The sequence below is a fragment of the Phyllobates terribilis genome, unplaced genomic scaffold, assembly GCF_046119375.1.
Source record: "Phyllobates terribilis strain yellow unplaced genomic scaffold, ASM4611937v1 Scaffold_117__1_contigs__length_5270597, whole genome shotgun sequence".
Lineage (NCBI taxonomy): Eukaryota > Metazoa > Chordata > Amphibia > Anura > Dendrobatidae > Phyllobates > Phyllobates terribilis.
This window is the reverse complement of record NW_027362877.1, coordinates 4,586,514-4,719,903: the sequence shown is the minus strand read 5'-3', so window position 1 is coordinate 4,719,903 and position 133,390 is coordinate 4,586,514. Positions and strand designations below refer to the sequence as shown.

Below are 133,390 nucleotides of genomic sequence, written 5' to 3'. Positions count from 1 at the left end.
AAGCCGCCATACAGCTTCATCGGCAGAAAAATAAAAAAGTTATAGCTCTCAGAATACAGCGATACAAAAAAAATATTTTTTCTATAAAATAAATTTTATTGTGTAAAAGCGCCAAAACATTAAAAAAATATATAAATGTAATATCGCTGTAATCGCTCTGACCCGAAGAATAATGCTGCCTTATCAATTTTACCACACGCGGAACGGTATAAAAAAAAAAAAAATTCCGGAATTGTAGGTTTATGTTTATTCTCCCTCCCAAAAATCAGAATAGAAAGTGATCAAAAAATGTCACGTGCCCAAAAATTGTACCAATAAAAACGCAAACTTTTCCTGCAAAAAAAGAGGCTGTCACATGACTCTGTCGGCCGAAATACTGTAAAATTATAGCTCTCAAAATATAGCGATGCAAAAACTAGTCTTTGCAAAAAAGCATCTTTTAGTGTGTGACAGCTGTCAATCATAAAAACCCGATATGAATCTGGTATTGCTGTAATCGCACCGATCCGAAGAATAAAGCGGTCTAATCACTTATACCGCACGAGGAACGGCGTAAAATATAAACTCTAGGGTTAGGGTTGTGCTAGGGTTAGGATTGGGATTTTTCAAAAGTAAAGAAAAAAAATGACGATGATATGGTGACTAATGAGCGCAAGTGCTCGCTACTTGAGTTTGCATTGGGTGCTCGGGTATGCACCGAGTATCGCGGGTGCTGGAGTGACATGCTCGAGTCTCCTCCCCATATGTTTTGCAGCTGTTATACAGCCAAAAAAACCTTGCGGGGATTGCCTGCCATGCACGAGCGATCCCTGCATATTGTTTTTTTTTGGGTGTCTAATACCCGTGAAACATGCAGGCGGGGACTCGAGCATGTGTGGCGCCCTACTGTTCACAGGTACCACAGGACCCAAAAGGGTGTATGGATGGACTTCTCCACAAGAGGCCCTCATTACATGCAGACACCTCCACCCTTCCACCTCATACCACCAGAGGGAGCCCTGATAGGGATATATATATGGAGGGTGGAGCCAGGCAGTTCAGTTTAGTGATAGTTCAGAGAGTGTGCTGCCACTAAGAGCAGTGAAGACGCAGCACGTCTGCTGCTGAATTGAGGGCCCCGAGTGTGGCCGGAGGCAGTAAGAAGAGAGAGGGGAGTTGAGGGGGCAGAGGAGCATCACAGGCTCACCCCAAGACACGAACCGGACACCGGATCCGCGCCTACAGGGTCCTTTATACCCAGTAGGGATCACCGGCATACCAGGAGGACTACAAGTCCCTGGTCGACCTGAAGCTAAACACAGGACTAGGAACCACGAAGGCCCCGGCATCCAGGGATAGTGGTTGCCAGAAAAAGGTCCTACTACCAAGCGACAGGTGAAGGAAGAGCACGACACAGAAGCTAGGCCCAGTTGCAGGCTGGCCAGGAGCTTAGAGAGAGGGAGGCACGGACCAGGAGGCCTTATACCCGCTCACTGGGGAGAAGTCTTGAAGTGCACCCTTCCTACTGAGTACCCTGGACCGTACCTGACATCCGCACCAGTAAAGTTACTGAAGTGAATCTCCTGTCTCTGTCAGTTACTCCTGCTGCACCATCTCTCCTGCACTGCAAGCCCCAGCATCACCACCATTTGCACCTACACTGCCCCGGGGGCCCCGCTCCGCCTGTGGGGAGCAGAAACATCCCAGCTGCCATCCCATCACCCCCCCCGGAGGTCTGCAGCAGCGCCAGTAACCATTACCGGAAACCACAGGTGGCGTCACGAGACAAACAGTATACTAAAACCCCTTTTCAAAGAGAGACCCAGAGTACGGGCCCGGGAGCTCACTGCTGTGACATCCTAAACAAGGTAAAAGGCCCGGGTACTGAGTCCCCTATATTCCCCCTGGGTGACACAGCTCTCTTTCCTGGCGTCACGAACAGAATTTCGTGCCCGTTGCCACCGGGTACTGTGTGCCGTAATTGAACTGTGTTTATACTGTGGTGAACATCGCCGCCATTACCTCATCGCCACGCGGGAAGAAGAGGGGCGTAACCGCGGGAATTAGAAAGGCGTGACTGTAGGAAGCGTGCGAAGCTCAAGCCCCGCCTCGCGCTCTGACGCAGCACCAGGAAGCGTCAAGTCCTGGAAGGAGACCGTCGCCTGCGGAGCTGCGGCCTACCCGATCAAAAGTAAAGGGGGTAGGCTACGGTTCACTAGGGGGGGCGCAACCATGGCCGACGACCAGCAAAACGACAGAGCACCGGTTAACGCTCCTGATGCTCAACTCGCGCCCGGCGCTGCTCAGGTCGGAGCAGCCGCCCCACCAGCAGGGGTCGCGATTCCAGTCATGCCCATGGCCCTGCCGTACATCCCCGGAGCAAAATGGCTTCCCCTGTATGATGGCAAACCAGACACCCTGTCTGGATTCAAAAGGAAAATATGCAGTGTACTGGATATGTATTCAATGACTGGTAAACAGAGAGCTGCTGTTGTGCTGGGACAATTGACTGTTGCCGGCGAGCGGGAAATTGGAACCTGGCCAGCCGCAGACCAGGAATCAGTATCCATTATCTTTAAGAGACTGCAAACTGTCTTTGAAAACCGCACTGAGACAGATCTCCGGATGAGGTTCTACCACTGTACACAGAAACCTGAGGACAGTATCCGGGACTATGCCTGGTGTCTACAAGAGGCACTGCGGGCCCTGAAACAGGTTAGTCCAGCCAGCATACAAGATGAGAACAAAATGCTGTCAGAACAGTTCATCCGGGGATTGAAGTCTCCGGAGGAGAGCAGAACCGTAAGGTGGTGGGCCTTAGATCATCCAAATGCCACCTTTGACGCCCTTAAAGACATGGCTATTAAGGGTCTGCAGCACCTGGAACCAACAGATACTGCTATCCAGCATTACCAGGGTGGGGCCACCCCAGTGCCCGCAGCACCCACTGCTCCTTCATTAACGGCTGAAACAAAGATGCAAACGGTGCCCCCTAGCGAGCTAGACAGCCTGCGCTATGAAGTGCGTCAGCTAAGTAAAACCCTGACCACTGTCCTTAGCACCCAGTAGCTACAGACGGAGCCCGAGCAAAAAGGACGGATCCTACTCGCCGACAGTCCTGAGGATGTCCCCTGGATGAGGAGAAGGAGGAGGACAGCGCCACCCCGTGGGAGGACCAACGACCAACGTCGCCCTCCAGGAGACTTCATCTGCTACCGTTGCCACAAGGCAGGCCACACCGCGCGGGACTGTCCTTTAAACGGGCAAACCCTGGGGCCAAGGGCCGAAACCCGGGAGTAAATCAACCAGGCCCATCAAGCTGGCACAACCGGTTTGTAGGAGGAAGGCCTTTCCTGTCCATCGTGCTGGACGGCATAGCAACACCTGCATTACTGGACACCGGCTCACAGGTAACCATCATACCTGATGTCCTCTATAAAAGGTACTGGTCCATAGATGAACTCCATCCGCCAGCCCCAAATCTCTCTGTGTATGCATCCAATGGCCTTCCTCTTAACCTAGTAGGGGTTAAGGACGTGACAGTGAAGGTGGGGAGAGCGTAACTAAAGGACCAAGGGCTGATTGTAGTGGAGTCTAACCCTGGTGATACAGACTTGTATATGATACTTGGTACAAATATTGTTGGTAACTGTTTGGTAGAAGTGTTGTTCTTACTCCAACAGATGGCTGAGACTGCCAAACCAGGGCAGAGGAAGGTGCTCCAGAGAGAGATTCGAGCCCTCCTGAACAAGCAACAGGTAAAACTAACAGGTGGTGAGATTGGTAATGTACGGGTGACAGACCCGATACCCATTGTGATTCCCCCAATGAGTGAAATGCTGATTTGGTGTAGGGCAGCAATAGGTCTCAAGGGACAGAACTACCAGGCGGTAGTGGAGCCCACTAGCTCAGAGCACAGACCTACACTCCTAACTGCTAGAGGGGTAGTTGATGTATGCAATGGGAGGGTACCTGTACGTCTCCTAAATTGTGGGGAGGAGGAAGTTAAATTGCTACGATACGCCACTGTTGCCAGATTGTATACTGTGAATAATGATGCCATACACACAGTGGAATCCTTGACCCCACCAGATACAGTGGAGGACAATGACTCCGAAACTCAGCTGGAGGATTGGTGTCAACAGCTCCATGTTGGAACTGACGCCACTCCTGTCCATCAAAAACACGGTGTCTACAGAGTGGTTCAGGAATATGAACAAGTGTTTAGTAAACACTCACTTGATTTTGGAAGGGTTAAAGGGGTACAACATCACATACCCACCGGTAACCATCCACCCATTAAGGAGCGTTACAGACCCGTACCACCAGCACATTACCAAAAAGCCAAGGAAATGTTGCATGACATGAAAAAGGCAGGGGTAGTAAGGGATAGCTGTAGCCCCTGGGCTGCTCCCCTGGTCCTGGTCAGAAAGAAGGACGGTAGCGTGAGGATGTGTGTAGATTATAGACAAATTAATCGAATAACACATAAAGATGCATACCCTTTGCCCCGTATAGAGGAATCCCTGGCTGCACTAAAATCTGCCAATTACTTCTCTACATTGGATCTCACTAGTGGGTACTGGCAAGTCTCTGTTGCTGAGGAAGACCGGGAGAAGACAGCCTTCACCACCCCGATGGGATTATGCGAGTTCAACAGTATGCCGTTTGGGCTCTGCAACGCCTCCGGAACGTTCCAGAGGCTGATGGAGTGTTAATTAGGACACCGGAACTTTGAGACAGTGCTGCTGTACCTGGATGATGTTATCGTGTACTCAAGGACGTATGAAGACCATCTGAAGCACCTGGCAGAGATATTTGAAGCATTGTCCCAGTATGGGATGAAACTAAAACCTTCTTAGTGCCAACTGCTCAAGCAGAAGGTTCAGTACCTGGGACACGTATTCAGCTTCGAGTGAGTAGCACCAGACCCGGAGAAGGTCACTGCCATCCAGAAGTGGCCTGAACCGAGAAGCATCAAAGAAGTATGGCAATTCCTGGGACTGGTCGGGTACTACAGGAGGTTCATAAAGGACTATACCAAAAAGGCAGCACCTTTACAAGATCTCCTGGTAGGACGGTCCAAGAGAGGTAAAAATCCCCCATTCCAGTGGGGCAAAGAGCAGACTGAGTCCTTTGCATCAATGAAGGAAGTCCTAACTGGTGAAGAAATCCTGGCTTACCCTGACTACAGCCAGCCTTTCCTGTTGTATACCGACGCCAGCAACGAGGGACTGGGAGCTGTGTTGTCCCAGAAGCAAAATGGCAGAGAAAAGGTAATTGCGTATGCCAGTAGGAAGCTTCGCCCTACTGAGAGGAACCCGGAGAATTACAGTTCCTTCAAGCTGGAGTTCCTGGCCTTGGTCTGGGCTATCACTGAAAGATTCAAGCATTACCTAGCCTCAACCAAATTCACAGCCTTTACCGACAATAATCCCTTGACACACCTGGAGACAGCCAGGTTGGGAGCTATGGAACAGCGTTGGGTGGCCAGACTGTCAAATTATCAGTTCACAATCAAGTACCGGGCAGGTCACAAGAATACCAATGCTGATGCCTTGTCAAGGATGCCCCACCAGTCAGACACCGAGGATGAAGTGGATGATCTCGAAGAAATTGAACTACCTTCTTTCCACAGAAATGGAATGGTCCATGAGCAATACGCCTCCAGAAGATGTCATGGTAGGACGCCAAACCCTCTACCTCATCACAGCTGGAAGGAGACCCAGGACAGTGACCCGGTTGTCAGCCTCATCAAAAGACTGATAACCCAAGAAGGTTCTTACCTGGAGAAGAATGCTCCCTCACAACTCAAACACCTGTGGAATGAGAGAAGCCGGCTGTTCATCTACAGAGAGACACTGTGCAGAAGGTATGTCAACCCCAAGACCCATGAAATGATGTGGCAGATTGTTGTACCTAGGACAGATATCCAGATAGTGTTAGAGGCCTACCACGACCAGGCAGGTCACTTTGGCTGGAAGAATCTGGAAACCCTGCAGAAGGACCGGTTCTATTGGTTTGGAATGCGGAGTTCCATAGAAAGGTGGTGCCGGAATTGTGGGCCCTGTAGCCTCAGAAGAAAAGACTACGGCAGCCAGAAAGCACCCTTGCAGTCTATCAAAACAACCCAACCTCTGGAGATTGTCGCTCTGGATCACGTCAAACTGTTACCCAGCAGGTCAGGCTACACCTATGCCCTGACCATGGTGGATCACTATTCCCGGTTCCTGGTGGTAGCCCCTGTCAAGGACCTGACAGCAGAAACTGCAGCAAGAGCGTTCCAAGCCTACTTCTGCAGACCCCATGGATATCCGGAAAAGGTGCTCACAGATCAAGGCCCTGCTTTCGAAGCTGAGCTATTCAAGGAATTCTGCCACCTGTATGGATGCAAGAAGATCCGGACTACGCCATATCATCCGCAAACCAACGGTATGTGCGAGAAAATGAACAACATCGTTATAGACCTGTTGAAAACCCTACCCTTGGAAGAAAGGAACCAGTGGCCAGAAAAGCTACCTGACCTAGTGGACCTGTATAACCACATACCCGTGAGTTCTACAATTTGTACCCCAGCGTACCTCATGAGAGCTAGACCTGGAAAATTGCCCATGGACCTGGAGCTCGGAGGGTAGAACCTGCTGCAGATACATCCACTGAAGATTGGGACAAGAGCAGTACAGGAAGGTACGGGCCTGTGTCGAAGACAGTCTAAACAAGGTGAGGGAAAGACAGGAAGAGCAGTACAATAAACATGCACCAGCAGAACCCTTGGCACCTGGAGAGATAGTGCTGAAGCGGAAAAGAAGAGGTCACAAGCTCGATGACCAGTGGGAAAAAGAGCCATCACTGTGCTAAACTCCAGATTTGACAACAGTAAAACCTGCCTGATTAGTAAGGATGGAGGTAAGACAACCGCAACAGTCTCAAGAGACCATTTGAAGGTGTGCCCAGGTCTACTGAAGACAACGGAGGAAGAAGTACCTCTTATACCAGTAATACACTTCTATCAACCACAAGAAGAACCTGTGAGCGCCCTAGAAGAACCTGCTCAGGAACAGGAAGAGTCCCCAGTAAGAGAAGGATCACTCGTTGAATCAGAGCCTGAAGGCCCAGTTATCAGTGCACTTGCCAGTCCCATAGAGAAATTGAGGCAGTTTTATAATCTACCAGCACGTACACTGATAGGTTAGCAGAGATTGCATGCACTCAAGGACAAATCCCTGCCAGGTTTAGGGATTAAAATGTCTAAAGTATAAATAGTTACCCAGTTGGGTATTGCCTATTGTTTATTGTGTAAATTGAAATTAATGTGTGCCTGTAGTTACCCGTCAGGGTACAGAGACTTGTAGGCTGAGAACTGTGAGCAGCCAAAAACTGTTCTTGTAAATAGTTGCACTCATCAAAAGTGCCCCCCTTATTTGACCACTGAACAAAAAAACCCGTTTGGCGTGGCCGAAGACGTGGTCCAACACCTGGATCACTTATGCCCTGTAGCCACACCCAGGGCCTACGTTGAGGATTTTCAGGCGGGTCCCTCATGTTACTCATTTTGCACTTTCATCGGTGAAATGGACACCGGGTTACGGGACTTACTGTAACTTTATTATTGTTATTATTATTATTGTTATTGTTGTAACCTGTTACAAAATGCTTCAGTCCAGGAGTACTGAATTGTACTAGGGGGGAATGTGGCACCCTGCTGTTCACAGGTACCACAGGACCCAAAAGGGTGCATGGATGGACTTCTCCACAAGAGGCCCTTATTACATGCAGATACCTCCACCCTTCCACCTCATACCACCAGAGGGAGCCCTGATAGAGATATATATATGGAGGGTGGAGCCAGGCAGTTCAGTTTAGTGAGAGTTCAGAGAGTGTGCTGCCTCTAAGAGCAGTGAAGACGCAGCACGTCTGCAGCTGAATTGAGAACCCCGAGTGTGGCCGGAGGCAGTAAGAAGAGAGAGAGGATTTGAGGGGGCAGAGGAGCATCATAGACTCACCCCAAGACACGAACCGGACACCGGATCTGCGCCTACGGGGTCCTTTATACCCAGTAGGGATCACCGGCATACCAGGAGGACTACAAGTCCCTGATTGACCTGAAGCTAAACCCTTGACAGGACTAGGAACCCAGAAGGCCCCGGCGTCCAGGGATAGTGGTTGCCAGAAAAAGGTCCTGCTACCAAGCGACAGGTGAAGGAAGAGCACGACACAGAAGCTAGGCCCAGTTGCAGGCTGGCCAGGAGCTTAGAGAGAGGGAGACACCAGGAGGCCTTATACCCGCTCACTGGGGAGAAGTCCTGAAGTGCACCCTTCCTACCGAGTACCCTAGACCATACCTGACATCCACACCAGTAAAGGTACTGAAGTGAATCTCCTGTCTCTGTCAGTTACTCCTGCTGCGCCATCTCTCCTGCACTGCAAGCCCCAGCATCACCACCATTTGCACCTACACTGCCCCGGGGGCCCGCTCCACCTGTGGGAGCAGAAACATCCCAGCTGCCATCCCATCACCCCCCGGAGGTCTGCAGCAGCGCCGGTAACCATTACCGGAAACCACAGGTGGCGTCACGAGACAAACTGTATACTAAAACCCCTTTTTAAAGAGAGACCCAGAGTACGGGCCCGGGAGCCAACTGCCGTGACATCCTAAACAAGGTAAAAGGCCCGGGTCCCCTATATTCCCCCTGGATGACGCACATGTCACTTGAGCAGCCGCGATACATGGTGCATACCTGAGTACCCGATGTAAACTCAAGTAGCGAGCACTTGCGCTCAAGACTAATGACAACTTATTCAATGTGATGAACTATTGTTATCAATTTCTGTGTCGTACCTCTGGGTTCAAAATGTTCACTATACCCCTTGATAAAATCCTTGAGGGGGCTAGTTTCCGAAATGGGGTCACTTTTGGGGGGATTCCACTGTATAGGCGCATCAGGGGCTCTCCAAAAGCAACATGGCGTCTGCTAATTATTCAAGCAAATTTTACTTTCAAAAAGTCAAATGGCGCTCCTTCCCTTCCGAGCCCTGCCGTGAGCCCAAACAGTGGTTTGCCTCCACATATGGGGTATTAGCATGCTCAGGAGAAATTGTACACCAAATTTTGGGGTCCATTTTTTCCTGTTACCCTTGCAAAAATAAAAAATTGGGGTCTAAATTAACATTTTTGTGAAAATAGTTAAATGTTCATTTTCTTCTTCCACATTCCAAAAATTCCTGTGAAGCACCTGAAGGGTTAATAAAGTTCTTGAATGTGGTTTTGAGCACCTTGAGGGGTGCAGTTTTTAGAATCGTGTCACTTTTGGGTATTTTCTGTCATAAAGGCCCATCAAAGTGACTTCAAATGTGATGTGGTCCCTAAAAAAATGGTTTTGTAAATTTTGTTGGAAAATTTAGAAATCGCTGGTCAACTTTTAACCCTTATAGCTCCCTAACAAAAAAAAATTTTGGTTCCAAAATTGTGCTGATGTAAAGTAGACATGTGGGAAATGTTATTTATTAACTCTTTTGTGTGACATATCTCTCTGATTTAAGGGCATAAAAATTCAAATTTTGAAAATTGCAAAATTTTCACCAAATTTCCGTTTTTTTCACAAATAAACGTAAGTGATATCGAATAAATTTTACCACTATCATGAAGTAAAATATGTCACGAAAAAACAATCTCAGAATCAGGGGGATCCGTTGAAGCGTTCCAGAGTAATTACCTCATAAAGTGACAGTGGTCAGAATTGTCCTGGTTATTAACGTGCAAACCACCCTCGGGGGTAAAAGGGTTAATCCCCGTCCTGAGCATTTTTCGGTAATGGAAAAGCACGGGGACTTGGACACATTTCTGCGAGGATTTTAAAAAGCCTGCAGGCAGTATCAGCTGCCTGAAGATCAGTGGGCCAGATTTTTAACTCCAGGGCTCAGAGGAAAAGCTCTGGAAGTGTTTTCTTCTCTTCCTCAAGCCCAAGATGGAGAATATGAGGCCATCAAGCAGGCCTTGCTAAAAAAAAAAGTACCAGCTTACTCCAGAGGTTTACCTGAAAAAGTTCAGAGCCCTCCAACGTGGACCACATGATAGCTATAGTGATGTGGTGAATGGGCTCAGGACCAACTTTGAGCAGTGGTTCCAAGGACTGTCAGTCACCACCTTTGAGGACTTGAAGGATCTGAAGGTGAAGGACCAGTTTCTTCATCTTTGCCCCATGGAAGTGCGACAGTTTGTGCTTGACTGGGAGCCAAAGGAAGCCGCCAAAGCAAACCAGATCGCGGATACCTTTGAGGCCAACCACACACCAGAGGTGCAGAAGTCAGCCGATGCAAGCTGGAAAGGGGTTAAGCCGACAGTCACCCCCAGTGTTCCAGCCAGCCGACCCTCAGCGGTTCCTGCTTCATCTTCCAGCACCCTGCCTGCATTTGACTCCCGCAGGTGTTATACTTGTGACCAAACGGGTCACATCAGCCTTGTCTGCCCGAAGAGGCAGAAGATGAACCCCACACCTGAGGCACTAGGGCCTACGGCAGCCAATTTTTTTTGTGGGTGGGGCGGTCGGCAGAGCACGTGAGAACTTACAACCGGTTACTGTGGGCAACACCATTACTGTTGGCATTAAGGACACTGGCGCAGAACGTACCCTCCTCAGCCCTGAGTTTGTGCTACCAGAAGAACTCATTCCTGGGAAGACCCTGACTGTCACCGGGTTTGGGGGTGTTCGCCGTCCCATACCGATGGCCCGAGTTTTCCTGGACTTGGGTGCAGGGAGGGGTTAAGGGAAGTGGGGGTGTCAGAGAATCTCCCCACTAATGTGCTATTGGGAAGTGATCTGGGATGGTTGGTTGCCAGATACCCTCCCAGATCTGATATGTCATGTAATGCCACTGTCAATAATATTAATGTCATGCATAATAAAAATGTGTGTAGGGGTAAAGGGGAACTCAGCCACCTCACACCGCGGGGTTATGCTGCTGAGAATCCCCTAAAACGAGCCAGCATAAGTGCTATGGGCAATGGGAGCAGGCTCAGACACCAGAAAGCAGGTCGCCCCGTGCAGGTGACCAGTGTCACGCCAGATGGTGATATGGTCAGTGATAACTGCCCCATGACTAGCACGGCTCCCGGGGTAACGGGAAAGGATAGTGAGAAACACAGGGATCATAGGGAAAGTGGTCCTGTGTCGCGACAGACTATGCATGCCCATTTGCGGCTGCCCCATAGTTAGCCTGGCTTCCAAGGTAAAAATGCTAGCAGGAAAAGTAGGCCCCACAACGGGTAAGGTAAAAGAAATGTGTGTCCCACTGTTTGTAAGGAGTATGGGAGGAAGGTACCCATAGCCTGTCAGAGGGGTTGGAAAAATATACCCCGAACCAGTCAGGGTTATCGGAAAGCAGGATCCCCAGTCGGTCAGGGTGGTGGACAAGTTGGGTTCACGGCTTGTCGGATTATCAGGAAGGGTGGTGCCGTGAGGTTTGCTTATGGGGCGATCTGTAAATTAGCCCTTACGCTACCTCATAGAGCGGAAAAGTCATAGAAAATAATAAAAATTTCTTCAAGCCCCTCATTCCCCTCCCTTATCGGCCATCTGTCAGAAGTAAAAGAAGCTCTCCATGCAAATCGCTTACACAGGAGAGGTGGCAAACTCAAGTTAGCATACGAGTGTATTTCCTAGTGGCACGGGCCTGTGATAATTATACACCTAGGTGAGAAGGATGCAGTTCCTGGCTTCAAAGGAATTTTCTCTCACCCCCAGTGCATCGCCCTTCTGATCTACAGAAATCTACAGTCTGGCCGGCACCGACATGAAATATGGAATAACAGAAGTTCTGTACTTTCGATAATAATGGGACTCATATTTTTAGTAGCAGGGTCAGCTAAGGAAAAATATGCATAATTTTCCGTAGCTGTATGCCCCTCCGCTTAGCGGTAATGCAAAAGTACAATATAACAGACCGCAGCTATGTCATGTGTGGTCTCTAAAGAAAGGTAAATTCATAATGGAAAATATGGTATTACTTTTGGGCTTCTGTGATCAACCAGCGAGAAGTTATCGCAGAAACTAGATATTTTAATAAAACCATAAAGGGCGGAGACCACCCACGTGAGGTCATAGCAGGGGAGTAAGTGGGCAGGTTCCCCTTCGGTATAAAAGACCCAGCTGAAGATGGGTCCATACTCATGCCGGGAGTAATATATTTGATATAGCAGGGGTCACGTTTGATAACGGTCAAATTAATAGGAGCGCCCCCCCTCCAGATAAACTGAATCGTCTCTGCGATCTTTGTAGTAAGTCCCTTTTTAATCCTTTTTATTTCATGTAACTGTATACCCTGTACTGTATTCTCTCCTTTTGTAAAACCTTTTGTATACTTTTCATAAACACTGCATCCCTTTTGGATTAAATATGAAATTTAATAGTCTTGTTTCTTTTGTCCTGTAATCGTTACTCCCCCGAAGCCATATACGCTACCAGAAAGCAGCTGACCGATCAGACCTGTATTATATTTTAAAGCTGATTGGTGGTGGCAGCGAATAATATTAAGTGGGTTATCGTGAGGCTATCAGTGATAGAATATATGTATATGCCCTCGTACTATGTGTTGGAAGGTGTGTGTATGCTGTACGCTCACTGCTAGCCTGCTGATAAGTACTTAGGGAGAACAGCCTGCAGCCTCCTATGGAGGGGGGCAGCAGAGAGCTGTTTGCCCAAGACATCACAGTGGGTGGTCTCTGTGAGTAATTGGGATCGTGTGAATCCCTGACACCCAGTCTTTACCGTCCCCTTCTATGGCCTTCCTCAGCATACTCTTTTAACGTTTTATTAAACCTTTCCACAGTGCCCTCTGTCTGACGATGGTACACTGAAGTCCTCAGTTGGGAGATTTCCAGGACCTTGCAGAACTCCCTCATCAACTTACTCTTAAAATGTTTTCTCTGATCCGTCATGATCTCCTTTGGTAAACCTGTCCGGGAAAAACGTGGACCAATTTGCGGGCTATACTTTTTGCGGAGGAGTTTCTCAGGAGAATTGCATCTGGATAGCATGTGGCATAGTCCTTAGCATCACCATGAATGCACGGTACACTAACTTTTTCCCCTGGGATCAGTTGGAGGGGAAGGGTGGCCCTCACAAGGGTCACCAGACTCCCGGAGTCTAAGTGCCGTTACCTCCCACCCGTTCACCTTCACGGGATATGCTTGAGGCCCCTCGCTGGTTGGACAGTTCACACTGCAGGACGGATACACATAATATGAACAGTGGCGTCCTATGCTGCAGTCCATCCGCTCGGGGTTCAAGGGACAACGGGCGGCTATATGGCCTGAGCCATGGCACCTCCAGCAAACAACATCACCGGTAGGGACTTTGGGCACCACTTCCCCTGTCCCTTTGGACCTTGGATGCCCCACCCCCCTTTGGGCCTCCTGTCGGGAGCCACAGTATGGAGTGGGCTGCCTTCCCAAGGAACCTTCAACCCCCTGGTATGTCTCGACCAGTCCGACCAGTTTATCGGCATTCCGGGAGAAAATAAAGAACCTCATCCACAAATACCACAAAAGACTTCAAGCTGTCATTGATGTTTGAGGGGGCAATACATGGTATTAAGAACTGAAGTATGTGAACTTTTGATCAGGGACATTTGGGTGTTTTTGGTTGTCATTAAGATTTAAAAAGAGAAAACACAGTAGTTTGACAATAAATGGTTTCACCCAACCAATAACCATGAGTGGAGAAAAAGTTTTTTGTTATCATTGATATTTTCTGAAACAAGGCCAAGAAAGCAAAAATTCAAGCGGTCATTGATGTTTGAGGGGGCAATACATGGTATTAAGAACTGGGGTATGTGAACTTTTGAGCACAGCTGTACATGCACCAGAGAAAACACTCCGGGTTACATCACAGAGACCAGCCATATCTGTGACACATAACTCCCATCGACTATGCGACCATTAGCCACCTTATATAGCCCTACAGTGATGTGAGTGAATGCGTTCCCTTCACTACAACGCCAAAAATATACAAACCCCAATATTAATAACTGGACAATGGAGACACAAAATCTGGAACATTCTCAGAAAAATCCTTTGAACCGAGGATGCTTCTTCCTTGGAACAATGGCGGCCCCTGCACTGCTCTGCCCCTGCGGAAATAGATCTCAAGGTGACAGTCTTTTTCCCCAGCAGAAATCCTGTTTTAATCACCTGTCCATGCGAGAAGGTCTGTGCTTCAAAAAGGAGATGAGGCGCTCTCGCTCTTTAGCTATAATTAGTTTTCTCTTTCCCATATGTTTATTGTGAGGGGGACATGTCCGTGGAGATGTGTTATGGATTTTAATCTCTCTGACGGTGACCTTCCAAAAGTTTTTTTATTAGCTTGGAAGCAAGGACCCTCTACACACAGAAGCAACCAGGGTACAACTTGGATGTCACCTGAGAAAATATTGGTCTATTTACCTCGGATTGTAACAGCCACACAGATGTGTGAACGTAGCCGTAGACTGTGAGCCGAACCCATTGATATCAGCGAGTGCGGCCTACGTTAGTCTAGCGTGTATACGGGGTTATCCAGGAGTATCCAAAAATTGAAAAAATCCCTCACTTATAATAGCCGCATAGCAGCTGCTCACACCAACTGACCATAGTCCATGCAAAAATAGAAAGCGGAACACCAAATTGTTTTTCTTCATAATTTATCCAATAATATTTCATCCAGCATATGCACAAATAGTAGAAATAATTCTGCAATATATTCAACACTGTGAACTAATCATCCAGACTGTGGTACGGGATTGAACAAGATTCCGACAGATCCTGGGTGTGGGTGATCCCTTCTCAATTTATATATCTCAATAGAGATCTAAGGGGTAACGTTTCTCCTTATGGAGAGTGACACACCAGCTCTGGCACGTCAAGGTAAGGAGGCTTATTCGCCATGCAATGCTCCTCTGGGAAATGTAATATGTAAATTGCCTCTTCAGAGATCTTGGTTCAGAGCCTCTCACCTAGCCAAATCAGGTCTCACACTCTGCACTGACGAGGGCCAACAGCCCGAAACACCTTGTCTGCAAATTGAGATTCTGATTTGGCTTCTATCCTAAGTCCTATTGCACGACTCGTTAAAGGGTTGATTGTGACTTGTAGGATTGCGGCTTCCAATAGGTGGCGCTATAGAGTACAAGTCCTCTTTTTCTCTGAAGAGGCAATTTACATATATCTCAACAAAACGCCAACTGACACGTGGTTGAATACCAAAGGTTTTATTGAATGTGGTAGACCAAAATGTGGTTTGTGCAACGTTTCATAGAACACAATAGGAATTTAATCCCTTTACAGTTGTGGGTATTGAATATGTCACCAGACCAGCTAAGGGGGAGATTGGTATAAAAAGTACACCCCAGAGAAGCCTTGTGGATTCTGGAATTGGACTCCAGATTCCCCAGTGATATGAATCTTCCTTCAGACCTTGTATCCATTTACTGAATTGTGTTTTTTCCTCTTTTATAGTAATTATACATAATATACACATTATAGATGCAGACACTTCATTCTTCTATTGCACGGATGCTTTTTGTTGTGGACATATGATCATCCATAGGGGTAATGTAGACATACTTGCACATGTCCATTTGGGGCTGGGGGTCTCCGCTGTGCATTAGACACTATGATGTGTATAAGAAGCCGGTTACTGGTTATTTATTATGCCATGAAGAAGAACTGAACACAAATGCTGGTTCGAAACGCGTAGATTTTTTGCTACTATCCCCAGAATGTCATATTTTATAATGCTTCCATGATTTTAATTTGGATTTTTCAATAAAAGTTTTTGTTTTTATTCACATCTCCCGAGATCTCAATCTGCGCATGCTCCGGAGGCCATTTTGCCGAAGCACACCGCAGGGCTATGGCTACAGGATAGGGAACCTCCACTCACCACCGACTTTTGAGGATAGGGCCGCAGCATCGCCCCACTCCCGCCGCCACCACCACCGCCTTGAATCAGCGACCCTTCTGAGGACGGGGCCCACAGCTTCGCCCCGCTCTTGCCGCCGCCAACCTCCTGTATCTGTGACCCTGATCTGACACCGCCCCCCAGGTATAATACCTTTGCATTATAAGATCACCTCCCCCCCCCCAAATTTTGAGGAAAAAACTGCGTCTTCTAATCTGAGAAATACGGTATTTATAAAAGATTTCCTAGATCGTGAACATGAATACGGCTTCTCTCCTGTGAATTCTCTCATGTGTAATAAGACTTGTTTTATTTATAAGAGATTTCACACATTCTGAACATGAATATGGAGTCTCTCCTGATGTCGAATAAGACCCTTTTTCTCAATGAAGGACTTTCTTCATATTGAACAAGAAAATGTTTTTTCTCCCATGTGAATTTTCTCATGTGAAACTAAATGTGATTTTTGTGTAAAACATTTCCCACACAGTGAACATGAATACGGCTTCTCTCCAGTGTGAATTCTCTCATGCATAGTAAACTTTGTTCTTTGTTTAACAGATTTCCCACATTCTGGACATGAATATGGTTTCTCTTCTATATGAATTCTCTGATGTATACTAAGATGCCCTTTATCTGTGAACAACTTCCCACATTCTGGACATGAATACGGCTTCTCTGGTGTGTGACTTTTCTCGTGTTTCATAAGATCTAATTTTTCTGTAAAGCCTTTCCCACAGAGTTAACATGAATATGGTTTCTCCCCGGTGTGAACTCTATGATGTGTAACAAGATGTGATTTATTTCTAAAACATTTCCCACATTCTGAACATGAATATGGCTTCTCTCCTGTGTGAATTTTCTGATGTGTAATAAGATTCCCTTGATCTCTGAAGGACTTCCCACATTCTGAACATGAACACGGCTTTTCTCCTGTGTGAACTTTCTGATGTTTAACAAGATTACATTTTTCTGCAAAGCACCTTCCACATTCTAAACATAAATATGGTTTCTCCCCTGTGTGAGTTCTTTTGTGTGCATCAAGATATGATTTCCTTTCAAAACATTTCCCACATTCTGAACATGAATACGGTATCTCTCCTGTATGAATTCTCTGATGTACAATAAGATACCCTTTATCTGTGAAGGTCTTCCCACATTCTGGATATGAATATTCTCCTGTGCGAATTTTCTTGTGTAAAACAAAATGTGATTTTTGTGTAAAACATTTCCCACACAGTGAACATGAATAAGGCTTCTCTCCAGTGTGAATTCTATAATGTTTATCAAAACTTGATTTATATTTAAAAGATTTCCCACATTCTGAACATGAATACGGCTTCTGTCCTGTGTGATTACTCTCATGTTTCACAAGATTTGCTTTATCCGTAAAGCATTTCTCACAGTGTGAGCAAGAATATGGCTTCTCTCCTGTGTGAATTCTCTGATGTGTAATAAGACTCCTTTTATCTTTGAAGGACTTCTCACATTCCGAACATGAAAATGTCTTTTCTCCTGTGTGAATTCTCCCATGCATAACACATTTTGATTTAGTTGTAAAGCATTTCCCACATTCTGAACAGGAGTATGGCTTTTCTCCTTTGTGTTTTCTTTGTGTCTGAGCTGAGCTTTTAGCAAGTTGCTTGTCACACTGAAGTCTTGTATCCACTGTGTCACCTGGACTTTTGGTAATAATGCGAGATTGCTCAGGAGATGATTCCTCATGATCAGGAGGATTATAAGAAGGTGAAGTGCTGTGAAGTCCAGGAGGTGCAGGAAGGGTGATGAGGTTTTCTCCTTTAGAGTGCTTCATGAGATCTTCTTTTTTACAACTTCGTGATAAACCGTTATTATCACAAGGATTTCCTATCAGGATGAAAGATGGATTAGATGTGAATACAAAAGGGATTTCTAAATGTATTTGCTGGAGCTCACAGTGAAGACCCTCGTCAGTGAAAGTACCAGTAATAAGGAGGACAACTACATGCCATAACATTAACACAATGACGGGTAAAGTGAATGACACTTATAATCTGGTGACATTGGCACAAGTCAGGGGTGGCAGAGATTAGACAGCAAATTGACAGTTCCTAAAGGGAACCTGGCATCAGGTTTTACCCCCTTGATGTACCACCAGTGACATTTCACTCTCGCAGCAAGCTTCCTATCATGCAATTAGTATAGAAAAGTGTCCACACAATTAAAAATGGAGTGTCAATATTTCCGCACCATATACAAATGAGACTGACTTGTCACAAAGGTAAAGTTACATCCAGGAGTAGTCGAACTCCAGCCACCATAATCATATCCACAGCACGCCTAAGGACATAATAGGAAATCTTAGAAGGAGACAGAAATAGTACTGAAGATACATTAAGAGGGTGAATCCTAATTACAGGTTTGACAGAGAGAAAGAGTGGCCCATCTGTCAATCCATTATCTCCCCCGCAATATGATCCTGGGATGGCGATGAGTTGCTTTGCCAACTAGAAGCTTACCAATGGCCTAAGGCTCGGCAACGTTCAACAGATTACAAGATTGGATGTGAGACTGAGTCTATTAAGCTACATGCCAGGATAACAAGGACAGTATTTTTGGGAGAAAAACTGGCATTTTGCTCGGTCTGGGCTCATCCAGCATACCAAGAGGAGATACCTGAAACATGTTCATATCCACAATGCCTTGGGTGAGAACATTCCTTTTACATTATACATGTTGATTGTTGAATCAAGGATCATTTGCTATGGTTTGGTATCGTTGCATTGCTTTAATGATTTTTTGTGTTATTATGGTACCCTCTCTGCCACGGAGATGCAATTTGTGACTGAGCCTGCTGGCATTGGCTTGAAGTACCATGGTGGTAATCACCGGAAATGGTCTTCCTGCAATCTTGAAGGAGTTCCCAGAGACGCTTAGCACTTGTTGGCCCTTTTGCCTTCACTGTGCGGTCCAGCTCACCCCAAACCATCTCGATTGGGTTCAGGTCTGGTGACTGTGGAGGCCAGGTCATCTGGCGTAGCACCCCATCACTCTCCTTCTTGGTCAAATAGCCCTTACACAGCCGGGAGGTGTGTTTGGGGTCATTGTCCTGTTGGGGTCATTGTCCGGATGGAATAGCATGCCGCTGCAAGATGGTGTGGTAGCCAAGCTGGTTCAGTATGCCTTCAATTTTGAATAAATCCCCAACAGTGTCATCAGCAAAGCACCCCCACACCATCACACCTCCTCCTCCATGCTTCACGGTGGGAACCAGGCATATAGAGTCCATCCGTTCACCTTTTCTGCGTCGCAAAAAGACATGGTGGTTGGAACCAAAGATCTCAAATTTGGACTCATCGGACCAAAGCACAGATTTCCACTGGTCTAATGTCCATTCCTTGTGTTCTTTAACCCAAACAAGTTTTTTCTGCTTGTTGCCTTGTAGCAGTGGTGTCCTAGTAGCTATTTTACCATGAAGGCCTGCTGCACAAAGTCTCCTCTAAACAGTTGTTGTAGAGATGTGTCTGCTGCTAGAACTCTTGTCTGGCATTGACCTGGCTCTAATCTGAGCTGCTGTTAACCTGCGATTTCTGAGGCTGGTGACTCGGATAAACTTATCCTCAGAAGCAGAGGTGACTCTTGGTCTTCCTTTCCTGGGGCGGTCCTCATGTGAGCCAGTTTCTTTGTAGCGCTTGATGGTTTTTGCAACCGCACTTGGGGACACTTTCAAAGTTTGCCCAATTTTTTGGACTGACTGACCTTCATTTCTTAAAGTAATGATGGCCACTCGTTTTTCTTTACTTAGAATTTGTATTATGGCAAGAAAAAAGCAGCTAACAGTCTATTCAGTAGGACTATCAGCTGTGTATCCACCTGACTTCTGCACAACACAACTGATGGTCCCAACCCCATTTATAAGGCAAGAAATCCCACTTATTAAACCTGACAGGGCACACCTGTGAAGTGAAAACCATTTCCGGTGACTACCTCTTGAAGCTCATCAAGAGAATGCCAAGAGTGTGCAAAGCAGTCATCAAAGCAAAAGGTGGCTACTTTGAAGAACCAAGAATATAAGACATATGTTTCACACTTTTTTGTTAAGTATATAATTCCACATGTGTTAATTGTTACGCACACGCCCGGACTGACTGGCGTGAGCGTGATTAGCGATCCCACTGAACCATGAACCGAGGAGTGCCTGGAGGGGCGTAACTAAGTATCAACTTGGTCCGACCAAGGTCACACGGCGGCTCAGTCGACTCCGTGAACCAGGGACGAACTGAGCAGAGGGACCAGGTGCTACTCCAGGTCAGACCCCGGTCACAGCTGTTTGCCCACACCGGGGAATGCAGGAACAGGCAGGTTAGGCTGGCATACAGACAAGTGGGTACTGGCAGGCACGGCTGGTATGCAGACAGGTGGGAATTGGCAGGCACGGCTGGTATGCAGACAGGTGGACACTGGCAGGCACGGCTGGCATGCAGACAGGTGAGCATTGGCTGGCACGGCTGGCATGCAGACAGGCGGGTACTGGCAGGTAGGAATCCGGGCAGAATAGGGACCAGTACAGACTGGGACACAGGAACGGAGCCGCAGGTGCGGTAGACAAGCAGAGCAGAGCAAAACCCGCAGATGCGGTAGACAAGCAGAGCAAAACCCGCTGGTGCGGTAGACAAGCAGAGCAGAGCAAAACCTGCAGGTGCGGTAGACAATCTGAGCAGAGCAAAACCTGCAGATGTGGTAGACAAGCAGAGCAGAACAAAACCCGCAGGCACGATAGACAAGCAGAGCAGAGCAAAACCCGCAAGCGCGGTAGACAAGCAGAGCAGAGCAAATCCCACAGATGCAGTAGACAAGCAGAGAAGAGCAAAACCCGCAGGCGCGGTAGACAAGCAGAGCAGAGCAAAACTCGCAGATGCGGTAGACAAGCAGAGCAGAGCAAAACCCGCAGGCGCAGTAGACAAGCAGAGCAGAGCAAAACCCGCAGGCAAGGTAGACAAGCAGAGCAGAGCAAAACCCGCAGGTGCGGTAGACAAGCAGAGCAAAGCAAAACCCGCAGGTGCGGTAGACAAGCAGAGCAGAGCAAAACCCGCAGGTACGGTAGACAAGCAGAGCAGAGCAAAACCTGCAGGCGCAGTAGACAAGCAGAGCAAAACCCGCAGGTGAGGTAGACAAGCAGAGCAGAGCAAAACCCGCAGGCGAGGTAGACAAGCAGAGCAGAGCAAAACCCGCAAGTGCGGTAGACAAGCAGAGCAAAGCAAAACCCGCAGATGCGGTAGACAAGCAGAGCAGAGCAAAACTCGCAGATGCGGTAGACAAGCAGAGCAGAGCAAAACCCACAGATGCAGTAGACAAGCAGAGCAGAGCAAAATCCGCAGGCGAAGTAGACAAGCAGAGCAGAGCAAAACCCGCAGGCGCGGTAGACAAGCAGAGCAGAGCAAAACCCGCAGGTGCGGTAGACAAGCAGAGCAAAACCCGCAGGTGCGGTAGACAAGCAGAGCAGAGCAAATCCCACAGATGCAGTAGACAAGCAGAGCAGAGCAAAACCCGCAGATGCGGTAGACAAGCAGAGCAGAGCAAAACCCGCAGATGCGGTAGACAAGCAGAGCAGAGCAAAACCCGCAGATGCAGCAAACAAGCAGAGCAGAGCAAAACCCGCAGATGCAGTAGACAAGCAGAGCAGAGCAAAACCCGCAGGTGCGGTAGACAAGCAGAGCAGAGCAAAACCCGTAGATGCGGTAGACAAGCAGAGCAGAGCAAAACCCGCAGGTGCGGTAGACAAACAGAGAAGAGCAAAACCTGCAGGTGCGGTAAACAAGCCGAGCAGAGCAAAACCCGCAGGTGAGGTGAACGAGCTGAGCAGAGCGAAACCGCAGGTGCGGTGAACAAGCTGAGCAGAGCGAAACCGCAGGTGCGGTGAACAAGCTGAGCAGAGCGAAACCACAGGTGCGGTGAACAAGCAGAGCAGAGCAAAACCACAGGTGCGATGTACAAGCAGGGCAGAGCAAAACCGCAGGTGTGGTGAACAAGCAGAACCAGATACACACAAGGTACTTACAATGAAGTAGCGAGTGTACACAAAACTTGCAAACAGAAGTTCAGAGACATCGAGTTGAAGTTAGGTGCAGGTTCAGACACTGCACGAAAAGGGAAGGTTCGGACATAGAGACAAACAGGTAACAGGCTAGGACACAGTTCAGACAGAAACTGAACCAGGAATAAGATACAGGAACGAGCCTGGGAACTCAGCCCCCAGGGTGGCGGAGACAGACTAGAAGTCACAGATACAGGTAACAGGCCTGGGTATTCAGCCCCCAGGGGCAGAAACAGACAAGATACAGAACAGGACCTGGTAACTCAGTTGCACAGAACACACTGAATGAAAGTGTTGCTCAGGCACCCCCTACTGGGTGGAGGGGGTTCAAGTATCCAGTGATTCACAGCAATAGGCTGGGGAGGCATTAGGAATGCGCACACAGTAACTAAAAGAATCAGGCAGTAGCCGCGCCGCCGCCCTAAGCAATCAGACAAGAGACACAGCAGGTACAGGAGCAAAGTGTGCAGCCTGGATTGATAGGTAAGATGGCGGTCTTGCATGGTGGGAGGTGGTAAGCCATGCCAGCACGCCGCCAGGGATGTTACATTAATTCATAGTTTTGATGCCTTCAGTGTGAATGCACAATTTTCAAAGTAATGAAAATACAGAAAAATCTTTAAATGAGAAGGTGTGGCCAAACTTTTGGTCTGTACTGTAGTTGCTTGGGTTTCCTCTTCCCGGGCTGATATACCCTGTAATTCACCTCCCCAATCTTTTCCCGGACTTCGTATAGCCCTTGCCACTTGGCAATGAGCTTACTTTTTGCTTTGGGCACTGTAAGGTGGCTGCCGGACACACAGTGGATGAGAGATATGCATCACCAAGGTGCATGTCTCCTGTGATATAAGCCTGGAGCAATGCTCTAGTACGCATAGTACTAAGAGAGGTTAATCAGCCATGTTACGTCCAGCTCTAATTGTGAGCATCTGAAGAGTTAGCGCGTGTGGGCTGCTCACCATATCTCCACACCTGGGTGTGGTTCACATGATAAAATGTAGTCTGTTTATGGGTACCCCCTCTATATCTGTTCTTTACTCTGTAATGATGTCCAATTTACTGGGGGTGCACCGGGACAATTTTTTTAAATATTGGAAGCAACAGTTGGAGGATGTGGAGATTCCCGATAATAAATTCCAACCTGTCCTAATCTTAAGAAAACACATTATAAATGAAGCATGGAAAGAAACTCAGTATAAAATTATGCATGGGGCCATTTATGCCCTTAACATACCTAAGAAAAATCCACTAGCAAATAGGCTAACTGCATGTCCTAAAAGCCACCTTCCTTATTCCGACCTTATACACGGCCTTTGGTCATGCCCTGCGTCAGTTTCATATTGGGGACAGGTATCAGATATGATTAACACCATTTTGGGGTCCAGGATATACCCTCTCTCCTTATCTCGCCTTGTTGCACTTCTGGAGTAACACAGAGAACCCTAGTGGAAAGATAGGAGGCCCACCCAAATTGCTCCACACCCTGTTTATCCTGGCAATAAAACAGATACTTAAATATTGGCTAGACCCCAACACCCCCCATTGCAGAAATGGCATCTCAAATTAAACATTTTATGGAGATGGACCAACAAGAAGCCCTTTGTAATAAGGAAACGCAAGCTAGCAAATGTCTTCCAAAATGGAAACAGTTTATTGTGAACTGTTACTCACTAAATGAAAAAAAGAAAATGGTGGAACCCTTCACTTCTACAGCTTGGGTACAAATCGGAGGATCTTAAAAATAGCCTGGGAGCACAATGCGTAAATTAAAGAAGGGGAAGAAAGAGTAGAGAAATCACTAGGCAAGTAGTCTCATTATAGACTGATCACTTTTCCATGACGGCTTTTATAAGTTATATTATCAGTTAGATTTTATGTCAGCTTAGTTGATGAAAGTTATAAAGTTATAAGTTCTTTAGTCCTGGTTTTGTTTGTCTTACCAGTCAATCCTATGAACAATGTCATTATCTACCCAGTCTGCGTACGGGGATCTGATTATCTTCTTTAACCGGTTCCCGACCGCCCACTGTGCATAAACGTCGGCGCTGCCTGGGCTCTGTGCAGCGCCGACGTTTAAAAACGGTGGGTGGTCCCGCAGCGCTCAGGACCCCCAGGGTCCTGCAAGCGCTGCGATTCCGGTGCAGAGCGATAGCTCTGACAGGGGACATCATCGGGACCTGATTGGATCAGGTCCCAATGATGTTAATTAACCCTTTGCTATCTTCTATATGCCATGATCTATAGTGATCGCGGCATATAGAAGATAGTGAGAGGAGAGGGGGTCATCAACTTACCTCTCCGACGGCCCCCTGATAGCTTCCAGGACCTTCCGTTGTTATGGCACCTGGAGGTCACATGACCGCCTCCAGATCTGCCATATATGGTGTCCTGCTATGCTCAGCCCTGCAGCTGAGTCCAACAGGAGACACTGACTGTGAAACAGTCAGAAGATATGTCATGCAATGTAATATATGTCTATTACATTGCATGACATCAGTGATTAGAAAAGTAAAAATGTAAAAAAAAAGTCAAAAAAATGTTTTTAAACTGTTTAAAAAAATCACAAAATAAATAAAAATAAATAAATAAAATATTAAACCAATAAATCCGTATATTTATGCAAAACCAAAAAAAGTACACATATTTGGTATCGCCGCGTCCGAAACAACCCGATCTATAAAACTGTCACACTAATTAACTCCTTCTGTGCACACCGTAATAAAAATAAATAAAAAACGGAGCAAAAAACTATGCTTTTTCATCATATCTCCAAACAAAAAGTGGAAAAAAATGCGATCAAAAAGCAAAATGGAAATAAAAATGGTACCGCTGAAAACGTCATCTTGTTCTGCAAAAAAAAAGCTGCCATACAGCTCCATCAGCCGAAAAATAAAAAAGTTATAGCGCTCAGAATAAAGCGATGCAAAAAAAATATTTTTTTCTATAAAATTGTTTTATTGTGTAAAAGCGCCAAAACTTAAAAAAAATACAGTAAGTGTAGTACCGCTGTAAACGTACTGACCCGAAAAATAACGCTGCCTGATCACTTTTATCACACGCAGAACGGCATAAAAATAAAACCTCAAAAAACAAATCCTGAATTGTTGGTTTTTGTTAATTTTACCTCCCAAAAAACGGAATAGAAAGCGATCAAAAGATGTCACGTACCCAAAAATGGTACCAATAAAAATGTCAACTCGTCCCGCAAAAAACAAGCCGTCACATGACTCTGTCGGCCGAAATATGGAAAAATTATATCTTTCAAAATATGGCGATGCAAAAACTAGATTTTGCAAAAAAAGCATCTCTTAGTGTGTGACAGCTGTCAATCATAAAAACCCGATATGAATCTGGTATCTCTGTAATCGCACCAACCCGAAGAATAAAGTAATCTCATCACTTATACCGCACGAGGAACGGCGTAAAAAATAAATAAAACCAATTCTTCACCTGCCACTGATTTGTTTATTATGTCTCCCAAAGATCGCAGTATGGCTCGGCACACATTTATCCTGCGCTCTACGCTGAGCGCTTACACCAGAGTTTCCGTGTAAATCTCTGAAATACGTGATTCAGCCGGAACCCATGACGGAAGATTCCCTGTAATGAGGCAGATATAGGCCACTGTGGACGCCGTCTAGCCTGGGATCCCACGGTGTCATTTGTTTTAGGCGTGCATAAAAGTTCGGTTGGCCACAGTTTTGTGCACTTCTGAGAAAAAGGACACCGCTAAACAGAGGCCAGACGGAGTCCAGAGTAACTCTGCTGCCTCATTACAGTGAATGGATCCCGCAGGGGTTTCATCTGAATTACATCACTTGGAAATTTAGATGGAAACCCCGATGTAAGTGCTCAGCCTCGAGCGCCGGATAAATGTTACGTAAAATGTTCCCAATAAAAGCTTCAACTCAGTCCTCAAAAAAAACTAGTCCCCACTCAGGTCCGTCATCTGTTAAAAATATAAGGGACTTCCAAGTTACTGGTAGCAGAAAGGCTCTGGAAAAGCGAAATGGCCCTTGCCCCCCAAAAGAAATTAAGAAACTGTGCTCCCAAATCCAAATGCCTATTCTACAATAATTTGTTCTCCTATTGTCAAATAGCGCTCCGTCCCCCCGAGATCTCGCCGTATGGCTGAGCGGTACCATACAGCCACATATGGGGTATTGACACTTTTAGAAGAAATTGTGTGACACATTTCGGCACCATTTTTACCCATTGCCATGTGTGAAAATGTAAAATCTGAGGGTAAAACATTTTTTTGTGGTAAAAATATAATTATGCTTTTTTCACTGCCCAATGGTATAAATTTAAAAATTAAAAAATACTCACTACTTCTCTAGATGATTTCCTAGATGAATTCCTTGAGAGGTGTAATTTACAAAATGGGGTCACTTGTGGGGGTTTCTGCTGTTTCGGCATGTCAGCGACTCTTCAAATGTGACATGGTGTCTGCTGCCTATCCCAGCCAACATAGCGCTCCTTTCTCTTCCGAACCCTGCCGTACACCAAAGCAGTGGTTTTCCCCCACATATGGGGTATCAGCGTACTCAGGAGAAATTGCACAACAAATTTCATGGTGTAATTTCTCCTGTTACCCTTATGATAATGCAAAATTAGGGAATGAAAAACATTTTTTGTGGGAAAAATGTGCAAATTTTATTTTTACGGCTCAATATTATAAGCTTCTGTGAAGCACCTGGGGGTGCAAGGTGCTCACCACACATCTAAATAAGTTCCCTAAGGGGTCTAGTTTCCAAAATGGTGTCACTTGTGGGGGGTTTCCACTGTTTAGGCACATTAGGGGCTCCCCAAATGCAATATGGCGTCCGCTAATTATTCAAACAAATTTTACATTCAAAAAGTCAAATGGCGCTCCTTCCCTTCCGAACCCTGCAGTGCGCCCAAACAGTGGTTTTCCCTCACATATGGGGTATCAGCGCGCTCAAGAGAAATTGTACTACAAATTGTGTATTCCATTTTTTCCTGTTACCCTTGTGAAAATAAAAAAATTGGGTCTAAAGTAACATTTTTGTGAAAAAAAGTTAAATGTTCATTGTTTTCTTCCACATTCCAAAAATTCCCGTGAAGCACCTGAAGGGTTAATAAACTTCTTGAATGTGGTTTTGAGCACCTTGAGGGGTGCAGTTTTTAGAATGGTGACACTTTTGGGTATTTTCTGTCATAAAGGCCCCTCAAAGTCACTTCAAATAAGATGTGGTCCCTAAAAAAATGTTTTTGTAAATTTTGTTGGAAAAATGAGAAATCGCTGGTCAACTTTTAACCTTTATAGTTTCCTAACAAAAAAAAAAATTGGTTCCAAAATTGTGCTCATGTAAAGTAGACATGTGGGAAATGTTATTTATTAACTCTTTTCTGTGACATATCTCTCTGATTTAAGGGCATAAAAATTCAAAGTTTGAAAATTGCAAAATTTTCGCCAAATTTCCAATTTTTTCACAAATAAACGCAAGTGATATCGAAGAAATTTTACCACTATCATGAAGAACAATATGTCACGAAAAAACAATCTCAGAATCAGGGGGATCCGTTGAAACGTTCCAGAGTAATACAGTGGTCAGAATTGAAAAAATTGGCCCGGTCACGAAGGCAAAAACAGGCTCTGGTGTGAAGTGGTTAAGTGTGACAAACATGCCAAAAAAAAAGAAATCAGGAAGGGGCAAACACTTTTCACACAACTGTATAATTTTTTGGGCTAACTGCAAAATGCTGTGTGTGGTGGAAAACAAACACTGGGGGTACATGGGGTGCAGGCTGTATATGGGCAGGGCATGTTGGGCTATACGCTGCATGTGGGGGATACATGGAGTGCAGGCTGTATATGGGGTGCTGCCTGTATGGGGAGTACATTGGGGTGGTGAGTAAATGAGGATGTTGGCTGTGTGGTGGGTATATGGTGCGCTGGCTGTGTGGTGAATACATGGCACGTTGGCTGTGTGGGGGGTACATGGTGCGCTGGCTGTGTTGTGAATACATGGCATGTTGGCTGTGTGGGGGGTACATGGTGCGCTGGCTGTGTGGTGAGTACATGGCATGTTGGCTGTGTGGGGGGTATATGGTGCGCTGGCTGTGTGGTGAATACATGGCATGTTGGCTGTGTGGGGGGTACATGGTGCACTGGCTGTGTGGTGAATACATGGCATGTTGGCTGTGTGGGGGGTACATGGTGTGTTGGCTGTGTTGTGAATACATGGCATGTTGGCTGTGTTGTGAATACATGGCATGTTGGCTGTGTGGGGGGTATATGGTGCGCTGGCTGTGTTGTGAATACATGGCACGTTGGCTGTGTGGGGGGTACATGGTGCGCTGGCTGTGTTGTGAATACATGGCATGTTGGCTGTGTGGGGGGTATATGGTGCGCTGGCTGTGTGGTGAGTACATGGCATGTTGACTGTGTGGGGGGTACATGGTGCGCTGGCTGTGTTGTGAATACATGGCACGTTGGCTGTGTGGGGGGTATATGGTGCGCTGGCTGTGTTGTGAATACATGGCACGTTGGCTGTGTGGTGGGTATATGATGCGCTGGCTGTGTTGTGAATACATGGCATGTTGGCTGTGTGGGGGGTACATGGTGTGTTGGCTGTGTGGTGAATACATGGCACGTTGGCTGTGTGGGGGGTATATGGTGCGCTGGCTGTGTGGTGAGTACATGGCATGTTGGCTGTGTGGGGGGTACATGGTGCGCTGGCTGTGTTGTGAATACATGGCACGTTGGCTGTGTGGTGGGTATATGGTGCGCTGGCTGTGTTGTGAATACATGGCACGTTGGCTGTGTGGGGGGTATATGGTGCGCTGGCTGTGTTGTGAATACATGGCACATTGGCTGTGTGGTGGGTATATGGTGCGCTGGCTGTGTTGTGAATACATGGCACGTTGGCTGTGTGGGGGGTATATGGTGCGCTGGCTGTGTTGTGAATACATGGCACGTTGGCTGTGTGGGGGGTACATGGTGCGCTGGCTGTGTGGTGAATACATGGCATGTTGACTGTGTGGGGGGTACATGGTGCGATGGCTGTGTGGTGAATACATGGCATGTTGGCTGTGTGGGGGGTACATGGTGCGCTGGCTGTGTTGTGAATACATGGGATGTTGGCTGTGTGGGGGGTACATGGTGCGCTGGCTGTGTTGTGAATACATGGCACGTTGGCTGTGTGGTGGGTATATGGTGTGTTGGCTGTGTTGTGAATACATGGCATGTTGGCTGTGTGGGGGGTACATGGTGCGCTGGCTGTGTTGTGAATACATGGCACGTTGGCTGTGTGGTGGGTATATGGTGCGCTGGCTGTGTTGTGAATACATGGCATGTTGGCTGTGTGGGGGGTATATGGTGCGCTGGCTGTGTTGTGAATACATGGCATGTTGGCTGTGTGGGGGGTATATGGCGCGCTGGCTGTGTTGTGAATACATGGCACGTTGGCTGTGTGGTGGGTATATGGTGTGTTGGCTGTGTGGTGAATACATGGCATGTTGGCTGTGTGGGGGGTATATGGTGCACTGGCTGTGTTGTGAATACATGGCATGTTGGCTGTGTGGGGGGTATATGGTGCACTGGCTGTGTTGTGAATACATGGCACGTTGGCTGTGTGGTGGGTATATGGTGCGCTGGCTGTGTTGTGAATACATGGCACGTTGGCTGTGTGGGGGGTATATGGTGCGCTGGCTGTGTTGTGAATACATGGCACGTTGGCTGTGTGGTGGGTATATGGTGCGCTGGCTGTGTTGTGAATACATGGCACGTTGGCTGTGTGGGGGGTATATGGTGCGCTGGCTGTGTTGTGAATACATGGCACGTTGGCTGTGTGGGGGGTACATGGTGCGCTGGCTGTGTGGTGAATACATGGCATGTTGACTGTGTGGGGGGTATATGGTGCGCTGGCTGTGTTGTGAATACATGGCATGTTGGCTGTGTGGGGGGTACATGGTGCGCTGGCTGTGTTGTGAATACATGGCATGTTGGCTGTGTGGGGGGTACATGGTGCGCTGGCTGTGTGGTGAATACATGGCATGTTGGCTGTGTGGGGGGTACATGGTGCGCTGGCTGTGTTGTGAATACATGGGATGTTGGCTGTGTGGGGGGTACATGGTGCGCTGGCTGTGTTGTGAATACATGGCACGTTGGCTGTGTGGTGGGTATATGGTGTGTTGGCTGTGTTGTGAATACATGGCATGTTGGCTGTGTGGGGGGTATATGGTGCGCTGGCTGTGTTGTGAATACATGGCATGTTGGCTGTGTGGGGGGTATATGGCGCGCTGGCTGTGTTGTGAATACATGGCACGTTGGCTGTGTGGTGGGTATATGGTGTGTTGGCTGTGTGGTGAATACATGGCATGTTGGCTGTGTGGGGGGTATATGGTGCACTGGCTGTGTTGTGAATACATGGCATGTTGGCTGTGTGGTGGGTATATGGTGCGCTGGCTGTGTTGTGAATACATGGCACGTTGGTTGTGTGGGGGGTATATGGTGCGCTGGCTGTGTGGTGAATACATGGCATGTTGGCTGTGTGCGGGGTACATGGTGCGCTGGCTGTGTGGTGAATACATGGCATGTTGGCTGTGTGGGGGGTACATGGTGCGCTGGCTGTGTTGTGAATACATGGCATGTTGGCTGTGTGGGGGGTACATGGTGCGCTGGCTGTGTTGTGAATACATGGCATGTTGGCTGTGTGGGGGGTACATGGTGTGTTGGCTGTGTGGTGAATACATGGCATGTTGGCTGTGTGGGGGGTATATGGTGCGCTGGCTGTGTGGTGAATACATGGCATGTTGGCTGTGTGCGGGGTACATGGTGCGCTGGCTGTGTGGTGAATACATGGCATGTTGGCTGTGTGGGGGGTACATGGTGCGCTGGCTGTGTTGTGAATACATGGCATGTTGGCTGTGTGGGGGGTACATGGTGCGCTGGCTGTGTTGTGAATACATGGCATGTTGGCTGTGTGGGGGGTACATGGTGTGTTGGCTGTGTGGTGAATACATGGCATGTTGGCTGTGTGGGGGGTATATGGTGCGCTGGCTGTGTGGTGAATACATGGCATGTTGGCTGTGTGGGGGGTACATGGTGTGTTGGCTGTGTGGTGAATACATGGCATGTTGGCTGTGTGGGGGGTACATGGTGTGTTGGCTGTGTGGTGAATACATGGCATGTTGGCTGTGTGTTGGGTATATGGTGCGCTGGCTGTGTTGTGAATACATGGCACGTTGGCTGTGTGGGGGGTATATGGTGCGCTGGCTGTGTGGTGAATACGTGGCATGTTGGCTGTGTGCGGGGTACATGGTGCGCTGGCTGTGTGGTGAATACATGGCATGTTGGCTGTGTGGGGGGTACATGGTGCGCTGGCTGTGTTGTGAATACATGGCACGTTGGCTGTGTGGTGGGTATATGGTGTGTTGGCTGTGTTGTGAATACATGGCATGTTGGCTGTGTGGGGGGTACATGGTGTGTTGGCTGTGTTGTGAATACATGGCATGTTGGCTGTGTGGGGGGTACATGGTGCGCTGGCTGTGTTGTGAATACATGGCATGTTGGCTGTGTGGGGGGTACATGGTGCGCTGGCTGTGTTGTGAATACATGGCATGTTGGCTGTGTGGGGGGTACATGGTGTGTTGGCTGTGTGGTGAATACATGGCACGTTGGCTGTGTGGGGGGTACATGGTGTGTTGGCTGTGTGGTGAATACATGGCATGTTGGCTGTGTGGGGGGTACATGGTGTGTTGGCTGTGTGGTGAATACATGGCACGTTGGCTGTGTGGTGGGTATATGGTGCGCTGGCTGTGTTGTGAATACATGGCATGTTGGCTGTGTGGGGGGTACATGGTGTGCTGGCTGTGTTGTGAATACATGGCATGTTGGCTGTGTGGGGGGTATATGGTGCGCTGGCTGTGTTGTGAATACATGGCATGTTGGCTGTGTGGGGGGTACATGGTGCGCTGGCTGTGTTGTGAATACATGGCATGTTGGCTGTGTGGGGGGTATATGGTGCGCTGGCTGTGTTGTGAATACATGGCATGTTGGCTGTGTGGGGGGTATATGGTGCGCTGGCTGTGTGGTGAATACATGGCATGTTGGCTGTGTGGGGGGTATATGGTGCGCTGGCTGTGTGGTGAATACATGGCATGTTGGCTGTGTGGGGGGTATATGGTGTGTTGGCTGTGTTGTGAATACATGGCATGTTGGCTGTGTGGTGGGTATATGGTGTGCTGGCTGTGTTGTGAATACATGGCATGTTGGCTGTGTGGGGGGTACATGGTGCGCTGGCTGTGTTGTGAATACATGGCATGTTGGCTGTGTGGGGGGTATATGGTGCGCTGGCTGTGTTGTGAATACATGGCATGTTGGCTGTGTGGTGGGTATATGGTGCGCTGGCTGTGTGGTGAGTACATGGCATGTTGGCTGTGTGGGGGGTACATGGTGCGCTGGCTGTGTGGTGAGTACATGGCATGTTGGCTGTGTGGGGGGTATATGGTGCGCTGGCTGTGTGGTGAATACATGGCACGTTGGCTGTGTGGGGGGTACATGGTGCGCTGGCTGTGTTGTGAATACATGGCATGTTGGCTGTGTGGGGGGTATATGGTGCGCTGGCTGTGTTGTGAGTACATGGCATGTTGGCTGTGTGGGGGGTACATGGTGCGCTGGCTGTGTTGTGAATACATGGCATGTTGGCTGTGTGGGGGGTACATGGTGCGCTGGCTGTGTGGTGAGTACATGGCATGTTGGCTGTGTGGGGGGTATATGGTGCGCTGGCTGTGTGGTGAATACATGGCATGTTGGCTGTGTGGGGGGTACATGGTGCACTGGCTGTGTGGTGAATACATGGCATGTTGGCTGTGTGGGGGGTACATGGTGTGTTGGCTGTGTTGTGAATACATGGCATGTTGGCTGTGTTGTGAATACATGGCATGTTGGCTGTGTGGGGGGTATATGGTGCGCTGGCTGTGTTGTGAATACATGGCACGTTGGCTGTGTGGGGGGTACATGGTGCGCTGGCTGTGTTGTGAATACATGGCATGTTGGCTGTGTGGGGGGTATATGGTGCGCTGGCTGTGTGGTGAGTACATGGCATGTTGACTGTGTGGGGGGTACATGGTGCGCTGGCTGTGTTGTGAATACATGGCACGTTGGCTGTGTGGGGGGTATATGGTGCGCTGGCTGTGTTGTGAATACATGGCACGTTGGCTGTGTGGTGGGTATATGATGCGCTGGCTGTGTTGTGAATACATGGCATGTTGGCTGTGTGGGGGGTACATGGTGTGTTGGCTGTGTGGTGAATACATGGCACGTTGGCTGTGTGGGGGGTATATGGTGCGCTGGCTGTGTGGTGAGTACATGGCATGTTGGCTGTGTGGGGGGTACATGGTGCGCTGGCTGTGTTGTGAATACATGGCACGTTGGCTGTGTGGTGGGTATATGGTGCGCTGGCTGTGTTGTGAATACATGGCACGTTGGCTGTGTGGGGGGTATATGGTGCGCTGGCTGTGTTGTGAATACATGGCACATTGGCTGTGTGGTGGGTATATGGTGCGCTGGCTGTGTTGTGAATACATGGCACGTTGGCTGTGTGGGGGGTATATGGTGCGCTGGCTGTGTTGTGAATACATGGCACGTTGGCTGTGTGGGGGGTACATGGTGCGCTGGCTGTGTGGTGAATACATGGCATGTTGACTGTGTGGGGGGTACATGGTGCGATGGCTGTGTGGTGAATACATGGCATGTTGGCTGTGTGGGGGGTACATGGTGCGCTGGCTGTGTTGTGAATACATGGGATGTTGGCTGTGTGGGGGGTACATGGTGCGCTGGCTGTGTTGTGAATACATGGCACGTTGGCTGTGTGGTGGGTATATGGTGTGTTGGCTGTGTTGTGAATACATGGCATGTTGGCTGTGTGGGGGGTATATGGTGCGCTGGCTGTGTTGTGAATACATGGCATGTTGGCTGTGTGGGGGGTATATGGTGCGCTGGCTGTGTTGTGAATACATGGCATGTTGGCTGTGTGGGGGGTATATGGCGCGCTGGCTGTGTTGTGAATACATGGCACGTTGGCTGTGTGGTGGGTATATGGTGTGTTGGCTGTGTGGTGAATACATGGCATGTTGGCTGTGTGGGGGGTATATGGTGCACTGGCTGTGTTGTGAATACATGGCACGTTGGCTGTGTGGTGGGTATATGGTGCGCTGGCTGTGTTGTGAATACATGGCACGTTGGCTGTGTGGGGGGTATATGGTGCGCTGGCTGTGTTGTGAATACATGGCACGTTGGCTGTGTGGTGGGTATATGGTGCGCTGGCTGTGTTGTGAATACATGGCACGTTGGCTGTGTGGGGGGTATATGGTGCGCTGGCTGTGTTGTGAATACATGGCACGTTGGCTGTGTGGGGGGTACATGGTGCGCTGGCTGTGTGGTGAATACATGGCATGTTGACTGTGTGGGGGGTATATGGTGCGCTGGCTGTGTTGTGAATACATGGCATGTTGGCTGTGTGGGGGGTACATGGTGCGCTGGCTGTGTTGTGAATACATGGCATGTTGGCTGTGTGGGGGGTACATGGTGCGCTGGCTGTGTGGTGAATACATGGCATGTTGGCTGTGTGGGGGGTACATGGTGCGCTGGCTGTGTTGTGAATACATGGGATGTTGGCTGTGTGGGGGGTACATGGTGCGCTGGCTGTGTTGTGAATACATGGCACGTTGGCTGTGTGGTGGGTATATGGTGTGTTGGCTGTGTTGTGAATACATGGCATGTTGGCTGTGTGGGGGGTATATGGTGCGCTGGCTGTGTTGTGAATACATGGCATGTTGGCTGTGTGGGGGGTATATGGCGCGCTGGCTGTGTTGTGAATACATGGCACGTTGGCTGTGTGGTGGGTATATGGTGTGTTGGCTGTGTGGTGAATACATGGCATGTTGGCTGTGTGGGGGGTATATGGTGCACTGGCTGTGTTGTGAATACATGGCATGTTGGCTGTGTGGGGGGTATATGGTGCGCTGGCTGTGTTGTGAATACATGGCATGTTGGCTGTGTGGGGGGTATATGGCGCGCTGGCTGTGTTGTGAATACATGGCACGTTGGCTGTGTGGTGGGTATATGGTGTGTTGGCTGTGTGGTGAATACATGGCATGTTGGCTGTGTGGTGGGTATATGGTGCGCTGGCTGTGTTGTGAATACATGGCACGTTGGTTGTGTGGGGGGTATATGGTGCGCTGGCTGTGTGGTGAATACATGGCATGTTGGCTGTGTGCGGGGTACATGGTGCGCTGGCTGTGTGGTGAATACATGGCATGTTGGCTGTGTGGGGGGTACATGGTGCGCTGGCTGTGTTGTGAATACATGGCACGTTGGCTGTGTGGTGGGTATATGGTGTGTTGGCTGTGTTGTGAATACATGGCATGTTGGCTGTGTGGTGGGTATATGGTGTGTTGGCTGTGTTGTGAATACATGGCATGTTGGCTGTGTGGGGGGTACATGGTGCGCTGGCTGTGTTGTGAATACATGGCATGTTGGCTGTGTGGGGGGTACATGGTGCGCTGGCTGTGTTGTGAATACATGGCATGTTGGCTGTGTGGGGGGTACATGGTGTGTTGGCTGTGTGGTGAATACATGGCACGTTGGCTGTGTGGGGGGTACATGGTGTGTTGGCTGTGTGGTGAATACATGGCATGTTGGCTGTGTGGGGGGTACATGGTGTGTTGGCTGTGTGGTGAATACATGGCATGTTGGCTGTGTGTTGGGTATATGGTGCGCTGGCTGTGTTGTGAATACATGGCACGTTGGCTGTGTGGGGGGTATATGGTGCGCTGGCTGTGTGGTGAATACGTGGCATGTTGGCTGTGTGGGGGGTACATGGTGCGCTGGCTGTGTTGTGAATACATGGCATGTTGGCTGTGTGGGGGGTACATGGTGCGCTGGCTGTGTTGTGAATACATGGCATGTTGGCTGTGTGGGGGGTACATGGTGCGCTGGCTGTGTTGTGAATACATGGCATGTTGGCTGTGTGGGGGGTACATGGTGCGCTGGCTGTGTTGTGAATACATGGCATGTTGGCTGTGTGGGGGGTACATGGTGTGTTGGCTGTGTGGTGAATACATGGCACGTTGGCTGTGTGGGGGGTACATGGTGTGTTGGCTGTGTGGTGAATACATGGCATGTTGGCTGTGTGGGGGGTACATGGTGTGTTGGCTGTGTGGTGAATACATGGCATGTTGGCTGTGTGTTGGGTATATGGTGCGCTGGCTGTGTTGTGAATACATGGCACGTTGGCTGTGTGGGGGGTATATGGTGCGCTGGCTGTGTGGTGAATACGTGGCATGTTGGCTGTGTGCGGGGTACATGGTGCGCTGGCTGTGTGGTGAATACATGGCATGTTGGCTGTGTGGGGGGTACATGGTGCGCTGGCTGTGTTGTGAATACATGGCACGTTGGCTGTGTGGTGGGTATATGGTGTGTTGGCTGTGTTGTGAATACATGGCATGTTGGCTGTGTGGGGGGTACATGGTGTGTTGGCTGTGTTGTGAATACATGGCATGTTGGCTGTGTGGGGGGTACATGGTGCGCTGGCTGTGTTGTGAATACATGGCATGTTGGCTGTGTGGGGGGTACATGGTGCGCTGGCTGTGTTGTGAATACATGGCATGTTGGCTGTGTGGGGGGTACATGGTGTGTTGGCTGTGTGGTGAATACATGGCACGTTGGCTGTGTGGGGGGTACATGGTGTGTTGGCTGTGTGGTGAATACATGGCATGTTGGCTGTGTGGGGGGTACATGGTGTGTTGGCTGTGTGGTGAATACATGGCACGTTGGCTGTGTGGTGGGTATATGGTGCGCTGGCTGTGTTGTGAATACATGGCATGTTGGCTGTGTGGGGGGTACATGGTGTGCTGGCTGTGTTGTGAATACATGGCATGTTGGCTGTGTGGGGGGTATATGGTGCGCTGGCTGTGTTGTGAATACATGGCATGTTGGCTGTGTGGGGGGTACATGGTGCGCTGGCTGTGTTGTGAATACATGGCATGTTGGCTGTGTGGGGGGTATATGGTGCGCTGGCTGTGTTGTGAATACATGGCATGTTGGCTGTGTGGGGGGTATATGGTGTGCTGGCTGTGTGGTGAATACATGGCACGTTGGCTGTGTGGGGGGTACATGGTGCGCTGGCTGTGTTGTGAATACATGGCATGTTGGCTGTGTGGGGGGTACATGGTGCGCTGGCTGTGTTGTGAATACATGGCATGTTGGCTGTGTGGGGGGTACATGGTGCGCTGGCTGTGTTGTGAATACATGGCATGTTGGCTGTGTGGGGGGTATATGGTGCGCTGGCTGTGTTGTGAATACATGGCATGTTGGCTGTGTGGGGGGTATATGGTGCGCTGGCTGTGTGGTGAATACATGGCATGTTGGCTGTGTGGGGGGTATATGGTGCGCTGGCTGTGTGGTGAATACATGGCATGTTGGCTGTGTGGGGGGTATATGGTGTGTTGGCTGTGTTGTGAATACATGGCATGTTGGCTGTGTGGTGGGTATATGGTGTGCTGGCTGTGTTGTGAATACATGGCATGTTGGCTGTGTGGGGGGTACATGGTGCGCTGGCTGTGTTGTGAATACATGGCATGTTGGCTGTGTGGGGGGTATATGGTGCGCTGGCTGTGTTGTGAATACATGGCATGTTGGCTGTGTGGTGGGTATATGGTGTGCTGGCTGTGTTGTGAATACATGGCATGTTGGCTGTGTGGGGGTATATGGTGCGCTGGCTGTGTTGTGAATACATGGCATGTTGGCTGTGTGGTGGGTATATGGTGTGCTGGCTGTGTTGTGAATACATGGCATGTTGGCTGTGTGGGGGGTACATGGTGCGCTGGCTGTGTTGTGAGTACATGGCACGTTGGCTTCTCATGGGGTGCTGGCTACATAGGGTGTTAACTGGGTAGGGACTACATAGGGTGTTTGCTGTGTGGGGGTACATGGGATGTTTGTTGTGTGGTTGGTACATGGGGTGCTGGCTGTATTTGGAAGGTACATGGGGTGCTGGCTGTGTGATATAGCGACATAAATGAAGGAAAGTAAGTGCTCCTACGTGGAGCTGAAGGTTCAGTAAGGGCACAGTATGGGAGGCAGTATATACGGAGGGACATTACGTAGGCACAACATGGAGCGAGTACCGTGTGAATTTGGGGCACAGTATGGAGAGGGGGCATTGTGGGGAGGGGCACTGCAGATGGGGACAGTGTGGAGGCTATAGGTCATAACGTAGGTATAGTGTGTAGGATAGACAGTGTATAGGTCATAGTTGTTAAGGGGCGATGGTGTGCTGGATATCTATAATATAACAGGAGATGCGTGTCTCTGTCTGAAGCCTTTATAGACTGCGCAAGCGCGACACGCCTGCGCAGTCTGGCTCCAGACAGAAGACCGCATGGAGCCATTACAGGTAAGAAGAGTGTGTGGCGCCGGAGATCACGGTATGTGCAGACACTGAATGCATACCGCGATCTCCAGCGCCATACTTACATACTTACCTGACCGGTAGGAGTGTTGCCGCGGCGCCTCTCTTTGCCGGAGACCGGGGCAGGAGTGAGGCGTCGGAATCGGCGCATGCGTATAGCGCTATCCAGCGCCATTTTACTGAAGACACATTTGCAGTGCCATGAACTAGCGGTGGAACCGCTTTCTACAACAGGCTCCCCATATACTCCATGGTTAAGGTAGTTTCCGCTATATTGAGTTATTTTGTCCTGATTCCTGATTCTCATGCCTTAACCCCCTCATATCAGGCAGTCTGTTGTACTGATGAAGGTCGGTTTGACCGAAACATTTGTCATTTATTTAATTTTTGGACTGCATTAAAATTTCTTTTACTTGATCTAATCTGAGTGCCGAGGTTTTTCCACTATATATACCAGGATTGGGGGGTGAGGGGTACCACACATACCAGGATTGGTGGGTGAGGGGACCATGCATACCAGGATGAGGGGTACCACACATACCATTATTGGGGGGGGGTGAGTGGACCATGCATACCAGGATTGGAGGGTGAGGGGACCATGCATACCAGGATTGGGGGGTGAGGGGACCATACATACCAGGATTGGGGGGTGAGGGGACAATGCATACCAGGATTGGGGGGTGAGGGGACCATGCATACCAGGATTGGGGGGTGAGGGGACCATGCATACCAAGATTGGGGGGTGCCATGCATACCAGAATAAGGATGAGGGGTACCATACATACCAGGATAGGAATGCGGGGTATCATGCATACCAGGATAGGGATGAGGGGTGCCATGCATACTAGGAATTGGGATGAGGGGTGCCATGCATACCAGGATGAGGGGTACCATACATACCAGGATTGGGGGATGAGTGGTGCCATGCATACCAGGATGAGGGATTGGGTACCATACATACCAGGATTGGGGGATGAGGGGTGCCATACATACCAGAATTGGGATGAGTGGTGCCATGCATACCAAGATAAGGGATGGGGTGCCATGCATACCAGGATAGGGATAAGGGGTGCCATGCATACTAGGATGAGGGATTGGGTGCCATGCATACCAGGTTTCTGGGATGAGGAGGCCTTACATACCAGAATTGGGATGAGAGGTGCCATGCATACCAGGATGAGGGGTTCCATACATACCAGAATAGGGATGAGGGGTACCATGCATACCAGGATGAGGGATGGGGTGCCATGCATACCAGGATAGTGATGAGGGGTAACATACAAACCAGGATGAGGGGTACCATACATACCAGGATTGGGGGATGAGGGGTACCATACATACCAGAATGAGGGATGGGGTGCCATGCATACCAGGATTGGGGGATGAGGGGTGCCATACATACCAGGATTGGGATGAGGAATGCAGTGTATACCAGATTTGGAATGAGGGGTGCCATACATACCAGGATTAAGGATGAGGGGTGCCATGCATACCAGGATTGGGAATGAGGGGTGCCATGCATACCAGGATTGGGGATGAGGGGTGCCATGCATACCAAGATTGGGGATGAGGGGTGCCATGCATACCAAGATTGGGGATGAGGGGTGCCATGCATACCAGGATAATAATGAGGGGTACCATGCATACCAGGATGTGGGTGAGGGGCCCATGCATACCAGGATGAGGGATACCATACATACCAGGATAGGGAAGAGGGATGGGGCACCATGCATACCAGGATAGTGATGAGGAGTACCATACATACCAGGATTGGGCATGAGGGGTGCCACGCATACCAGGATTGGGGATGAGGGGTGCCACGCATACCAGGATTGGGGGTGAGGGGTGCCATGCATACCAGGTTTGGGGGTGAGGGGTGCCATGCATTACAGGATTGGGGATGAAGGGTGCCATGCATACCAGGATATGGATGAGGGATGCCATGCATACCAGGATTGGGTATGAGGGGTGCCACGCATACCAGGATTGGGGGTGAGGGGTGCCATGCATACCAGGATTGGGGGTGAGGGGTGCCATGCATACTAGGATTGGGGGTGAGGGGTGTCATGCATTACAGGATTGGAGATGAAGGGTGCCATGCATACCAGGATAGGGATGAGGGGTGCCATGCATACCAGGATAGGAATGAGGGGTGTCATGCATACCAGGACAGGATGGGGGGTGCCATGCATACCAGGATAGGATGGTGGGGACAGGATGGGGCAGCACAAATACCAGGAGGGGGGCAGCACATACCAGCATGGGAGACCATATACCAATAAAAATGCTCGCCACCCGGGCGTAGAACGGGTTCAATAGCTAGTAGTATATAAGGGAGGACGGTGTGGAGGCAATATTTTATAGGAGAGGAGGCCATGTATCATAAGAGGGACAGTGTGGATGTCATTTTTTGTGTATGGAGCACAGGGAGGCGCTATTATTTATTCAGGGGCACAGCACAGGCTTATTTACGGCACAGCAGGGGCAGCTATTTTTATTCAGGCGGCATTATAATGACACTTGGCACTGTGTCGACATGTGCTGCAGAAGACTGAAGAAAAGAAAATCTGTTGAGACGAGCTACGGATGTAAAAACTTACCCTGGAATCAGGGGCAGATGAAGAAGAAAAGGATGTGAGCAACCAGAGAAGACGTCTCCTATAAGGTACCGGGATCTAAGGCTGCATTTACACTGGACAAACGCGGCACCTAAATGCCCCCCGACTGGTTATATGGAGCCAATCGGCAGTCGTTTAATCGCCTGTGAACCTTATTATGATGGTTCTGTGGGCAGAGAATAACACTGTCCTCGGCAGCACGTTTACACAGGATGATCTGCTGCCCAGAACAGGAATATTTAAGCTTAATGATTTCACCTGATGAACTAATGTTTTGCTCGTACATCGGGTGACTGTCAGCCGGTTTAGATCGGCCGATCAGTATCCGATTATTGGCCGGTGTAGATGCACCTTAAAGAGTCGCCCTTAGTAACGTTTCCCCCAGGATTCCAAAGAATTCATGTAACCAGTCTCGCCCCTATCTGAACCTAGCGGCGTGCGTGTAACATTGGTGGCCCGTACGGGGAGTCCTGAGCAGGAATTAGCGTGTAGAGGGAGAAGAGGAAAACTGGAAAAAAACAGCAGCACAGCAGCTCAACTCTACTCTGCTACACCAGTTAAAGGGGACCAGCCCTAAAGAAAACTCACTAGCAGCAATGGATGTGGAAATACAAATGGACAGAATTAGTGAGCTGCTTCTTCAGTTAACCTGTGAAAAATTGAGAACAGTAGCAGATCATATAAAGATGTCAGAAGAACAGATTTCGAAAGCACACAACCGCAGACAACTGTTAGCTGCATTAATTAAAAAATGGATGAGTTGGGGGAGAAAGAAGCTGAAGACGTCATGGGGACTGTCCTCCAGGAGCTAACACAGTTTCTAACCAGGTTGAAGTTGGAGGATGGAGGGGCAGCACCAATTACCAAAAGCGGGAATCTCTGTCCGCAGACTGAACTACAGGTATTGGAAGAACTAGTAGACTACCTGGTAAAACCACCCATCTTGGGATATCCTGATTTCAATTTACCATTTGTTCTTCATTGTGACGCCTCTCAAGTTGGACTGGGAGCTGCCCTGTATCAGCATCAAGATGGAAAAATGAGAGTGACTGGTTATGGTTCTAAAACGTTGCCAGACGCCGAGAAGAATTACCATCTACATTCCAGAAAATTGGAGTTCCTGGCATTGAAATGGGCTATCTGTAAACAATTTAGAGATTATCTCTACTATAGCAAAGAGTTTGAGGTATACACTGACAACAACCCTTTGACCTATGTCCTTACTACAGCCAAACTGAATGCAACGGGTGAGAGATGGGTCGCTGAACTAGCTGACTTCAATTTCAGCATCAAGTACAGGCCAGGAAAATGCAATGCAGATGCTGACCCGTACACAAATCGCAGAAAAGAGAGGTAATATTGTACAGTAAAAAATACATTTTAACTGGTCCCAGAGAGCTTTTTTTCGAACGTGGCAACAACAAACTGATGTATTCGACGACAATGAACACTCCTCTCCAGATGATGATACCTTGCACCTGTCCATATTGCAAATGGAGCTAACAGCGGTATCAATAGGGAATAAGATAGATTTTTACAAATTTTTTGCAGCACGCAGTATAAGGTAATAACACCTGGCTGTATCGGTGTAATATGCTATCCATACTGCGATAGCTCACCCATAAACAAATTTCAGATAAGAGAGGTAATTTTGTAGACTATGGAATCAATTTGAATTGGCCTTCCCATTATTAAATGTAAAAATAGTGAAAAAACCAAGACAAAACAAGCCAAGCAAAGTTGGCAAGAAAAAGAGGGTATATATATTATTATGTAAACCAAACAGAAAAAAATACCCAGTAAAATTTAACTTTTAATAATTACCATTAAAGGTGTACTAAATAGTCCAAATGGGACAAAAACATAACTACACCTATCAATAAAAACATATATGGGGAAGGATAGTCAGGGTAGAAAAAATATGTATGCAATCAGACTTACCCTAAATAACCCTTGTGGGATGGAATACCCTAACTACCAGTGGAGTATTTTCACCCTAACGATACGAGTTGGTGTCCCCGCTTCATGGAGGCTGTCCCTAACCTGTCCCTAGATCTCCCTAAACAAACACACAGATGACAAAGTTTGACCAGCATCGAATACAATCATGTCATAATTGACATGCTAAATATCACACAACATGTATATAAATAGGGAAAAAAAATAATAAAAAAAAATGCAAAGACAGAGGAAATGTTATCCCCTAAATATAACAGGGAACAGGAACTAGCCTCCCAACACTAGTATATATAAGTGTGAGCCCCACAATAGCCACTCACAGGATCCCACACAATTAGACAGAAATACACTGGTCAAAGACAAGTAAATGGACTTATCTGGTCTCTAGTCCATCTGGGGGTCCCGACAGATGTCTTAGAAGATAGTTCTTTAGGCCCTTTGATAGGTGGCTATATAGTCCCAATCACAGGATAAATTCACACTTGTGGACTTCACACAAAATTTTCAATCGAGCCGGGCATCCACTTTCATGGTCACTCAGGGTGATATAGACCCAGCAGCAAACAATGTCCCTTTTAAAGTAGTCCCAATGCGTTTCGCCCCCTCCTCGATCCAGGGCTCATCAGGGGACAAACCAAATGTTAGAGGAGAAAGACCATAGTTGTTGCACTGATAATAAGTGCTTCCATGCCGGAATATAGCCGTGCCTGGAACAACAAACAACACCATATATTTATACCTCCTCTCAAGATAATGTGCGCCAATTCATTCAAAATTCCCCCGGAAGAAGATCTCCTTTGATTGCGGTCTCTTCCGGTATACCCTGGAGGTGAACCGCAAAGCTGCGTTCCATAATTTGTATAGTCCTATAGTCGCGCGTTGGTGTACATTACGTAATAAAGAAGAAAAAAAAAGACTCAGGATATACAACCGTGCACACCCAATATTAGAAAAATGAAAAAATCTTTATTACATGATTATACACTGACAACACAAAAAAATAAAAACAATTAAAAACAGACAAGGCATAGCAATATTCAAAGGGGAGGAATAATAGTGGTGTTCCAAAACAATGAATCCCCCTTAAACCACAGGTTTCATTATTATTTTTATTATCTCAAAATACAATAATACTTATTGACCAAGCTATATCGCCCTAATAAAGGGTAGCACAGCACCACTAGACCAAGTATGGATAATGAACCAGATACTCCCAAGTAATCAAACCATACATCATAATGAGTGGGAGTAGTAATCTACTGGAATCTACTAAATTCTACCAAAACTGGGGGCCCATATAATATCAACATATTTCAAAACATGTCATCCCACCTGATGTACAATATAGGATCATGAATAGAGGCCATGTATGGCAGAACGGGTACTCCTTAGTGGTCAAGGGAAAGGTCAAAAATGATGTCAAAAATAATAAAATGACATAGTTACCTGTTGGCACCAGAGACCCTACGCGTTACGCTGCTAGACCGTAGCTTCGTCAGGGGTATGTTGTCAGTAGACACATGTGTATATTAAATAGTCTGTCCAATTTAGTGTGATTCCCTTCAGGTGAATATTAGTGCCCTCACTGAGTCTCTCCAGCATCGCGGTAGAGCGGGCGGTCATTTCCTGCTTCCACAGCGTGCGGCCCACGTGCTGTGGTGTGTCACAGCCGGAATTGAGGAGGACGTCATATCCGGTTGGCGAATCGCCGCCCCTTCCTATTTCTCATGCGTTCCACCCAGACGCCTAGGTGGAACGCAACCGGAACTAAATAGAGAAAAAAATGGACAAGCAGTCTCTGTACCGGTATATATTTTTTGTAGCGGACGCGCTACTTCCGGGGGTACATATATGTGTTTTTGCGTTTTGTCCTCCCCTGAATATGTCGGCTCTTTTCCTATTGTTACTATTTTGGGGGACTGTGTCCCGTACGATCTTTGAGGGGGCGGTTCCTAAAACCGGATATGATGATCTCTATTTAGTTCCGGTTGCGTTCCACCTAGGCGTCTGGGTGGAACGCATGAGAAATAGGAAGGGGCGGCGATTCGCCAACCGGATATGACGTCCTCCTCAATTCCGGCTGTGACACACCACAGCACGTGGGCCGCACGCTGTGGAAGCAGGAAATGACCGCCCGCTCTACCGCGATGCTGGAGAGACTCAGTGAGGGCACTAATATTCACCTGAAGGGAATCACACTAAATTGGATAGACTATTTAATATACACATGTGTCTACTGACAACATACCCCTGACGAAGCTGCGGTCTAGCAGCGTAACGCGTAGGGTCTCTGGTGCCAACAGGTAACTATGTCATTTTATTATTTTTGACATCATTTTTGACCTTTCCCTTGACCACTAAGGAGTACCCGTTCTGCCATACATGGCCTCTATTCATGATCCTATATTGTACATCAGGTGGGATGACATGTTTTGAAATATGTTGATATTATATGGGCCCCCAGTTTTGGTAGAATTTAGTAGATTCCAGTAGATTACTACTCCCACTCATTATGATGTATGGTTTGATTACTTGGGAGTATCTGGTTTATTATCCATACTTGGTCTAGTGGTGCTGTGCTACCCCTTATTAGGGCGATATAGCTTGGTCAATAAGTATTATTGTATTTTGAGATAATAAAAATAATAATGAAACCTGTGGTTTAAGGGGGATTCATTGTTTTGGAACACCATTATTATTCCTCCCCTTTGAATATTGCTATGCCTTGTCTGTTTTTAATTGTTTTTATTTTTTCTTGTGCTGTCAGTGTATAATCATGTAATAAAGATTTTTTCATTTTTCTAATATTGGGTGTGCACGGTTGTATATCCTGAGTCTTTTTTTTTCTTCTTTATTACATTATATAACTACATCAGGTAACTGTAGTACCCCGTAACATTTACTATTTCATTAAGCAGTGCCCACCTTTTTGCAAAGGATAATTGGTGTATATTACGTAACTTCCGGTTGCGTAATTGCGGTCACTTCCGGTGTTACCCTGGAGGTGGAACGCAAGCTGCGTGCCATAGTTTATATGATTCCACAGTTGCGCAGTACATCGTAGGGCGCACTTAAAGCTAATGCCACATGGCTCACATTGTGACGTATATCGCGTCACTTCCGGTAATACCATGGAGATGAACCACAAGCCTCATTCAACCACGAGACCACGGTAACCACAGGAATTGGACGCACACAGCGTTCTACATAATGATGTCAGTGTATGTCTAATAGACTATCTCTTTCTCGATATGGCAGTATTGGCTGCAATAACAGAACAGCAGACATTCCCATCATAAAGATGGCAGAGCGCACAAAGTTGCAAGTGTAAAACTTCTCAATAGAAAAATCTTCGAAACGCTTGCATCATAAGGGGGAGTCAATCCTACCCCCAAGAGGAAGGTATTAAATATACCATAATAAGTACTGACAAGTCCATCACAATAAAGCACATGTACATGAGTACCTATATAGTAGACCAGGGGTCCTCAAACTTTTTAAACAGATGGCCAGTTCACGGTCCCTCAGACCATTGGAGGGCCGGAATATAGTTTTTTAAAAAAAACTATGAACAAATTCCTCTGCACCCTGCACATATCTTATTTTGTAGTAAAAAAAAACAATACAGGAACAAATACAATATTTAAAATGAAGAACAAGTAAAATTAAATCAACCGGTATTTCAATAGGCAGGTAAATGTCCCGAATAGGCAGGTAAATATCCTGAATAGGCAGGTAAATGTCCCCAATAGGCAGGTAAATGTCCTGAATAGGCAGGTAAATGTCCCCAATAGGCAGGTAAATGTCCACAATAAGCAGCATAGGTCCCCAATAGGCAGGTAAATGTACCCAATAGGCAGCATAGGTCCCCAATAGGCAGGTAAATGTCCCCAATAGGCAGGTAAATGTCCCGAATAGGCAGGTAAATGTCCCCAATAGGCAGCATAGGTCCCCAATAGGCAGGTAAATGTCCCGAATAGGCAGGTAAATATCCCCAATAGGCAGCATAGGTCCCCAATAGGCAGGTAAATGTACCCAATAGGCAGCATAGGTCCCCAATAGGCAGGTAAATGTACCCAATAGGCAGCATAGGTCCCCAATAGGCAGGTAAATGTCCCCAATAGGCAGGTAAATATCCCCAATAGGCAGCATAGGTCCTCAATGGGCAGGTAAATGTTCCCAATAGGCAGGCTGTTTCCCCCTTATAATGACATATGCAGGCTGTTCCCCCCCATATAATGCCCCATGCAGCATGTCACCCCCCCATATAATGCCCCATGCAGCATGTCACCCCCCCATATAATGCCCCATGCAGCATGTCACCCCCCCATATAATGCCCCATGCAGGATGTCACCCCCCCATATTATACCCCTTGCAGGATGTCACCCCCCCATATTATACCCCTTGCAGGATGTCACCCCCCATATCATGCCCCATGCAGGATGTCACCCCCCCATATCATGCCCCATGCAGGATGTCACCCCCCCATATTATACCCCTTGCAGGATGTCACCCCCCCATATAATGACCTATACCTCCATACATTTAAAAAAAAAAAAAATCCAATACTCACCTCACTTCTCACTTGCTGCCGCTGCTCTACTCTGGTCTGGACTCCAGCGTCGCGGCGGCGTTGTCCCGCTCTGCGCTGCTTGTGACGGCACTCGGGAGGGCGCGGTGTAAAGACGTCACCGCACCCTCTTACCTGAGACATCACAGGAAGCGCAGACCAGGAAGACAGCGGATCTGCGGAGGCACGGGGAGAGGTAAGTATCCGCCTGCCGGGGCCCTGAGCAAGCGGGGGGAAGGGCGGGCAATGGCACCGCTCTCCTCTCCTCCGCCCATAGCCCGGCGGGCCGGATAAAGGTCCTCCGCGGGCCGCATGTGGCCCGCGGGCTGTAGTTTGAGGACCCCTGTAGTAGACTATCCACTGTCAATAGGCAGCGTGTTGTAAGAAAATGCAGTTTTAACCCAATGTCAATCATAACATATGGAGTATGAATAAATAGTCCCAATCAACCAGTAAAAAAGATACAGTTACTGGGATCGAATACAAATAGAAATCCATTCAAGGGGCCAAAAATGATTTCATCCGTTAGGGCTAGTCAGAAAAAGAGGCTAAACAAAGCTAGAGAAATTCAGGTGTTCATTAATGCCTCCAGGGTTCAAAGATTCAAGCCAGAAAACCCATCTGGATTCCCGCTGTAAAATCCTCCTATTCCAGTCGCCCTGGCGAACTGAGGGGCCAACAACTTCGATTGAGCGGAACGTAATAGAGTTAAGATCTCCTCCATGAGCAATGTTCACATGTTTCGCTCGGGGTGTGTCTCTTATTTCTAATATCCCCCAGATGTTCACCAACGCGAACTTTAAATTGTCTCTTAGTCTTTCCCACATAGTCTTTTGGACAGGTGCATGTGCACATGTAGACAACGCCCATAGTTTTGCAATTGGCAGAATGTTTGTTCCTATACGTTCGTCTGGTTACCGCACTCTGAAAGGTATCTGAAGGCGAGACGTATCTACAGAAACTACATTGGCCACACCTAAAAGTGCCCACTGACCTTCTATCCAGCCAGGTGCCCTCTTTTTTAGGTGGAACAAAGTGGCCATGTACAAGATGGTCTATAACTGATCTGCCTCTCCTACAGGTCACTGATGGATAGTCCGTAATCCACTTAGATATATCAGGGTCAGTCCTTAAAATGGCCCAGTATTTTCTCAAAATTGTCATAATCCTTGGATGTTGATCATCATACGTCCCGATTAATCTAGTCAGAGAAGTCTGTTCGGACCTGGCTCGGGGTACCAGCAGTTTAGACCTATCCTGTTTCAAAGCATGATTATATGCTTCAGTAACCACCTTAATCAGATAGTTTCGATCAATGAATCGTTCCTTCAAGTCCTTTGCTCTATGGAGAACGTCTGACTCAGAGGAACAATTTCTCCTCAGTCTTAAAAATTGACCTTTAGGGATTCCCTGTTTTAAGGGGGTAGGATGATAACTCCCCCATCTTAGTAGACTATGTGCCGCTGTCGGCTTCCTAAAGATAGATGACCTCAGGGAACCAGATCCATCAACTGAAATAATAACATCCAAAAAGGCAATTTTATTGCCACCAATCTCATAGGTGAATTTTAGGCCAAGATTATTTATATTAAGACGCTGTATAAACCTAATGAAGGACGCTTGGTCCCCAGTCCAGAGGACGAGGATATCGTCGATGTAACGGCCCCATATTGATAGGTGTAGTTATGTTTTTGTCCCATTTGGACTATTTAGTACACTTTTAATGGCAATTATTAAAAGTTACATTTTACTGGGTATTTTTTTCTGTTTGGTTTACATAAATGTAAAAATAGAAGTTCCAGTGGAGATCCAACAGTAAATGAAGATTAAGTTTATTCACAAAGTAGTTAAACGGCAGCAACACGACCAGCTAGTGTGAATACCAACGCGTTTCCACCACCTAAGGGGAATGATGTATTTATCGTCATGTGCATGCAATAACTAATAGTATGGGGAATAATACCTGACTGCAGTGATCAATATTTTAGATTAAATCCTGCCTCACGTTCAGACCTAGCAGCACCCTGGTGCCGAGTTGGAAGATCCAATAGGATTCACGGTTTAGTACCATTCTTCTGTAATTGCCACCTCTGCTAGATTTATGGACTTTATCAATAACTCTAAATTTGAGTCCTGATAAATCACCCTTATGTACAGTATAATAACAAAATGACGAGATACTGCAGAGATCAGAGAGATGTTAATAGCTGTTGTGCTGGTTGCATCCGACATACTGATCGCGGCCCTGAACACAATCGACTAAGGCTATGTGCGCACCATGCAGAAATGCTCCGGAGTTTTCCTGAGCGTTTCTGCATCTCCCTGGCAGCAAAAACGCATGAGGATTGTACATGTGGATTGTACATGCGGATTATACATGAGGATTGTACATGTGGATTGTACATGTGGATTGTACATGTGGATTGTACATGCGGATTGTACATGCGGATTGTACGTGCGGATTGTACATGAGGATTGTACATGCGGATTGTACATGCGGATCGTACATGCGGATCGTACGTGCGGATTGTACATGCGGATTGTACGTGCGGATTGTACGTGCGGATCGTACGTGCGGATCGTACATGCGGATCGTACGTGCGGATTGTACGTGCGGATCGTACGTGCGGATCGTACATGCGGATCGTACATGCGGATCGTACATGCGGATTGTACGTGCGGATTGTACGTGCGGATTGTACATGCGGATTGTACATGCGGATTGTACGTGCGGATTGTACATGAGGATTGTACATGCGTTTTCCTGCCAGGGACATGCGGAGGTGAAGCGTTCTTCACTTGCATTTCCGCATGTGGGTTGACAAGCGATTTTAGCATCACTTGGAAAGTGCTTGACAACTTGGTCACACTATATAAATCCATGCAACCGGCAACCGGCATATATAGTGTGACCGAAAGAATGTTTAAAAATAAAAAATAAATCTATACTTCCCTCTGATGGCCCCCGCAGTCTTGCTTCTCTCCATTCTCCCTTGCCGGCAAGTCGCAGTACACTGAAGGACCTGCCGACGTCAGCGTCGCATGACCCGTCACATGACTATGACGTCATAGCAGGTCTTTCAGTCCATCGCGATCTGCCGGCATGAGAGGAGGAGCGCAGCGGGGGCCGTCAGAAGGTAAATATAACATTTATTTTATTCTTTTTTTACAGGTTCTATGGTACCCGGGTCCGGAGGAGAGTCTCCTGTCCTCCACACCCGGGTACCATCCGCACATTGAACGCATGTATTCCGCATGTCCTTATCTAGTGAAGCGGATTCCACGCGTTCTAATACAAGTCAATGGCGGCGAAAACGCAGCACTTCGGCAAAATAATTGTTAGTGCTGCGTATTTTTCCACAATGATAATCCGCAGCGGAAATTTCCACAGAATGTGCACAGCACATGCGGATTATCATTGGGGAACATGGCGGGCCTTCTACCAAGCGTCTTTTTAAGCGTTTCTGCAGCGTTTTTGCCGCTGCGGAAACACTTAAAAACCGCATCGTGAGCACACAGCCTAAGTGAACCACACCCGGTGTAATTCATAAACTGCTGAATATGGTGCGTTTTATTACTGGAAAAGGAAGTGGATTCGTTACCTTTTAATACATCTAGTCCGGCCGCACTGGAAATATCCTTTTAAGCACAGCCATGTGTCTGAGATCTGCAGCTGAATTGATGGATCCGTGCTAGGAGCCAATACAGAGTCAGTAGTGGGGTCTCCGGGGGTCTATCTCATGTGATTCTCTTTGAGGACACGTGACAATGTTTCATCTTGTTCTCGTACAGGTAAATATTTCTTCATTATTCTAACCCCATTATAATAACTGGGACTATACTCCGTGGATAATGTAATGACATTATTGGTAGCGGCTGTCGTGCATTATATTATGTGTGAATATGGGATATTATATGTTGTATGCTTCCTTCCCTCAGATACTACACTGTGTTCCAAATTATTATGCAAATAATATTTTCTCAGATTTTCCCAAATTCCCTATATGAATTGCAGTCATTGTAATTTTCCAGTCCAATAACTATTAGAGTACAATTGAAAGGTTTTTGTACAAATTGCCTATGATAACAGGATATTTGTAAAAAAATAAAAAACTCAAACTGCACTCAAAATGCATGTTCCAAATTATTATGCACAGCAGAGTTTTCAACCTTTTCATTTTAATAAAGAACAAAAAAATGGTCATTTGTGAAATTATAAGCATCAGGCATTATCATGCATGAAAATGATCTTGCTGCAGAATACACGGTTCTTCTTCTTGAACCATGGAAGGAAGTGCTGTTTGAGCAACTCAACATACATTATGGCGTTCATCTTTACCCCTTCAGGGATCCTAAAAGGGCCGACAATCTCTCTCCCCATGATTCCAGCCCAAAACATTACTCCACCTCCTCCTTGTTAGCGCCGTAGCCGTGTTTGCATGGGGTGTCCATCAACCAGCCATCCTCCACTCCATCCATCTGGACCATCGAGATCATTTCATGCATGATAATGCCCCGTCTCATGCTGCACATAACACATCTGCATCTCTGGCTGCTATGGGCATAAAAGGGGACAAACTTATGGTGTGACCCCCATGCTCCCCTGACCTCAACCCCATTGAGAACCTCTGGAGCATCATCAAAAGGAGTGTCTATGATGGCGGGAGGCAGTTCACATCTAAGCAACAGCTCTGGGAGGGTATTCTGTCCTCATGCAAAACAATTAAAGCAGAAACCATCCAGAACCTGACAAATTCAATGGACGAGAGAGTTCAGAAGCTCCTTTCGAACAAGCGGTCCTATGTGCAAATGTAACATCACCTAGAATAAAGTTTGGAGGTGAAAACTGTTTGATTTCAGTTTGTAATAACCTGCTAATGCTTATAATTTCAAAAATGACCATTTTTTTGTTCTTTATTAAAATGAAAAGGTTGAAAACTCTGCTGTGCATAATAATTTGGAACATGCATTTTGAGTGCAGTTTGAGTTTTTTATTTTTTTAAAAATATCCTGTTATCATAGGCAGTTTGTACAAAAACCTTTCAATTGTACTCTAATAGTTATTTGACTGGAAAATTACAATGACTGCAATTCATATAGGTAATTTGGGAAAATCTGAGAAAATATTATTTGCATAATAATTTGGAACACAGTGTAGAAGTGTGACCAACCAGTGATTACTGTTGCTCAAAATGCATATAACGAGAGGGTCACGGGAAAGGCAGCAGAACATAAAGTCAGCCATGTGTGCCAGACTGCCAACAGTCAAGACTTCCCTGTCCTCACCAAGAGGACGACTGTCCATGTCCTCCTCATCGCTCTCCCTCTTCTCGGGCCATCCAAGTTGAATAGACGGTACGAATGTGGTGTGGGTAGTACCGTCTGAGCGCTGGAACCCAGCTCCTGATCTTCTTCTTTCTCCTTATTATCACCCAATCCACGTTGAGATGAGATAAGGCTGGGCTGTGTAGCATCACCCTGTATAGTTCCTTGCTCCATCTCATTGTGCTCTGCCTGCAAAGCCTCCTCTTTAATTGTGAGCGAGTGTTTCAGTAAGCAGAGAAGCGGGATGGTGACGCTAATTATGGAGTCATCACTGCTCACCATCTTGGTTGAGTCCTCAGTTTTGGAGGACGCCACAGATGTCAGACATCCATGCCCACTCATCAGCTCTTATGTGCGGAGGCTGACCTGAATACCGACGGGCGTGTTGAAGCTGGTACTCAACAACTGCCCTCTGTTGCTCACAAATCTTTCCCAACATCTGCAACGTTGAGTTCCAATGCGTGGGCAGTGCAAGCTGTAGCTGACTTTCTAAAATGGGCACACGCAGGAGCTCTGGCAGATCTTGGTAGGTTTTGAGAAACCGCTGAACCACTAATTTGAGCACATGGGCCAGGCATGGTACGTGTGTGAGATTGCCAAGCCTGAGATCCGCCATCAGGTTCTGGCCATTGTAACACATGACCATGCCTGGCTGTAGGTTCAGTGGTGAGACCCACAGATCTGCCTGCTCTGTTACAGCTTTCAACAACTCTGCAGCAGTGTGCCGTTTGTCACCTAAGCATATTAGCTTCAGCAGAGCATGTTGCCGCTTGGCCGTGGCAGTGCTTCCAGCTTACGACTGATGTGGTCATTTCGGATATGCAGGCTGAAGAGAAGGAATAGGTGGAGGAGCTGTAGAATGTGTGGGCAACCCTGATTGCCCCAGGGCTCGCAATCCTCAGCGTCGGGAGGACGCATTCCGTCCCAGGGTCCGACTGGGTCCTGGCTTCCACATTATTAACCTAGAGTGCAGTCAGTGAGATGTACCGTCCCTGGCCACAAGCACTTGTCTACGTGTCTGTGGTTAGGTGGACCTTCCCAGTAACTGCGTTGGTGAGGGCACGGGTAATATTCTGGGACACGTGCTTGTGTAAGGCCGGGACCACAAACTGGGAGAAATAGTGGCGGGTGGGGACCAAGTACCGAGGGATGGCCACAGCCATGAGGTTGCGGAAAGCTTCCATCTCCACGAGCCTAAAAGGCAACATTTCCAGTGCAAGCAGTCGAGAAATGTGGCAGTTTAGCATTGTGGCCTCAGGGTGGTTGGCTGCGTATTTGTGCTTGCGTTCCAAGGGCTGGGGTAGGGACAACTGAACGCTGCACTGGGACAAGAACGTGGTTGCTGATGGTGGTGGTTGCAAGTGTGCAACGACAGGTGCAGGGCGGGAGACATCTTCGCCTGGTCCATAGACAGGGGATTGTCATGCACGCACAACAGCGGAACAGGTAGTGGTGTCACCCACAGACACTGTTGCTGGACCCTGGCGCTCTGCCCAACTAGTCGGGTGCTTTGCTGTCATGTGCCTCAGCATGCTGGTGGTAGTCAGGCTGGTAGTTTTGCTGCCCCTGCTGATGCTGGCATTGCAGATGTTGCAAATGGCCTTTTTTGGGTTAACTGGACAGTCTTTAAAAAAAGAGCAAGACTCAGGAAGACCTAGCAGTTGGACTGGCAAAATCCACTTCCCCGTCCCTTGCCACACGCCTTGCCAACTTTAAATGGAGTATAATATTTGTCACATTCCAAAAAATGTCTGTATTATTACTGCAGTAATATAGGATCATGTCTAATGACCACAGTTTTAGGTAGTGGCCTAATAGATATGCTATTGGTCAGCGACCAAGTGTGAACAGGTTTGAACACACAACTGGCAGGCTTTAAATGGAGTATAATATCTGTCAAACAGGAGAAAAAAGAAACCAGCTTACCCACACTTCCTGGCGTCCTGAAGCATGGAACTCAAGGGACCACTTGCGTTAGAAGGAAAAATACAAAATGTTCCAGCTTCTGTCATGCGCAAAAAGATTTTAATGGTAAAATGGAAATTCCATGGAGAAAAAAGGCAAAGAAACGCGTTTCAAACGCAAGCCTGCGTTCTTAGTCAAAGCTATATCTGGAATTAACATGCGTGATTACATATAAAAGGCCCTCCAATACAATTCAAGATTGTCTTTTGTATTGGTAGTTTAATCGTGTGATTTCAATCAAGATAACGTCACATAATAAAGTCATCAATAGATAAACCCCAATATAAAACTACACAAATAAGAAAGTACAAAAATATATATATATTATTGTACTTACTTGTGTAGTTTTATATTGGGGTTTTTCTATTGATGACTTTATTATGTGACGTTATCTTGATTGTCTTTTGTATTGGTAGTTTAATCATGTGATGTCAATCTTGAATTGTATTGGTGGGTCTTTTATATATAATCATGCATGTTCACTCACCTGTGCAATACTAAGGAAATCCTGAAAACATGGCCTGTTGGTGGGCCTTGAGGCCTGGAGTTGGGGAGCACTGCCCTAATAGATATGCTATTGGTCAGCGACCAAGTGTGAATAGGTTTGAACACACAACTGGCAGACTTTAAATGGAGTATAATATCTGTCACGTTCCCAAAAATGTCTGGATTATTACGGCAGTAATATCTGACCACCTGAGATGATGGACAAGTTTCTGTTCTTCCACAATACAGCAATGCTATTCAAATCAACCAAATCTGGCTGTATGCTGCTAACAAGCAAATGGAGCAGTAAAAATGGTGTATTATATTGCTTTCACCAAAATTATCAGGATTAAGAGCAATAAGAATATTAGCCCTGATATCTAGGACTATGGATATGAGTAACAGCAGCAGAAAGAACATGCAAAGGATCCTATTGTGTTGTATACGCTCTCCACAAACTCTGCCTGCCTAACTCCTGCTATCACCAGGATTAATATTCAGTAGCATTAGTCTTTAGAAGGACTGTTAGTGTAGATTTGTAATGCTGTGGAATACCTCACTAAAACAACCGCCAATTCTCTCCCTCGCTCAGCAGCACCTCTCCCTACACTGTCTGATTCCGGAGTGACTGTGGCGAGCATGGCGGCACCAGGTCTTATATAGACCCAATGACGCTATGCGGCCAGCCAATCACTGTAATGCCACAACCAACATGGCTGAGGCATTACCGTGGATGGCAGGCAATCTCTGCATGTTAATTGGCTAACACCAAACATGCAGGGAGAGGACTCAGGCTCCAGCCTGAGCATTCAAAATATGCTCGCCGAGTACCAAGCATCTCGAGCACTGAGATGCTCGGGCTAGTAGCGAATAGTGGCGAGCATGCTCACTCATCACTAATTAACCTTACTTTCAGGTTTTGATTCTACAAAATTTTCTATGAAATTCAGTGTTGGCAAAATTTTAGAAATTGTTCTTGTGTTCAGTGAGATATTAAATAAAATTTATCAAAAGGGGTGTACTCATTTATGCTGAGCAATGTTTATTAAAATTGATGAAACACAGAGAACATAATTACAGTTTCTTTCCTGTTTGACTACTCATGTTTTACAAGATATGATTTATGTGTAAAAGATTTCCCACATTCTGAACATGAATACGGCTTCTCTCCTGTGTGACTTCTCTCGTGGCTCAAAAGACTTGATTTTTTTTTGTAAAGCATTTCTCAAAGTCAACATGAATACGGCTTCTCTCCTGTGTGAATTCTCTGATGTACAAGAAGTATTGATTCATCTCTAAAGCTTCTTCCACATTGTAAACAAGAAAACGGTTTCTCCCCGGTGTGAATTCTTTGATGTCTAACAAGATCTGATTTACTTCTAAAACATTTCCCACATTCTGAACACGAATATGGCTTCTCTCCTGTGTGAATTCTTTGATGTTTAACAAGATCTGATATATTTGTAGAACATTTCCCACATTCTGAACATGAATATGTCTTCTCTCCTGTGTGAATTCTTTGATGTCTAATAAGATTCCCTTTGTCTGTAAAGCATTTTCCACATTCTGAACATGAATACGGCTTCTCTCCTGTGTGAATTTTTTGATGTCTAATAAGACTCTTTTTATCTGTAAAGCATTTCCCACATTCTGAACATGAATACGGCTTCTCTCCTGTGTGGATTTTCTGATGTATAATAAAACTCCCTTTATCTGAAAAGCATTTCCCACATTCTGAACATGAATATGGCTTCTCTCCTGTGTGGATTTTCTGATGTCTAACAAGATGTGATTTATTTGTAAAGCACCTTCCACATACTAAACATGAAAAAGGCTTTTCTCCTGTGTGAATTCTTTGATGTTGAACAAGCACTGAATTGTCTATAAAACATTTCCCACATTCTGAACATGAATATGACTTCTCTCCTGTGTGAATTTTCTGATGTTTAATAAGATTCCCTTTATGTCTAAAGCATTTCCCACATTCTGAACATGAATATGGCTTCTCTCCTGTGTGAATTTTATGATGTCTAATAAGGCTCCCTTTATCGATGAAGGACTTCCCACATTCTGAACATGAATATGGCTTTCCTCCTGTGTGAATTCTCTCATGTATAACAAATTGTGATTTATATGTAAAGCATTTCCCACATTCTGGACAGGAGTATGGCTTTTTACCTTTGTGTTTTCTTTGTGTCTGAGCTGAGCTTTTAGTAAGTTGCTTGTCACACTGAAGTCTTATATCCACTTTCTCACCAGGAATTGTGGTAATAATGTGAGATTGCTCAGGAGAGGGTTCCTCATGATTTGGAGGATTATAAGAAAGTGAAGTGCTGTGAAGTCCAGGAGGTGCAGGAAGGGTGATGAGGTTTCCTCCATTAGAGTGCTTCCTGATATCTTCTTTTTTACAATTTAGTGATGAACCGTTATTCTCACAAAGATTTCCTATAAGGATGAAACATAGATTTGTGTTAAAGAAAAAAATCATATCCAAAGAGATTTCTAAATGTATTTTCTGGAGCTCACAGTGAAGACCCTCGTCAGTCAAAGTACCGGTAATAAGGAGGACAACTACATGCCATAACATTAACACAATGACGGGTAAAGTAAATGACACTTATAATCTGGTGACATTGGCACAAGTCAGGGGTGCCATAGATTAGACAGCAAATAGACAGGTCATAAAGAGAACCTGTCATCAGGAATTAACCCCTTAATGTAGCACCAGTGCCATTTCACTCTCGTAGCAAGCATCCTATCATGCCCTCAGTGTAGAAAAGTGTCCACTCAATGGAGTTTTAATATTTCAGTACCAAATGAAAATGAGATTGACTAGTCACAAAGGCGGCCCTACATCCAGGAGCAGTCGAGCTCCAGCCACCGTAATCATGTCCACAGCATGCATAAGAGCATAATAGGAAACCTCAGAAGACTGCAATAGTGCTGAAGGTACATTAACCCCTAAAGGACCAAGATACTTTGCTCGTTATGTGGGTTAATGACACGGCCTCATTTTACAATTCTGACCAGCATCACTTTATGTGGTAATTCAACGTATCCCACTGATTCTGAGACTGTTTTTTTCGTGACAGATTGTACTTTATGTTAGTGGTAAATTTTGGTCGTTATTATTTGCCTTTAATTATGAAAATATAAAAAAAAATTGGCAAAAAAAATTTGAGTATTTTGTAATTTTCAACCTGTGAATTTTTATGCCCTTAAACCAGAGAGTTATATCACACAAAATAGTTAATAAATCACATTTTCCACATGTCTACTTTACATCAGCATCATTGATGAAACTTGTTAGGAAGTTAGAAGAGTTAAAAGTTTATCAGCAATTTCTCATTTTTTCCAACAAAATTTACAAAACCATATTTTTTAGGGAAAACATCACATTTAAAGTGACTGAGGGTCCTGTGATAGAAAATACCCAAAAGTCACACCATTTTAAAAACTGCACCCCTCACAGTCCACAAAACCACATTCAAGAAGTTTGTTAACCCTTTAGGGGCTTCACAGGAATTAAAGCAAGGTGGAAGGGAAAAAAAATTCCCCAAAAAACGTTATTTTGGCCACAAATTAATCATTTTCACAAATACATTATCTAGGGGTGTAGTGAGCGTTTTGACGCCATATGTGTTGCACAAAATGTTATACCATTGAACGGAGAAGACAGAAAAAATTAATTTTTACCACTATAATGTTGTTTTAGGCCCAGATTTTACATATTCACAAAGGTAAATGGGTAAAGATGACCACATAATTTGTTACACAATTTCTGCTGAACGTGGCGATACCCCATATGTGGCTGTACAGTACTGCTTAGCCACATGGCGAGACTCGGGAGGGAAGGAGCGTTATTATTATTACTTATTTATATAGCACCATTGATTCCATGGTGCTGTACATGAGAAGGGGTTACATACCAAATACAGATATCACTTACAGTAAAGAACTAACAATGATAGACGGGTACAGAGGGAAGAGGACCCTGCCCTTGTGGGCTTACATTCTACAGATACATTGTATATTATTATTATTTATATAGCGTCATTGATTCCATGGTTCTGTACATAAGAAGGGGTTACATACCAAATACAGATATCACTTACAGTAAACAAACTAACAATGATAGACGGGTACAGAGGGAAGAGGACCCTGCCCTTGTGGGCTTACATTCTACAGGAGCGGGGAAGAAGACAGTAGGTTGGGGGGGTTGCAATAGCTCCGGTGTTGTTGAGGTGGCAGCAAGCAAGGTCATGGCAGGCTGTAAGCTTGTTTGAAGAGATGGGTTTTCAGGTTCTGTCCGAAGGATCCAAGTGTGGAGGATAATCAGACGTGTTGAGGCACAGAATTCCATAGGATGGGGGATATTCGGGAGAAATCTTGGAGGCGATTTGGCGAGGAACGAATAAGTGTGGAGAAGAGAAGGAGGCGTTGAAAGGACCGTAGATTACGTAAGGGAATGTATCGGGAGATTAGTTCAGAGATGTACGGAGGAGAGAGGTTATGGATGGCTTTGTAGGTCAGTGTTAGTAGCTTGAACTGGATACGTTGGGCAATTGGGAGCCAGTGAAGGGATTTGCAAAGGGGGTAGCAGAGGAGTAGCGAGGCGAGAGATGGACCAGTCGCGCAGCAGAGTTAAGGATGGACCAAAGGGGTGCGAGAGTGTTAGCAGGTAGGCCACAGAGGAGGATGTTACAGTAGTCGAGGCGGGAGATGATGAGGGAATGCACAAGCAGTTTAGTAGATTGAGGGTTGAGGAAAGGACGAATTCTGGAAATATTTTTGAGCTGGAGGCGACAGGAGGTGGCGAGAGCTTGGATGTGAGGTTTGAAGGTCAGGGCAGAGTCAAGAGTTACTCCGAGGCAGCGGATTGTCGGTACAGGGGATGCGTGATGTACTTTATTGTGATAGAGAGATCAAGTGGGAAAGATATGCGAGTTGGGGGAAAGATGATGAGTTCAGTTTTGTCCACATTGAGCTTGAGGAAGCCAGAGGAGAAGAAGGAGGATATGGCTGATAGACACGCTGGGATTCTGGACAGCAGAGAGGTAGATCTGGGTGTCATCAGCGTACAGATGGTACTGGAAGCCATGGGATTTTATGAGCTGTCCCAGGCCAAGGATATAGATTGAGAAAAGAGGGGGAGGGGTGAGGATGTAGTTTGCGAGTGGGAGACGCTAAATGTGCTGTTAGAAAGGTATGAGGAGATCCAAGACAGAGCAAGGTCTTTGACGCCAAAGAAAGAGAGGATCTACAGTAGGAGGCAGTGGTCAACTGTATCGAAAGCAGAGGACAGGTTAAGAAGAAGGAGTACAGAGAATTGTCTGTTAGCTTTGGCTGTAAGTCATTGGTGATTTTGGTAAAAGCAGTTTCGGTGGAATGGTGGGGGCGGAAGCCGGATTGTCGGTTGTCGAAGAGAGAATTAGATGAGAAGTGGGAGCAAAGTTTAGCGTGAACATGTTGCTCAAGAAGTTTGGAGGCAAATGGGAGGAGCGAAATGGGGCTATAGCTGGACAAGGCAGTTGGGTCGAGGGATGGCTTTTTGAGGATGGGTGTGATTGTGGCATGTTTGAAGGCAGCGGGGAAGGTACCTAAAGTTAGTGATAGGTTGAAGAGATGGGTTAGGGATGGGGTCGAGTGCACAAGTGGTGAGGTGTGATTTGGAGAGGAGACAAGTAAGGTCTCTTTCTGTGATATTGGGAAGGGAGGTTATGGGGGAAGAGCAATGGTGTGGAAAACAAAGGGATTGTGGTGGTTGGGCAGTAAAGACTTGCCCTGTTTGGTCAATCTTGTTTTTGAAGTGTGTGGCAAACTCCTCAGCAGAGATGACAGAGGTCGGAGGGGGAAGTGGAGGGCAGAGGAGAGAGTTAAAAGTGTTGAATAACTATTTGGGGTTGTAGGACAGGGAAAATATGAGGGTTGTGAAGTAGGCCTGTTTAGCAGAGGTGAGTGCTGATTTGAATGCGAGTGTTGCTACGCTGTTTAGTGAGGTTTTTATGCCAGGTTTGCCTATTGACTCGTCGTGCTCTGCCATGCATAAGAGGCAACCGAGTCAATAGCTGATGCGAGAGTGGCATTGTAGAAAGCAGTGGCGCTGTTTGTGTTGTGGAGTGAAGATATGGATGTCAGTGGTAGAATAGAGTCAGAGAGTTTGTGAGTGTCTAGATGTACAAGGTTTCTGAGGGGGTGTGCTAGTTGCTGGACATGGGTGACAGGTGACGAGGACAGGGATGAGAAAGTGAGTAGATGATGGTCAGATAGGGGAAGGGGGGAGGTTGTGAGGTTAGATAGGGAGCAGAGTCGGATGAAGATGAGGTCTAGTGTGTGTCCGTCTGTGTGGGTGGCTGAGGAGGACCACTGAGTAAGTCCAAAGGATGAAGTAAGTGACAGGAGTTTGGGTGCTGTTGACTGGCAAGTGTCAGTGGGGATGTTGAAATCGCCCATGATGATTGTGGGAATGTCAGCAGAGAGAAAGTAAAGAAGACAGGTGGTGAATTGGTCAATAAAGGCAGTGACCAAGCCTAGCGGTCGGTATATGACAGCCACTTGGAGGTTGGAGGGAGAGTAGATGAGGACAGAGTGGACTTCAAAAGAAGGGAGAATAAGGGAGGGTAGAGGGGGAGTAGGGCCAAAGGTGCAGATGTTAGAAAGGAGAAGACCCACTCCTCCACCATGTCTGTCACCAGGGCGAGGAGTGCGGGTGAAGTGCAAGGCATCGTAACACAGCGCAGCAGGGGAGGCAGTGTCGGAAGGTGTCGGGTAGAGGGGGAATAGGGCCAAAGGTGCAGTTGTTAGAAAGGAGAAGACCCATTCCTCCACCATGTCTGTCACCAGGGAGAGGAGTGCGGGTGAAGTGCAAGCCACCGTAACACAGCGCAGCAGAGGAGGCAGTGTCAGAAGGTGTCAGCCATGTCTCTGTGATGCCCAGGAAGGAGACTGCGAAAGGTAAAGAGGTCGTGGACAAAATGGAGCTTGTTGCAGACAGAGCGCGCATTCCAGGGTGCGCCAGAGAGAGGGAGTAGGGCATCATGGGCACAGGTTTTACATAAGAGAGGTTGTGGTAGTTTGCAGTTGGTTTGAAGTGATTGGTGGGGGAATTGGTCGAAGGTGCAAGCTGTGGGGGTCCAGGATTGGGAGATATGTCGCCAGCAGTGAGGAGAAGTAGAGAGAGGGAGAGCAGGTGGGAGAAGGAGAGTGTCCGGCTTGTGTTATGTTTTGGTAGGATAGACCTGAGGTTGAGGAGCAGGTCTGTAGATGAGGTCAGGTGGGGAGGTAAGAGGGAAGGAGAGATGATGATTTGGTTAGAGGGTGCTGGGGTTTGGGGATAGCGAAGCACAGTGAGGATTAGTGGGGCAAAAACAGTAAGGGTGTATGTTAGTATAATGAATGTTAAGTGTGAATGAGAAAGAGAATCTAAGTACAATTAGTAAATAGTTATTCGTACATTCTGGTCACTTCTGGCCCATTTCTGGCATATTTCATTTTTAGACCCTTAAAAAGCGACCCTTTAGAAACTAGACCCGTCTGTGCCAGACTTGGCTCACTTGATTTATGGAGCTCTGAACAGCACATGAGATGGCTCAGGTGAGCAGGAGCCGCAGGAAGACTGCTCACAAAAGCATGGGTGGAGTGGGGGAGAAATTAGGACACAGAGGCTAAATGTATTCAGGAAACAGACAGTCAGGGACCAGTGTGTATTGGGATCAAAGGATTGAGGTGATGAACGTGCAGATGGGATCAACCATACCAAGGACAGATAGAATGAAATTAGCAGGGATCAGTTGATACACAGCAGATCTTGGATGCAGGGAACATACCGGGAGACAGATAGATACAGCTTGGAAAAGACGGTCAGATATGCAGCGTGGGGCAGCATATAGCTAACGTTACTTGACTCTTGGAGAACAAATTTTTTTAGAATAGTTTGCGGACTCCATATATGGAGCCCCTAAGTGCAGAAGAGCAGAATCCCCCCTCAAGTGATCCCGTTTTGGAAATTACACCTATCTGGGAATTTATCTACAGGTATAGTAATTGATTTGACTCCATCAATGTTTTTCAGAAACGAGCAGCAATGGATGTTGCAAAGTGAAAATGCAAATATGCCATTATAGTGCCTGTGAAGACCCGGGGTCTTCCATGGGCGATATGCTACTCAGACAACACAGGATGAGGATAAAACACCGTGGCAATACTTTACTGAACCACAAAGAGGACAATAAACACACAGAACAGTCCCAGCAAATACCTAAGATGGTACAACATTACACAGTTTCACCATTCCACTCCGCCCGCCTGGGATAGAACAGCTGTGACTTTGGAAACTTCCAGGGCCAACTACCTCAACCAGTGGCTTCTCGCTTATGGCGGGCCCCCACAGAGAGAAGGTAGCGGTAAGCTTAGGAAGCTAGTAGTCCATCAAGGTACAAGGCCAGTTGACCTGAGGGTCCCAACCTGGCTTTTCCAAGAGTTTCTATGGGGCCAGATGACCAGTAGGTCCCAATCTGGCTTCTTTGAATGTCTCCATGGGTTCCAGGCGACCAGTGGGTCCCTCCCGGCAACTCCAAACAACATATCCATGGGGCCAAGTGACTTCATCATCCCAACCTGGTCTCCCCAAATGTATCCTTGTTCTCTGATTGTCAATGGAGCAGAGATCCGTATCTTTCCATTCAGGGATGATACCCTTATGCCGGAGTCATGTAGAATCCAAATCTGTGTCTCTTTGAATGGAATTGCCATGCTACCCATCTATTGTCCTGAAGGATGTCTCTCATTCTCCTTTCTGATTCTCTGCTTCAAGACTAACTACTACAGAAGCACATGTCCCTTAAAAATAGCTACAGTTGTCTGTGCAAGTACAAATTCACAGGTAAGGTGTTAGGGAGGGCATTGTTTGAGCTAATCAATTTACATAGTTGGTATCACAGGGGGATCTTGTAAATAAACATCTAGTTGCCTTTTAGTGCAACATGTCTTTAGCATAGTAAACATCCTTGTTTCCAAACAAATAGAAGTTAATATTCAGGGTTATACAAATACTGGTCTGTTCTTATTGACCAGGCACATAAATACACAAACATTTACAAGTCAACACCAAGATAATAGTGTATTCATTTATATCTTTTACTCACTTATATCGCCCAATAATTCCACAGCGCTTTACAGACATTATGGGCACTGTCCCCATTAGGGAATTTATATTATGAGCCCCATCAGGATGTCTTTGGAATGTGGGAGGAAATAGGAGAACCTGGAGTAAACCCAAGCAAACACGGGGAGAACATACAAACTCTTTGCAGATGTTGTCCTTGGTGGGATTTGACCCCAGGGCCCCAGCGCTGCAAAGCTGCAGTGCTAACCACTGAGCCACTGTGACTTAACAAATCTAATCATCTGGCTAATTAAAATTTTAAGCTGTATCGTCACAGTGCCCATACGATGTAGTGCCCAGTACACTGTAGCGCCCGATATACTGCAGTGCCTAGTACATTATGCTCAGCTTGTGCTTCTGGAGACACGCACCCTGTAAATTAAGTGGGCTCTCCTTGCTACAATAATGCCAAACATGTGGACGCTAACTTGTGGTTTAAGCGTACTGTGGGGCACAGGAGGAGAGGATATTTAGATGAGCAGATCTTGCTGGATTTCATTAGGTGGGAGCCACGTCACATAATGTGGACACCCTATGTTTTTGTTAATATGATGAACCAGAGTGGGAACTTGTTTTTCATGGGTTGAGTAGAAGCTTTTATTGGTGGCATTCTGGGGTACAGAACATTTTAGATCACATTTATCCTGCGCTCTACGCTGAGCACTTACATCAGGGTTTCCATCTAAATCTACAAAATACGTGATTCAGATGACACCCCCAAGGGATCCATTCACTATAATGTGGCAGCAGAGTTACTCTGGACACCGTCAGGCCTCTGTTCAGCTGTGTCCTTCAGAGATGCACAAAACTATGCTAACGGCTCCTTTACGCACGCTGAAAAAGGCGGAGAATGCCAAATCCAGGTCAGACGGAGTCCACAATGCCTCCATCTGCCTCATTACAGGGAATCTTCTGCCAAAGGTTCAGTCTGGATCACAAGCTCAGTCATTTATATGGCAGCACGGGACTTGTGTAATAAAAATATGGAAGTAATATTAGAAGTCATATAATTAGGAAAATTAAGAATTTGATTCCTAAATCATCAAAAACAGGTGTGGAGGCGGCCCCGTTAGTCATCTGTGCGCATCCAGACTCTACAGGAGCAGCCGCGCCATCACCGGACTCTTCTGCTGTGATGTGGACAGAGGATAAAGCTTCACTGCAACAGGGACTCACACGCCGGTCATCATCATCATCACACGCCGGTCATTATTACACACCTGTGGAAACATCTACAGGAATCTCCTCCTTCACGTCACTCACACACGGCTGATCCCCCCTCGTCATCGCTTCTTCTTCTGTCTCATCCTTCACGTTATTCTTAGTCGGATCTTCCTCCTGATATATCAGATGTAACAATCAGCACAATACAAGAAACCACCAAAATCTATGATACCAATGACCTCAGTACCAGAAATGTCCCCCATATACAGATCCGGTACAGGGCTCAGCACCGTCTACCTGATGATTCTCTGGAAGATTGCGATTCTCCTCTGGACAGTCCTGGGGATACAGAGGACGGGGACATCTCTCTGGTGGATTTCTTTTCATGAGTCCATCTGTAGGAAACACACAGTGATTATTATTATTATAGCCATTTATTCCATGGCGCTTTACATGTGAAATGGGGTATACATAGTAAAAACAAGTACAATAATCTTGAACACAATGTGACAGCGACTGGTACAGGAGGAGCGAGGACCCTGCCCACGAGGGCTCACAATCTACGAGGGATGGGTGAGGATACAGTAGGTGAGGGTAGAGCTGATCGTGCAGCGGTATGGTGGAGCGCTGGTTACTGCAGGTTGTAGGCTTGTTGGAAGAGGTGGGTCTTCAGGCTCCTTTTGAAGGTTTCCACGGTCGACGAGAGTCTGATGTATTGGGGTAGAGAGTTCCAGAGTAGGGGGGAAGCACGGGAGAAATCTTGTATGCGATTGTGGGAGGAGGAGATAAGAGGGGAGTAGAGAAGGAGATCTTGTGAGGATCGGAGGTTGCGTGCGGGTATGTAACGGGAGACTAGGTCAGAGATATATGGAGGAGACAGGTTGTGGATGGCTTTGTATGTCATGGTTAGGGTTTTGAACTGGAGTCTCTGAGCAATGGGGAGCCAGTGAAGAGATTGACAGAGAGGAGAGGCCAGGGAATAGTGGGGGGACAGGTGGATTAGTCGGGCAGTGGAGTTTAGGATAGTTTGGAGGGGTGCGAGAGTGTTAGAGGGGAGGCCACTGAGCAAGAGGTTGCAGTAGTCGAGGCGGGAGATGATGAGGGCATGCACTAGTGTTTTTGCAGATTCATGGTTGAGGAATGTGCGGATCCAGGAGATATTCTTGAGTTGGAGTCGGCAGGAAGTGGAAAGGGCTTGGATATGTGGTTTGAAGGAGAGATTAGAGTCCAGGGTTACCCCAAGGCAGCGAGCTTGAGGGACTGGGGAGAGTGGACAGCCATTGACATTGATAGATAGGTCAGTTGGGGGGGGGGGTGAATGGGATGGCGGAAAGATGATGAATTCAGTGATGGAATAGATTGTGTCATGTGATGAGATGATGGGAGTAGTAGTAGGTGACCAGAGAACAGATATGACAGTCTCCCCTTCTCACCCTGCTGATTGGTCCATGAATCCATCATCTCTTCTTCTTCATCGATAACCTCAATCTTATTATCAATCAGATCTTCACCCTAAAAATAAAAATGTAAGATGGGCTCAGGTCCCATCACTTCATTGTCAGATGTTGTGGGGACTTCAGTGTCATCTACCTGATGATCCTCTGGGATGTTGTGATTCTCCTCTGGACAGTCCTGGGGATACAGAGGACGGGGACATCTCTCTGGTGGATTTCTCCTCCTGGATCCATCTGTGGAAACACAGAGACTGAATACATGACCTGCCGTGTATCTATCTATATTTGAGATCCGTCTCTCAGAACCGGTAATTCTAGGTTTATGTATCAGGGAATAAATTACATTGCTGCGGTCCTCACCACCGGAACCGAGGTCCCAGCACATTGTGGCCTCAAGTATGAAGTGATAATCAGCGAGGCCAAAGCCTAATGCTCTGCACTCGGAGGATGAGGACCTCGAGGAGAGGGACAGAGAAGACCCTCGTCAGTCAGATGGAGGAGCAGTACTAAGAAACACAACTTCTCCAAGTCTCGTCTCCACCAGGGATGGAACCACAGAGGAGCTGGAGAAAGCTCCACATTTCCATCTATCGGTTTCTTCTCTCCTAATTTACTGTATAGAGATTGAGGGAAGGACGGTGACCATTTACCAGGGATTGTATTTTGAGAGCCAAAAAGACACGAGTTAATGCGTTTTTATTCCTTTTTAAACAGACATAAATCTCCGCATCCACCTCGATATAAACACTAAAATAGGCAGCAAGTGCTGAAAAGTTCTGAGTTTGTCTCTGAAGGAGGAAAAAAGGGCACATGTACGAAAGATGAAGTCACAGTGCCCAGAAGGACGGTGTTGTGGGGAGCACCCGGTACGCAGCGGTTAGTACCTATCAATGTGTAGAAAGGACAACTAGAGAGCCGGCACCGGGGTCATGGGCGCTTACTGATGCACACGGGGAGCCAAGGACAGATTGTCTGGTCCGATGCCACAGAATCTGTTTAACCCAAAAAATATATTCAAAAAACAAAAACCCAGAAGTTTGGAATCGCTGTACCTGTTCGGACCAGGAAAATCGCCACAAGGTCGTTCTTACCGCCCAATAAATGCAGAGAAACAAAAAACAAAATATAAATGTGGAATTGCGTTTTGTTTTTTTTTCACTAACTGTCTCACCGCAGCTGGATTTTTTTTTCCTGATTTCAGCACATTATATGGTAAAATGCACAATTTGTCCTGTGAAAAAAACACAAAACCTCAAACATCTGTGGATAGAAAATAGAAATGTTCTGGCTGATGGAAGAAGAGGAAAAAAATGAAAAAAAAATGGAAATTTTCCCCAACAGGATGGGGTTGAAACATTGCTATTGACTCCTAGGATTGCTGCCTCCTGTAGGTGGCGCTACAGACCCCGTTCTCTGCATATCTTATTTCCCATGGGGCATTGCATGGTCTATAACTCTCCATACTCAGAATCGCCGCTCTCCTCCAGGAGAAACATTATCCCCTATAGAGAGGAGTGCGCGGTGATCCGACCTTCTCCTCCAGTGCGGAAAGTTCTGTGCTTTTCCGCCTGCAGAGCGAGTGGTGAGTAGACGCGGGGGCCGAGAACTGCTGGAGCCTCCATGTCCGGCTCTGGGGGGTGATCGGCTCCACCACGCTCCATCTTCATGTCAGGACTCGTGTTTCGGGGTCTGAGGGACAGTCCGGTGCCGATATTTATCCAGGACTTTGTGCTCAGTACGGAGAAAGTGATTTGTCACAAAGAAGAAGAATGAAAGGAGGAGACCAAGGAAGATCACACAAGTGTCAGCCAAGAGGGAGGAGCCGGACACCCGACCACGACTGATGACGACATTGAGCCGGCACCGATTCTGAGGGACGGACGAGCGACAGCGGATTAGGGGGAAAATCATCAGTAAATTAACCCCGACTCTGCTGAGTAACAATCCACGACAGACTCAGGAACCGAAAGATCTCACAGGAGAGAACGGACAGAAGCGCTGGGACATCTGCAGACAAAATGTGACCGATGCTCTAAGGAAGGTGAAAGATTCAGAAAGAAGCCGCCGAGGACGAAGACTCAAGACTGATGAAGACGACAGCGGAGAAACCGCGACTCACAGATCAGAAGAGAAGAATCAGGGAATGAAAGCTGTGAGAAAATGTAGAGAAACCAGAGCAAGTCTGGAGAAAACTCATCTACTATAGGACGAGGCCGAGAGACGTCATCACATCCACCGGAGCCAACAAGAGTCTCCTCTCACCTGGTGATGTCAGAGGCCGGAGCTCCTCCATCATCACCTCCTGGTACCGATCCTGGTGTCCTTCTAGATACTCCCACTCCTCCATGGAGAGATAGACAGCGACGTCCTGACACCTTATAGGAACCTGACAACAACGACACCGTCATCACCCAGAATCCTCCAGTGCTGTCCTGTATAATGTCCCAGCAGTCACCTCTCCGGTCATCACCCAGAATCCGCCAGTGCTGTCCTGTATAATGTCCCAGCAGTCACCTCTCCGGTCATCACCCAGAATCCGCCAGTGCTGTCCTGTATAATGTCCCAGCAGTCACCTCTCCGGTCATCACCCAGAATCCGCCAGTGCTGTCCTGTATAATGTCCCAGCAGTCACCTCTCCGGTCATCACCCAGAATCCGCCAGTGCTGTCCTGTATAATGTCCCAGCAGTCACCTCTCTGCTCATCACCCAGAATCCTCCAGTGCTGTCCTGTATAATGTCCCAGCAGTCACCTCTCCGCTCATCACCCAGAATCCTCCAGTGCTGTCCTGTATAATGTCCCAGCAATCACCTCTCCAGTCATCACCCAGAATCCTCCAGTGCTGTCCTGTATAATGTCCCAGCAGTCACCTCTCCAGTCATCACCCAGAATCCTCCAGTGCTGTCCTGTAAAATGTCCCAGCAGTCACCTCTCCGGTCATCACCCAGAATCCTCCAGTGCCGTCCTGTATAATGTCCCAGCAGTCACCTCTCCGCTCATCACCCAGAATCCTCCAGTACTGCCCTGTATAATGTCCCAGCAGTCACCTCTCCGCTCATCACCCAGAATCCTCCAGTGCTGTCCTGTATAATGTCCCAGCAGTCACCTCTCCGCTCATCACCCAGAATCCTCCAGTACTGCCCTGTATAATGTCCCAGCAGTCACCTCTCCACTCATCACCCAGAATCCTCCAGTGCTGTCCTGTATAATGTCCCAGCAGTCACCTCTCCGCTCATCACCCAGAATCCTCCAGTGCTGTCCTGTATAATGTCCCAGCAGTCACCTCTCCGCTCATCACCCAGAATCCTCCAGTGCTGTCCTGTATAATGTCCCAGCAGTCACCTCTCCGCTCATCACCCAGAATCCTCCAGTACTGCCCTGTATAATGTCCCAGCAGTCACCTCTCCACTCATCACCCAGAATCCTCCAGTGCTGTCCTGTATAATGTCCCAGCAGTCACCTCTCCAGTCATCACCTAGAATCCTCCAGTGCTGTCCTGTATAATGTCCCAGCAGTCACCTCTCCAGTCATCACCCAGAATCCTCCAGTGCTGTCCTGTATAATGTCCCAGCAGTCACCTCTCCAGTCATCACCTAAAATCCTCCAGTGCTGTCCTGTATAATGTCCCAGCAGTCACCTCTCCGGTCATCACCCAGAATCCTCCAGTGCTGTCCTGTATAATGTCCCAGCAGTCACCTCTCCGCTCATCACCCAGAATCCTCCAGTGCTGTCCTGTATAATGTCCCAGCAGTCACCTCTCCTCTCATCACCCAGAATCCTCCAGTGCTGTCCTGTATAATGTCCCAGCAGTCACCTCTCCGGTCATCACCCAGAATCCTCCAGTGCCGTCCTGTATAATGTCCTAGCAGTCACCTCTCCAGTCATCACCCAGAATCCTCCAGTGCCGTCCTGTATAATGTCCCAGCAGTCACCTCTACGCTCATCACCCAGACTCCTCCAGTGCTGTCCTGTATAATGTCCCAGCAGTCACCTCTCCTCTTATCACCCAGAATCCTCCAGTGCCGTCTTGTATAATGGCCCAGCAGTCACCTCTCCGGTCATCACCCAGAATCCTCCAGTGCTGTCCCGTATAATGTCTCAGCAGTCACCTCTCTGCTCATCACCCAGAATCCTCTAGTGCTGTCCTGTATAATGTCCCAGCAGTCACCTCTCCGCTCATCACCCAGAATCCTCCAGTGCTGTCCTGTATAATGTCCCAGCAGTCACCTCTGCGGTCATCACCCTGAATCCTCCAGTGCTGTCCTGTATAATGTCCCAGCAGTCACCTCTCCGCTCATCACCCAGAATCCTCCAGTGCTGTCCTGTATAATGTCCCAGCAGTCACCTCTGCGGTCATCACCCAGAATCCTCCAGTGCTGTCCTGTATAATGTCCCATCAGTCACCTCTCTGCTCATCACCCAGAATCCTCCAGTGCTGTCCTGTATAATGTCCCATCAGTCACCTCTCCGCTCATCACCCAGAATCCTCCAGTGCTGTCCTGTATAATGTCCCAGCAGTCACCTCTCCGGTCATCACCCAGAATCCTCCAGTGCCGTCCTGTATAATGTCCTAGCAGTCACCTCTCCAGTCATCACCCAGAATCCTCCAGTGCCGTCCTGTATAATGTCCCAGCAGTCACCTCTACGCTCATCACCCAGACTCCTCCAGTGCTGTCCTGTATAATGTCCCAGCAGTCACCTCTCCTCTTATCACCCAGAATCCTCCAGTGCCGTCTTGTATAATGGCCCAGCAGTCACCTCTCCGGTCATCACCCAGAATCCTCCAGTGCTGTCCCGTATAATGTCTCAGCAGTCACCTCTCTGCTCATCACCCAGAATCCTCTAGTGCTGTCCTGTATAATGTCCCAGCAGTCACCTCTCCGCTCATCACCCAGAATCCTCCAGTGCTGTCCTGTATAATGTCCCAGCAGTCACCTCTGCGGTCATCACCCTGAATCCTCCAGTGCTGTCCTGTATAATGTCCCAGCAGTCACCTCTCCGCTCATCACCCAGAATCCTCCAGTGCTGTCCTGTATAATGTCCCAGCAGTCACCTCTGCGGTCATCACCCAGAATCCTCCAGTGCTGTCCTGTATAATGTCCCATCAGTCACCTCTCTGCTCATCACCCAGAATCCTCCAGTGCTGTCCTGTATAATGTCCCATCAGTCACCTCTCCGCTCATCACCCAGAATCCTCCAGTGCTGTCCTGTATAATGTCCCAGCAGTCACCTCTCCGCTCAGCAGCTCAATCATCTTGTTGCTGAGCTCTAGGATCTTCTTCTTCTTCCTCTCATGTATCGGGGGGTGCGGGGGAGGCTCTGTGATGGGGTCCGGGCTCCGCCCTCCTGACTCCTGGAGATGGATGATGGGAGTCACACCCTCCCCCGGTGTCTTCCTCACTATTGTGTAATCCTGTGTATGGAGAGAGACACTTAGGGAGAAGAATTCCTTCCCGACTCCAGATCTGACAATCAGTAGAAATCCCGGGATCAATAACCGTCTCCAGTAATCTGGGGCCATAACCTGGAATATTATTACACTCAGGACAGACATCCAGGGCCCTCTACAGCTCTTATAGGGAATCCCCATGACAACTCCTCCTGGCAGAGAGCTGCACACAATCACTGCTCTTACAGTAAAGAATCCTTCTCTTCCTCTTCTGGATTTCCTCTTCCCGATGTCGGACTTGTTACATAACACAATAAAGCTGATAGAAATGTAGAGGAGTTACCTCTCCGCTCAGCAGGGAGATGATCTCCAGGGTGAAGTGTAATAATCTTCTGGTGGTCTCGTCCTCGTCCATCCTCGGGGTCATTCAGGAGAAGGAGGGATGAACACTGGATCAGCTGGAGGGATCTTGTCCTGCTGGCGTCTTCATGATAAAGGAGAAGATGGAGATCACAGGGGACGATATAACGACAATCACTGAATTCTGCACCAAATATCCGACATTTATCAGGAAGAAACAATATAATTAAATTTACAATTGGTGCTGGTAGGCTGGTCACTATAACAGCTGCGAATTAGGGACAAAAAACCACTGTTTGTCAAAATAAAGGTAAGTTACGGATAGAGAGTAATTAATTGATTGGCGCTAAAATAATGTGAAGGACTTGGAGCGAGTAGATAAAAAGTAATTTTTTATTTGATTCAATTTTCCATTAAAATTGTTAATACTCATAAAATAATGTTCATATTAGTACAATATTATAAAAAGATATAACATGATCGCTTAAAACTGGCGTATAGATTAGATAACCCAGTGGGCTCCAGAGTGGAAAACCTGTAAGGAAATAGGAGAATTGATTTGTTAGGCCCAGTTGAGAGGTATTAGTCCTACGGTAATTAAATCCACATATACCTGGCTCGATGGTACGTAGAATACCGAGTCGGTAGATGAAGAGCCCCTGATTCGTTTTAAGTAGGAACTGGACTATAAAGAAATCAAGGTATATAGGAGTTACTCGAAGTAATAGGGATTTAAGAAAACCGCCAGAGAAAAGGAGTACCTTTTATATGATTATTCCGGTGCTCAGGTAGTTTTTAGTGTAGGATGTAGTTTACACGGACTAATAGATGACACACTGCATGCGTGTAGTAGTTCTGCCTTAAAATTCTTATAGAGTCCAGGAATATGTCGTCCCTAAATCCAGCTCGATCAGCGCAAATCAGCTGCCGCATCATCCGGACCACGTGTGTGTCACGTGCTGCCACGTCACACAGGTCCTGGCAGACTCTCACTCAGTAGTGTGCACACTAAAGCGGAAGTACGCGAGTAGCGGCAGTCACCGGCCGGGACCCCACTCTCGCACCAGCGCCCAGACACTCGGTCTCCCCTGCAATGTGAGTACACTTGGATTTCCAAACAAAATATCCTTGGACCCTATGGCAACATCAGGCAACAATACCAACTAAGCACCTAACCTACCATACACGGGGTCCTTAGGACTGTAGATTGGCACCTTTTGATAAAAAAAAAGCTATAGGCATATTTAATAATAATTGATTCATCAGCCAAAAGAAGAACCTCTCATGATATTCCTGGACCCTATAAGAATTTTAAGGCAGAACTACTACACGCATGCAGTGTGTCATCTATTAGTCCGTGTAAACTACATCCTACACTAAAAACTACCTCAGCACCGGAATAATCATATAAAAGGTACTCCTTTTCTCTGGCGGTTTTCTTAAATCCCTATTACTTCGAGTAACTCCTATATACCTTGATTTCTTTATAGTCCAGTTCCTACTTAAAACGAATCAGGGGCTCTTCATCTACCGACTCGGTATTCTACGTACCATCGAGCCAGGTATATGTGGATTTAATTACCGTAGGACTAATACCTCTCAACCGGGCCTAACAAATCAATTCTCCCATTTCCTTACAGGTTTTCCACTCTGGAGCCCACTGGGTTATCTAATCCAGGGTTCCCCAACTCCAGTCCTCAAGGCCCACCAACAGGTCATATTTTCAGGATTTCCTTAGTGTTGCTCAGGTGATGGAATTATCACCTGTGCAATACTAAGGAAATCCTGAAAACATGACCTGTTGGTGGGCCTTGAGGACTGGAGTTGGGGAACCCTGATCTAATCTATACGCCAGTTTTAAGCGAGCGATCATGTTATATCTTTTTATAATATTGTACTAATATGAACATTATTTTATGAGTATTAACAATTTTAATGGAAAATTGAATCAAATAAAAAATTACTTTTTATCTACTCGCTCCAAGTCCTTCACATTATTTTAGCGCGAATCAATTAATTACTCTCTATCCGTAATTTATCAGGAAGAACCTGGTGGAAAAGCCACAAACCCCACCGTGGCCTCCTCCGCCGATCTGACCGCTCATTACCAGCCTCGTAGGAGGTCGGTCACCGTGGTAACTACACCTCCAGCGGAGGACGGTCACCGTGGTAACTACACCTCCAGCAGGGGGATGGTCACCGTGGTAACTACACCTCCAGCGGGGGACGGTCACCGTGGTAACTACACCTCCAGCGGGGAAGGGTTACCATGGTAACTACACATCCAGCGGAGGACGGTCACCGTGGTAACTACACCTCCAGCGGGGGACGGTCACCGTGGTAACTACACCACCAGCGGAGGACGGTCACCGTGGTAACTACACCACCAGCGGAGGACGGTCACCGTGGTAACTACACCTCCAGCGGGGGCGGTCACCGTGGTAACTACACCTCCAGCGGGGGCGGTCACCGTGGTAACTCCACCTTCAGCGGAGGACGGTCACCGTGGTAACTCCACCTCCAGCGGAGGACGGTCACCGTGGTAACTCCACCTCCAGCGGGGGCGGTTACTGTGGTAACTCCACCTCCAGCGAAGGACAGTCACCGTGGTAACGCCACCTCCAGCGGGGACGGTCACCGTGGTAACTCCACCTCCAGCGGGGGACGGTCACCGTGGTAACTCCACCTCCAGCGGAGGATGGTCACCGTGGTAACTCCACCACCAGCGGGGGCGGTCACTGTGGTAACTCCACCTCCAGCGGGGGCGGTCACTGTGGTAACTCCACCTCCAGCGGGGGCGGTCACTGTGGTAACTCCACCTCCAGCGGGGGACGGTCACCGTGGTAACTTCACCTCCAGCGGAGGACGGTCACCGTGGTAACTTCACCTCCGGCGGGGGACAGTCACCGTGGTAACTCCACCTCCGGCGGGGGACAGTCACCGTGGTAACTCCACCTCCGGCGGGGGACGGTCACCGTGGTAACTCCACCTCCAGCGGGGGACGGTCACCGTGGTAACTCCACCTCCGGCGGGGGACGGTCACCGTGGTAACTCCACCTCCGGCGGGGGACGGTCACCGTGGTAACTCCACCTCCAGCGGGGGACGGTCACCGTGGTAACTCCAGCTCCAGCAGGGGACGGTCACCGTGGTAACTCCACCTCCAGCGGGGGACAGTCACCATGGTAACTCCACCTCCAGCGGAGGACGGTCACCGTGGTAACTACACCACCAGCGGAGGACGGTCACCGTGGTAACTACACCACCAGCGGAGGACGGTCACCGTGGTAACTACACCTCCAGCGGAGGACGGTCACCGTGGTAACTACACCTCCAGCGGGGGCGGTCACCGTGGTAACTCCACCTTCAGCGGAGGACGGTCACCGTGGTAACTCCACCTCCAGCGGAGGACGGTCACCGTGGTAACTACACCTCCAGCGGGGGACGGTCACCGTGGTAACTACACCACCAGCGGAGGACGGTCACCGTGGTAACTACACCACCAGCGGAGGACGGTCACCGTGGTAACTACACCTCCAGCGGGGGCGGTCACCGTGGTAACTACACCTCCAGCGGGGGCGGTCACCGTGGTAACTCCACCTTCAGCGGAGGACGGTCACCGTGGTAACTCCACCTCCAGCGGAGGACGGTCACCGTGGTAACTCCACCTCCAGCGGAGGACGGTCACCGTGGTAACTCCACCTCCAGCGGGGGCGGTTACTGTGGTAACTCCACCTCCAGCGAAGGACAGTCACCGTGGTAACTCCACCTCCAGCGGGGACGGTCACCGTGGTAACTCCACCTCCAGCGGGGGACGGTCACCGTGGTAACTCCACCTCCAGCGGAGGATGGTCACCGTGGTAACTCCACCACCAGCGGGGGCGGTCACTGTGGTAACTCCACCTCCAGCGGGGGCGGTCACTGTGGTAACTCCACCTCCAGCGGGGGCGGTCACTGTGGTAACTCCACCTCCAGCGGGGGACGGTCACCGTGGTAACTTCACCTCCAGCGGATGACGGTTACCGTGGTAACTTCACCTCCAGCGGAGGACGGTCACCGTGGTAACTCCACCTCCGGCGGGGGACAGTCACCGTGGTAACTCCACCTCCGGCGGGGGACGGTCACCGTGGTAACTCCACCTCCGGCGGGGGACGGTCACCGTGGTAACTCCACCTCCAGCGGGGGACGGTCACCGTGGTAACTCCACCTCCGGCGGGGGACGGTCACCGTGGTAACTCCATCTCCAGCGGGGGACGGTCACCGTGGTAAATCCACCTCCAGCAGGGGACGGTCACCGTGGTAACTCCACCTCCAGCGGGGGACAGTCACCGTGGTAACTCCACCTCCAGCGGAGGACGGTCACCGTGGTAACTTCACCTCCAGCGGAGGACGGTCACCGTGGTAACTCCACCTCCAGCGGGGGACGGTCACCGTGGTAACAACACCTCCAGCAGGGGACGGTCACCGTGGTAACTCCACCTCCAGCGGGGGACGGTCACCGTGGTAACTCCACCTCCAGCAGGGGACGGTCACAGTGGTAACTACACCTCCAGCGGGGGCGGTCACCGTGGTAACTCCACCTCCAGCAGGGGCGGTCACCGTGGTAACTCCACCTCCAGCGGGGGACGGTCACCGTGGTAACTCCACCTCCAGCGGGGGACGGTCACCGTGGTAACTCCACCTCCAGCGGGGGACGGTCACCGTGGTAACTTTACCTTCAGCGGAGGACGGTCACCGTGGTAACTCCACCTCCAGCGGGGGACGGTCACCGTGGTAACGCCACCTCCAGCGGGGGACGGTCACCGTGGTAACGCCACCTCCAGCGGGGGACGGTCACTGTGGTAACTACACCTCCAGCGGGGGACGGTCACTGTGGTAACTCCACCTCCAGCGGGGGCGGTCACCGTGGTAACGCCACCTCCAGCAGGGGACGGTCACCGTGGTAACTCCACCTCCAGCGGGGGCGGTGAGGTGAGGAGGAGCCGCTGCACATCCCCCATACAACACTGAGGAGCCGCAGTCACATGGAGCAGGAGCCTCCACAGGAACAGCTCTGATCTCACCCCACACTCTCCTCTCACAGATTCACCACAAACCCTCCCTGTAATCTCACCGGAATGGCGGGAAGCGGAAACCTGCTGCTGGCTGATACCAGAGAGCAAGAGCTGCGCACACCCAGGACGGAGCTGCTGCACTGAGAGCGGGAGGACCTGTGGTGACGTCACCGCCATGTGATCAGGGGGCGGGGCTCAGGGGAGAGGCGGTGAAGGACCTGTGGTGACGTCACCGCCATGTGATCAGGGGGCGGAGCTCAGGAGAGAGGTGATGAAGGACCTGTGGTGACGTCACCGCCATGTGATCAGGGGGCGGAGCTCAGGAGAGAGGTGGTGAAGGACCTGTGGTGACGTCACCGCCATGTGATCAGGGAACGAGCTCCGGAGAGACGTGAGGACCGATGATGATGACGTCACCACAGCTCCTCCCCCTCAGTACAGCAGACTCTTCATACTTCTCCTGGATCTCTGTTCTCTCTGTTATCAGCCATTATACAGAGACCTGCGCCCAGGAGACATTATATACAGAGCAGAGAACATTCCCCGCAGATTATATTCCTGGAGACGGAACAGGATCTGTGTGACGTCAGCACTGAGGGGATTCCAGGGGGAGACCAGAGGCCGAGAGACCAGATCCATCAGTGATCGGAGCCTTAGTTACAGGATCCATCGCTCGTGGTCGGTGACGTCTTGTAGATGTGATCGGAGCCTTAGTTACATGATCCATCGCTCGTGGTCGGTGACGTCTTGTAGATGTGATCGGAGTCTTAGTTACAGGATCCATCGGTCGTGGTCGGTGACGTCTTGTAGATGTGATCGGAGCCTTAGTTACAGGATCCATCGGTCGTGGTCGGTGACGTCTTGTAGATGTGATCGGAGCCTTAGCTACAGGATCCCTCGGTCGTGGTCGGTGATGTCTTGTAGATGTGATCGGAGCCTTAGTTACAGGATCCATCGGTCGTGGTTGGTGACGTCTTGTAGATGTGATCGGAGCCTTAGTTACATGATCCATCGGTCGTGGTCGGTGACGTCTTGTAGATGTGATCGGAGCCTTAGTTACAGGATCCATCGGTCGTGGTCGGTGACGTCTTGTAGATGTGATCGGAGCCTTAGTTACAGGATCCATCGGTCGTGGTCGGTGACGTCTTGTAGATGTGATCGGAGCCTTAGCTACAGGATCCCTCGGTCGTGGTCGGTGATGTCTTGTAGATGTGATCGGAGCCTTAGTTACAGGATCCATCGGTCGTGGTTGGTGACGTCTTGTAGATGTGATCTGAGGCTTAGTTACATGATCCATCGGTCGTGGTCGGTGACGTCTTGTAGATGTGATCGGAGCCTTAGTTACAGGATCCATCGGTCGTGGTCGGTGACGTCTTGTAGATGTGATCGGAGCCTTAGTTACAGGATCCATCGGTCGTGGTCGGTGACGTCTTGTAGATGTGATCTGAGGCTTAGTTACAGGATCCCTCGGTCGTGGTCGGTGACTTCTTGTAGATGTGATCGGAGCCTTAGTTACAGGATCCATCGGTCGTGGTCGGTGACGTCTTGTAGATGTGATCGGAGCCTTAGTTACAGGATCCCTCGGTCGTGGTCGGTGATGTCTTGTAGATGTGATCGGAGCCTTAGTTACATGATCCATCGGTCGTGGTCGGTGACGTCTTGTAGATGTGATCGGAGCCTTAGTTACATGATCCATCGGTCGTGGTCGGTGACGTCTTGTAGATGTGATCGGAGCCTTAGTTACAGGATCCATCGGTCGTGGTCGGTGACGTCTTGTAGATGTGATCGGAGCCTTAGTTACAGGATCCATCAGTCGTGGTCGGTGACGTCTTGTAGATGTGATCGGAGCCTTAGTTACAGGATCCATCGGTCGTGGTCGGTGACGTCTTGTAGATGTGATCGGAGCCTTAGTTACAGGATCCATCGCTCGTGGTCGGTGACGTCTTGTAGATGTGATCGGAGCCTTAGTTACAGGATCCATCGGTCGTGGTTGGTGACGTCTTGTAGATGTGATCTGAGGCTTAACCCCTTCTTCCCCGAGCCTATTTTAACCTTTATGACCGGGCCTAGTTTTACAATTCTGACCAGTGTCACTTTGAGTTAATAACTCTAGAACACTTAAACGGATCCCACTAATTCTGAGATTGTTTTCTTGCAACATATTGTACTTCTTGATAGTGGTAAAATTTCTTTGATATGACTTTCATTCATTTGTGAAAAAAATGGAAATTTGTCAAAAATTTAGAATATTTTGCAATTTTCAAACTCTCAATTTTTATCCCCTTAAATCAGAGAGATGCAGTGGGTACGGAAAGTATTCTGACCCCTTTAAATTATTCACTCTTTGTTTCATTGCAAGCATTTGGTAAATTCTAAAAAGTTCATTTATTTTTCTCATTAAAGTACACTCTGCACCCCATCTTGACTCGAAAAAAAACAGAAATGTAGAAATTTTTGCAAATTTATTAAAAAAGAAAAACTGCAATATCACATGGCCATAAGTATTCAGACCCTTTGCTCACTCATATTTAAGTCACATGTTGTCCATTTCCATGTGATCCTCCTTGAGATGGTTCTACTCCTTCATTGGAGTCCAGCTGTGTTTAATTAAACTGATATGACTTGATTTGGAAAGGCACACACCTGTCTATATAAGACCTCACAGCTCACAGTGCATGTCAGATCAAAGAGAATCATGAGCTCAAAGCAACTGCCCAAGGAGCTCAGAGACAGAATTGTGGCAAGGCACAGATCTGGCCAAGGTTACAAAAGAATTTCTGCATTACTCAAGGTTCCTAAGAGCACAGTGGCCTCCATAATCCTTAAATGGAAGAAGTTTGGGACCACCATAAGTCTTCCTAGACCTGGTCGTCCAGCCAAACTGAGCAATCGAGGGAGAAGAGCCTTGGTGAGAGAGGTAAAGAAGAATCCCAAGATCACTGTGGCTCAGCTCCAGAGATGCAGTAGGGAGATGGGAGAAAGTTCCACAAAGTCAACTATCACTGCAGCCCTCCACGAGTCGGGCCTTTAAGGCAGAGTGGCCCGACGGAAGCCTCTCCTCAGTGCAAGACATATGAAAGCCCACGTAGAGTTTGCTCAAAAACACCTGAAGGTCTCACAGACTATGAGAAATAAGATTTTCTGGTCTAATGACATGAAGATAGAACTTTTTGGTGATAATTCTAAGCGGTATGTGTGGAGAAAACCAGGCACTGCTCATCACCTGTCCAATACAATCCCAACAGTGAAACATGGTGGTGGCAGCATCATGCTATGAGGGTGTTTTTCAGTTTCAGGGACAGGATGACTGGTTGTAATTAAAGGAAACATGAATGCGGCCAAGTACAGAGATATCCTGGATGAAAACCTCTTCCAGAGTGCTTTGGACCTCAGACTTAGCTGAAGGTTCACCTTCCAACAAGAGAATGACCCTAAGCACACAGCTAAAATGACAAAGGAGTGCCTTCCAAACAACTCTTGTGACAATTCTTGACTGGCCCAGCCAGAGCCCTGACCTAAACCCAGTTGAGCATCTCTGGAGAGACCTGAAATTGTCTGTCCACCAACGTTCACAATCCAACCTGATGGAACTGGAGAGGAACTGCAAGGAAGAATGGCAGAGGATCCCCAAATCCAGGTGTGAAAAACTTGTTGCATCATTCCCAAGAAGACTCATGGCTGTACTGGCTCCAAAGGGTGCTTCTACTCAATACTAAGCAAAGGGTCTGAATACTTATGACCATGTGATATTTCAGTTTTTCTTTTTTAATAAATTTGCAAAAATTTCCAAATTTCTGCTTTTTTCAGTCAAGATGGGGTGCAGAGTGGACTTTAATGAGAAAAAAATGAACTTTTTAAAATTTACCAAATGGCTGCAATGAAACAAAGAGTGAAAAATTTAAAGGGGTCTGAATACTTTCTATACTCACTGTATGTCACACAAAATAGTTAATAAATAACATATCCCACATGTCTACTTTACATTAGCACAATTTTGGAAACATATTTTTTTTTTATTAGGGAGCTATAAGGGTTAAAAGTTGACCAGCGATTTCTCATTTTTCAACAAAATTTACAAAACCATTTTTTTAGGGACCACATCACATTTGAAGTTACTTTGAGGGGCCTTTATGACAGAAAATACCCCAAAGTGATGCAATTCTAAAAACTGCACCCCTCAAGGTGCTCAAAACCACATTCAAGAAGTTTATTAACCACTCAAATGCTTCACAGGAATTAATGGAAGGTGGAAGGATAAAATGAACATTTGACTTTTTTCTCAAAAATTTCACTTTAGACTCAAATTTTTCAATTTTCCCAAGGGTACCAAGAGAAAATAGACCCCAAAATTTGTTTTGCAATTTCTCCAGAGTAAGCCAATACTCAAAACCACCTTTTGGGTACATGGCGGGGCTCGGAAGGGAAGGAGCATCCCTTGACTTTTTGAATGTGATGGAGAAACCTATATAGAATAATTTTAGAATAAACTCAAAAGTTTTCACACGTTTTTTCAGTTTTGATCAAATCAGGAAGTTGGTTGAGTAAAAACAAGAGCACACAGCTAGTTTCTGTCTGTGTCCCAGGCTTGTCTGCTTTTAGATGCTCAGTCACATATCTTTCTTACAACCACGGAGATAAGGAAAAGAAGAATGGCTTTACATTACCTAATGTAGAAACTATGTAAGTTGGGAATAACAAGGTCATAAGTCATGGAAACTGTTAAATTAATAATAATCTAATAATCTTTTATTTTTATATATCTTGTAAATTCCTTGAAAGCTGGTTCTACCCAGCTTTCCTATGCCTTCTATAACAAAGAAACTTAATACAAAGACACCTCTATATCAGCCCTATGTTGTCGCTTTTATGAATAACGCTTATAAAGCTAATATTAAAATACAAAATTATCAAAGATATATGAATTGTCTAAATAATAATAAAAGCAAAATATAAATATTTACCATAACAATTCCCCCCTTTTTATTATGTACAGACAATTTATCCATCAGCTACTTCCCCATGCTATGAGAGCCTGGAGGGGACAGATCCCATTCACTGATGAACATCTTGTTTGTAAATCTCGTCATATATGTTTACTGGAGAAGTACTGTGATATTTTGCAGATGTATTAACTGACCGTCTATGATGTTTGATCTTGCACAACCCTTTCCATAGTGTCGTCATAACAAATATACCAGTTATAGCAGTTACATATAGTAGTAGTACCAACATTTATGTAATGAAAGAGTAAATGAAGTAGCAGTTGAAATGGCTCACTGTATTTGGGTTCCAGTGGACTCCTCATATATCTCTTGACCACGAGCCAGTCTCCTGGTACCAATGTGTGTTGCTTGGGGTCTGGGATGGAGGAAAGAACACTGTTATGAGTAACAGTCAAATGTTTGTGCAATTCCAAGACATATTCAGTGAAGGAACTGTAGGAGGCTGCAGCTGCTGCGGGAAATACAACCCTGTCTTAGGGACACTACCTAACAGTATTTCATCGGGGACAGCTTCTCCCTCCCCCTTGGAGTGGTCCTCACTGAATGCAATGCAATGGGCAAGCAATCTACACAGGACAAGTGTGTTTCTTCCAGGCAATTCTGGATTTTTAATTTCAGAGTACCATTAAGGGGTTCCACCTTCCCATTACTCTGTGAGTGATAGGGAACATGGAAAGTCTGTTGTGAAGACCCGGGATCTTACGTGGGCGTAATAGCATTCAGACAACACAGGGTGAGGGTAAAACAGCGTGGAAATACTTTATTGAACCACAAAAGAGACAATAAACAGATAGAACAGTCCCAGCAAATACACAAGATGGTACAACATTACACAGTCCTCACCCTTCCGCTGGCCTGCCTGGGATAGAACAGTGACATATGTGGACAGGTGACCTGAGTGTTCCAACCTGGATTTCTTCATAATGTCTTTAAGAGTTCAGTGATATTCACTAGAGCAGATCTGTGTTCCTCTTGATGGAGCCATATGTTCTGCTTGCTGTCCTCAAGTCTCTCTTGGCTGTGTTTTTGTTAAAAAAAAGACTGATACAGAGAACCCTTTTATAATTCACAACTGTCCTTTTAGACATTATCCACAGGTCAAGGGGGAGGTGTGATGAGTTTAACTTACATTGTTAGAACATCTAATTGATCGGCAGTTTGTCCTCCTGTTTAGTTAGTCAATAAGGTAGATGTCCTGGGACAATATGTAATCAGCATTTTGGTAAACATCATTGTTTCATGACCCTCACTCTCTGTCACCAGAGATAACAGACCATTAGTTTCAGTAAATAACAGCTCAACATCCACGCTTACACAAACAATAGTCTGTCCTTCTTGACCAACCAAAGAAAAAACACATAAATTCAAAGTCAACATAAGGATAATAGTGTATTTCTCCTGAATTTAGACGTCTGGGTGATTAAGAAGAAATGCTGTGTTGTCACACCTGTTCTATCCCCAGAGTGGACATGATCTGTTTCATCAGTTCTCCAGTGAAGTGTGTGCCTCTGTCACTCTCTATGGTTTCGGTTACCCCATATCTACAAACCACCTCACTTATCAATTTTTTTTGTGTGTTAACTTTGGTCATGGACCAAGCTTCAGGCAACCAAGAGAAGAGATCAATGCATACCAGGACGTATCATTAAGTACCCAACTTAGGTAGCTGTATGTAGTCCACCTGCAGTCTCTGAAACGGGTAATCTAGTTTTGGTGTGCATTTTGTGGGACTCGAATAGGTCTACCGGCGTTATGTTTCACACAAATGAGAAATACTTTGCAGCCACATTCAGGAACCCTGGGGCGCACCAGTTTTGTAGCACCACTGCACACATAACACCCTTTGAGTTGTGCACCAGGTCAATGTGCACGGGCAGCCATCATGGGGAACAGGCAGTGTGGTAGTCAAATCCTGGTATTTACCTGCCATACCCCTGACTCTAACCTTACAGCACCCATTTTGACCCATGTGCTCTGTCCGTGTGGGGGAGCATGGGTCTGAAAAAGCAGCAGTCGTTCACGATCAACGGCTATTGGGGCCGGTGCGGTGACAGTCTCCTCTGTCAGAAGGGGGCTTCCCGCACTTTCGCTCACTGAGTCCCACAGCAGGGCCGTGTCTGCTATGGCCAGTATTCTAGTCAGAGGTAGTCATGCTGCTTCCTTAGCCGCTTGGTCGGCCAAGGCATTCCCTACTGCAAGGGGAGCTTGTTCCCGTGTGTGCCGATAGCTGCCCTTCGGGGAAGGGTGGGTGCTGTGAGTAGCTGCTCTACCGCCTTATAGATTTGAAAGCAGAGGCCAGAAAATTACAGCTCCGCCAAATGGGCCACCCCAAAAGCATATTGTGAGTCAGAAAATACATTAAGCTCTTTACCTTTACCAAGATTGCATGCTGCCGCGAGCGCCTTCAGCTCAGCCTCTGGTGTAGAGCAGCTGGAGGGGAGTGGTTCTTGTATCACTGCCTTACCATTGTGGACTACTGCATACCCGGTGATGAACAGTCTATGATCACTGTCCCGAGCTCTGGAACCATCTACAAAATACTTAGCAGAGGGATCATGAATTTAAAAGTTTGTTCCTTGTGACAAAGCTACTGATAAGGTGATGGAGGGAAGATATGTTTCACGGAGACTATTAGCTTCCGTGAATTGAAACCATGAAGTTTGCTCCAGCATGTTTTTTGCTGAGAGGTGTTAAACCATCATTTTAAAAGGGAGTGTTTTTTGTGAATGACCATTGTGAAGGGTGGGAGGTCATTCACCATATCTCCTCCTCAGGGTGTGGTCTGGGGATTAAATGCATAGCCTGCTGAGGCATTGGGTGTTCAGTGTATCTGGAGAGGCTAACATCAGAGGAAAGAGCTGCTTGTTGTGCTAACCAGAGGTACCGTGTGTGTTTGGGGTTTAAATACACGGCCTGCATCATCAGAGGAAAGAGCTGCGTGTTGGGCTAACCTGAACCGTGTGGTCTGGGGTTTAAATACACGGCCTGCTGAGGCATTGGGTGTTCAGTGTATCTGGAGAGGCTAACATCAGAGGAAAGAGCTGCTTGTTGTGCTAACCTGAACCGTGTGTTTTGTTAACTCTGTGCAGACGGATTCCCACAGGCCTCTGGACTGTGCTGTTTTCTTTTGTTTACCCTTTTTGCCAAGAAAGGCCTGTTGTTTGTTTTGATGCAAAAACTTGGCACTCAAGATAAATGTCAAAATTTAATTAGCCAGTAAATTAAGAGTGTTAAACAGCAACATTTCGGTCGCATGGACCTTCATCAGTACACTCTGTAAGGCTGTGTGTTGGGAGGGATAAGTGTGGGATTCAGTGTCTCACAAGAGAAATGTAATTCATAAATCATGTGTCAGGCTTCACAAGATGTGTGGTGTCCTAACGCGGTATCCACCGCTTGTTAGTGTGCGGGGCTGCACAAAAGTCAAAAGTCCCAGGAGGCCACTGAATCATAGCTGGGTAATCAGTCCCTTTCCATCCTCTGTTGGAGGTGTCATGCCCCTGCCATATAGCCACCTGGTGTCCCATGAACTTTGAGCCAATGGACTGCTTTTATTTGGCCTACCCCACTTGCAGAACAGTTCCTCAACCTGGCTAGGCCCCTCAGGCATGTTTAGTGTCTGTAAATGGGGTACGAGTGACTGGACTGTTGGACTCAGGAAGTCTGGTGACCCTGATAAGGGCCACACTCCCTCATCGGCTCGTTCCTGGGAAGGTGGTAGGTGTCCGGTGTATCCATGTGGATGCTAAGAACTATTCTGTGGCCCAAGGGGAAGTAAGCACAGACTGTGGGGGTCGTCCAGGACTTATTGAACCCCATAATAATTGGACGAGAATTTGTATTGTTCTGGGACATGTGTGGGAAAGTGGGGACAGCTAGTTGCTCGGACGACAGCCAGAAGAAACCTTGCCGCAGACTGTAACGGATGAGTTTCCCATGTGGGTGTTTGTGGGCGATGAGGATGAAGCAGCATCTCCTGAGGCCAACATCGCTGAGCTGGAGGTGTCCGAGGGAAACTTTGAAACTGCCCAACTCAGGCATTTAACTTGCTATACCGAGTCACCAGGGTGAGAGGGGAGCTCGTCGAGCAGTTGCTGGTGCCGAGGACATACATGTGGAAGGTGTTAGACATGGACCATGTACATGTGTTAGGTGGTCATCTTGGGGTAGAAAAAAGACAGGAAAGAATCCTCCAGAGGTTCTATTTGCCCGGTTGTCACCGAGAAATTGTAAATTATTGTAGGTCCTGTCCCCCTACGAAACTCCTCCAAGTGTATAGCCCCGGAGTTGGTTCATATTTTTTATAGAATGGGGTTGCCTAAGGAGATCCTAATGGATCAAGGGACCCCATTTATCTCAAAGGTGATGAGAGAGTTGTGCAAAACTCTGCAAATCACACAACTACGGACCTCAGTCTACCATCCACAGACGGACGGCTTGGTGGAAATGTGACGCCTCTACTCAGAGAAGCCCGTGTTTTACCCTGGGTGATGGGGGACTCGGTGTCGGGCCCTGTGATGGAGAGATGGGATGCAGCCGTGGCCCGGGCCCGACCCGTGCTCAGGGCCGTCACATTAGAGATGGTGTGGGCTTGACCAGGTTGAGTGGCTGATTAACGACTACGCCACCTGTGGTGCCTGGTGAAGGGTCACCAGTGCCGCTACAGTCCACTGAGGCCTGGTGTCATGGCGGCCAAAGTTCTCACTGCTGCCCACAGGCGGAGCAAGGCCTCAGGGCAGGCAAGACAGGATGGAGGGGGGTAGTAGTACTGTGGGGAGTACCGGCACCGCATCGCATGGTATGGCGCATAATGAACATGTAGCATCGGGGTCTCTGCCCCTTGCTAGGCAGAGATGCCGTCCCTCTCACCTTCCCGCTCCTGGCGTGGCGTTCTCCAGCGCTCCCCCCCCCCGCTGCTGCCGGCGCGCGCTCCTTCCCCGGTAATGTGCTTAGGGCGCGCGCGCGCTCCCCCTCTCTTAAAGGGACCGCGCGCATCGTCCTAAGGAGTCCTTGACCAATTGCCGGAGGACCTCCCATATATAAGGCACCTCCTCCAAAAAGGAGGTGCCCGAGCAAAGTTGTTGCTCAGTGTCTGATCTCTGCTTCAGCCCTCAGGTCCCGCTGCTAGCCTGACTCCTCATCCTGCCTGCCAGCCTGTTTTCTGCCCGTTACCTGCCGAGCCTGCCAGCCTGCTCACCTGGAGCGCTCACCTGTTACCTGCCTGTTACCTGCCCTGTCTACCAGTCCACTCACCTGGGAGCATTCGCCTGTTACCTGCCCTGTCTGCCAGTCCGCTCACCTGGGAGCATCCGTCTATTACCTGCAGAGTCCGTCAGCCCGCTCACCTGGGAGCGCTCACCTGTTACCTGCCTGTTTCCTGCCTAGTCGGTCTGCCCGCTCACCTGGGAGCGCCCGCCTGTTTCCTGCCAGCCTGCCTGGAGACTGCCGTCACTTGCTGCGACCACCTGCCTGGTAAAACCAGAGACTACTTCCTGCTCTGCCGTCACGTACCGTGACCACCTGTCTGCCACCAGAGACTTCTGCCTGCTTGCCGTGTCCATCCGCCATACTGGTCAGTCACAGCCATCTGACCCGTGGGAGCCACCTGCTCTCTTACAAGGTCGTCCCCAGAGTAGCACCTGGTCCCTCAGCCCGGATCCTCCCTGGTCACGGAGTCGTTAGCCGCCGTACGACCAGGGTCGGTTCGGGTTGATACTTAGTCACGCCCCTCTGGGTCCCTCCTTGCACCTCGGCACAGAGGTTCCACCACCCGGACCCGTAACAGAACAGTCCAGAGGCCATAGGGGTGAACTTCCAAGGCTTTACTCACTTAGAGATGACAGCGGGAAGGCGACTCCCTGCTCCCCGCGGAGTTCTGCGGTCACCAGGGACGGGGGTCCGACTACCTCCGAGAAAGTCCAGTGTTCGGGAGCGACCCTACACCAGTGTTCCTGCACTACAGACTTCACCCTTTCCCGTCTGTGCGTGTGTGGATAGGCCGGGTCTCCCTCTGAGCTCCTCTCAGGACTAGGGCACGGGTGGCAATTCCTCTCCATTCGATGCCCGGTGGGATCCTCAGGGCCTAACCGGGCTTTCCCATCCAGCACGTAGAGTACAAGGTCGGGTGTCGGGGGCCGGTACCCCTCTTGCAGCCGGGATCCCTCTGAATAGATCAGGTAGGCGAGGACAGGTGGCGTGCTCCGCTCCGTCTGCATCCTCCCCGGGACCCATTTGCTAGGGAGCCACACTCTAAAGCTCCCGGGCCTTCTTGATCCTGGTCCTTGGCCGGGTTGAGACATTCCTTGTCTACAACCTACCTCTCGTCCCATGGCCAGGGTACGAGGGCTGTGTCCCTTCTCGGTGCAGGCCCACACAGGATCTGCGCTCCCGGAGGGAAGTCACATTACACACAGTAGTTAGACAGCACAGTACGACCACTAGAACCTATGTCTTAGGACTAGCAAAAAGGACCAGAGCAGCACTCTGAACAAGAAGGACCAAGATCAAAGATGGCATACTATTAAATATGAAATTTGAAGTGTAACTAACTAGTAAGTCCTCCACCCTCACCCACTAACTGGTTCCTACCACTTTGTGTTCCCCAGTCTCCCTGTAACCAGGGGAGCAGCACCTAGTGCATACTAGCTCCCTCTGGTGGAGAAGTGTGGTGTTGGATGCAAGGCTGGGTCACAACCATCGCACTGGCCTTACCTCAGAGGAGGAACACTACACTCCATTAAAGAAGTGCAGCATTCCTGTGGCGGTCGAACCCTCAGGGGCGCCACAGAAAGGTTCAACGAAACCTTGAAGGCCATGTTAAAGAAGGTTGTAGAGAAGGACGGCCGAGACTGGGACTGCACTACTGCCGTACCTTCTTTTCTCCATCAGAGAGGTACCACAGTCCTCTAATGGATTCTTCCCTTTTGAACTGTTGTATGGCCGACACCCCAATGAACTCCTGGATGTGGCAAAGGAGACCTGGGAGGCGGAGTCTACACCCTACAGGAGTGTAATCAAACACGTGGCCCAGATGCAAGTGAGAATTGCCAGGGTGATGCCCATCGTGAAAGAGCATCTCCTCAAAACACAAGAGGCACAATCTAGGGTGTACAATAGATTGGCAAGAGTGAGACACTTCAACCCTGGGGATCGGGTACTGGTACCTACAATGGAGAGCAAATTCCTGGCCAAGTGGCAGGGCACCTATGAAATAGTTGAAAAGGTTGGCGAGGTAAACTATAAAGTCCACCAGCCAGGTAGAAGGAAGCCCTACCAGGTGTACCACGTCAACTTGATTAAGCCAAGGGAGCCCGTGGAAGCTCCGTGTTTGGTGGCTGATGCTGACGTCGACGTGAAAGAGGTCAAAGTGGCAGAGTCACTGTCACGTGCCCAAAAGCAACAGTGCAAAGAGTTGCTACATCAGAATAGAGACTTATTCTCAGTACTACCCGGCTGTACTCAGGTCATAGAGCATGAGGTTCTTACGGAGCCTCATGTCCGGGTAAACTTGAAGCCGTATCGGATTCCCGAGGCCCGCCGAGAGGTGATCTCGAAAGAGGTGAAGCGGATGCTTAGCCTGGGGGTCATTGAAGAGTCCAAGAGTGGCTGATCCAGTCCCATAGTCTTAGTGCCGAAACCAGATGGAGAATAGCGGTTTTGCAACGACTATAGGAAGCTGAACGAGGTCTCGAAGTTCGACACCTACGCAATGCCTAGGGTAGATGAGCTTATTGAAAGGCTAGGACCCGCTCGGTACATTAACACCCTGGACCTCACCAAAGGCTACTGGCAAATTCCCCTGACTAAAGAGGCCAAGGAGAAGACGTCCTTTTCGACGCCAGACGGATGTTATCAGTACGTCAGGATGCCGTTTTAGTTGCAGGGAGCTCCGGCCACTTTCCAGAGAGCCATGGACCAGATCTTAGCACCCCACAAAAAGTATGCGGCGGCCTACCTAGATGACATCATCATATTCAGCCATGACTGGGAAAGTCATCTTGGCAAAGTTCAAGCCATACTGGACACCCTAAGGAAGGCAGGCTTTACCATCAACACAAAGAAATGTGCTATGGGAATGGAGGAAACCAAGTATCTGGACTACTTGGTTGGTAGAGGTGAAATAAAACCACAAATAAATAAGGTTGAGGCAAACCAGAATTGGCCACAGCCCCTCTCGAAGAAGCAGGTCAGGGCATTTCTAGGCATTGTGGGCCACTATCGAAGATTTGTCCCTAACTTTTCCCTGATAGCAGCCCCGCTGATGGATTTTCTGAAAAGGACGATGTCAGCTATGGCTAAGTGGTCCCTAGAAGCTGAGGTGGCTATCCAGGAACAAAAACTGTCCCTCTGTAAACAGCCAGTCTTGGTGGTGCCCAACTTCTCCAAAGAGTTCGTGGTCCAGACGGGCGCACCCAATGTAGGGCTGGGAGCAGTCTTGTAACAGGATAATGGAACACCTGATAATGTACCTCAGTCAGAAACTGTCCACGTGTGAAAAGAACTACTCCACAATGGAAAAACACCAAGGTTACTTACCGGTAGCTGTTTTTTCCAGAACCCATTACAGCACACCTGAGAGAGAGGATCCGTCCTTCGAGGACAGGAAACCATCTGAAATTTTTCTCCATGTTCTACCATAGATTTTGGTGGTTATGGGCTTTCTACTTTTTAATAAAGTAGACACTAAACCTGATGAAAAACCTTTGCCCCTCAATATTGCACTCTCAAATTCCACGCTGCTAGGTGGAAACCCTTCGCTTGAGAGTGGAGTATTGGTCCCCGAGCTAGAAGGTCCGGAGTCTCTGGTAGGATCCATGGGTCTGATCGTGACATCATCCTCAAAAGGGAGAACCATGGTCTCTTTGGCCAGAAGGGGGCTATGAGAATCACTCTCACTTGATCCTTCCTGATCTTCCTCACTACCAGAGGTATCATAGCTATTGAAGGGAAGGCATAGGCCATATTGAAGCTCCAAGAAATCTGGAGAGCATCTATTGCCAATGAGTTTCCCCTTGGGTCTAGTGAGCAGAACTTCTCCACTTTCCTGTTTTTGTTGGCGAACAAATCTATCTCTGGTAGACTCTACAGCTGTACTATCTGATGGAATATTCTGGGATTCAGGGCCCATTCCCCTTGTCTCAACTTGCAGCGGCTTAGGAAGTCTGCTCTCGTGTTTTCTATGCCTCGTATATGTAGCGCCATAAGTGATAGAAGATTTTGCTCTGCTATTTGAAAAAGCTTGCCTACTGCTTCCAGAAGAAAATGAGATCTTGTTCCCCCTGGTGGTTTATGTAGGCCACAGTGGTTCTGTTGTCCGACATAACCCGAACATAAGGACCCTGGAGTAAAGGGAGGAAGCCTTCTAAAGCATTCCTCACTGCCCATAGCTCTTTTAGATTTGACGACCCATTTTTCTCTAGGAATGACCAAGAGCCTTGAATTATGTGATTTTCTAGGTGTGCGCCCCACCCGGAGTTGCTTGCATCGGTCGTGATGATGTTTTGTACTGGTGTGTCCCACTGGACCCCCAAAGATAAATTTGACCTGTCTGTCCACCACAAGAGGGCGTTCCTGGTTCGCAAGGAGAGATGTACCTTTCCTTCTAAATACCCTTTTATCAATCTTTGTGCTGACAAGATTTCCCACTGAAGGTTTCTTGTGTGAAATTGGGCCCACTTGAGCGCCGGAATGCATGATGTTAGTACCTAGCAGGGACATAGCCTTCCTTAAGGACATGTCTGGGGTGTGTATGGCTGCTGAGACCAAATTTGTGACTTTGTCTATTTTGCTGTTGGGTAGAAGACAAGTCTGACACTCGGAGTTTAGAGTAAACTCCAGAAAGGCCTTGACCCTTGCGGGTTCTAGCCTTGATTTTGGGGTTTTAAACATCCAGCCTAAGTTCTGCAAGAGAGCCATGACTTGATTCAGTTGTGAAATACAGTGGTTCTCTGAATTTCCCACTATAAGGAAGTCGACCAGATATGGTATTATAACTGAATTTTCAATGCGAAGAAAAGCTGTCACCTCGGCTATCAGCTTGGTGAATACCTTTGGCGCAATCGACAACCCGAAGGGAAGAGCTTGGAACTGGAAGTGTCTGCAACTTCCTTGGATGTAAAGAGCAACCCTTAGATACTTTTGATGATCTGGGTGAATTGGAACGTGATAATACGCGTCTTTGAGATCTATCACTGCCATAAAGCAATTGTGAAAAAGAAGCTTCATTGTTGAATTTATCGATTCCATTTTGAATGTATGGTTGTCTACAAATCGGTTGAGGCCTTTTAGATTTATAATAGTTCTGAATGAACCGTCCGTTTTTTTTATTAGAGAGGGGAATAAAATACCCTTCCTTTTTGACTGACCGGAACTTCGCATAGCACTCATTTGTTCATCAGGCTCAAGATCTCTGATTCTAGGGCCAGCTGTTCGTCTGTGGATTTTCTTACAGTAGTTATCACAAACGAGCGGCATGGCCGCTGATGGAGTTGAATCCTTAGTCCATCTCTCACTAGGTTGAGGACCCAGGGACTGGAGGAAATGTTTTCCGAGGCCTGAACAAAATGAGAAAGTCTCCCTCCAACTTGTGGCCTGGCGTCATTGTGGAGGTTTTTTGGAGGCGGCGAAGGGACCCCCTAACATACAGTACAGACCAAAAGTTTGGACACACCTTATCATTTAAAGATTTTTCTGTATTTTCATGACTATGAAAATTGTACATTCACACTGAAGGCATCAAAACTATGAACTAACACATGTGGAATTATATACTTAACAAAAAAGTGTGAAACAGCTGAATATATGTCTTATATTCTAGGTTCTTCAAAGTAGCCACCTTTTGCTTTGATGACTGCTTTGCACACTCTTGGCATTCTCTTGATGAGCTTCAAGAGGTAGTCACCGGAAATGGTCTTCCAACAATCTTGAAGGAGTTCCCTGAGATGCTTAGCACTTGTTGGCCCTTTTGCCTTCACCCTGCGGTCCAGTTACCCCAAACCATCTTGATTGGGTTCAGGTCTGGTGACTGTGGAGGCCAGGTCATCTGGCGTAGCACCCCATCACTCTCCTTCTTGGTCAGATAGCCCTTACACAGCCTGTAGGTGTGTTTGGGGTCATTGTCCTGTTGAAAAATAAATGATGGTCCAACTAAACGCAAACCGGATGGAATAGCATGCCGCTGCAAGATGCTGTGGTAGCCATGCAGGTTCAGTATGCCTTCAATTTTGAATAAATCCCCAACAGTGTCACCACCAAAGCCCCTCCACACCATCACACCTCCTCCTCCATGCTTCACGGTGGGAACCAGGCATGTAGAGTCCATCCGTTCACCTTTTCTGCGTCGCACAAAGACACGATGGTTGGAGCCAAAGATCTTAAATTTGGACTCATCAGACCAAAGCACAGATTTCCACTGGTCTAATGTCCATTCCTTGTGTTCTTTAGCCCAAACAAGTCTCTTCTGCTTGTTGCCTGTCCAGCTATTTTACCATGAAGGTCTGCTGCACAAAGTCTCCTCTTAACAGTTGTTGAAGAGATGTGTCTGCTGCTAGAACTCTGTGTGGCATTGACCTGGTCTCTAATCTGAGCTGCTGTTAACCTGAAATTTCTGAGGCTGGTGACTCAGATAAACTTATCCTCAGAAGCAGAGGTGACTCTTGGTCTTCCTTTCCTGGGGCGGTCCTCATATGAGCCAGTTTCTTTGTAGCGCTTGATGGTTTTTGCAACTGCACTTGGGGACACTTTCAAAGTTTTCCCAATTTTTCGCACTGACTGACCTTCATTTCTTAAAGTAATGATGGCCACTCGTTTTTCTTTACTTAGCTGCTTTTTTCTTGCCATAATACAAATTCTAACAGTCTATTCAGTAGGACTATCAGCTGTGTATCCACCTGACTTCTGCACAACACAACTGATGGTCCCAACCCCATTTATAAGGCAAGAAATCCCACTTATTAAACCTGACAGGGCACACCTGTGAAGTGAAAACCATTTCCAGTGACTACCTCTTGAAGCTCATCAAGAGAATTCCAAGCGTGTGCAAAGCAGTCATCAAAGCAAAAGGTGGCTACTTTGAAGAACCTAGAATATAAGACATATTTTCAGTTGTTTCACACTTTTTTGTTAAGTATATAATTCCACATGTGTTAATTCATAGTTTTGATGCCTTCAGTGTGAATGTACAATTTTCATAGTCATGAAAATACAGAAAAATCTTTAAATGATAAGGTGTGTCCAAACTTTTGGTCTGTACTGTATATCCGGACTCTTTCTTGTTCTTAAAATCCCACTTTCTTTTTTCTCCCGGGGGGCGACCTCTACTAAATTTCCCCCTCCGAAAATAGGTCTTCCTGGCGTCTGCCGAAAACCCAGGGAACCTTCCTTTTTTGTCGCTCGCTTTCTCAAGGACATCGTCCAATTTTTTGACAAAGAGAAATTGTCCGCCACAGGGGATAGAACACAATCTAGACTTTGATTGTAAGTCCCCAGGGCATCCCTTGAGCCACAGAGCTCAACCTGCGGACGGCGCTACCAGCACCTGAAAGCCGATGCCATGGACAAAAGCCAGCTCTTCCAGCGCCGAGACAGGCCTGGGTAAGTCTCTTCAGCATGACAGCCACCTGATTACTTCATGAAGATTCCCATCAAGGACAGGAAACCAACTGAAGCGGGGGAGAGGTGCCGCCCTTTTATTTCAGATGGTTTCCTGTCCTCAAAGGGCGGATCCTCTCTCTCAGGTGTGCTGTCATGGGTGAAGGGAAAAGAATGTTTAGTCATCAAGTGGGTGTTGAATACTCTGAGGTATTACCTGTTAGGTAGAAGGTTCAGGTTAGTGTCGGACCATGCCCCACTGAGGTGGATGCGAGAAAAGAAGGGAAACAATGGCCAAGTAACTAGGTGGTTCCTAGCCCTACAGGATTTTAGTTTTCAGGTGGAGCATAGGCCTGGGAAACAACATGGGAATGCTGATGCCCTATCACGGGTCTATTGTATGTTGGCAGGTGCCAAGCCCCTCGACTTTTGCCAGAGGGGGGGTATGTAAGGTTGCAGCCAGACAGGTCATGGACGGGAGGTATGTGTCCCTGAGGTGCCAAGCTTCGGTGATGTAGGACTCAGCAAAGCAGGCTCCAGCACACATTAGGCATACATTAATGGGTACCGGATTATAGGGCCGGGTTTTTCGAGCAGCTGAAAGAGCTGGTTGGGATTGGCTGCTCACTTACCCCCAGTCCAGGTATTGGAAGATCTGATGTAAGACAGCTGCGCCTGTCTCAGATTGGCGGTGTGTTGTGCAAGCTGAGCAAACCCTGCATGTGCTGTTCAGACTCTGCTAGAGGCAGAGAAAGGCACTTTATTTAAACGGCTGAGGCCGTGCCGTATGGACTGGTTATTTTGAGTTTTTCTTTAGTTATATATTTTTTTGTCAGAAAGAGGCTGTTATGTTTTGTTTTCCTGACTAGTTTATGGACACTTAATAAACCACCAGTTTGTTTTGAATCCGTGGACTGCATCCCTGTGTGAACCTACTCCAGAGCTGATCCTTCAAATAATCCTTCAACTCCTGAAATATTATACTTGTCACTTCATCTAATTTCATTCAACAGTTGTCAGTTATAAATCTAAAAGACACATTGAAACATATAAACCACAAAATATACATACAAAATTCAAACACCGGCAAAGGTTCAAGAGCAATTGTCTTGTTCGGATCACCGATTACCCGTCTTGGAGCCCTGGAGGTAACACTAAATTTTTAGTAACACAATGGGCAACTCACCGCGGAGCATTCAGTGTTTCCAAGAGAGAAATATCATTGCAATCGGGTCCAAAGGATTTCCAGATCTGACAATCTCGCGATTCGGCATCATGTAATGATGGAGAAACCTACAGTACAGACCAAAAGTTTGGATACACCTTCTGATTTAAAGATTTTTCTGTATTTTCATGACTTTGAAAATTGTACCTTCACACTGAAGGCATCAAAACTATGAATTAACACATGTGGAATTATATACTTAACAAAAAAAGTGTGAAACAACTGAAAATATGTCTTATATTCTAGGTTCTTCAAAGTAGCCACCTTTTGCTTTGATGACTGCTTTGCACACTCTTGGCATTCTCTTGATGAGCTTCAAGAGGTAGTCACCGGAAATGGTCTTCCAACAATCTTGAAGGAGTTCCCAGAGATGCTTAGCACTTGTTGGCCCTTTTGCATTCACTCTGCGGTCCAGATCACCCTAAACCATCTCGATTGGGTTCAGGTCTGGTGACTGTGGAGGCCAGGTCATCTGGCGTAGCACCCCATCACTCTCCTTCTTGGTCAAATAGCCCTTACACAGCCTGGAGGTGTGTTTGGGGTCATTGTCCTGTTGAAAAATAATTGATGGTCCAACTAAACGCAAACCAGATGGAATAGCATGCCGCTGCAAGATGCTGTGGTAGCCATACTGGTTCAGTATGCCTTCAATTTTGAATAAATCCCCAACAGTGTCACCAGCAAAGCACCCCCACACCATCACACCTCCTCCTCCATGCTTCACGGAGGGAACCAGGCATGTAGAGTCCATCCGTTCACCTTTTCTGCGTCGCACAAAGACACGGTGGTTGGAACCAAAGATCTCAAATTTGGACTCAACAGACCAAAGGACAGATTTCCACTGGTCTAATGTCCATTCCTTGTGTTCTTTAGCCCAAACAAGTCTCTTCTGCTTGTTACCTGTCCTTAGCAGTGGTTTCCTAGCAGCTATTTTACCATGAAGGCCTGCTGCACAAAGTCTCCTCTTAACAGTTGTTGTAGAGATGTGTCTGCTGGTAGAACTCTGTGTGGCATTGACCTGGTCTCTAATCTGAGCTGCTGTTAACCTGCGATTTCTGAGGCTGGTGACTCGGATAAACTTATCCTCAGAAGCAGAGGTGACTCTTGGTCTTCCTTTCCTGGGGCGGTCCTCATGTCAGCCAGTTTCTTTGTAGCGCTTGATGGTTTTTGCAACTGCACTTGGGGACACATTAAAAGTTTGCCCAATTTTTCGGACTGACTGACCTTCATTTCTTAAAGTAATGATGACCACTCATTTTTCTTTACTTAGCTGCTTTTTTCTTGCCATAATAAAAATTCTAACAGTCTATTCAGTAGGACTATCAGCTGTGTATCCACCTGACTTCTGCACAACACAACTGATGGTCCCAACCCCATTTATAAGGCAAGAAATCCCACTCATTAAACCTGACAGGGCACATCTGTGAAGTGAAAACCATTTCCGGTGACTACCTCTTGAAGCTTATCAAGAGAATGCCAAGAGTCATCAATGCAAAAGGCGTCTACTTTGAAGAACCTAGAATATAAGACATATTTTCAGTTGTTTCACACTTTTTTGTTAAGTATATAATTCCACATGTGTTAATTCATAGTTTTGATCGCTTCAGTGTGAATGTACAATTTTCAAAGTCATGAAAATACAGAAAAATCTTTAAATGAGGTGTTTCCAAACTTTTGGTCTGTACTGTATATGGAAAATTTTAGAAGAAACTCAAAAGGTTTCACATGTTTGCCAGTTTTGATCAAATCAGGGAGTCGATTGATCAGAGACAACAGCACACAGCTAGTTTCTGTCAGTGTCCCAGGCTTGTCTGCTCAGATGCCCAGTCACAGATCTTTATTACAACCACAGAGATAAGGAAAAAGGGAATGGCTTTACAGGCTTTACATTACCTAACATAGAAACTATGCAAGTTGGGAATAACAAGGTCATAAATCATGTAAACTTAAATTCCTTGAAAGCTGGTTCTACCCAGCTTTCCTATGCCTTCTATAATAAAGAAACTTAACACAAAGACACCTCTATATCAGCCCTATGTTATTGCATATGAATAACGCTTGTAAAGTGAATACTAAAAAACAAAATTATCAAAGATATATGAATTGTCTACATAATAAAGCAAAATATAAATATTTACCATAACAAATGCAAAATTTTCTGGAATAATTAGCGGACGACATGTCGTGTTTGGAGAGCCCCTGGTGTGCCTAAACAGTGGAAATCCCCAACAAGTGACACCATTTTTGAAACTAGACCACTCAATGAACTTATAAGACATGTGGTGAGCACCTTCAACCCCCAGGTGCTTCACAGAAGTTTATAGCGTAGAGCCATGAAAAAAAAAAAAAATTTCCCACAAAAATGTTTTTTTTATCCTCAAATTTAGCATTTTCACAAAGGTAACAGGAGAAATTGCACCATAAAATTTGTTATGCAATTTCTCCTGTGTACGTCGATACCCAGAATGTGAAGGAAAATTGTGTTTGAACGCACAGCAGGGCTTGGAAGGGAAGGAGCTCCATTTGACTTTTTGAATGCAAAATTTGCTGGATTAGCGGACGCCATATAGTGTTTGGAGAGCTCCTGATGTGCCTAAACAGTGGAAAAACCCTACAAGTGACACCATTTTGGAAACTAGACCCCTCAGGTAACTTATCTAGATGTGTGGTGAGCACCTTGAACCCCCAGGTGCTTCACAGAAGTTTATAACGTAGAGCCATGAAAATAAAAAGAAATCATATTTTTACCACAAAAATGTTTTTATCCTCACATTTTGCATTTTCACAAGGGTAACAGGAGAATATGGACCCCAAAATTTGTTATGCAATTTCTCCTTAGCATGCAGATACCACATACGTGGGGGGAAACTATTATTTGGGTGCACGGCAGGACTCAGAAAGGAAGGAGTTGACGCGCCCCCTGGGCCGTGTGGGGAACCCGGAACCGGGCCTTTTGTAAGATGCTGGGGGTTGTAGTCTCCGTGTGGCGGTGACCCGGTCCATGGCTCAGGGCGGTCAAACCAATGGCTGTCTATTTATGGGGTTTTTGTGGTTTAATGTCCGACTACGCCACCCGTGGATTTGCGGTCACTAGGGACCGCCGCTGCAGGGCAAGACCGCTGGGGCTGGTGATGTAGGCAGCTGGGATGGTGTGACTCCCCACGGGAAGAGTGCGGCCCCAGGGCAGTGTAGTGGATGGTGGGAGTGATGGTGCGAGCATCCCAGTACTAATGGTGCTGGTGCGGCGATGGAGCACAGAGATGTGGGGTTGCAGTTCAAATGCTTTACTCACGGTTCTTCATTAGTCCAAGTCACCTCGGTACCGGTAGTGACTGCCCAAGCCGTGCTGCGTCCACCAGGCAAGGGACTTGACCAACTCCCAGGCAATTCTAGAGTGTGGCACAGGACTCCCCTCTGTTCCTTTCTCTGGCCATGCCCCACCAGTGACTCTACGTTTGTCCAGCTGCCTCGGGCCTTCTCTTGGGATGCTGGATTTCCACTTCCCTGACCCTATGTGGTGTGCCTTTCTGGTAGGTGTAGTGAGGGGTCGCACCGAGATATAGTCACGACCGCCGGTCTTTGGCTGAGGATTAGTCGCCTCCACCAACCTGGGATCCGGTACCCTGTTCTGCCAACCCGTCACCCGCAATCTCCTGGGCCTTTGGGGTTCCTTCTTCTCTCGTGTCTCTGGGCCTCTCTTGATGTTCTGTTCCCTTTCTTCCTTTCCTCTCTGTTCCTTTCTGTTCCTGTTCTTACTTCTCCTCCTTCCTCGGCCTCTTCTCTAGGCCCACTTCTCCTTCTCCTCTCAGGCTCCGGCCTCTTCTCTAGGCCTGCCTCTGGAGCAGCACTCAGCCTGAGCTGCTGCTCCCTGTCAGCTCTCCTCTCTCCGACTGAACTCTCCGGACTGAACACTGTTCTAAGATGGTGCCCACCTTATATACCTCCCTCTCTGTGTATGAGCCCAGGTGACTTGCAACCAATGGGCTCCTACCTATGCCCAGAGACCCACCCCTATCTGCTCCTACACCACAGGGTTTTCCTCCCCCTCCCCACTCCAGCCAGGGACAGATGCTGTCGTGCCTGCACTTCTGTCTAGTGGGAGCACCGTTGAGCTGTCCCTCGGAAATGGGGTGTATGTGATGCATGCAGCCTACTGAGTCTCGGTCCACACCCCATCCTTACCCGGGAGTGGAATACCACACCTCTGGTCTGAGGTGCAATACCCCTGTAGAAGCCGAGCCCTCGGGGTGCCACAGAGTGACATTTTGGAACGCAGACTTTAATGGAATGGTCTGCGGATGTTATATAGCGATAAGAGAGCCCCTGATGTGTCTAAACAGTGAAAAACCCCTACAAGTGATCCCATTTTGGAAACTAGAACCCTCAAAGAATTTATTTAGATGTGTGGTGAGCACCTTGAATCCACAGGTGCTTCACAGAATTCTTCTCATCGTTACAGAAATGCCAAACATGTGGACGCCTGAATGTGATTTAGACACACTGTGGGGCTCTGAAGGGAGGGGGAATTTGGATTTGTTAGCACAGAATTTGCTGAATTTCTTTTGAGGGATGAGGAGTCATAGTGCTTTTCCAGAGCCTTTGTGCTACCAGTAACGTAAAAGCCCCGATATTTGATTGACAGCTTATGGACCTGAGGGGGGGGGCTTGCTTTTTTTGTGGATTGATTTGAAACTTTTGTTAGGGACATTTTACATAACATTTTGGATCACATTTATCCTGTGCTCTACGCTGAGGACTTATATCGGGGGTATCCATCTAAATCTCCAAGTGATGTAATTCAGATGAAACCCTCGAGGGATCCATTCCCTATAATGAGGCAGCAGAGTTACTCTGGACTCCGTCTGGCTTCTGATCAGCGTTGTCCTTTTCAGAAGTGCACAAAACTGTGACCGATGGCACTTCTATGCACACCTACAAAGATGTACACTGCCGGATCACAGGTCAGATGGCGTTCACTGTGCCTCCATCTGCCTTATTATAGCGAATCTTCTGCCGGGGATTCCGCCTGAATCACGTATTTCAGAAATTTACACGGAAACCCCGGCGTAAGTGCTCAGCGCAGAGCGCAGGATAAATGTGAGCTGAGCTTTACTGTGATCTTTGGGAGGCAGAATGAATAAATCAACAGCAGGTCAAGAATTGGTTTTATTTATTTTTTACATCATTCCTCATGTAGTATAAGTGATTAGACGACTTTATTCTTCGGGCCAGTGTGATTACAGTGATATCTGATTTATAGCAGGTTTTTATGTTTGGCTGCTGTCGCACACTAAAAGACTCTTTTTATTACAAAAACTAGTTTTTGCATCATTCAAAGAAGGGGTTAACTAGTGGAACAGTTTTATAAGCCAGGTCGTTCCAGACACGGCAATACCAAATATGTGTACTTTTTTATGTTTCTTTGGGTTTTTTTTTCATAAAAATATTTATTTATGGGAACAATATACTGTATATATATATATATATATATATATATATATATATATATATATATATATTATTTAAAAAAAAATTGTTTCTACAATTTTATTTTGTCCCATTATGGCACTTTCACTTTTTTCTACCTGATCGCTTATAAAGCATAGGCATGCAGCAGCAGTCCTATACCTTATAAACTGTCAGTGCTGCACTGACACACAAAGTTGCTAGATCATGCACTGCTCATGGTCTAGCAACTTTGCTAGCTCTGGTGACCCGGATGTCATTCACCATGGCAATGATCGGAGCCCCGTAATGACGTTGCATGGTCTCCGATCCAAGGGCAGAGGGGCTTTCTTCCCTCTGCCTGCATGCTGAATGCTGCGATCACAGAATTTAGCAGGTTAAAGTGCCGGGAACTATGCGGGCACTGCTCCTGGCAATGAGTCCCGAGTGTTAGCTGTCAGAATCAGCTGACACCTGGCGGTGATTGCCTATGCACAGAGGGCTATGCGCGGGTGATCGCCATAACATATATATACTGCATTGGACGGGAAGTCCCCCCCAACAATGACGTATATATACTGCAAATGTCAGTAGAGGTTAAGTACAGGATCATGATTGGTCTCCATCTTGTAGATGTGTTTGGAGCCTTAGTTAGAGGATCCATTGGTTGCAGTTGATGTCACCTTGTGGATGTGAGCAGAGCCTTAGTTACAGGATCCATCGCTCGTGGTTGGTGTCGTCTTGTAGATGTGATCGGAGCCAAAGTTACAGGATCCATCGGTCGTGGTTGGTGTCGTCTTGTAGATGTGATCGGAGCCAAAGTTACAGGATCCATCGGTCGTGGTTGGTGTCGTCTTGTAGATGAGATTGGAGCCTTAGTTACAGGATCCATCGGTCGTGGTTGGTGACGTCTTGTAGATGTGATCGGAGCCTTAGTTACAGGATCCATCGGTCGTGGTCGGTGACGTCTTGTAGATGTGATCAGAGCCTTAGTTACAGGATCCATCGATCGTGGTCGGTGACGTCTTGTAGATGTGATCGAAGCCTTAGTTACAGGATCCATCGGTCGTGGTTGGTGACGTCTTGTAGATGTGATCGGAGCCTTAGTTACAGGATCCATCGGTCGTGGTCGGTGACGTCTTGTAGATGTGATTGGAGCCTTAGTTACGGGATCCATCGATCGTGGTTGGTGTCGTCTTATAGATGTGATCAGAGCCTTAGTTACAGGATCCATCGATCGTGGTTGGTGTCGTCTTGTAGATGTGATCAGAGCCTTAATTACAGGATCCATCGATCGTGGTTGGTATCATCTTGTAGATGTGATCAGAGCCTTAGTTACAGGATCCATCGGTCGTGGTTGGTGTCGTCTTGTAGATGTGATCAGAGCCTTACTTTCAGGGTCTATCAGTCGCCGTTGGTGTCAGGACTCGAACCCAGCAGCTCTGGTGCACTAGACGGCAGCTCTTCTCATTGCGCTATTCAGCTTGCTGGATAGTTCGCGGCTAACTTAGATTCTTGTATCTGATTGATTATGAGAAGCTCTACCCTATGTTGTTTCTGATTGGCTTCATCCTGATTGAACACCGTATTTAAACCTGGCCTGGCACTTCCTTCCCTTGCGAAATTATTGAGCTCCTAGCCTCTAGTCAAACTCTCCCTTACAATAATAATAATAATCTTTTTATTTATATAGCGCCAACATATTCTGCAGCGCTTTACCTTTCTGCAGCTTCATACAAATTATACTGCTTACCTGTGACTGGCTTCCCTGACAATGCTACTTGCTGAACCCTTCAAGTTATACTGCTTACCTGTGTACCGATTCCTGGCTTCCCTGATATATCACTACTCCAAACCAGGTCAGTTCCTAACAATAATCTCACACACAATATGGAGTCTGTTGCAGCCACCCTGAGACAACAAATTGCTGAACCTCAGAATTTTGGTGCTACATACCGAGAAAAATTTTCTAAGTTGCAAACACATGTGTTTGGTCAGCAAAAAGAAATTATTGAGTTGGAGAGGCAACTTCTGAATTTGCGCTACTTAGGCTCAGAATCAAACGCACGCATGCCACTACCCGCAAAGTTCACTAGGACTCGTCATCATTACTGTGGATTTTTTAATCAATGTCGCATCGATATCCAGATGCAACCCTCTCCGTTTACCAGTGACAGGAAAAAGGTGTTGTTCATCATTAATCTCCTAACTCATTACTCTCTTGCATGAGCCTCACCTTATGAGGAAAACAATTTTGACCTCCTAAATGACTTAGGTTCCTTCATCACAGCTATGGATCAAGTGTTCGATGACCCGAATCGCTGTGCTACAGTGGAAACTAAGTTACATAATTTATGTCAAGGGCGGTGCTCTGTAGCTGAGTATCCCTCAGAACTCCGCCGCTGGGTGGCAGACACCACATGGAATTTAGCTGCCCAAAGAAGTCAATTTCGACGAGGATTATCAGAATTAATAAAGGATGAACTTGCAAGGGTCGAGACCCAGGACAATTTAGAGTACTTTATTGAATTGTGCTTCCGAATTGATCAGAGACTCACTGAACGAAGAAAGGAAAGACTGTGAGTATTTGGAAATAACCCTAACTATTCCTTTACTCAATCAACATTAAAAAATCAACAGGACATGGAAAGTGTCCCTGGACCTATGCAAATTGATGTAATCCGAAAACCTCTCTCTGCAGTAGAGAAGGAGAGGCGACGTTCTGAAAATGTATGCCTTTATAGTGGGAACTAATAAAAGGACTGTAGCCATCACCAATGCCAGATCTGTAAGCAATTCAGACCTTTCAGAACAGCTAGATCCGGTTATGCAGACCATCTCATCCGTAATGCAGAATAAAGGCAAAAGGCAATCACCATCTTCTCACTTTGTCTTTCCCACACAGGTCATAATTGGGAGCCAAAAAATACAATGTTCTGCTATGTTAGATTCTGAAGCAGGAGGGAATTTCATGGCATTACAATTCACACTTGATAATAACATTGCAAGTTGGACTAAATCCATGCCAATCAATATGGAAACTGTGGATGGATCACCTTTATCTTCATGACACAATTTAACTTGAAATCTGTACCAAATCATCATGAAGCCGTTAGTTTTCATCTTATTTCCTCTCCAAATTTCGAGTTCTAGGAATTCCCTGGTTCTCAACCCATAACCCTTCTATCTACTGGGCATTGAAGACCATTACCTTTCCCTCTAAGTACTGTAAGAACAATTGCCATGCTAATTTACCTGTTCTCAAACAAATTCTTGTATCTAAGATTTTTCATCAGAATTATGATAAAACTACCACCTCAGTACCAGCAGTTCAGTGAGGTCTGCAGTAAGAAGAAAGCCGATCAACTGCCTCTTCATTGTTCTTACTACTGCCCCATTGAATTGCTTCCTGGAGCATCTATTCCGTTTGGGCAAATTTACAATCTCTCTGAACCAGAATTGAAGGTACTAAAAGAGTACATAGATGAAAACTTAGAGAAAGGCTTCATTCAACCTTCTTTTTTGCCACCTTTGTTTTTTGTAGAAAAAAGGACTCAACCTTCCGGCCCTTTATTGATTACAGAGAATTAAATAAGATTACCATCAAAAATCACTACCCACTCCCCTTAATTCCTGAGTTGCTATAGAGACTACGTTCTGCCAAGATTTTTACCAAACTCGATCTAAGCAGGGCTTATAATCTCATACGAATTGTGAAGACCCGGGGTCTTCCGTGGGCGTAATGCTACTCAGACAACACAGGGTGAGGGTAAAACAGCGTGGCAATACTTTATTGAACCACAAAGTGACAATAAACACAGAACAGTCCCGGCAAATACCCAAGATGGTGGAACATGACACAGTCTCACCCTTTGATACATTCTGTTTAATTTTTTGAGAAAGTTCTATCAAGTCTCTTTCAATTAAAGACTGAAAAGTAGAAATGCATTCAGCCTTAGAATCTTTTGGATAGAAAGATGGATTCAAAATACGAAAATCCTTAGTATCAACATGTATTAGATCGACTTCACCTGATTCACCTTGTAAATCCTCCAAAGCAAGCCGTGCACATTGTTCATCAAACATCAATTGTGTCAGAGTTTCACAATTATCCTCCACCTTATACAATTCCCCAGGGACATTGAGATCATTGTAAAAATGCTTTTTCCTGTCAATAATCTGGTTAGTTTATTTACATCTAGAATCGTTTGGAATAGATCAAAATCCTGATTCGGAACAAAATTAGTTCCTTTACTTAAGATACTGATCTCATGTTCAGAGAGAATTGTAGGGGTAAGCACAATGACAGTAGACCATAGGTTGTCTACTTTCTCTTGCCCCTCGTATTGATCTAATACATGTTGATACTAAGGATTTTCGTATTTTGAATCCATCTTTCTATCCAAAAGATTCTAAGGCTGAATGCATTTCTACTTTTCAGTCTTTAATTGAAAGAGACTTGATAGAACTTTCTCAAAAAATTAAACAGAATGTATCAAATAATAAAAAAAATAATCTAACTATAGAGGAGAAAAAAGCAATCAGCAGCTTATCTAAGAGAGATGACCTGGTGATTAAGAAATCCGACAAAGCAGGCTGTATTGTTGTTATGGATAAAAAACTCTATGAAAAATGTGTTTATGATATCCTGGATGATAATGAGACATATAAAAGGATACAATTTAACCCTACAGAATCATGCAGGAAAATCTTGAGTAAATTGGTTGAAGATGGAAAACAAATGGGGTTTTTTACTGAAAAAATGAGTTATAATATAATACCTGATAGTCCGATGACACCAATTTTTCATGGGCTCCCTAAAACCCACAAACTAGAATTTCCTACAGCTTTACGCCCTATTATATCGAGTATTTCTTCTTTGAATGAAAATTTAAGTCGATGGGTAGAATTTTATCTACAGCCATTAATTCCCAGAGCACCGGGTTTTCTAAAAGACACGTCATCCGTGATTATGTGAAAAATGTAAAATGGTCTGAAAAATCTACATTTCTGTCTTGTGATGCGGTAAATCTGTTCTCATCTATTCCACATAATCTGGCATTAACTGCTGTGTTCCACCATTTACAAAAACACAGTGGCTATACGGATGAAACAAAAGAAATGATTATCCGGAGTATATTTATGTATAATTTTTTTTATGTTCAATGAAGAATATTATTTCCAAATCAAAGGCTGCCCAATGGGCTCATGTTTCTCCCCATCCTTAGCCATACTTTTTGTATCATGGTGGGAAGAAAGCATTATTTTTACAGCCAAAAATCCTTTCAAAAATGACATTGAACTATATGTTAGATATTTGGACGATGTTTTGCTAATATGGGTAGGAGAAGTGGAAAATATCCCATACTTTTTATCTTATATCAACGCCAATGATGTAAATTTAAAATTCACTTATACTGAGCCGCAGGATAAAATTAGTTTTTTGGATTTGTATCTCATGGGGGATGTAAAACAACAAAGAGTTAAATATCGCAACTATAGAAAACCTGCCAGTGGGAACAGTACACTTAGAGCAGACAGCTGCCACCCGCCCATACTGTGAACTCAATCCCCTATGGGGAACTAAATAGAATCTACAGAAACAGCTCTGATATCACACTATTCAATGAGCAAGCAAAGGTACCAACATCTAGACTAATGGAAAGGGGGTATAAGGAAAAACATATTGATTCAGCGTTAAAAAAAGTTCTTGTAAGAAATACTCATTTAAATAACAGAGATGATGGTATTAATAACAGCCAGAAATTAATAATAAAAAAATCAAATAATATGGACAAAAAAACCATCTTCAGTACCCCATATAGCTGCCAATGTCAGGAAATAAAAAATATTGTAAACAGATATGTCCCTATATTATTCCAAGACCAAGACTTAAACAAAATCCTGGAGAATGGATTAGTATGTGTGCCGAGAAAAGGGAGATCGATAGGTGCTGCTCTTTCCCCGAGTCTATACAGGCCACAAAAAAGTGATCAAAACATCTGGCTCAGTTGTAAAGGTTTTTTTAAATGTGCAAGTTCCAAATGTACGAAGTGCCAGTATACACTGCAAACTCAGAAACTGATGCAGCCAATGATATAAAAAGATTTATTAATTGCAATACTAATAATGTTGTGTGTTGCATATTTTGCAAAGAATGTAAATTAAAACACATTGGCTGCACGATACGTAAATTAAAGAAAAGGATGGCAGAACATGTCACCAACATCAAAAATAAAAACGCATCCTATCCAGGAGCTTGCAAACATTTTGTAGCGAGACATAAAGGGGAATTAAATAATTTTCCATTTTATGGGCTAGAAAAAGTGGATATTCCTATTAGAGGAGGGGATTGGAGGAGAAAACTCCTCCTAAGAGAGCTATTTTTGATGATCAAACTGGATACAAAATACCAGGGGAGGAGTCCTGAGGAGATAATTTGCATATTCCCACTGCATTTTGGGGTAAGTGAAGAGTCTCCGCGAGCTCAAAGAACACTGGATTTTGGCTGTTGGAGCTGAAAAGAGGACATCGGTAAACCAGGGGAGGAGTCCTGAGGAGATAATTTGCATATTCCCACTGCATTTTGGGGTAAGTGAAGAGTCTCCGCGAGCTCAAAGAACACTGGATTTTGGCTGTTGGAGCTGAAAAGAGGACATCGGTAAACCAGGGGAGGAGTCCTGAGGAGATAATTTGCATATTCCCACTGCATTTTGGGGTAAGTGAAGAGTCTCCGCGAGCTCAAAGAACACTGGATTTTGGCTGTTGGAGCTGAAAAGAGGACATCGGTAAACCAGGGGAGGAGTCCTGAGGAGATAATTTGCATATTCCCACTGCATTTTGGGGTAAGTGAAGAGTCTCCGCGAGCTCAAAGAACACTGGATTTTGGCTGTTGGAGCTGAAAAGAGGACATCGGTAAACCGCGCGCCGGCCTTTTTTTTAAGCTTTTTTCACTGTTTTCAGAACATTAACAATAAGAACATGGAAGAGTCCAGGAGCCATTTGGTGAGCTGCATATCCTGCTACATGTTCACAGACTTGCCAGTGGAAAAGCCAAACTTCACATGCCAGAAATGCAAGCTTGTGTCCCTGTTGGAGGAAAAGTTGCGAAATCTAGAAGAGAGGTTAACTACCTTGAAAATCATTAAGGAAGGTGAAGAGTTCTTAGACAGAGCAGAATTATCTCTTCATGATTCAGAAAGAGAAGAAATTCGAACTGCACCTGACGAAACAGAGGAATGGAAGCATGTGACCCACAGAAGCAGGAGGATCGAGAGGCAGTCAGCACCCATACTGCTCAGGAACCAGTACCAGGCTCTCACGCTGGAGAACCATGAAGAAATACAGCAAAATAAGACTTTGCCAGCAATGAATAACCTTGTAAGCCCTCAGAATCCTCCTGGATGGAGAAAGAAGAATGTTGTGAAGAAAAAACGGAGAGTGGTGGTCATGGGGGATTCCCTGTTAAGAGGAACAGAGGCCGCTATCTGCAGACCAGACATAACCTCAAGAGAAATGTGCTGTCTTCCAGGAGCAAAAATTAAAGATGTGTCTGACAGGATATCAAGACTCTTCAGACCTACAGATCACTACCCATTCCTGCTAATACATGTGGGGACAAAAGACACCGCAAGAAAGGCCCTGGAAACCATCTGCAGTGACTTTGAAGACTTAGGCAAGAAAGTGAAAGAATTGGCAGCGCAGGTGGTCTTCTCATCCATCCTCCCAGTGGATGGCCATGGAACAATGAGGTGGAATAAGATTCTACAGGTGAACAACTGGCTACGTCGATGGTGCCGTCAACAAGGATTTGGATTTCTGGATCACGGAATGAATTACCTATACGATGGACTACTTGCTAGAGATGGGGTGCACCTTACGAAGACTGGAAAACATGTATTTGGAAGTCGCCTTGCTACACTCATCAGAAGAGCTTTAAACTAGAACAATGTGGGAAGGGAAGCAAAAGGCCAGAAAAAGCCATACAGCTGACAAATACTATTGAGATCTCTGCTACTGGAAGTGGAAAGGAAGAACAAAGACAAAACAATTTAAATAATAAAAATATGGGAGGAAGAGAAACCAATCACAAACTAAAATGTTTTTATACAAATGCACAAAGCATGGGCAACAAACAAGGAGAATTGGAACTACTAATGCAGGAAAAGGAATATGATGTCATTGGAATCACTGAAACTTGGTGGGACGATACACATGATTGGAATAAAAGGCTAAAAGGATACAACTTATTTGCAAGAAACAGACTTGATAAACGAGGAGGAGGTGTTGCATTGTATGTTAGAAAAGCGTATATCTGCACAGAGATTGAAGCTTCAGAGACTGGGAGTTCTGTGGAAACTGTTTGGGTAAGAATACAAGGAGAGAACAACGGAAAGGACACCATTGTAGGCATTTACTACAGGCCACCTGGGCAAGCTGAAGATATGGATGAACTCTTTATGTATCAAATGACCAAGTTCTCCAAAAAATATGACGTAGTGGTCATGGGAGATTTCAACTATCCAGACATTTGTTGGGAATCTCTCTCAAGTAAAACTAACAGGTCAAGCAAATTCTTATCCTCTCTTGCTGACAACTTTATCTTCCAAAAGGTAGGGGAGAAAACAAGGGGATCTGCTACTTTGGATCTAATCCTTATAAACAGGGAGGAAATGGTTGAGGAGGTAAAGGTGGCTGGGACCCTAGGAGGCAGCGATCATGCTATTATAGAATTTTGGATAACTAGAGGAGGAAGACATGTGAAGACTCAGACTTCAAGGTTAGATTTTAGAAAGGCAGATTTTAAGAGACTCAGAAAGAGAATAGGAGGGATCCAATGGCTGGATGTCCTTAAGGACAAAAATGTCCAGGAAGGATGGGAAATTTTTAAAAATGAGATTCTCAAAGCACAATCGTTAACAATCCCGAAAAGTAGGAAGAATGGGAAGCATTTAAGGAAACCAGGATGGATGAACACAGAACTTAAACACATGCTAAAAAGAAAGAAAGAAATGTTTATTAAATGGAAAGAGGGAGGCATATCTAAAGAAGATTATAATGCAGTCTGCAGATCCTGTAGGGCACGTATCAGGTTAGCTAAAGCTGACAATGAATTAAGGCTTGCAAGAGATGTCAAAAGCAATAAAAAAGGATTTTGGGGGTATGTCAAAAGTAAAAGAAAAGTCAAAGATGCTATAGGATTTTTACAGGATGAAAATGGAGAAATGGTAAGAGAGGATGTTGAGAAGGCCGAACTTTTTAATTCCTATTTTGCATCTGTTTTCTCTCAGAAAGAAAATGTAACATCAACTGATCTTCACTGTCCTTTTAAAGGAATAGAGGAATCCAAGTTATCTGTAAACAGAAAGATTGTGAGGGAATATTTAGCTAACATAAATGAGTTCAAGTCTCCAGGTCCAGATGAATTACACCCCAGAGTACTGAAGGAGATCGTAGAAGAAATTTTAGAACCACTCTCCATAATCTTTGAAAATTCTTGGAGAACAGGAGAAGTCCCAGAAGACTGGAGAAGAGCAAATGTTGTTCCTATCTTCAAAAAGGGGAAGAAGGTGGACCCAGGGAACTATAGGCCGGTGAGTCTGACTTCTATACCAGGAAAGATCTTTGAACAAATTATTAAACAACATGTATGTAAGTACATGGATAAGAATGAAGTGATTAACCAGAGTCAGCATGGGTTTGTAACTAACAAGTCATGTCAGACTAACTTAATTTCCTTCTATGACAGAATCACTGACTGGGTGGATCAGGGAAATGCTGTAGATATAGTATATCTTGACTTCAGCAAAGCATTTGACAAAGTGTCTCACACCATCCTTATTGAAAAAATGACCAAGTATGCAATGGACCAGTCAACTGTTAGGTGGATTCATAACTGGCTTAGTGATCGGACTCAAAGGGTGGTTGTAAATGGCTTCACATCCAGCTGGATGAATGTCTCAAGTGGGGTACCACAGGGCTCCGTCCTGGGACCTGTATTGTTCAACATCTTTATCAATGATTTAGATGAAGGAATTGAGGGTAAACTGATTAAATTTGCTGATGACACAAAGCTAGGAGGGATAGCTAATACTAGAGAAGAGAGAGAGAGGATTCAAAAAGACCTAAATAAACTGGAGCAGTGGGCAGCAACCAACAGAATGGTTTTTAACAGGGAAAAATGCAAAGTACTACATCTGGGCAATAAAAATGAAAAAAGCATATACAGAATGGGAGGAATAGAGCTAAGCAACAGTACATGTGAAAAAGACTTAGGTATACTAATAGATCATAGACTGAACATGAGTCAACAGTGTGATGCAGCAGCAAAAAAGGCAAATACAATTCTGGGATGTATTAACAGAAGCATACAGTCTAGATCACGTGAAGTCATTATCGGTCTTTACTCCTCTTTGGTCAGACCTCATCTGGAATACTGTGTACAGTTTTGGGCACCACATTTTAAAAAAGACATAGACAAACTGGAGCAAGTTCAGAGAAGAGCGACCAGAATGGTGACTGGTCTGCAAACCATGTCCTATGAGGAACGGTTGCAGGATTTGGGAATGTTTAGCTTGCAAAAAAGAAGACTGAGAGGAGACTTAATAGCTGTCTACAAATATGTCAAGGGCTGTCACATTGTAGAAGGATCATCTTTATTCTCATTTGCACAAGGAAAGACTAGAAGCAATGGGATGAAACTAAATGGGAGGAGACACAGATTAGATATTAGAAAAAACTTTTTGACAGTTAGGGTGATTAATGAGTGGAACAGGCTGCCACGAGAGGTGGTGAGTTCCCCTTCAATGGACGTCTTCAAACAGAGGCTGGACAGACATCTGTCTGAGATGATCTAGTGAATCCTGCTTTGAGCAGGGGGTTGGACCAGATGACCCAGGAGGTCCCTTCCAACTCTACCATTCTATGATTCTATGATTCTATGATTCTACCCTAATGGCATGAACTATAGGAATGATTCTCTTTATTTATATTAAATCTCAGAGAATTGAATGTCTAGGGGTTTTTTTTTTCTCTCTCTGGCTTTCTTGTGATTTAGCCTTGTGATTATGCTGATTATTCTCAAATGTGATTGATTGCCAACATATGTTTATTGATCAGCGGTTGGTCACTATTTGTTTTTATACCATGTATCATAAGGAATCTGTATCTCAGTGAATAAGGGCTTTTGCCAGAAACGCGTTGAGATGTATCCCCAACCTGTATGATCTTTTACTCTTTTTTCAATAAATTGAGGATTTTAATTATTCTTGGGACTCACCATAATTAATTTTCTTAAGGTAGAATAAACTTTTTCCACAAAAACTACTTTTTAGCCCCAATTTTTTTATTTTCATAAGGGTAACAGGAGAAAATGGACCCCAATAACTGTTGAGCAATTTCTCCTGAGTACGCCAATACCACATATGTGAGAAAAATACACTGGGCGCACAGCAGGGTTCAGAAGGGAAAGAACACTGCGTGACTTTTTGAACGGAAAATTGGCTGGAATCCGGGAATCGCTCGTGCATGGCAGGCAATCCTCCGAAGGCTTTTTTGGCTGTATAACAGCCGCAAAACATATGGGGTGGAGACTCGAGCATGACACTCGAGCACCCGCAATACGCGGTGCATACCCGAGCACGCGATGCAAACTCAAGAAGCGAGCACTTGCGCTCAACACTAGTCGCCATATCGTCATTATTTTTTTTCTTTACTTTTTAAAATATCCCAACCCCAACACAACCCTAACCCTAGCATAACCCTAACCCTAGCATAACCCTAAACCTAGAGTTTATTTTTTACGCTGTTCCTCGTGCAGTATAAGTAATTAGACGACTTTATTCTTCGGGTCGGTGTGATTACAACGATACTGGATTCATTTCGGGTTTTTATGTTTGGCAGCGGTCACACACTAAAAGATGCTATTTTTTGCAAAGACTAGTTTTTGCAATCATTTTTCCATATTTCGGCCATACATTTTCCATATTTTGGCCAACAGTCATGTGACAGCTTGTTTTTTGAGGGACGAGTTGACGTTTTTATCGCTACCATTTTCGGGCACACATTTTTTGATCGCTTTCTGATTTTTGGGAGGCAGAATAAACAAAAAGCAACAATTCAGGATTTTTTTTTATTTTTTTATGCTATTCCGCATGTGGTAAAATTGATAAGGCGGCTTTATCTTTCAGGTCAGTACTTTTACAGCGGTACAACATTTATATATTTTTTATGTTTTGGCACTTATACAATAAAAGCTATTTTATAGAAAACAATTTTTTTTGCATCGCTTTATTCTGAGAGCTATAACTTTTTTATTTTTCGGCTGATGGAGCTGTATGGTGGGTTGTTTTTTTGCGGGACAAGATGACGTTTTCAGCGGTACCATTTTTATTTACATTTGTCTTTTTGATCGTGTGTTATTACATTTTCTGTTTGGCGGTATGGTGATAAAGCATCGTTTTTAGCTTCATGTTTTTTGTTTTTTTTACAATGTTCACTAAAGGGGTTAACCAGTGGGACAGTATTATAGCTCAGGTCGTTCTGGATGAGGCGATACCAAATATGTGTACTTTTATTTATTTTTCATAATATTTATTAGTACAGTATATATAGTTTTTTTTTGGATTATTTTTTCTTTTTTAATATTTTTTTTCACTTTCCGATACTTTCTTTTACACTTTGTCCTACTATGGGACTTTCACTTTTTGCAGGCCCATCGCTTGCGTAGCATACAGATGCAGCAGTAGCATCTCTATGCTTTTCAGGCTGTCAGCCCTGCAGACACAAGTTAAGTAGAACGTGCACTGAGCACAATCTACCTGGGTCACCATGGCATCGATCAGGACCCTGAGCACACATCACGGAGTCCCCATTCAAGGTAAGAGGGGCGTTGCTTGCTCCCAGAATGCTACGCTTGACTTCAAGTGCAGCATTTCGGGAGTTAATGTGTCGGGAGCGGTACGGGATTGCTCCTGGCATATAGCACAGTGTGTCAGCTGTGAGAATCAGCCGACAAGCGGCGGCGATCACCGCGCACAGCTTCTGTGCGGGCACGATGACATTGTGCGTAATAGTACGTACTTGGTCCATAAGGCCAAGGGCACATTGACGTACTATTACTTATAATGTCATTAAGGGTTAAACCCAGTCCTGAGCATTTTCCTGTCATGGAGAAAGACGCTGATCGGGACACATTTTTGAGAAGGTTTGTGAAATTCTCCAGACAATACGAACTACCTGATTACCAGTGAGCCCGATATGTAACTGCTACGAAGCAAAGCTCTGGATGTGTTCGCCTCTCTCCCTCGAGATCAAGACGGAGACTATGAGGCCACCAAATAGGCCCTGATAGGGAATTAACAGCTGACTCCTGAGGTGCACCGCAAAAAGTTCTGGACCCTCTAACGTGGACCTCAAGACAGCTACAGTGATGTGGTGGACGTTCTCAGAAGCAACTTCAAGAAGTGGGTCCAGGGAATATCTGTTACCCAAAGAAGAGAGGGGAATCCAGCTCAACGGACTGTGAAATGTCTTTATTCACAAAGTGCTCAGTGGAGGATAAAACAAGCCATCAGCGATACAGCTCACATGACAGGCGATATCTACCCTTAATCATGATGATCGACAACGGTGAGCAGCTGCTTATATACAGAGTTCCAGTTAACACACAGGTATCTTAATTAAATAGCAAAGTTACTCATTGAAAACAAGTGAGAACAGACATGGAACAGAAAACCCAGCTGTCACAGGTTTACTGCGACAGAGCGGGGTCAGAAGACAGCAGCGTCAGAGTTCAAGTACTCCTGCATCGAAAAGAAGCACTTCTTCATATTAAACAGTTCAGGTTTTCTGTCAGCAGTGCAGGAGTTAAACTGCTCAGCTTTGAGTCTCTGTAGCTTCCTTCTTGGAGGTTCTCAGCTGTGCAGCATCAGCCACTCCCCTCTCCTATATAGTCTTTGCTCTGGCTATCTGCATTGCCAGTGTAAGTTTTGTACTGCCTGGTGAGGAGCGCAGGATTCGGTGTTCGGTAGAGGCATATGGAGTGTTGATCTTTGACTGTTGCTTGGTGTTTCAGTTGTGTGCATTGTCCTATCCTCTCCTATTTGGTTTTTCCTTCCTTTCCTCCCCGGTGTTCCTCTCTGTTGTCTGTCAGTACATATCTGTATGATTGGTATTTTTATTATCCCTGTGTATTTATATACATTATTCTCCCCCACTTCCCTGGTTGGGGGAGGGGACAGAAAAGGGTTTATTCAGGAGTACAGCAAGGTCGGTGGCCCCAGCATCTTCACCATCAGAAGTAACCTGGGGATCAGGGATGGCTAGGGTGCCCCTAGAGTTAAGACAGGGAAGGAGCCCCTGGCCCAGAGTAACCTGACAGCAGCACTAGACTAGTTGTCATTGTAAGATTACAATAGACCATTTGAGGTTAACCCATTGTGGATCATATGTAAATACTGTGACAACTAGGACGTGACAGGTTCGCTTTAAAGTCAGGGATGTCAAATTCAAATACACAGAGGCCAAAGTTCAAAGCTTGGACAAAGTCGCAGATCAACCTGGATATTTATTAATAAATATATGTCTACAAATGAGGAAATTTTTCTTTATCAAATAAAACGATTAATTTAAAAATTATAGTGGAATATTATATGTTATGTAAAAGCAATAAAAAGCATATGGCCCAATGGCCTAATTTAAATATGTAATTTAATAGAGGATAAAAATCCTTGAATGAAATAGATAATGTAGGATGCAAACAAAAGTGCCCCCAAACACAGTATGATACCCCCACACTCACAGTATGATGACCCTACTGTACCCCTCTACCTCAATCCCCCCAACAAAGAATGGTGACCCCATCACAGTATGATTCTCCAACTGTAATCCCCACACAGCCCTCCATATAGTATAATGGGCCCCACATAGCCCTCCATACAGTACTGTATACACAGCTCCGCAAGGTGCTCCGTACTGTATACACGGCCCCGCAAGGTGCTCCGCGTATCGTATACACGGCCCCGCATGGTGCTCCGTACCGTATACACGGCCCCGCATGGTGCTCCGTACCGTATACACGGCCCCGCATGGTGCTCCGTACTGTATACACGGCCCCGCATGGTGTTCCGTACTGTATACACGGCCCCGCATGGTGCTCCTCCCAGTATAATGGCCCCAGATTTTTTAAAAAAATCACCTCTGCCATTCCAATGCTGATCCCTACCTATCTGTGGGCCCACAGGCCATCTCCCTTTCACTAGCGCCGTGGCCACTCTCCTCTGTGCGTGCCCTCCCGTCAGTCCACGCGATCCGATGGGAGGGCGCGTGCAGAGGACAGTCGCCGCGGCAGTATTAAGACGATGGCTGACGCCCAGGCGGCCCAAAACCTCTGCTGGAGGACGGGCCTGGGGGGCATTTGCCCCTCTCCCACCCGGCCCAGCCCGTCCCTGTCTGCCCTTATCGGGGGATCTAAGGCTGCACGAAGAGCCTACAACAACCAGCAGAGGGCAGCAACACAGAGACATCGTTTGATCTTGACTATGAGACAGAGAAACACAAAGAGACAGCAGGAGAGACAGACGACGGAGGGGGGAGAGAGAGAGAGAGACGACGGAGGGGGGAGAGGGGAGAGAGACAGACGACGGAGGGGGAGAGAGAGAGAGAGAGACAGACGACGGAGGGGGGAGAGAGAGAGACAGACGACGGAGGGGGGAGAGAGAGAGACAGACGACGGAGGGGGGAGAGAGAGAGACAGATGACGGAGGGGGGAGAGAGACAGACGACGGAGGGGGAGAAAGAGAGAGAGAGACAGACGACGGAGGGTGGGGGAGAGACACAGACGACGGAGGGGGGAGAGAGACACAGACGACGGAGGGGGGAGAGAGACACAGACGACGGAGGGGGGAGAGAGACACAGACGACGGAGGGGGGAGAGGGACACAGACGACGGAGGGGGGAGAGAGACACAGACGACGGAGGGCGTAGAGAGACACAGACGACGGAGGGGGGAGAGAGACACAGACGACGGAGGGGGGAGAGAGACACAGACGACGGAGGGGGGGAGAGAGACACAGATGGAAGGGGGGAGAGAGAGACGACGGAAGGGGGGAGAGAGAGACGACGGAAGGGGGAAAGAGAGACGACGGAAGGGGGAAAGAGACGACGGAAGGGGGAGAGAGAGACGACGGAAGGGGGAGAGAGAGACGACGGAAGGGGAGAGAGAGACGACGGAAGGGGGAGAGAGAGACGACGGAAGGGGGGAGAGAGAGACGACGGAAGGGGGGAGAGAGAGATGACGGAAGGGGGGAGAGACGACGGAAGGGGGGAGAGAGAGAGACGACGGAGGGGGGAGAGAGAGAGACGACGGAGGGGGGAGGGGGAGAGAGAGAGATGACGGAGGGGGGAGAGAGAGACGACGGAGGGGGGAGAGAGAGAGACGACGGAGGGGGGAGAGAGAGAGACGACGGAGGGGGGAGAGAGAGACGACGGAGGGGGAGAGAGAGATGACAGAGGGGGTAGAGAGAGAGACGACGGAGGGGGGAGAGAGAGAGACGACGGGGGGGAGAGAGAGAGACGACGGAGGGGGGAGAGAGAGACGACGGAGGGGGAGAGAGAGAGACGACGGAGGGGGAGAGAGAGAGAGACGACGGAGGGGGGAGAGAGAGACGACGGAAGGGGGGAGAGAGAGAGAGATGACGGAAGGGGGAGAGAGAGACGACGGAAGGGGGGAGAGAGAGATGACGGAGGGGGAGAGAGACGACGGAAGGGGGAGAGAGAGACGACGGAAGGGGGGAGAGAGAGACGACGGAGGGGGGAGAGAGACGACGGAAGGGGGAGAGAGAGACGACGGAAAGGGGGAGAGAGACGACAGAGGGGGGAGAGAGAGAGACGACGGAGGGGGAGAGAGAGAGACGACGGAGGGGGGAGAGAGAGACGACGGAGGGGGGAGAGAGAGAGACGACGGAGGGGGGAGAGAGAGACGACGGAGGGGGAGAGAGAGAGACGACGGAGGGGGGAGAGAGAGAGACGACGGAGGGGGAGAGAGAGAGACGACGGAGGGGGAGAGAGAGAGACGCCGGAGGGGGGAGAGAGAGACGACGGAGGGGGGAGAGAGAGACGACGAAGGGGAGGAGAGAGAGACGACGGAGGGGGGGAGAGAGAGACGACGGAGGGGGAGAGAGAGACGACGGAGGGGGGAGAGAGAGATGACAGAGGGGGGAGAGAGAGACGACGGAGGGGGGAGAGAGAGAGACGACGGAGGGGGAGAGAGACGACGGAGGGGGAGAGAGAGAGAGACGACGGAGGGGGGAGAGAGAGAGACGACGGAGGGGGAGAGAGAGAGACGACGGAGGGGGAGAGAGACGACGGAGGGGGAGAGAGAGACGACGGAAGGGGGGAGAGAGAGAGATGACGGAAGGGGGAAGAGAGAGACGACGGAAGGGGGGAGAGAGACAACGGAAGGGGGGAGAGAGACGATGGAAGGGGGAGAGAGAGACGACGGAGGGGGGAGAGAGAGACGACGGAAGGGGGGGAGAGAGACGACAGAGGGGGAGAGAGAAAGACGACGGAGGGGGGAGAGAGAGAGACGACGGAGGGGGGGAGAGAGAGACGACGGAGGGGGGAGAGAGAGACGACGGAGGGGGGAGAGAGAGACGACGGAGGGGGGAGAGAGAGACGACGGAGGGGGGGAGAGAGAGACGACGGAGGGGGGGAGAGAGAGACGACGGAGGCGGGGAGAGAGAGACAACGGAGGGGGGAGAGAGAGAGAGACGACGGAGGGGGGAGAGAGAGAGACGACGGAGGGGGAGAGAGAGAGAGACGACGGAGGGGGGAGAGAGAGAGACGACGGAGGGGGGAGAGAGAGACGACAGAGGGGGGGGAGACAACGGAGGGGGAGAGAGACGACAGAGGGGGGAGAGAGACGGCGGAGGGGGGGAGAGAGACGACGGAGAGGGGGGGAGAGAGAGACAACAGAGGGGGGGGAGACGACGGAGGGGGGAGAGAGACGACAGAGGGGGGGAGACGACGGAGGGGGAGAGAGACGACAGAGAGGGGGGGAGACGACGGAGGGGGGAGAGAGACGACAGAGGGGGGAGAGACGACAGAGCATCACAACAACACAGGAAGAGGCTGCTGCACTGAGAGCGGAGGACCTGGGTGACATCACCGTCATGTGATCAGGGGGCGGAGCTCAGGAAAGGTAGAGACTAAATCCATGTGGGCTAAAGGACCTGACGTCATACCCATGTGACTTGATGTCATTGGAAAGGGGCGGGGCCTCGCGCTCCATTGCTCTCTGCTGCTGAGGCTGTGGTGATTACTCTGAGGAGCTGAGGTGATTTGGGGGCGCAGATAAGTGGATGTTCCTGTATGGGGGCTGCACAGGGAGCAGGGGGATTCTGTAGGTGTGGGACTGCGTGGGTGAGGAGGGGGTCCTGTTACTTGCGTGGAGTCACCCCCGTGACCGTCCCCCGCTGGCGCTGTAGTTACCACGGTGACCGTCCCCCGCTGGAGGTGTAGTTACCACGGTGACCGTCCTCCGCTGGAGGTGTAGTTACCATGGTGACTGCCCCCGCTGAAGGTGTAGTTACCACGGTGACCGTCCTGCACTGGCGGTGTAGTTACCACGGTGACCGACCTCCTACGAGGCTGATAATGAGCGGTCATGTCGGCGGAGGAGGCCGCGGTGGAGTTTGTGTCTTTTCCTCCAGATTCTTCCTGATAAATGTCGGATATTTGGGGCAGAATTCAGTGATTGTCGTTATATCGTCCCCTGTGATCTCCAGCCGCCGGCTTTCAGTCATGCAGGCGCCAACGCAGCTACTGTCACCGTACGCTGCACTGAGCGGCGTCTGTAACTGCGCCCGGGACTGAGACTGACAGCCGGCTCAGCAGTGCATCAGTACAGAGCGACCATCACTCAGTGTCGGGGCGCAGTTACAGCTGTCCCTCACAGTGCTGCCAGTGGTGACTGTAGCTACACCTTGATTCCTTGGGATTACAGTCTGGCCTATGCATTTTTTGTGAGGGTGGTAGTAGTGGCGAGGGACTGTTGTGTTCCTACACCCTGGCTCCCTGACAAAGACAAATGTCCCAATTCTCCTGTGCTGTGCGTGTGGTGCAGAACACTCACGTTTTGGTCGCAGATCTCTGCTGTCTTCAGTTTTTCCACTTTAGTAACCGCCGCACACACGATAGGGGACTTCCACTCCGTTTTATAAAAAAGAACTTTACTTAACAGTCCAACTTCAACATGAGGGAACATACAGTATTGGACACATCCTTTTGCAGGTTCACAGTTCATTGCACAGCATATGTTAATATTCACCGTCTGTTTGTCCTGAGATGTCCCTTCCATAGTCGACCTCTTTGGCCTCTGAGACGCTCGCAGTTTTAAGAGTCCCGTTCCATTTATTCTTACTCCCATGACATCACCACGAGAGAGAGGATCCACCCATCAAGGACAGGAAACCTACAGGTTAAAAAGGGCAGCACCTCTCTCCCGCTTCAGTTTAGGTTTCCTGTCCTTGATGGGAGACCTATCAGGTACATGCAGGATTAAGATCGGTCTCTTGCCCAGATGGATAGACAGGGTGCCCAGAGCGGTTAAGTTCCTGCCCTAGTCGGTCCTGTTCTTTCTGGAGACGCCATGGCAGGGCTCATTGGGGCGTCTCCGTGTGCGTTGCGGTCAGCGTGATATCCCCTGGGTGAAGCTGGATGGTCTGTGATGTGTGGGACCGCATGCAGGCAACCCACCCCCCGCTACACTATTCAAGAGATCTGCACGTTCCCCGCCGGCGAGGCCCTGTGTCGGCTGCTCTGTGACGTATTTCCGGTGCGCTGACCTCCACCGGAAGTGGGCGCAGCTCGCACGCGGCCAGGAAGTATGGGCCGCATGCGAGCAGAGTGTGGACGCCGGAATATTGTTCACCGCAACAGGATGGGCGTCCCACCGGTACTGCTGGGAGTAGTGTTCTGCCCACCCCGGGTGGGTGGGGGGGAGGCCCCCCCTTTCCACACAGGTACCTGTATGGCCAGTATAGAAATAGACCTGGTTACATACGGAGGTGCTTCCCAGCCCCTTGTTTTTTCGTTGGCAATTGGAGATACACAGGAGCTATCACCTCAGCAAGAACAACTGCAGCAGGAGCAGCCCTCTGGGGAGCCCTCACAACAGGTGGTGCAACGTCGTTCCCGATCCGGGTCCAGTCGTTCAACTACGAAATTCACCACAAAAAGCAGGAAGGAAGGTCCTGTCGTTCGGAGAGATCCTCCGCCGGTTAAGAAGGATTCCTCTGCTTCTACGGTACTGCATATGCCAGGGTGTAAGTGGAATCTTCGTGAAAGTTCTACTAATTTTTTCTTCTACTTCTCTGTCTATAAAATGTTTTCAGAGCCAGAAATGTCCATTTAAATCAAAGCATAAGGAATGTGCCCTATGCAGCAGCCCGCTCCCTGATGCATATATTACGAAGTTGTGCCAGCCTTGTATTGACAAGGTGATGACGGAAGAAACCCTAGGGTTTTCTTTGGGTCTAAAAACTCTAATTAAAAAAGAAGTAGGCAAGGCTTTGCGAGGGAATTCTGAGGCCAGACATTCTCCTCAGGACCCTCGACCAGGCTCAAACTCCTATATCTCAGATATTTCTTCCTCTTCCCTCTATTCCTCAGATAACGAATCTGAGAGACAATGTTTTCCTCTAAATGAGGTGGATGCCTTGGTGAAAGCTGTCCGTTCTACCATGGGCATTGTGGACACTAGACCAGAGAAGTCTTTAGAGGATGTAATGTTTGGAGGATTAGGTCAAAAAAAGAAAAGATGCTTCCCCATCAATACAAAAATTAAGGATCTCATTGATAGAGAGTGGCAAAAGCCAGACAGGAAGGGCAGCATCCCTCCCTCTTTCAAAAGGAGGTATCCATTTGATGATACCGCATGCTCCTCCTGGTCAAAGGCACCAAGGCTTGATTTTGCCATTGCTAAGGCATCAAAAAAGCCTTCTCTCCCCTTCGACGACATGGGAGCTTTAAGAGACCACCTGGACAGACGAGCAGATACCTTTTTTAAAGGTGCTTGGGAGACAGCTACAGGAGCCCTGAAACCAGTAGTACTGCCACCTGCACTTCCAGAGCCCTGATGGTCTGGCTGGAACAGCTAGACAACCAACTAAAGGAGGGTGTCTCCAGGAAGGAGATTATTTCTTCTCTCCCCCTAGTCCAGGGTGCAGCGGCCTTTCTTGCTGATGCATCTGCGGACTCAGTTAGACTAGCAGTGAAATCGTCAGCTCTTTCAAATGCTGCTCGGCGAGCCCTTTGGCTTAAGTGCTGGCCTGGAGATGTACAAACGAAATCTAGACTTTGTACAATTCCTTGTGAGGGTGAATATCTTTTCGGCCAAACCATGGATGATCTGTTGGAGAAAGCTGGAGATCCTAAGAGGGCTTTCCGTCTGTACCTCTACCCTCTTTTAAGAAATCTTTTCGGAAAAAGAAGTTTGTCCGAAGAAGATTCTTTAGAGAACAAGAGAAATTCGAGGAAAGAAGTCGCAAAGGTAGAGGCCTACTCTTTGGTTCTTCCTCCAGAGATGAGCAGAAACCAGGGGAATCACAATCGGCCCAGGTGGGAGTGAGATTGTTGTTCTTTTTTCCGGCTTGGGAACGTATTTCACATAGCAATTGGATTTTGAGCCTGATTAGATTTGGTCTTAAATTCCAATTTCAAGCCATTCCTTACAGAAGATTCGTAATTATTCCCTCTAGTTCCTCCCCAGAGCGGCAAACTACCCTCATATCGGAAATACAAGACCTAACAAAGAAAAACGTCCTGATTGAGGTTCCGAAAACAGAAGAGGGACACGGATTCTACTCCACGCTCTTCTTGGTCCCCAAACCAAATGGGTGTTTCAGGACCATTATAAATTCAAAATGCTTAAATAGGTTTCTTAAAATAGACACCTTTAAGATGGAATCATTAAAAACAATAATAAAATTGCTTTTTCCCCACTGCTATATGGTAGTCCTAGACCTTAAAGACGCTTATTACTATGTTCCCATTTATAAGGATTATCAAAAGTATTTAAGATTGGCCATCAAAATAAAAGGGGTAGTAAAACACTTCCAGTATACTGCTCTTCCCTTTGGGTTGGCTATAGCCCCGAGAGTTTTTACCAAACTGGTGGCAGAAGTTATGGCCCATATAAGAGAAAAGGATATTTTAATAATCCCTTACCTCGATGATTTCCTGATAGTGGGGAATTCCTTTGTACAATGCGAGGCCCATCTTCAGGTAACAATTTCTGTCCTACAAGGCCTAGGTTGGTTTCTAAATCTGGAAAAATCTAGGTTGACCCCTCAAAAAGCCCAACAGTTCCTGGGGGTCATTTTAGATTCAGAAAGACAGTTATGCCATTTATCAGATGAGAAGATTGCAAAAATCCAGGGACTAGTGAGACATTGTATGGATAGACCCTCTATGACACTTCGTAAAGCCATGTCATTATTAAGTACCCTGGCCTCAAGTTTTACTATGGTGCTTTGGTCCCAATTTCACTCAAGGGCTCTTCAATGGGATGTATTATATAATGACTCAATTCTAGATGGATATCTAGACCAGGAGTTTACTTTGGCCCCTCATTCCTTACAATCCCTTCGTTGGTGGTTGGTATACACTAATCTTTCTAGGGGAGTCCCTTGGGAAAGTAAACCTACTGCAGTTTTGACTACAGATGCAAGTGCTACAGGTTGGGGAGCTCATTTTGGAAATAACTTAATTCAGGGAACCTGGTCAGAAAATGAGGTACAGTTTTCCTCGAATGTTAAGGAACTTTTGGCGGTTGATTATGCGCTCAATGGGTTCCTTGTATATTTACAGGGCCAGGATGTCCGTATACTCTCGGACAATCAAGTCTCAGTAGCATATATAAATCATCAAGGGGGAACCCGTTCAAAAGACTTAATGAGAGTAGCAGACAGACTTCTTCAGAAGGCAGAAGATCATTTTCTCTCCCTTTCTGTGGTTCATCTAAAAGGAAAAGAAAACATCAGAGCAGATTTTCTCAGCCGCAATTCCCTAAAAGAAGGAGAATGGTCCTTGAACCCTCAAATATTCTCCAAGATTGTGGCAATGTAGGGTCTTCCAGCAGTGGAAATCCAATCGGAAGTTGGCAACGTTTTGTTCTCTAAACCCCAGAGAAAAGCCCCTGGCAGTGGATGCCTTTATGATTCCCTGGGCGTTTCCTTTGGCGTGTATATTCCATCCTATGGTCCTGCTTCCGTCAGTCCTAAGGAAGATCAGGGCAGACAGAGCCAGAATGATCCTCTTTTGGCCCAAGAAGCCATGGTTCTCTTGTCTCCGCAGAATGTCAGTATCAGACCCCTGGGTCCTTCCGGAATTTCCGGACCTTCTTACTCAGGGTCCGGTTTCCTATCCTCCAGCCTCAAATCTCCATTTAACGGCATGGAATTTGAAAGGGCACTGTTAACCAGCAAAGGGTTTTCCACGAATTTAGTAAACACTCTCCTATCTAGCAGAAAGCCCGCATCTATGCTAGAACTTCTTGAAAGTTCCTGTCCTTTGCAGAATTCAAACTAGAGGATGGGATCCCTATTGGGAAGATAATAGAGTTTCTACAGCGGGGTTTAGAACAGGGCCTAACCACTAGTACTTTGAAGGTACAAGTTTCGGCTTTAGGAGCCTAATTTGCTTTTGATATAACAGCTAATTATTGGGTAGCACGGTTTATAAAAGCCTCTTTCAGATGTAGACCTATTATTAAATCCAGACCCTCTCCCTGGGATTTAAACCTGGTCTTAAATGCCTTGACTAAACCCCCCTTCAAACCTCTAGATTCAGCCACCCATAAGATTATTCTTCTTAAAACAGCCCTGTTAGTGGCCCTAACTTCGGCCAGAAGAGTAAGTGACATACAGGCCTTTTCTATATCCCCACCATTTACTCAAATTATGGATGATAGAATTGTACTAAAGCCTGACCCAGATTTTCTTCCAAAAGTAGTCTCACGTTTTCATAGAACTCAAGAGGTAAATCTTCCAACTTTTTGTTTTCCCCCTAAAAGTCAGAAAGAGGAGAAACTACATACATTAGATGTTAGAAGGTGCGTGCTTAAATATCTGGAGGTTTCACAGAGTTTTAGGAAAGATAGTTCCCTATTTATATGCCATCAGGGGGCTAGGAAGGGTTGTAAAGCTTCAAAATCTACAATTGTGAGGTGGATTAGAGAGGCCATCACCCTCGCCTACTCCTCGGGGGATAAGGAAGTACCGGAAGGGTTGAGGGCACATTCCACCAGAGCAGTAGCAACTTCCTGGGCCGAGAAGACGGGGGTTTCCATTGAAGACATATGTAAGGCTGCCACCTGGTCTTCTCCCTCCACCTTCTATAGGCATTATAGATTGGATTTAGGTGACTCTTCTGATCTCACCTTCGGGAGAAGGGTGCTTCAAGCTGTGGTCCCTCCCTAATCTCCTTTCGTCTCTGTAATTCTCTCGTGGTGCTGTTATGGAAGTACGAATAAAGCCTTAGTTACTTACCGTTAACAGGATTTTTCGGAGACCATGACAGCACCCTTATATTCCCTCCCTACACTGGTGTTTTTTTTTGCACTCCCATAGAGTTATTTTCCTTTTTTGCACCTTCAGGGGAAGTTAGTTAAAGTAATTGGCTTAAAATGAATTTGTTTTGTTGTAATTAAACTTGGCGGTCCTCTCATGCTCTGTTAACTAAACTGAAGCGGGAGAGAGGTGCTGCCCTTTTTAACCTGTAGGTTTCCTGTCCTTGATGGGCGGATCCTCTCTCTCGTGGTGCTGTCGTGGGCTCCGAAAATTCCCGGTACCGGTAAGTAACTAAGGCTTTCCTCTGTACTATTCCCCGTCCGACTTCCCCTTCTGGGAAGATTTTAAGACAAGCTACTCTGCTGACTCCTGTGGACCGTAGGCCCCGAACATTAAGGGAAAGTCGTTTTAGAGTTCCTGACTAACGTTCCTCTGCTGCTGGTCGGACCGGGTTTCTGTGCCCCCTGGACCTCCAGCTACTGCTCTGTCACATCCCTCCCTCAGAACTAACTGACAGGAAAAACCATTACTCCGCCCTGGCCTAATCTCCTCCCCTTTTGACTGGGCCAATCACCAATCCTCCTTCGGTTGCTGGGCAGACTTCCCGTTACTCCCCTGCTGCAGTCACTAAACCTCCTGGTAACTACCCCGGCTCCTCCTGCTCTGCAGCTATTGCTAAACACATTAACTGTTTCTATCCTAAACTATTACGTTCACCACTACACTGTACCCAATTCCTAATAATAATAATTTTTATTTATATAGCGCCAACATATTCCGCAGCACTTTACAATTAAGCGGGGACATGTACAGACAATAAATTCAATACAAGGTAAGACAGTTTAAACAGTTACATTAGGAGCGAGGGTCCGGCCGCTCGCATGCTTACAATCTACAAAGGAATGGGGGGACACAGTAGGTGCAAAGTGCTTGTTATTTCAGGTCTGACAATTATAATAAATAGGGATTTTCATATAAAGCTGCATGATCCGGTCATCAGTCCGTATGTATAAGTGCAATAATCAAGTATCGAGTGCAGTTATCTTGTGCATGGAGGGTGTGGAGACAAATGAATAGTAGGGAACAGATTCTGAATAATATTTAGGAGGGGACAGGGGAAAGTTGGTTTACTGAGTAGTTGAGGTGGTCGGCTTGTTTAAAGAGATGGGTTTTTAAAGCGCTCTTGAAGACATGGGGGCTAGGCATCAGTCAGATCGCCTGGGGTAAAGCATTCCAGAGAACTGGCGCAGCATGAGAGAAGTCTTGGAGACGGAGGTGTGAGGTTCGGATTATGAGGGATGTTAGGCTTAGGTCATTTGTAGAACGGAGGGCACGTGTAGGGCGATAGACAGAGATGAGAGAGGAGATATAAGGCGGTGCAGAACTGTGGAGAGCTTTGTGGGTGAGAGCAATGAGTTTATATTGGACCCTGTAGCGAATGGGTAACCAGTGTAATGACTGGCACAAGATGGAGGCATCGGTGAAGTGGCTGGACAGAAATACATCCCTGGCTGCCGTATTCAGGATGGATTGGAGAGGAGAAAGTTTGGTAAGAGGGAAACTGATCAGAAGAGAGTTGCAGTAGTCCAGACGAGAGTGAATAAGAGCGACAGTAAGAGTTTTAGCAGTTTCAAAGGTGAGAAAAGGTCGGATTCTGGAGATGGTTTTCAAGATGCAGGTGACAAGAGCGGGTGAGTGATCGGATATAGGGAGTAAAAGAAAGGTTAGTGTCGAATATGACCCCAAGGCAGCGGGCGTGCTGCTTGAGAGTTATGGTTGAACCCTCCAAGGTAATTTCGATGTTAGGTAGAGTTAGGTTAGTAGAGGGGAGAAACACAAGAAGTTCAGTTTTGGAGAGATTCAGTTTAAGATAGAGGGAGGACACGATGTTAGAGACAGCAGACAGACAATCCTTGGTATTTTCTATTAGGGTAGGGGTGATGTCAGGTGAAGAGGTGTATTATTTGTCGTCAACATAGAGATGATACTGAAACCCAAATCTGCTGATTGTTTGTCCAATAGGGGCAGTGTATAGAGAGAAGAGGAGGGGGCCTAGAACTGAACCCTGCGGGACCCCGATAGTAAGGGAACGAGGAGAGGAAGAGGAGCCGGCAAAAGATACAGTGAAGGAGCAGTCAGAGATGTAGGAGAACCAGGAGAGAACGGTTTCCTTGAGGCCTATAGAGCGGAGCATAGTAAGGATTTGCTGGTGATCCACAGTGTCAAATGCAGCAGAGAGATCCAGGAGAATCAGCAGGGAGCAGTGACCTTTGGATTTAGCTGTTCGTAGATCATTAGAGACTTTAGTGAGGGCAGTTTCAGTGGAGTGTAAGGAGTGGAAACCAGATTGTAGAGGGTTGAGAGATAGCGGATTAGACGGGAGTGGACCAAGCGTTCCAGGAGTTTAGAGATGTAAGGAAGGTTAGAGACAGGTCTGTAGTTAGCAGTGCAGTTCTGGACCAGGGATGGCTTTTTAAGTAAAGGGGTTATGATGGCATGTTTAAATGACGGAAAGATACCTGAAGAAAGAGAGAGGTTAAATATTTTAGTCAGGTGAGTGGTGACCACCGGTGAGAGAGACTGCAGATGTGAAGGAATGGGGTCAGTGTTGCAGGTTGTAGGTCGAGATGAAAGGAGAAGCTGGGTAACTTCTTCTGTAACAGGCTCAAAGATGGCTAGTGAGCTTGAAATGCGGCAGGGAAGGGGATCCAGGCACTGAGGAGATTGGGCTGAGATGTCCTGATGGATGTGGTTGATTTTTTCTAGGAAATAAGTGGCCAGATCCTCACCGCTGAGGTTGGTGATGGGGGCCTGTGCGTTAGGTTTCAGGAGGGAGTTTAAGGTTTCAAACAGTCATTTTGGATTGTTGGACAGTGAAGTGATGAGGGTGGTGAAGTAGGATTGTTTGGCCAGATGAAGGGCAGAGTTATATGTTTTGAGCATGAATTCATAGTGGATGAAGTCCTCTGCTAAAAGAGATTTTCTCCACTGACGCTCAGCACATCTTGAGCAACGCTGAAAAAAACGTATTTCCATTGAGTGCCAGGGCTGCCGTTGTCTGTGTCGGGTCTTTCTGCATGTAGAAGGTGCTACTTCATCTAGGGCGCTCTTCAGTGTATTATTGTAGTGTGACAATGCGAAGTCTGGACAGGAGAGGGAGGAGATGGGGGCTGAAGACGTGTGGAGATTGTCCATAAGCTGCTGGGTATTAATGGTACATGTATTCCTATAAGTGTGGTCAGGGGGGTGTCCCGGGGGAGGAGACAGTTCTTGACAGAGAAGAAAACAAGGTTGTGGTCCGAGAGAGGGAGAGGGGAGTTAGTAAAGTCATGCAGCGAGCATAGACGGGAGAAAACCAGGTCCAGAGTATTCCCATCTTCATGTGTAGGAGAATTAGTGACCTGTGAGAGGCCGAATGAGGGGGTTAGAGAAAGTAGATGAGAGGCAGATTGGGAGAGGGGATCATTGATGGGGATATTAAAGTCTCCCATGATGAGGGTGGGGATGTCACAGGATAGAAAGTGAGGAAGCCAGGTGGCAAAGTGATCCAGGAACTGGCTGGAGGAGCCTGGAGGGTGGTACACAGTACGGTTTCACTCGTACCCTTACCCGAGGCTCGGTGACAGTGTCATGTCGGATCACAGATGCATGGCCAGAAAGTAGTGAGAATACGTCTGTATTCTGCTGCATCAAATTCCGAGCCTCCCATCGCTGCTGTTTAGTGAGAGCATCACTTATTTTAACCTCACACCCGACCTCATCCCTGGCTGGTGTCAGAGGGTTCCCAGACGGTACGACAGGCGTCTCATCCATAATCAAACATTCCCGGACTTTTCAGGCTTTTAGCAGGTTCACATGATACAGTTGTTCCGGTTTTCTCTTTCCGAGCTGGTACACTCGGTAATTCACCTCCCCCACCTTTTCCCGGACTTCATTTGGCCCTTGCCACTTGATCTCCTTGGGTAGCCCAAGGCGGCAGAACATGGCAAACAGCTCGCAGGGGATACGTATTGCCTCCGGGTAACGGGTGGCATAATCTACTACCACCAAAATATGTTGGTGGCCACGGGCAGATTTTACTATAGGCCCCACCATATTCATCGCAATCCGCTGAAAAGGTACCTCCTATAATGGGTAGAGGTACCAATGGAGTCTGGAAATTTGCAGTGGGTGTGGTAAGTTGACACTTGGGACACGACTCACAATACCTCTGTACCTCGGCATAAATCCCGGGCCAAAAGCATCACTGCAAAATACGTTCTTGTGGGGTTTTTTTCATCCCTAGGTGTCCACCCAGCGTGTGTGTGTGTGTGTGTGTGTGTGTGTGTGAGAGCGTGAGCCATCTCTAGCAGCGCCCGGCGGTACGACTGCCAGCTGTTCCACCACTTCATCCCGGATTTTATCAACTCTATATAATAGATCCTGGTTGACAGCCATGTATGGGAAAACCGCCTCTGCACCCGGTTGCTGAGGCACCCCATTTATTTCTACCACCCTTTCTCACGCGCAGGCTAGAGTTGGATCCTGCAGCTGAGTTGTCCCAAAAGTACCAGGGGACACTTCCAGCTCTGGGATCGATGGGGTCTCCTCAACCTCTCCTGCCAATACCTCTAGGTTAACCTATCTGGGTTACACTAGGTCGGCGACCCCTACGGCAGGTATCCATGACTCGGAATCTTTGGGTTCCATGCCGGGACATTTACCCTGGGAGGGTTAATTTTGTTCTCCCACAGGGACCAGTATAGGGGCAAGTATCTTCCCAAAACAGTCCCATCAGGTAGGGTCTTCACCACTCCCACCACATGTTTCATCTACCCACACGGGATGGAAAAAGTAACCTCTGCTGTCGGGTACTCTCGGAGGTCCCCATGTATGCAAACAACCCCGACTTTCCATCCACTGGGGTTCTCCTTGGCAACCAGTGACCCATGGACCAGAGTCACTAGGCTCCCTGAGTCCAAGAGAGCCTCCTTCTGGTTGACGAGTACCTGGCACAATTGGGGTTCGCTGCCCGCAGCGTCTGCAGTCACGGTGCAGACTGTCTGGGCATACATCGAGACTCTGCGTGTGAACCCACAGTCCATGGGTTCAACAGTCAGAGGGCAGTTGTCAGCCACATGTCCTGGCCCTTGGCGCTGCCAGCACCTGATAGTGGAGGCACCATTAGTCTTTGAGACCTTTTTAGGGGACACTGGTCTGCCTCCCTCACTCCAGGGTACCCCCTCATTATGGGCTCGGTACTGACCCCAGCAGAGGGACGTGACCCTTTCACCGGCTCCTGGGCTTGCAGGGTCCGGCGTGATAGTCGCAGTGGGGCAGAGTCCCGTATGAAGTCCTGAGTGGCCGTGTACCGCCCGATCAGGCTAACCACCTGGTCTAAAGTGCCTGGGTCCCCTTGCCGCACCCAACTCTGTATAGCTGCTGGCAGAGTTCTCTCTAGCCGATCGACCACCACCCTCTCCACCATCTGGGCCAGAGTCAAAGTCTCAGGCTGGAGCCACCTTTTAACTAGCTGCAGCAAGTCATATGCCTGAGACCTGGCGGTCCCGGCCTCCACAAAGGTCCATGAAAACACCCTTTGGGTTCTCAAATATGTATTAGCTCCCAGTAGGGCAAGGATCTCACCTTTCAGCTTCCCATAGTCCTGGTCATCATCTCAACTGAGGCCAAAGTAGGCCTTCTGCACGTCGCCCATCAGAAACTGAGCCACCACGTCAGCCCACTGGGAAGTTGGCAGGTTCTCCCACTCCGTGGTGTGCATGTAGATGGTGAGGAAGGCTTCTACATCATCCTCCGGACTAGGCTTCCTCAAGACTGAACGGACCTTGTCCCGGGCCTCAGGAGTTTCTGGGGTCGGTGCTGGTGGCTTCTCTCGCAGAGCCGCAATCTGTTCCACAATCAAGTCATTAGTGCTCTGCTGGTGCTGCTCCTGCTGTTGCCTCTGGAGATGTTGGTGCTGCTGGGTGAGTACTAACTGCTTTAGTAGCCCCTCCATATCAGCAGGCTTGAGCTGTAGCTTTGCAGACTTGATCACAGACATGCAGCTTTTGGGGTATGCCTCAGTTCACACTGCCCGCATTCTCCACCATATTGTAATGGGGCAGTGACCCAAGGAAAGTTCAACTTTAAATATCTTTATTTGCACAATGTCCTCTGGATCGCAGCCGGGTGATCCAAACAGTCCGTGTAAACCTGCCGCCTTTTCACTCGGGTGCGCCAGTTACGTTGCCTTCACAAGCCTTTGTTGTACCTTCACCCAGGCTTGCATTGTACAGCGCCTCCTGCTCTGCAGCTTAGCAAACAAACCACTGACTCACCCAAACCTTTGCTGAAAGTTTTTTAATGGATTCTGATGTTGTCCTCTCTTTTCATCTTCTCCTTTTATTGTACAGACGCCCTCCAGCTGATCCAGTGTTCATCCCTCCTTCTACTGAATGACCTTCTGAGGATGGACGAGGACGAGACCACCAGAAGATTATTACACTTCACCCTGGAAATCATCTCCCTGCTGAGCGGAGAGGTAACTCCTCTACATTTCTATCAGCTTTATTGTGTTATGTAACAAGTCCGACATCGGGAAGAGGAAATCCAGAAGAGGAAGAGAAGGATTCTTTACTGTAAGAGCAG

The 133,390-nt window shown here is 47.3% G+C and overlaps 1 pseudogene; it reads right to left on the bottom strand.

Annotated features, from left to right (window-relative positions):
• Positions 1-16,094: 16,094 nt before the first annotated feature.
• Positions 16,095-78,111, bottom strand: LOC141201544 (uncharacterized; annotated as a pseudogene).
• Positions 78,112-133,390: the final 55,279 nt, after the last annotated feature.